The sequence below is a fragment of the Dromaius novaehollandiae genome, chromosome 9 (assembly GCF_036370855.1).
Source record: "Dromaius novaehollandiae isolate bDroNov1 chromosome 9, bDroNov1.hap1, whole genome shotgun sequence".
Lineage (NCBI taxonomy): Eukaryota > Metazoa > Chordata > Aves > Casuariiformes > Dromaiidae > Dromaius > Dromaius novaehollandiae.
In genome coordinates, this window is record NC_088106.1 from 3,149,297 (window position 1) to 3,291,751 (window position 142,455).

The 142,455-nt window shown below is 45.0% G+C and overlaps 2 protein-coding genes and 1 long non-coding RNA gene across 18 annotated transcripts in view; all 3 read left to right on the forward strand.

Annotated features, from left to right (window-relative positions):
• The first annotated feature begins 7,745 nt into the window (after positions 1-7,745).
• MFSD1 (major facilitator superfamily domain containing 1) lies at positions 7,746-41,490 on the forward strand. Of its 12 annotated transcripts, XR_010390410.1 has the most exons (22): positions 7,746-7,979; positions 8,092-8,144; positions 8,248-8,360; positions 9,191-9,233; positions 9,371-9,438; positions 10,304-10,412; positions 11,371-11,473; positions 12,250-12,348; positions 13,178-13,289; positions 14,308-14,364; positions 14,958-15,114; positions 16,499-16,596; positions 16,932-17,044; positions 17,521-17,568; positions 18,809-18,869; positions 25,550-25,720; positions 30,548-30,668; positions 30,924-31,080; positions 31,423-31,543; positions 32,598-39,534; positions 40,186-40,295; positions 41,019-41,490. XR_010390410.1 is itself a non-coding variant. In XM_026096888.2 (17 exons), exons 1-17 carry the CDS (start codon positions 7,811-7,813, stop codon positions 22,123-22,125), a joined length of 1,578 nt encoding a protein of 525 aa, XP_025952673.2. In that variant the 5' UTR covers positions 7,747-7,810; the 3' UTR covers positions 22,126-23,562. The 12 variants fall into 12 exon arrangements, 2 of the variants coding, with proteins under 2 accessions (XP_025952673.2, XP_025952671.2); XR_010390406.1 differs by lacking the exons at positions 40,186-40,295; positions 41,019-41,490 and having other exon boundaries at positions 32,598-35,647; positions 36,583-38,039; XR_010390409.1 differs by lacking the exons at positions 40,186-40,295; positions 41,019-41,490 and having other exon boundaries at positions 32,598-35,647; positions 37,668-38,039.
• An 8,946-nt stretch (positions 41,491-50,436) lies between these two features.
• Positions 50,437-67,846, forward strand: LOC112981345 (uncharacterized). Of its 5 annotated transcripts, XR_010390415.1 has the most exons (6): positions 50,437-50,450; positions 53,238-53,294; positions 53,415-54,021; positions 56,846-58,072; positions 60,631-60,708; positions 61,274-67,846. It is a non-coding gene; the product is annotated as an uncharacterized LOC112981345 (long non-coding RNA). The 5 variants fall into 5 exon arrangements; XR_010390416.1 differs by lacking the exon at positions 50,437-50,450 and having other exon boundaries at positions 52,189-54,021; positions 56,846-57,245; positions 57,576-58,072; XR_010390414.1 differs by lacking the exon at positions 50,437-50,450 and having other exon boundaries at positions 52,189-53,294.
• A 7,547-nt stretch (positions 67,847-75,393) lies between these two features.
• Positions 75,394-142,455, forward strand: part of SCHIP1 (schwannomin interacting protein 1) — a 179,252-nt gene continuing 112,190 nt past the window's right edge. The window contains exons 1-4 of the mRNA XM_064516555.1: positions 75,394-75,468; positions 122,140-122,204; positions 123,282-123,362; positions 126,684-126,834. Coding sequence (XP_064372625.1) covers positions 75,460-75,468; positions 122,140-122,204; positions 123,282-123,362; positions 126,684-126,834 — 306 coding nt within the window. The 5' untranslated portion in view covers positions 75,394-75,459. The remainder of the gene's footprint in view (positions 75,469-122,139; positions 122,205-123,281; positions 123,363-126,683; positions 126,835-142,455) is intronic.

Consider the following 142,455-nt stretch of genomic DNA (forward strand, 5'->3'; position numbering starts at 1 on the left):
GCTAATCAAATGGTCAGATGCACCAGCAAAGGAATTAATCACAAAGTTCAGGAAAAAATGGTGCCACTGAATAAAGCTTGGAAAATTCTGCCCAACTCTGGGCTCCAGTCTGGGGCGGGGGGACCTGCCCCCAAACCCACCTCACCACTGGCTTGGAAACTCCCCAGAAAAGTGCTGTAACTCGAGAGCAGAGGACGTGGCTGATGAGGAACTGCTTGACCTGCATAAAATATTTGGCCTGGGGTGGGGGGAAGGAGTTTGAAAGATCTGCTTTTGGAATACAAGTAACCAAGGGAGATAAATAAAGGTCTGGATGGGGAAATCACGAGGATTTATGCTGCAGTTGGAAAGAGAAGGGTCTTGTCGAACACTTGGAAGCTATAGTAATCTGCCATTACTGGATGGTACTAATACCTATGAATTTAGGAACAGAATAATGCCTGTGTGGTGAATTGTGCATATTATGTATTTACAGGGATATTATGATTATACAGAAGGCCGGCAGTGAAGTCGAGTTTCTTTCTCCCATGCATTTCTGTTTCTCTGTGCTTTCATCTACAGAGCCTGGACGGTCCAGCCCTGGTTACACAGAGAGCCCCTGCACTGCCATCCTTTGGTCCCCAGCCAGAGGGAGGGAACAACGTCACGGACGCGGGTGTGAACTTCCTTCATTCCCAAGGCATTCAGTCCGGAGAGTGCTTATGTCATGCCGAACTAACCTTTGAGCATTTTAGTCAAAATCAAAACTTCCTTCCTAAATCGATGGGCTTAATTACACAATATTTCATGTCCATCCCATAAATGCTATGAAAATGCATCCTTTCACTGATGGAGTATCGAATAAATGTTTTGGTTCAGTCTACACGTTATAGGACCTCTCTCTATTTCAGTTATAACTATTCTTGCTCAATGGAGTAACTGGGAGATTTTTAAAGGGCAGCATTGTTCACAGCTCGTGCTACTGCAGCAGGAGACACGAATATGTGTATCTGGAGGAAAACTTTTGCAGGCACAAAGGGAAAATTGTGCATTGAGCAGAGCGCACGCATTATCTAGAAATTCGAGCACAGTCCCCAAAGCCAAAGCTTCTGAGTATCCTCCCTCACTCTAGATACTGATTATTATTGGCTCCAGATTTATACTTGAATACTGATCAGCCACTGATGAGACTTTTTTCTCTCCTTCGAATGCCTGATGGATGTGATATCCCCTTCCACGTCCTTAACGGAAAAGTTTCAGTTTCTCTATGAAAACTCGTTACACACATGGGAGTAACCAAATGAGAGTGCTGAATTAAGCTCTAGAATAAACACGCGGTTTCCTCCTGCAGGTGCTTAAAATCGTGCAGATTTGCTCATTCCTGCCCCTCCGGTACGCGAGCCTGCCGAAGGCACTGCCTCGGCTGAGACGCTGCGCGGCATCGACGACTGCAGGCAGCCTCCTGACACGTTCCTGCCTTGGGGAATAGCCAGGGGCTTTAAACAACTTGGGGATATATGGGGATCAATCTTTCTTGATTAGCTTATTTAGGAAAAAAACAGCGATAAACCTGCAGCGCTCGGTTATGCGGTCCGGTGTCTGACTCAGCTGCAGCTGGGAGGGGAGGAGGTGTTTGCTTTGGCAGAGGGACCTTTCGAAATTCAGGAGGTTCCTCGGGCCAAGATCTTGGGTCTCAGGTAGGTTTCTGGTGAAAAAAAATGCTTCCTCAGCCAATTTTCAGCTTTCTCTGCGGAAAAAGAGCTTATAGAAATTAGACATGTCTTAAAGAGAGTGTATATAACTCCAATAACACTTAAGAGTGAGACAGAAAGAGTACAGGACACAGGGAACTTTAAAATAGCACATTCCTTACCATATGAAGTGATTAAAAAATATATGTTTGCATGCCTATGTGTGGCAGATCTTTCATAACAGGTTGCTAATGCACGCTGGAGCCAAAGTGCAAGAGTTTTCTTTCAGAGAATGGATAATAGTCTAATGATGGTGAAGTAAATTTAATCGTGGTAAATACAGTTCCTGTTTCTTTGCAATTTTGTCATATTTTGAAACATCTTCACTGAAGACAGCAATAACTTAAAAGAAGGGAGCTCTGAAAGCTAATCGCGGCTTCACGTGAGTATTTACTACCCCGAATGTGCAGCAGCCTTGATTGATCTGGGTGATGCGAAAAGGTGAGGCCCCACGCACAAGAATTTTATAGCACCTATAAAGTCCTGTATAGAGTTTTTGCTCAATTTTATGCAGTTAAACTAAACATTTGGTATCATATGGCACTTTAAGTACTTTGATTTATGTTAAGACAGAAATTGCATCTGTAACAAACATTCTAAAGTGGGGGTTTAAGAGCAATCTACTGTATTTATTTGTGACATAAACACTCACCTGCAATGCGTTTGAGAGTCATCACACACTTAACTCACCCCGCACATTAAAGCCACTAAGCTTCAGGCACAACAAGGTCACATCCAAGGTGAAGGCTTGGAAAGGGAGGAAAGGGGTGGCATGGCAAATGTTTTGAACTAACAGATGGAAAAATATTCCTTCTCCCCTGTTAAATATTCTGGATAAATTAGTATAATTTCTTATTCTATTGTAAAGGATCCTATGGCATATTGAACAACACAAAGTACAAATCCAGTGCCATTTAACAAAAGCTGTTTAAGCACAGCCATGATAACAACATGAAAACCACATGACACTTTGGAAAGACATATAACCAAATTGCATGTGCTGCAGATTTATGAAGCCTCCCTCGAGGAGAGGGGAAGGCACAGAAACCCCTGGCTGTGCTGGACCTGCCGTGGCTGCGCTCTGCGGGAAGAGCTCTCCCATCACTCAATTCACTGTTTTGGCCTTGAATTAACCATACTCAGTGGAACCTGCTTAAGAATAACATAAGTAATCATTTTTAAAGGATTTAGGTAGCTTCCTATAGAGCTTATCTTAATCCTTCCATCCTTGCGTCTTTTTGGATGATAGCGTTGGATTGCGGGACAGTGACAATAATATAACTGATACAATAAGCTATGAACGAAAAAGCCTTCACTGCAGAGTAGGAGTGAAACACTCACGCATTAATTTGTCAGGAAATCACAGAACAAGTGAATTCAGACAAATCCCGGCTTCCCAAGCAGGCAGAAGAGAGGACAAGAAAGAGCAAGACATATTACAAAATCACAAAGTTCTCAGGATAACACTGCTCATTCGGGTAATGACTTAAATAAAAAAGACAAATTCTGGATGTTTTTGTTTAAGTAATAAGACAGAGATCACTGAACACCGTTTAATCTTTGAGGTGATGTGTGCTGAACTAGATGACTTTTATCATCGTGTTTTAGCAGCAAAAGGAAGGGAGAAGGCAACCCTGCTTTCTGTGTTTCTGTTACGTGCTGAGGGGACAGTGGCACACTGCATTCCTTGCAGTAAGGAAGATTTACGTAAAGCAAAATGTGCTGGGGCTGATGGGAGACAGCGCAGGAACAGGGGAAACAGCACCCCCGGTTAAAATCCTGCTGCTAAGTCAGCAGAGTCCGGACGGCGTTCCTCGAGGAGCACTTGCTTTTCCAGGAATCCTTTGTCATCCTACTTGGCAGAGAAACCTGCCAAGGCTGTCAGAAGCACTTAAAAACACTTCTGCGGACTGCATTTTGCGGTCTTTAGGTTACAAAACATTGCAGCAAAATATCCAGGATGGAGTCCTGGTGCACGAGTCAGTTTTGGAGCCTGGAGGAATTTTTGGGTTCGTTGCTTGGCTAACTGAAGCCAAACGAGCAGAGGTTGGGGTGGGGACACCCCCAGGACCTCCAAAAGCATCTCTTCCCCACACCAGCACACACAGCTGAACCGAGGCCATAATATCCTCATCCTAAATCAGAAACTGTTTAATATGTTTAGCTGCTGTGTGGTTTTACCTGTTACTTTGATTATCCGGTTAAGAAACCTTTTGGGGATGTAGGAGTGAAAATCTGTTTTTGCAGCCCTTCCTCTCCACGTCCTTGGTGATAAAACTGATGGATGGCTGCAGGAGGCAGTTTCTGCGGGATCCTCAGGTCAAAGCACTGGCAGCTTATCACCGCGGTTTACTGAGTCCACATTCCGCACATTTAGCTTGCTTTTAAATTGATGGGAGAGTATCATGGTTTAAAGACCAAGATGAAAGTACTAATAATACTTAAGACTATGATAAGGCATTAAAATGGCACTTCTGTGTGTGTATGTGTGTGCGTGCGTGTGTGTGTATATATAAATATATGTGTGTGTGTGTTGGTTACCTCTCTTAGCACTTTACCTCCCACTTCTATGTACTTACCTATGCCTTCTGAACTGGCCTTTACAATAGCTATAAGGAGAACAGCACTATCAGATGACAGTATGCAAGCAGTCTACAACTACTTTCAGCTTAATTTCGCTGGGTACAGTAGCCCAGCCTGCAGATTTGGTATCTATCGTTTTATGCAAGAGAGCATGCAGCACATTTGCGAGATGCCCAGCAGCATGATGCCCCAGAAACGCCCCTGCGGCTGCGATTACGGACGCGGAGGAGCAGCGGGCTGCTGGGGAGCACCGGGAGCCTGGCAGCAGCTGGACCTGCCCAGCCCGGCTCTCACGCGGTGCTCTGCTCCCTTTTCCTCCATGACAAAGGATTTGGCTGCCTCCAAAGTTTTGGGATATTTTCTTTCTGAAGATCAGGTGGGGATGGCTGTGGGGGGGACCTCAGGCTGCTGCAGCAGCCACATAATGTGATCTAGAAGGAAAACAGCGTGTGCATGAAGAAATACTTCATGTAGACCAGAGGGAGACCACAAAAAGTACTGGGTGGTCTGGCAGTGGCTCCTTTTTTTTTCTGTACACAGATTTCCTACTAGCTATACCTTTGCTCTCCGAAGTTATCCTGTTCATCTGTGCGTAGGAGCTCTCTCCCGTTAATTCCTGGCCACTTGCGCGGCCACAGATGACCCTGCAGCTCCCTCAAGTGGGTAACGAAGCTCTAACCCTTGTCGCAGTGATGCTTTTGCTCGGATTTGTGCAGTTTCGGGAATAGCTATGGTAACCTGGAAGAGCCGCACCAAGCTCAAGCAAGCTGCACTAGCGCAGGGCAGCGGAGAACCTGACCCCATAATTTTCCTTTTCCAGAGGGATATATGTTTGATAAGCAGCTCTCTTTTAGCAGATATGTAGCTGTTAAAAGACACACAGTGAGGCGAAATGTGTTTTATGTCTAACAGCAGCTGGCAGAAGCTGCACTACAAGCACAGACGGTTGCATGTATTTATCAGACAGTTGTCACACAAATGGGTTAGGAAAATGCAAGTTTTTCCTTCGCGTAGACTATTCCAAACAGTAAGAAATGCTCTTACTGATTGATTTCTAAAGGAAAAGAACCTTTTCTTTCTACAGATAACGTGTGTTATGAAGCTTTCGCAGCGGCTGCTGTTACTGTGTTATTTCCCCTTGGGAAGGCAGGGTGTTTTGCAAACTTACTTCAATTTTCCTGACTGGTTGCTGGTCACAGCAACGAGAGGGCAGGCGGGAAGCAGACCTCTCCGTTCACAAGCACGTAAAGTCAAATTCATCCTGGAAAGGTGATTAAATACTTTGAATACTTTAAATAATTAAAATACTAGTAGTTCTGCCAGCATTAAGAAAATAATCAAATAATCGAAAAGCCCCATCTGCCACCTCGTGATGTGTATGCAGGGTGGAATTCATCCCTGGCGTAAGGAGAGAGTGAAATCGGACAGGAGTGAACAAATTGAAGGCAAAAAAAGCTTCTCTTCCTTCATGAAGAAGTTCGCTGTTAATTTGACCATAATAGGCCTGTGATTAAAATTCTTTAAAATAGAAAAGTATGCTAAATAGATGCTACAAACTGAAATAGTTTTCTTCCAAGTGTACACCTAAAACATGGTTCTGTCATTGCTGAAATACCAGGGACATTTTATATACCTGATACACCGATACGCTTGGTGCAGGCAAAGTTTCTGATGTCCTAAAATGAGCTGTTACGTACTCCGATACGCTGTACTATCCTCATGAGTGACATTAGTGACCAAACAGGTATGTTAGGTGGAAACGGGACTAATCTTTCTCCTTCACCAACAACGGCCCATACAGCTTTGCTCACATTTAATGGGAGATGCGTTTTATTAACCTGCCCCAAGCTGGTCATAAATAACCTCCCTGCTATGTGTGGACTCGAGCGATACGGTGGTGGAGGTCAGGTGTTCCCCAGCTGTGAGCTACAGACCACCGGCAGTTCAGGAGGCTGTTGTAGGCGATTGTATTTTCATTATGGGTCTCAATTAATGTTCGATGTGCATGGGAAGGCACAGGAGGCTTTGAGGACCCGTGGTGGCCCGTTGGTGCAGGACATTAGAGCACAACTACCCGAGATCATGTTATGAAATAACCGTGTGCGTGCAACACGTCAGTGACGGTCTGCACTCCTGGAAACGAGAACTACCAGCACCGCTGAAATCCACGGATTTCTACCTGTGTGAAGCTGGGGTTTGTGATGAGCAAGGTCAAGCTGAAGGCAAACGGGCTGATGAAATCAAACGGGTTCCCAAAGTGCCTGGTACCACCTCGGGGATAAGTTTCAGGGAGGTTTTAAGTGGGCTTTTTTCTGTACCCTGGTATTATATTCCCCATGGGAGCTACTCCAAGGCCTAGCGCTGGCAGTTCAAGGAGGAATTCCAGGCTCAATCCATCACGGAAGAGCATGGATGTGACTTTTTCTAAGGACAGACACATACATAAAAGCAATTCTATATGACTTTGCCCTATCCTGTTTTAACTTCACTTAAAATAACTTACTTTCTATTTTATGAGCTTGCAAAGAAATCTTAAAAAAATGGAAGCATATTTCTGGGGGATATTTTGTCTTTCCGGGGCCGTTAGGGACCGGTTGGTCGGCCGCCCTAGAGGGACATCGCCTGGCGCGCTCGTGCCGCTGCCAGAGCCGGGGCGCGGGGCCGGCGGTGCTGAGCGGGGAAACCGACAGAAAAAAGAAGGGAAAATAAACCAGGACTTGTCGACGCAGCAAAACGGCGTTATTTGAGGACATATTTTCGTCTCTGACCGGAAAATAAAGGAGGCAGAACACTGCCTCGATTCAGCGAGCTTCCCTAATCGCAGTGTCAAACATTCGGCATTTTTTAATTCTCATTTTAGGGACTTCCTTATTTCAGTATGAATCTCTCCTAAACACGACGGGCTGCTTTTGCTTTATCTCCCTTTGTTCTGAGGAGATTTGGCGGGGCGGGAGGACGCAGACACGTGCCACTGCCAAGCGGGACAATTTTATCTCAAATCGTTTCCTTTTTGCTGCCCTTGGTGCCCTCTTTTCTGTGGATCTTCACTTTTTTTGTCCGCCCTCGCCTAATGTTTTTAGGGGCAAAGCTAGCAACGGTGCCCTAACGCCCCGGACCCGGGGAGCCATCTGAAAGAGCCGAACACGCATTTTCGCCCTAAAATACTCTTTATTTAGACCAGGCCGCAGAGGCTTCCTGAGGCGCCGCGGCACCGCCCGAGGGGGAGGCGGCACCGCCCGGCGCCATGGCAACGGGGACCCCCGCGCCCGGCGTCGCCATGGCAACGGGGAGCCCCGCGCGCGTCGCGTCGCCGTGGCAACGGGGAACCCCGCGCGTCGCGTCGCCGTGGCAACGAGGAACCCCCCGCGCGTCGCGTCGCCTGGCAACCGGGGAGCCCGCCCTCAGCCGCGGCGCATTGTGGGCCGGGCCCGCGGGCGCCACGTGACGCGCTGGGCGGTCACGTGAGGGCGGCCCACGTGACGCGCGGGCAGGCGGCTATGGCGGAGGAGGAGGAGGAGCGGGCGCTGCTGGGCCCCGGCGGCGGCGGCGGCGGCTCCGGTTGCGGCTCCCCGCCGGGGGGGCCGCGCGGCCTGTCCGCCGCCTGCGACCCGCGGCGCCTGCCGCACCGCCTCCTGGTGCTCGCCCTCATGTGCTTCCTGGGCTTCGGTGCGTGGCGGCGGGGGGCGCCGGGCCCTCCCCGGGGGGCGGCGGCGGCGGCTCTGTCCCGTGGGGGCCGAGCCCTGGGGCCGAGCCCTGAGGCGCCCCCTTCTCCTTGCAGGCAGCTACTTCTGCTACGACAACCCGGCGGCCCTGCAGACGCAGGTGCAGGCGGTGAGTAGCCGCTTCCAGCCCGCCAGCGAGCGAGCCCGCGGAGCCGAGAGCAGCAGCGGCGCTTCTGCTGGCTGTTGTCCTTGAGCTGCCTTGCTCTGTGCAGGACATGAAGGTGAACACGGCGCGGTTCATGGCGCTCTACGCCTGGTACTCCTGGCCCAACGTGGTGCTCTGCTTCTTCGGAGGCTTCCTGATAGACAGAGTGTTTGGGATACGGTAAGCGTGGTGTTGCTGCCGTCCACGTCAGGTGGGTGCGGGGCTGAGGCCTGTGTGAGATGTAATCATCGTTATCATCCAAAGAGCTGTGAGACCCTTTGAGATACCCGGTACATCCCCACTGGTGGCAAGTTCCTGTGACATTATGACAGAGCAGTAACTTTCACTTCACTTCTTTGAAACTGTAAGCAAAAAATGTGGTTCTTTAGCAAATACTTGCAAAAACAGTGTTGATAAAGATCACTAATGCCTTAAGCTTGTTCAGGGCAACCTTTTTTGTTATATAATGTGAGCTTTAAAAAACTGTATGTGGATTGAAGGAGTAGTTAGAATATTCAGGATATTTTAGTAAGTACATGGAGATACTTATGTCTGTTCTTAAATGAATTGCAGCTTTTGGTTGTGAGGCTGTAGGTGTTTCAATACAGTCAAATTTAAGAAGTGGATTGTAGGTTGATGGTTCATGGTTATTAAAAATCACAGTAAGAGTGACCTTTTTTGTATGAGATTGCAAACCTAATGGAATACAAAGAGTAGGCTATAGTCTTTTTATAGAGTGAAACCTGGGTGTAGGCCTAAAATACAGGGAAGTTGTATCATAGTCTGAATTCCTTTTTTTGTTTGTTTTGGTTTTTTTTAAACCCAAATAATCCCTTGACCATCTATTTTTGAAGCTGTGGAATTTATTACAAAAAACTTTTGTATATCGTATTATGTATATTGTATATCGTCCTCACTCTTATTCCTTGCTGTGAATCTAATACTGTGTTGTATAGGAAAACAATTTCTAGTTATGCATTAAGTTATTTTATTTTATTTTTTTTTTACAGGTTGGGCACAATAATATTTAGTATCTTTGTTTGTGTTGGGCAGGTAAGTGCAAATGGGAGGTTGAAGGACGATATCAGTTTGAAGCATCGCTACCAAAAAAACCAAAACTGTTTTGAGACAGTTCTTGTTCTGTTCTTCAAGTGTGAAATGATTATTTCTCCTGTATGCTCATTTTGCAGGTGATTTTTGCTTTGGGAGCACTATTTAATGCTTTTTGGCTGATGGAAGCAGGCAGATTTGTGTTTGGGTAAGTCTAGAAGAGTACAGCATGTGAGGTAAGGACCAGCTTTCTGTGTCCTTGAAAACTGCTAACATGTTTGTACTTTCAGAGACAAAATTATTAGATGTTGAAGCATCTTTAAAGTTGAGATATGCAAAAGGCTTCAGTTACATTCTCCCCCCAGCTTAAGTTAATATTAGAAAGCAAATAGGACATAGCAGTTCTTTTTTATTTTGGAAAACCTGTCTACTGCCTTCGGAAAATATGAAACTACCCAAATAAACACTTGGACGTTCAGTAAGCTGACTAAAAGTATATTACTTCTCCCTTTCCCTAATTCTTGCTCTCCCAAGTAAAGTGAATTCCTAGAAACTACAAATACAGTAGGGCTGCTGAAGTGGCAAAGATGAAAGGAAGTGTCAGGAAAAATATCGTTAAGTTGTGAAAGTACCACAGTATGAAAATGTTAGAAAATCTGACCAACTACACAGGGATGTGGGTAGTTGCCTTTGTTAAACCTTGGTTCCAGAGAAGATGCGTGCTTTTGACTTCACTGGGATCAGGAGCTGTACTACTTGCTTCTTCAGTCTTTTTACCTATGCAAAAGAGAAGTGAATCTGCTGCCCGTTTATTTAGTTTCTGTAAATGACCAAAGGCAATTGTAATCCATTCCTAGGCTACTAAAGATATCTGCTTATCTGTCTTGTCACAGTGCAGTTCTTATTTGATCATGTCAATAAGACCTCTGTTGCATTGTATATATGCATTAGGTGTACTTGTACATACAGAAATTACTCTGAAATACTTGCTGGCATTACCAAGACGACATTGAGACTGTTTTCTTGTTGCTTTGTGTGTTGCAGTTAACATGTTTTGTTTCTCCTTTTTCTAGAATAGGTGGAGAGTCCTTAGCTGTGGCGCAAAACACTTATGCAGTCAGTTGGTTTAAAGGCAAAGAATTAAATCTTGTGTTTGGATTACAGCTAAGCATGGCCAGAATTGTAAGTTTAAAACTTTGTATCTCTGATTCTTAAGATTTCTGGTGTTCAGCTTGGCTTAGCAGTGAGACAGGTGGAAAGCAACATTTCTAAGGCTCACTAGGAAGTTCTTTGGGCAAAAATGGATTTAAATATTAAAAGTTTGATACTGATGCTTGCTGTGTTGTGAATGTTGGCTTATCTGACTGCTGCTTGTGGCTCTGAGACTTAAGTGTGGTTCTGATAAGCGAGCTGGGATGGCTGCTTTAAGACGTTACCGCCTTTATCTGTTACTGCTGTGCTTTTGTAAGAAGCTGGTGGGTTTTTTGTTGTTTTGTTCTTGTTTTTGTCCCTTTTGCCAGCTGTGATGAGCTGTGTGACTGTACTTAGCTGTGCTGTTTCACAGTTTGGTATCATCAAACTGCTGATGGAGGTGGGTTTACACTAATATACCAGGCTGTGAGTGGAGAGAGCTGAGGCATGCATTAGCTTTTTATGGGACTTTGTTGAGCAGCCTGTAACATCCTAAACTGCTGCAGGTGTTCACATCAGTGAAAGTGAGTTAGCTGGTCACTGCTGGCTCTGGGCTGATGCTCAGGCTGCTGCTGCTTAGCAGGTTGCCTCACCTGAGCTGAGCCTGGTTAGCAGCCTGTGGTGTTAGCCTCAGGGCTGCTGCTGTGGGTTGTCCCTGTAGAAAAGAAGAATGTGCTGCTGCTTGATGCTTATCAGGTGGGAATCCTGTTTGCTTTAATGTGGTATTAAACTTGTTGTAATGATTAACTCTTTACAAACACTGACCAAAACAGTAGGGAATAACTTCTTATCATTGTTGCTGGTCGTTTATGTTCCCTGTGTAGCGTCTTACCTGATATTTTTTTATATATATATATAAAAATGCTGTTCAGTAAGCAGTCTGCCTAGTGTTCCTTTTGAATTCATGTTGTAAAATACATTATCCTTCACATACATTTGTTCTGCCTAGGGGAGCACAGTGAACATGAATGTCATGGGATGGATATACTCCAGAGTTCAAGATCTTCTGGGGCATACTGGTCACAGTACTCTTGGGTTAACTCTCTTGATAGGTTAGTAGTAGTTTTGAATGGCTGTCACATCTAGTGTTTTGGGTTTCACTGTGAACAACATGCATACACACTAATGACTTACTATCTAGAATGCATGAAAATTGCGTGTACGTGGCATTGGGAAGAACAATGTGGACACTATCAATGCTTAATGTTATGCTCATGTGCTATCAATGTGCATAGCGTAAGATTATTGTATCTGATAATGCTATGTGGTTTTTGTGGTTGCAAAAAAATTCAAGTGTGTATCTTATGGAGTTGAAGCACTTCACTTATGTTGAGTAAACGCACTTGACAGTATGAGTTGGTCAAGTGTGTTAAAACAGGCTTCAAAATTTTTCTGAAGGACATCATCTCAAAGATTGTGCGCAGTTATGTCTATCATGTGAAAGTGAAATCTAAACTCACTTTGGATTAGTGTCCCTTCTTTCAGAGCATGGATATTAAGGCACTGGTGTTCGTAACAGAAACAAAGCTGAGCTTGTTATTACAAGGTAGAGATAAGGAGCTCAGCTGTGCTGAGTAGCATAAATATATTGGAATAGACAGTAGCTGTGTGTTCAAATTCAAGGCAGATCTCAGACCTGAAGAAGACAATAGGCTTAAATGTTTACAGTTCTTTGAGTTGTACAGCTATTGAGTCTTAGACATATGACAGACACTTGTCAGTAAACTGACTGAATTTGCATTAGATTATGAAGATATACTACACTGTGTTTAAAAAGCAATTTACTATTTGGAACATCAAGTAAACATGTCACGTTGCCTTCTTGCAGGTGGCATAACATGTCTCCTTTCCCTGGCTTGTGCATTAATCCTTGCTTATCTGGACAAAAGAGCAGAGAAGCTCCTTTGTAAAGAGCAAGGAAAAACTGGTGAGTGGTATGGATAGTAAGGCTATAGCTATACTTTGGGCTGTGTTCTTTTATTCTGGATCAGACCATTCCAGTTGATACACTGTGCAGGTTCATATATTATGTAATTCAATGGCTGCTGCTTAACATCTTGATTTCACAATCATAGCTTTAATCATAATTTTTAGTTAAGTTCTATATCTGTAGGAAGTTTTATATTTTTATGATTGGTTTACCAACAGATGTGTTGTCATCTGCTTTATATATCACGCTGACAACTAGGATGTGGAAAGCCTCACAATTCACACAGATTTGGTCTGTGCTGTTGTCACTGGTACTCTGTTTTGTTGGGGTCAGTCTTGTTTCCTTTAATAGGCGTATGAGAATATGCAGCTCTTCTCAAACAGTGTGTGGTGTTTTGAGTTTTCTGTGTGGAAACAGTAAGACCAATTAAAAATGAACTGAACTTGGGAACCAAATAAGACCATATAACTTGAGGCTTCAGTTACGTATTTCACTAGCTGATCAAACGCTTCCTTGAGAAAGCAGTTTGTATTTAATTCTGCTGCATATGACTTTCAGAGATTTTTTTAGAGACCTTGTTTTAAAATGTACATTTGGCTTAACATGCAGGAGACAAAGTTTGTTCTTGACTTTGACACTGTAGACCTAGGCTGAGTATATTCTTGACTGACTCTCAACTTAAATCTCATACAAGAGTGTAGACAGTGGCAGGATTGTATGCTTTAGTAGAGACTCTTACTCAACCTAATGCTTGTTCAATATCGATGAATTTATAATTTGTTTATGCTCACTGAAACACTTAATATTATCTCTTATTCTACTCCAGGTGAAGTGATTAAGCTCACTGATGTGAAGGACTTCTCTTTGTCTTTGTGGCTCATATTTGTAATCTGTGTCTGTTATTATGCAGCTGTCTTTCCTTTCATTGGACTTGGAAAGTAAGTATCTCTTGCTTAAATGTGGCTATTCCCCTTGAATCTGGCCAGGGTTTAGCCAGTTGTAGTGTTACTTAAACGGGTAGAGGTGTTAGCCAATATTTAAGAATTCCAGGTAGCTACAGAACAACTCATCACCTGGCAGGTCTGTGCTGTGGTTTGTCATTTTTTTTCTGTGGCACTGTTTGGAATACTTGTGATACGAGTAATAATAAGTATTATGGTTTCCTTATCTGCTGAGCTTTGTGGGAAATACCATCGCTTAGCATAGGCCGAATAGTCGGAACTCTAAAGCATGATACACTTTCCATTTCTTGATTAAAACTCGATGCAGATCTAGAACATGCCGTAAGTTTCAGTGCAGAAAGCTGTGGATAGCTGCTGTGCAGAATTTCTTCTGTACTCACACGCTGTTGACTGAGTATGAGGTGGGGGTTTACATGAATGTAGTTACAACTTGGACTGAAGTTCTTTTATTGTACTGATTTTAACATATATTAAGTTGAAACTTGAAGCACTTATATGTAGGTTTTCCTTATGAATCTCATGACTTGATCTCATAATAGATCGATCAAATGTGTTTTGAATATTCTTGGAATTGACAACAGCTCTCTTAAGCTCAGTGCATATTGAGTGAGAAGGAAAAGTTTGAGCTGCTGACTGTAAGACCTCTCCAGGCTAATGTAGATGGCTGTTTTCTGCTTGCGTGTGCATTCTGAAAGTTCTCACTTTGGTCTCGTACGGTATTTTTGTTGCTGTACACTAGTTGCATCCTTTGGTTGGCTTCCCCAAAATGCGATTTGAACAGTCCTTAGAAAAAAATTTGTATGGCTTAATAATAAGCTCCTAAATGTCTTTACAAATGAGGATCTGTTACAGAGAAGTGGCACATGTCAGTCAAAGCTATATTTAAGTCCTCTGTAAGCTAGAATCTCCTGTGTTTACTTAGTTTAGCTTAAACTTTTTCTTTTACTTCATACAAATGTGAGTTGTTCTAAACTTGCTGGTTTTTTATCCCTAGGGTTTTCTTCATTGAGAAATTCAAATTCTCATCTCAAGAAGCAAGTGCAATTAACAGGTATTTTGTGGTTGGTTTAACAAGTAAATGTGCAACTGTTTTTAGAAGTATATGTTTCTGAGCTCTGAGAGTTTGGGAAGAAGTATTGAAGATGGTTTGCATTTAGGGGGATAAATAAATTTCCCACAGCTTGAGAAGTAACTGGGAGATGCTGGTATTTGTTTAAGTAAAAATAAATCTTAGGTCTTCATGTTGAAGAATCGGAAGGGAGAAATTCTGCCTCAAGGGTATTTTGGTATCTGGTGATTCCCTCCAGAATGATAGAAGGAGTTTAGAGACGTTAAATGAAATTTTCCTCGTCTGAGGATGAATTTGTGATATGGCAAAACATAAAAGATTTGATCCGAAGATTCGAAGAGCTTTAAACATGTCAGTCTTTCCTTTTTGGATATTGAATGTTTTTATGTCCTCAGGCCTCTGAGAAATTTTGAGTTCTGGAGAGTTCTTGTTTGTTTTGTTTTGGGGCTTTTGTTTTATTAAGACTTCACAAGCAATAGGGGAATTTGACATTTTGTATGGTGGTACTTGTATCTTGGAAAACCTATAGCTGTCCGTGACTAGTGTTCAGTTCTCTTATTTTTACTCTTTTGCAGTATTGTTTATATCATATCAGCACCCATGTCCCCTGTCTTTGGACTCCTGGTGGATAAAGTTGGAAAGAATATCATCTGGGTTTTATGTGCTGTAGTAACTACACTCGCTTCTCATGTCATGTTGGCCTTTACCTTCTGGAACCCCTGGGTAGCAATGGTAACTGGTTTCTCATATGAGACTATTATAGCTCAATATGATAAAATAGGAAATTGAGTTGATAAATCATTCTGCGTATGTTGCCTCCATCTTCTGACTTTAGCTAGTCCTCAGAAGCTATTTGGATGTTTCTGGCTGATATAAAAGCAAAGTGTGCAAAACAGCTCATGGTAGTTAAGCCTGTTTGTGACCTAAAGAGAACACTGGCTTTTGGTATTTCTTGGCAGGTGGCAGTAAAGGTACGTGTGTTTTTGGAGTGGAAAAGATTGTTCACATGCTGCTCTCTGTAGCAGTGATTTTGTAACTGTTCAGTGCAAAAAAGTTGTTCAGCTTCCAAGGAAATGTGGAGTTAGATGAGGCAACTCCTTATCTGTTCAGAGAAGACCTTAATTTCACCGCGATCTTTGCAGTTAGATGATGCTCTGTTTCAGAGGTCTGCCCTCAAGCTTTTTGGAGTCTCTAGTCACAGTGACTATGACTAGATTACTGTGCTAGTTGCTCACTTTTCTTCTAAATCTTTTTCTCTTGGTGTAGTTCTGAAGTTTATTAATATAATTAGACACAACTTAATATTGTTAATATACTGTATTGGGCAGTGGTACACCTTAAGGAAACATCTTTGTTTCCCCTTCCCAGGGCAAATTGCCTGAGAAATGGCTTTGGAACTTGGATTTACAGGTTTAAATCTGGTGCTCAGCATGTAGGAGGGTTAAATGTGGGGTCTCTGTTCTTCAGGTTTTTCCAGTGGAATTCAGCACTGACAATTTTCCTCTGAATATTAATGTCTCTATGGCTCTAAAATCTGTGTTGGCATCCAAATTAGATGGAGTAGCTATTATAGTGAGGGTAAATGGAAACTTGTTTCCTTCTTTTGAGGCCTACTATATAGGCTTTAGTTTCTGGGTCACTTTGCTTTTGGATGTTAATGGGTGGGGAGAAATACTTTTATTGGTTCAAAGGTTTTTTTTAGGATTTCTGTAGAACATGGTTTCTGTGGTATATGATTCTTGACTGCAAGAATTCTTGGTTGTAATAGAAATGTGTCCTTCCCTGTGCCGCGCCCCCCCCCCCCCCCCCCCCAGTTGAGAGCTTTTATTAGAAGTTTGTCATGTTTTATGAAGGGACCAAATTCATCTAGCTCTGGCTCGAAGTAACAGGTTGTTTTGTTTACATGATCTTCTTGATATCATGATTTCAGATAAGCCAGGCTGGGAAATATTACCTCTTCTAAATGTGCGTATTTATTTAGAAGGGTATTGCAAAAAACTTTATACTCTTTTGCACTTTTTTCTTTGGAGGAGGGGAATATGTTAATTTGTTAAAACTTCACACAAAAATGCATCGCACCTAATACCTGTTTACTTGTTCTCATTTGTTTCACCAGTGTTTACTAGGAGTGGCTTACTCGCTGCTTGCCTGTGCCCTGTGGCCCATGGTGGCCTTTGTAGTTCCAGAACATCAGTTGGGAACTGCTTATGGCTTGTAAGTATTTATCTCTGTCTCTCTATCCTGTAGAATTACTGAATTTCAAGCAGTTCTAGTAAAGTAATGGTTAATAATTTCCTCAGTTCAGTCTAGCAGGAAACCTCATGTCATTCCAGGATGCATGTGTGGTAGAGCATGCGTTTCTGGTGGATGCACAGAAACATCTGCAAATACATGGAGTCATGAGTGTAGTTGTGTAACATCTGTTTTAATCTATTAATTAATTATATAATATAAATAATTAATAAATCTATTGTTTGTTCAATGCCACTAACGATTTTTTTCTTAAGAAAAAATTTCTACATGGTGGTAACTCTTTGTTCATGTGTTAGTATGCAGTCTATCCAGAATCTGGGTCTGGCAGTTATTGCTATAGCAGCTGGTATGATACTGGACACAAGAGGATATCTGTTTCTTGAGGTGTTCTTCAGTGCTTGTGTTTGCTGTAAGTAGTAAAAAACATTGAAAATGGATTCTGTGCATTCAGGAGACTTTATTAAGCTTTTCTTCTAATGTTTCCTGTAAAATGGTAGTATCTACTCTTTAATGTGTAGTTGGATAGAAGTTTTGACGGGGCAGTGTTGAGGGTAACTCATCCCAGTGAGGTATTTTGTATTTTTGAAGAGACATAAGTAGTTTGAGTATTGAAAAAATGAAGAGTGAATAAAAGGATAGCTAAATGATACTTTTAAAGGCTATGTTTGGCTTTTATTAGTATAAATAAAATTAAATAACCTTTTCTGAGTTACCTTACTACTGGCAAGTGTAGTGGAATTTTCAAAAGTGATTAAGTGATTCTGGAAAAAGTCTGCCGCCTTTTAGAATGATCATGAAAAATCTTGGTTATTGCTCAGCCGTATGTTTTTGTGTCATTGTTTTGTTGTCAGCTCTAACTGTTGCTTTTTTTTTTTTTTTTTTTAGTGTCACTAATAGCTGTAGTCATGCTGTATTTTGTGAATCACCTCACAGGTAAAGTGTTTTCAGCTTCTCTTGATGTTTGTTTTAGCTCATGGATTTGGCAGCAGCATCTATTGGGCGAGAACTGTCCTCATGATTGCTTTTTCCTAGACACACTAGTGTTCAATTCCCTGAACCTTACTGTGATGTTAAATCTGATCAGCAGGGCGTGTAAGACCTATCCTTTCAGCCAACTTTAGAAAACACCTAGGATATTCTGCAGATGACTTCAAATTGCTCTTTCTAAGCTGCTTGGCAAACTTGACTGTATATGTATCTGCAAATATAAAAACTTAATTCTGTAGATCTTCCTTCCAATAGCTGTGTTCTTAACCCACCTCAGGTGTTTTTCATCTCATTATATTATTCGCTTAAGCTACAGTGGTGAAGTCGAGTGCTGGGAAGTGCTTGTTATGTGTAGTTCACTTGCTGATAATGTGCAGTTGTGCCAGCAAAAGAGGTGCTAGGATTTTGATCTGCTTCTATTTTGTTCAAGCCGTGAAGCCTGCACCATTTCTATTGTCTAAAAGTAACCCCCCAACCTGGAAAAGAGATCTGCTTGGTGGGTCTGAGGCAGAACTACTTACTTAATTTCAGCCTATCATCTATGCTTTGTTCCTGAATCTTTTTTTTTTTTTCCCCTGCTGTAGTTTTTGCTTCTTGAAATTACTATTGCCTACTCTGAATTTCTGATATTCCAGCATGTAAGCATTGAATTTGGGTGCCAGCAAAGGCTTCCTAACTCTGTTTCATGGGCTTTCTCCAAACTGATGCTTACAGCTGAGTGCACCCTTACAGGTGTTACTGCCCCTAGTCTGTTCCTGCTTTGCTGTGTTGCTAGAACAGCGTTGTCTCTTTAGCAGCTACAGTATCTTGGAAACTTATTCTGGATATCATCAGTGGGAAGCAGTAACTACTGAGAGATCTAGATTGGATATTAATTTGTTTCTTTCCAAGTTGCTTCCACTTTCTCTACTTTTATGGGGTAACAGGGTGAGTTGCAGATAAACTCTATGCAACAGAAAAGTGAGTCTGGCTTGAGACCTTGGTTTGGTTCCTGATTTGACTCGCTTGTATCACTGTGAGTACGTTGCTCTTTCTCTCTACATCAGTTTCTGCTTTTGTAAAATTACTCTACTGATCTCTTTGGCAAAGTGCTTTGAGAATTTCTTTAATGAAGTATAATATCAAATATATACTTTTAAAAAGATCAGCTTTTAGAGTTTCAAAGTGTGTATTACTTCTGTTGCAGGAGGTGATCTTAACTGGTCTGCAAAGAAAAGGGAAAAACTGCAAAAAGTAGCTGCAACTGAGTAAGTATAAAGAGCAACAAAGAACAGTGTCCGTATGAAAGATTTAACCTGAAGTAATTAAGTGGACTAATTTTCTGAAGAGTCATATTAAAAGTTATGTCTCTTAAAAAGAAACCACACCCCAGTTACTTCCCCTTCTGTTTCAGCTTGATCCTCTTGCTATCGTGTTTAGAAATCTTAATTTAGCTTCTTGTCTTTGAAAACTGGCTTGAGTCTAAATTTCAGTGCTAATGTGACACTCTGTGGGAGCTGGTCAGATTCTGCAAAAGTGTTGTTGACTTCAGTGAAAAGTTTCCATTTCAGAAAGAGAATGGGGTGCAGACATTCCGATAAAGTGGAATTCATTTCCTTTAAAAGGAATTTGAACACTTGAAGGTTGAGAGCAGAAATTCATAAAATGAACCAATTCTGACAGTTGATCCAATTAATCAGATCTCATTCTGCAGAATACCTGAATGTCTTGCTTTCCTCTTTATAGAAAACGAGGACAGTGATATTCTTCAGAATAGTAATTTAAAAATCCACTTCTTTGCTCTTGACAAAACATTGAAAGTTACCTTGTCTGGTGGGAAAGGGATGGGGAGAGGGGGGGAAAAAAACACTGTGTGGAATTTAAAATCCATTAAGAAATGTCATCTGAAAGGCAAAAATCCCCCACCCCAACCTATTCTCCAACTCCTTCACTATCTACTTAAGTGTCTAGTGCTTAAGGATTGTTATGCTATGAGTGTTTGAGGATTAAAGTATGCTATGTGCTATGAGCATTAAAACATGCCGACTGGAGAATGCAAAAGCAATGGAGATGAAGTCTTGTTAAATGTATTTATTTCACTGTATTTAAAGCAAAAGTGCAAGTTGATGCTTGTGGGTGGAGCAACTTGAGCAGATCCTAGGATCTGCTCTCTTAATTTTTTTTATCTGAGATTGTGACTGAGAGCTGCAGGAAGGGGTACAGCATGTGCCTGTGTAGTAAGCACTTCCTGACTTTTTCTAGCCTTAGCTGAACATTTGTGACATGAAGGTGTAATTTCATGTTAACTTGACTTAGAGCTTTCAAGATAACATTTTTTTGAAAATGAAGTGTTTTTGTGACTTTATAATGTCATGTCAGGCTAATTTGTAGAATTTCAACGGCTTGTATGTGAGCAACATGACATGTTTTTCTTTTGATATGCTTTCTGTTGTGACCTGATTCAGCAAGTCTTCAAATTTTGAACTTTGCCTGTAATGTTGCTGAAATCTTCACTTTTTTAATTGGTAACTAAAATTCATCTGCAGCTACAGTGCATCTTGCTGCTCTTAAGTTCATTCCAAAGAGATACTTTGCTAACATGACATCTCTTATAAGTGGACTTTATTGACTTCTCTAGAACTAGAGTGTATTATTGTCCGTATGATGATAGTTAGTTTAAAGGTGGAGGAACAAAAAAAAAAAAAAAACCTGTCAGCAAAGGTTTGCCCAATGATTTGTGCTGGGATGTGACATTGTTTGGATTCTTGTCCTGATTTATGGGGCTGTTGTGCCTCAGTCTTGAGGGAGGAAGGCAACTGAAACCTCACCAGTCCTAGAGGGCCTGCTAACTTCGTTCTGTTGAGTGTCACCCTTAGGCCAACAGATCACAGCCAGTTTTTATTAAAAACACAACAAAAACTACCTTGTATCCAGGAGCAAAGGAATTCTATGTCCAAAGAGAGCAGCTGTCTTTAATCTACCTGGCCTGTGTGGAGTGCATGTAATGCTTCTAGTATTTACTCAGGGATGGTTTTGTATAGGGGTATGCTATGGTATATAGTGCCCTAGAGCATTACTTCTAGTAATTTTCATTACAATGTTTTTTGCAGAAAAGAAATTTGAATAGCAAATGTCATCCAGAAGTGGGGAGCATTTGATCAGCAACATGTCAACTTGAAGAATTATGGTGTTACTTAGTTTGGTGGTTAGCTGTGGGCAGTAGTGTTTTTTGACAAGAGATTAATGTGCTGAGGATTTTACAGTAAATGGCTAAATTTCTTGCTTTGTAACTAGTTTTAATTAATGCCAGATCTGTTTCTCTTAATATTTGCACAAAATTGGTTTATAACCTTTTACACTGTGTTTAAGCTCCATCACTGGAGAGGGTACTCTGCAACCTGAAGCAAACTTTGTCTTAAAATAAAGTCTAGCTTGAAGTGTCATCTTTATGCAGCACTCATTATTTTGGTGGGAGTAGAGATTTCCTAATATAACGGCATTTTATGTACTTCGAGGGTCACTGCCTTCTAGAACTTGGAAACGGGTCACTGTTACTGCCTTTGCCTATATTAATGCAAACCAGTGTCTTAAGTTAAACGTATCTGGGGTTCATTCAGTCTTGTTTCTCTTTAAGACTTGGTGAAAAATGAGCGATAACTATCTGGTCAAATATTGACTCTTTTGTAGAAGATTGCTATCAACTCTGAAGACTGCTGTGCAGTCTTTTATTCGTATTTTTGGCAACTGCTGCTTTTGTAATGTATTTTTCATATATTTTAAGGAGTGAAAACTTGTTTAATAAAGGGATAGTATAAATTTTGTTACAAGAACTGAGCACGCTGTAATCTGTGAAAACAAAATGAAGATTTCTTTCTACTGAACTATTACAGCCTAAATAAAAGGAAACTTCAGAAAATAGCCTCTCTCTTTCTTTATACCGTAGTAGTATAATCTATACACATCTTTAATCTTTTAATCTGCCATTGAGTATTCATCTATAAACATTAGAAGCTTTTTTAGTTATTAGAAATAAAACTATCATACACAAGATAGAGTTGTTTTGAGTTTGCACTCTTCGGTGCAAGTCTCTTAAACCAATTTTCTTTTCCAGAGCAGAAGAACAGGAGAGACTCAGACGTCAAAATGAAGATGACTTGGCTAAGTTACGGCCAAAAGCTGATGATTTTAGTTTCAGGAATAGATACCTCTCCAAACTAGGCGCTCAGGTATTAGTAACAAAGTAGGGTTTTTAATTATTAAGAATAGAGCAGTAAGATGTTAATGTTAAACTTGTCTTCTTGCTTCAAATAGCTGGGAAACTGGCCTCTGAGTAAAATCTTGCCCATAGTAACTAAAAATCTAATGGAAATGAATTAATGATTGACAGACAAAATGATGAGTTGAGGAGTAGACTTATTAAGGTGCATGACTCTTTTTTTTTTTTTCCTGATTTTATTTTTGCAGCTGCCAGATAATTACTCTTCCTACTTATCAACAATGGCACATAGAAGCATGTTGAAATAGCATCTTGACCCACTTGCAAAGGCAGAAGTACACTGAAGTTCATGTGCACAGAACTTTGTTGCTAGTACTGACAACTAGCACAAGCGAAAGCAGAATGATGCACCACTTCTGCAACTGTAGATCCCATTTTTAAAATACTCATCTTTAACTCCCTCTCCCCCAAATACCAAAGAAGAATCATCTGGCTCTTTATTTGAACCCAGGAGCTACATGTTACACCATCCTGTCTGAAATAGCTAAGACTTGATCTGTTCATACTACACAACAAGTCTGAACTATGAAAGCCTTGTTGCGGTAATCAGCTCGCTGTGAAATGAGTCTTGATGTGGGCACGGGGTTATTGGTAACAAAGCTGTCCAACTTAAGCGTCTCAAGTTGCAGATTGTCCGTTTTGTTTTTCTTATAGAAAAAGGTGGGGGAATATGACTTTTCTTTTATTCTGGTCAAAACAAATATTTTGGAGGAAACCAGATTATGATTTTAATGTTCCTATTGAAGAAGTGCTGACCCTGGAATTTAGTATTAGATCACATGCTTGGCTGTAACCTCATACAAGTCCTGATTAATGTGAAAACTGGTAAATCTTTAAAAAGTTGTGACTGACAACTATGGAAAGGTTGTATGAAGAACTAAGTTTTGCGTTCAGTGGAAAAATGTTTAACTTCATTATGAAGTGCTTTTGCGTAATTTTGGTGGGAGGCTTGTTCCTGAGTAGAACAAGGCTTGTTTTTATTAGCTCCTGCAGGGCCCATTTTCCAAATTTTTGTTCTCTTTTGTGTTTTTTAACTTTATAGGCTTGATTATGGAATCAGATGCATTCTAAGCTAACCTTACTTTAAAAGGCAGGAGCATCTGGCTTTCTTGAGCGGTAGTTGCACCATGGGAAGAGCTGCTGTACAAGCAGAGGCTGTGGTGTGCAGTGGCGAGTGAGCTCGTCTTGGCTCACTTCAGGAGTCCTTACGTGCAACAAAATACTTAAGAGCTACTGATCAGCCTTTGACCAACTACTTGAATACAGAGGAAGACAGAAGTTTATTGCAATAAAAATGTTACCTTGTAGCTGTGTACTGTTTGCTTACAGTAATTTGAGACCTTCTGGAACTCATGTTTTTATAATTTTTAAGATATTTTTCAGTGTAGATTTCTTTCATGTTGTATCATCTTCCTGAAAGACTAAGCCTGCACTATCCTGTTGGTAATAGTACTGTGTTCTGGAGAATGATCTAGGGAAATAAAATAGCAGATTCTGAACTTTGAGCTGAACTGCTGGAGGGGAGTTCCTTGACCTGTGATGATTTGCTGGTGCTTTCTGTGCTACCTTTGAGAACCAAACACTATCAGCTGTGAGACTGGATGATGCAAGGCTGATTAATTTGCTTGTAGACTTTTGAATTCTGGGTCCTTTTTTTTTTTTTTTTAATAAAAACTTCAAATGGATGCTGTCAGCTGTATTTTTCTTATCTTAGCACTTGTAATGTGTGGTCGGTCACCTTTGGTGGTAGTTGAGACTTTTATTTTTCAAATGAGCATGACTTCTAAGATATTTGCAAGGTGTGTCTGGGGAGGCATATCTTTTAGGATCCAAAGGAGAAGTTTCCCCCACTTATGTCACTTGTTGGTTGATGCATTTTTCTTTCTTGGGGAGGGAGGCAATTAGGTTTTCTTGTTCCACTGCTCTTCCTCATCTCCTTCCCCTGCCTGCTCTTGTCTTTGCTTCTCCTCCAGCACTGGCATGTTGTGGTTATAGATAACTATCCTACTGTTATTTGTAGTTTGATATTTCATGTGCCATATGTGACAATAGCTATGAATTTAGTGTCTTGCTGAAACTTTATTTTCAGTTCCTAATTCCTCTATGCTCTTAAGCATCTTACTAAAGTGCAATGGTTGACTTCTGTGCAGATATAACTTCCTCTGTCAGCTCAACTCCAAACACCCTCGCCTTTCCTTTCCGAGTATTTTCTGCCCAGCGATTTGTTTTACCTTGCTTTTTCGTTTCAGGATGCGGCTCATGGAAGCCGTCTGGCTTTTGTTGCCCTGTCCTCCATTCCTCTAGCAGCTTTCTGGCAGAGGGGAGCTTTCCTCTTTCTGCTGCCAGCCCTTTTTCTTCCAGGTTGGTGTAGAAGCACTCACCACAGTATTTGTGCTTCAAACTTTTGGCGTGTAGTTTCCAGATTGAAGTTGACCATCGAGCAAAATGGGAAAATGGTTTTTTGAATGGTGGTGCATTTCTTTCTTTTTCTTTTCTTTTTCTGGGGGGAAATCTGGTTGTGGTTGTTGTGGGAGGGCCAGCAGCTACACAAATGAGCAGGCTGCCTGCCTTGGCCAGGGCAGGGATGGCCTGAGCATGTGCTGCTGGAGTGCAATTTGGCAATATCTGTGCGAGTCCTGCTTACAGTGGGTTTGGGATGGCTGGGGTTGAAAGCTGCTTGTCTTTGTGGAATGCCTTTCTCTCTCCAAAGCTGTGCGAGAGGTGGGTGGTATGGTATGCCTTGCCTGACTTTTTTTAATTTTTAGACAAGGAGGTTGCGGGCCGGGCTCTGTTTCTGGGCTATAAGGGTCTGACTGGGTTAGCAGTAAAGGAACTACATGTGACAGACAACTTGTGCCACAGTTTAGGTGCAATAAATATGATAGTGAATAGTAGCTCAGTATAGTATTTTATTAAAATATCTAGAAAAATTTCAGAGAGAGAGGTACAACTTGTGAAGAATACAAACTGTGTTATCCGTCTCCTGTCTATTACTCCTGCTGCTCACAGTGGGTGCCTTGAGGACAGGGAATACCCAAGGTCTTCAGGATGGTTCCTTTTCTTTCTTTTTTTTTTTTCTGCCTCTTCTTTTGACAGATCTTTTCCTTATCACTGGACTTTTCAGTAGATTTTCTCATTTTCATTTCAAAAATTGGTTATTATTCCATTGAGTATCTTACCACTGTTGGTGCTGTTTTACTGCTTCTCTTGCTGTGCAGATGGTCAAGCAAAGTGACAAAGCAGAGCTGTTCAAATGAGCTGCGTCTTTGAGTCACGCAAAAAATCTCTCTTCTTAATATATTTATGCTGCGTTTTGTTGGATGGGGCAGATGTGCGTTGGCATGAAGGGGAAGCCAGTTAGCCCTCGACTTATGTGCACCTGGTGTGCTATATTATGCAGACTGCTTTAAAAGGAAATGTTTGAAACAGAAATACTCTGTAAATACTTAAACTTTCTATGTATTCAAATCATGAAATAACTCTTTCAAACATTCAGTAATGGAACAGCTGTCTTGAAGACACTGCAGTGCTTCAGGTCTCATGGTTTTCTCCAAGTAAGTAAATGTGTTTGCACATTTGGGTTTTTTGATAAATAGAGGTTGCTAAGCACAGCATAGCAAAAGTATTTGTACTGCAAAGACAGTACTTATGAATAAGCTTTCTATTCTCCAGGACCTTGGAAGTCTTTAACCGTAACAGCAACAGTAGTGGATTCTTCATCGTGAACCTCCCAGAGCGCCTGTCTTTGGCCCGCGACCAAGACACCAGGAATGATTTTGTTCATGCTTTCCTGCGAAGGGCGGTGCTGGAATCGGCTTGCTTGGCCCGCTGCTCAGCTAGCAGGTATGGTGGACTTCGGTAGTTTCCAAGCTCAGCTGAATTTGAATGAACATATTGCAAACTCAGGCTGCTCTATCTTGTTGCCAAGCCTCTATTGAATGTTAGAGAAAGAAACAGAAGCTGCCTTGGCTGTCTCAGTGGCTTGATCTGGATTCATGAGTTGAGTTTGCCCATGTTACTGCAACAGCTGTGTTTAGGGGGGGAAGAGGGCAGATGCAATTCTGCCCAGCACTCTTCTGCAAGTGCTCTGGACACTTGAAGGTACAGGGTTTTTTTTTTTTTTTTTTTTTTTTTTTTTTTTTTTTTTTTTTTTTTTTTTTTTTTGCTTTTGTCTCTGTTTCTTCTCAGGGGTATCCCATGTCTGCTCTTCTGGATTCTGATGCTCTTAGAGATGTGGTCAGTCAGTGTCCCAGCTAGATCATTTGTTGTCACTCTCAGAAGGAAACTCCTCTTGCTCTCGTAGTGTTTTCTAGGTCTCGTGTAGCTGGCAGCTCCTGCTGTTTTACCTTGCTTCCTCTCCGAATAATTGCTTTTTCCCTTCAGCGTGAGTGAGGGGGTTGTTGCTCAGCCGTGGTGTGCAGGGATGGGTCTGCAGCTGCCTGTGGCTCAAATATGGGGGTAGGAAGCGGTTAACACTTTCCAATAGCAACAGCACAAGTTGCGTTTCTGTTACGGTACCTGCTAAGGTCCTTGATCTGGTTCTTGTGTGTTAAATTCTATACAAATAGTCAAAGCTTGTTGCTATCCCATAGTGCCCACAGCATTTAAATGAAGTGTGATGGGACTTGGCATGGGTGGGGAAGAAATCAGAACCTTGCCTTTCCTGTGAGCGCTTCTTGGCCGAGCTGGTTGTTTTATTGAGTTGTCTTTGCAAAGAGAACCGAAGCTTTCTGAACCAGACTTTTGCTGCAGCGATGCTGTATGTGCTGCAGGTTGTGGCATTGAGAGGGGATCGTATGAGCAGTGTTCATGTTCCTAAGGGTCTTACAGCAGGCAAACCCCAACTGCGTGGTTAGCGAGCTGCCCAGAACTGTTGGCTCCTGCTGCTGTTATGATTTGCAGGACAGCTAAGCTGTGTCTGAAGATGCTTTGGAGATTAACTTCAGTTGTTACATTTTCTGAAATGTGTTATATGTAAGGCAAAGACCTCTTTTCATAACACACCTAGGACTGACAGTCCTGGCTAGCAAAAGAAAGGTCGATCCCTTCAGTTCAGATGCTGATGTGACAGACCCAGCTAAGGAAATAGAGGGGAGTGAAAGCAATTACCATCCTCAATTTAGCTTTTTAAAGTACAGTCATAGCATTTTAAACATTTGGTACTTAACTAATGACTGCAGGCAATTGCTTACCTCTGTTTTGGCGCATCTTCCTTAGTTATTCACCATCATTTGTGTTCACAGTCCCCTTTATAGTTAGAAGCAGTAGATGTCTTTTTTGGAAAGAGTGCATTTCAGCTTTATTATTCATAGCTGATTCAGGAAATTATGACTACTAGTCCATTATTCCATCATAAATATACTTCCTTTTGCTCTTCCCCAAGCTTGTCCTCACCAAAGTTTGTCTTGGCTAGGGAAATTGTAGTTATACCGTATCTCTTCCATTGTGCAGGTGAGTTTTATGGCTCCTCTCCAAGTCACATACTCAGTAAAGTGGAATAAATCTGCACTGTTGCAAAGTTAGCAGGGATCTCTTTCTCCAGGATTTGCTTCCTCAGCATGGGGGAAGTCGTCTTTGGGCATCTGTCCCCTTTGCGTTCCTGGCAGGCCTAGCAAGAGGGTCTGCCTTGTGCAGTCTCAGCTCCAAAAAGAGCCTGGCTCTGTTGGTTTGACCGGAAAGAAAGTAGAGGAGGGGGTTGATACAACTGTTCAGGCTCACCAGAGGCCTCCAGATCTTGTAAAATAAGCTCCAGCGCTGAAAGAGTTGGCAGTCGGTTACCCGGTACACCCGAATGAAGAGGTAAATGATCCGGGTGACGTGGAAGGGAAGTAAGCAGACGGCAAACAGCCCACACACCAGGAGAATGGTTCGGATTGACTTGGCTCGGGCAGCGCTTCCAACGGGGTTGGTGTCCCCGGCGGTCTGGATCAGGCTTTTGATCATCAAGCAATAGCAGACTAAAATGATGAGGAAGGGAAAGAGGAAGCCAGATGCCGTTAAAGCCATGCCGTAGGGGTAGTAGCTGTTGAGGTTCTCGGGGCTCGTCATGTCGTAGCAGACGGTGTGGTTGTTGATAACACCGGTGCGGGCATAGACGAGGGTGGGCAAGAGCTGCAGGAACACCAGCGCCCAGGATGCCGCCGTGCCGATGGCGGCCAGGCGCCGGGTCCGGTAGGGCAGCGAGCGGATCGGGTAGCAAACGCCGAGGAAGCGGTGGACGCTGATGCAGGTCAGCAGCAGGATGCTGCCGTACAGGTTGGCGTAGAAAAGGAACCGCACCAGCTTGCAGAGCAGCTCTCCGAAAGGCCACGTGTCCTGCAGGATGTAGTTGACGATGAGCAAGGGCAAAGAGCAGAGGTACAGCAGGTCCGCTACGGCCAGGTTCACCAGGTAGACGGTGGTGCAGGTCCACTCCTTCGCGCGGCAGCAGCTGAGCCACAGCATGGCCCCGTTGAGGAGCAGCCCCAGCAGGAAGACGGAGCTGTAGGTGAGGGGGAGCAGGACGTACTTATAGCTTTCCACGAGAGGGCACGGGGCTTCCCCTGCGGTGCCGTTCTCCGTTTCCATCTCAGCCTCTCCCCTGCTGGGTGCCGGCACCATGCGCTGCTTTTCTGTGGCTTTAAAGCCACATTCTTTCCCTGCCAGAAATAGAAACAGGGACACCCGGCAGTCATTTGTCACCTGTGGCCCTTGCCTCTTGGCACCTCAGAGAAAGCTGTAAAATCCCAATTAAAGCACGTAAAAATCTCCGAAGAGATGCAACTGCGATGGAAATGGGGCATGTCACTGTTATGACTTGAATTCAACCAAAGCAGCAACCACCGCAAGAACTTGGTCGCGTGCCCGTGGACACCACGACCGTGCTGCAAGGACGGCTAATGATACTTGTTGCAGAGCCAGGCTGAAATTACTCTGACCTTCAGCATGGGCTGAAGATCAGCCTGCAGCACCTGTGGCTCGGGCTGTGCTTAATCCCCGGCCCGCTGGGATGTCACGCGGCAGGCGTCGGAGAGCAGCTCCCTTCTCCGCTGCTCCGTGCCCCAAACTGCTGCCGTCCGGCCCCGTCCCGGTGACGCCGGTGTGGGATGGCCAAACCGCTGGTTTGGGGCAGCAGGTGAGGGAAGGGCTAAATTTCGCATGAGGTGTCCGCTGGTTTGGTTTTGCACACAGGTTAGTTGAGATGAGGCCAACTTGCAGCTTCATGGCAGCAGCAACGAGAAAACAAGCTTGATTGATAGCCGCAGGCGGCCTTGCTCGCCGGGGCAGGCTGAGAGCGACGTTCCTTTTGGATGTGTGCTCGTTGCCATCCACGAAAATACGGAGATGATGGCCCTTTTCCCAGGGGAGTGGGGAAGATGCTTTTTTTCCTGCTGCTAGCTTTCTCTTAGTCCAGTTTGGAAAATATTGATAAAACTTGCATAGATTAAATTTTTTTAAGGGGTGCCCAGTACATCTCCTGGCTCTCACAACAAAGCAAGGGAAGCGGGAGGCTCGTGCCTGCGGTCTGAAGGGGACCGGGATGAAACCGGACCTGGATGTGACTTCACCTCTCTGTTCCTGGCTTGGGAACCTGAGCCAGAACTGCGGAAATGTTTTCTCGCGGCAGCGATGCCCGCATGCATGTGCTGTGCTGGCTTTACGGCCAGCCGCCGCGAGCTCCCCTCTCTCCGGCGAGCCTGCCCAAGCTCGCTTGCCAAGCGCTGTGTCCTGGGTCATTAAATCCCTCTCACGTGGCCGCGTTGCCTGCAGCGAGTCTAACCGCCCCGGCTGCCCTTGGTGCCCTCTCCTCCTCTGAGCTCCGTCTCTCTGTCCTCAGACTGTGGATTCCTCCGGGAGAGGGCTGTTCCTCCAGCGTGGAAGAGGGTTCAGCCCCCAGGAGGTAGTGATGATATATCATATTTTCAGAGTAGCTCTCTGAAAAGCTTTCTTGCTGGATAGGCATGCAAAGTCCTTGATGTTAGCAGAGAGTAAATGCAAAGTGGTTGCAGACTGCGGACGGGGTTTGTTCCCGGTCCTGGGGTAGGTGAGGTTTCTCTGGACGAGTAGACTTAATCAGGATGGCAGATGTGAGAAGTGCAGTTTATTCTAACAAATGCTTGTGTATTCTGTGGTTAACTTGTCACTAGAGGTCAGCACTGTCACGTTAATGTACAGGGAATGTTTTCTGTATTAGGACAAAACGGGTCTTATTTCAAGGCTGCAATTGCCACCATTCGTTTCTGCTGCTTATTTACATAGTTTCAGAGGCTGCTTTCTGAAGACAAATATTAGCACCAAGAAGGTTCAGTAGAAGGTGGTTGCTTTTGTCTCTGGTCATGCAGATAAAAACGATGGAGTAATAAAGTGACCATATTTACTTCTTTTTGGCTCCATTAGCCGACCTTTGTTTTAAAGGTGTGAAAATGCAAATCAAATGCTTGCTTCCAGGATGTGTCGTTCCAGTGTGGTCCAAATGTTTTCCAGAAAACTGTGTGTAGATGATGATAATGCTTTTTATGTTGTTCTCTGCTTATAGATTTCTAGAGCACAGACACCTGGAGAGCCGAGAGCTCTGTAGGCTTGCTCCCAGGTTATGACACTGCTGCTCAGGCTGATGGAAATCTAGCTGAGCATCTGTAAGCTTTTAGGAAAATCTAGGTGACCAAAACTGACCAAATTATCTATTTTCAGACATAGCTGAATATATCCTGTACCCTGAACTGAACCTGAACGCTTGTCGCAGACCTGCTTCAGCTAAAACTCTGCATCTCTGTGGAAAAGCAGGAACAGATGATTTTCTTCCACTGGAAGGGTGAGTTACACTTCATACACAGGCACATGCAATACGTTTGCTGCTGTGACTCTGCTGCAATGGACTTTGGTTTGGTTTTTCAAGAAGTGCCCGTTACCCACAGCTCTGGGTAGTCTGGAGATGGTTGCTGACTCGGATCCAGCCCAGGGCAGTAATAACCAAAGCTGCTACTGTCACGGCTGTGTAGAAAATGACATGATACAAAGGCAGTGATGGTTGTGACAGTTGTCTGTGGTCTCTTCGGTTGTTCTGCAGGCAGACAACAGTCCTTGTTCACAAAAAGGGTCTAGCGGCGATGCAATCTCCCTCGCTGTACCGGAGCTGCGGACTGGCACCGTTGGCACCCTCAGCAGAAATCCTTCCGACCCTGATGTGTTTTGTGAAGCCTGAAGTTGCAGGTTTAAGTCTCTAGGTGAGGTGATCCCTGCCCTGTCATCTGTTTTTTTTATTATATACATAAGTACATGTTACATATACATACATTTTTATATGTACACATATACGTATATATGTGTGTGTGTGCATATATGTATGTACCTCAAAGTTATTCAAAACAGCAATAAATAAAGATTTCTATGGCAATATTTCCATGTATTCCCTGACTAGCATGGGCATTTTGGTGTGCTCTCCAAAATGAACAGCCCCCAAAAAACTGTTGTGCTCTGGACTGGATGTTTCTCCCTGGGTTTGCATGCTCACTGGGGAGTACCGCCCGGGAAGGATGGACTTGCTGACACTTCTCCTGCTGTCCCAGGTGTCCGTTCTGTTTGGAGGCCTCGGGGTTTCCTGGTGTGAAGCAGCCCGTGAGCCCAGGCCACATCAGCGGGATGCTCCAGCAGTGAGCTCCATCCACGTGAGAGTGCTGCAAGCGCAGGGTAAGCTCTGGCGATCCTGCAAGCACCTCACTTGCTGCAGGCTTCTATCCGTAGCTTCCATGTTTTCTGTATATTCTTTGAGCTTGGCTAAAGTTTTGTAACAGCAGCATGTCCAGCAGTGTTAAGTCATGGTGCTACCTCCTAGAGTCCAACGAGCTGATGTTTCTGTCCACCAGTGCCTGGGGGCTTTCTCCTCCTTTCTCGTCCTTTAACCCTAAGATTTCCCACTGTGACGGGAAAGCTCTTACTGTGGTACTGAGGGGATACGGTGTTCCAAAGCACTGTGTTTGCCGATTGATTTTCCCAAGCACGCACCACTCTGGTGTCCAGCCCTTTATCGAGGAGGTTTTTAACCACTCTGGAGGCCATTTTCACAATCTGGAGGTTGTCTTCCCGGAGGGGGAGTTTTCTCAACTTTTCTCAAGTTTTCGGAAGTGCAGCCTTCTCTTCCAGAGTATGCCTCTTCCCTAGCAATTAATTTGTGCCCTGTTCAGAGGATTAACATTGTTATGGGTCCATCTGGATAGGATATGGACATTAACACGCTGCTTCTCAGGCCTGCGTGTGACTGGAGAACCATAACGCTGCCGTTTTGAGCCATCGGGCTAGTTCTCTCCCTGGGATTTGTGAATCTAAACAACCCTTGCAGGGATTTCTGGCATTTTTTAGCCTGTGCCAAATGTAATTCATGTTTTCTGTAATTTAACTTCTGTCAAGTTTCTTTTGACGGTACAGCCTTGCTGGATCCCAGTGGGATAGAGAAATTTCTGCTGCACTTGGTCACTGTGACCAACCGGGTAGTTGATGTCCCCCAAAGACATCAGTCCTCTTAAACTGACTTTCTGAATCCAAGCTGGGTAATCTTCGTCCTCTCCATTTCCTCGGGACCTGTTTGGTTCACCTTGCTTAGGCTGCTGGCAACTTCACAGGTCCATTTTCCCCCAAGAAAGAGAGCTCCTCTTAAACAGGGAAGGTATATCCTTCCCCTTCACTGGTTCTTGGACATATGTTCTTGATTTCTTTCTCTCTCTCTCTCTCACCTTATCATGTGAAGATGAAGAGAAAAACGGACTGAAAAGCTATTGGACATGCCAGAAAAGGAAGCAGAGAGTCCACCATCGATTTTTCCCGGCAGAGCATGCAATGTGAAGCTGCTGTGGAAATGACAGTTTGGGAGCAAGACAGCTGCTTTCTACAAAATCTTCCCTCCTTCTGTTATATCCTGGGGAATAACCGGTGTTTGGGACTGGTGTGTTATTCAGTGCATTATGGAGGGGTTCTGGGGTGTGTGTTTTGGGGCAACTTTAACTAATCCAGCTGGGAATGGTGCCCCTGGAGAGGTTTCAGTTGTGTTTGTGTGACTGGATTTGACCTTTGAAGGAAGGCACACATATCTTCCCTAGAATATCTGTGGATATAGGCTGAAATTTTCTCATTCTGCAAGCAAAAGGTGGGTCCTTTTAGCAAACAGAAGCAAGAAAATAGCTTCTGTTTTGTTTCCTCTGAAGGAGCAAGTTTCACTCTTTCTGGTATCTTTAATTTTCATATGATATCTGCAGATCTGTAAATGTCAGGCTGTTCTGTTCCTCAAATTATTAAAATCTGTTACTGTAATATCTTAATTAACTGACTTATTTACATGTTTACAAAGCTGCTTCTCTGGATATAAAACAGCTGCTAATGTCAGTGATTCAGAAACAGTGTAGCTGGCATCTTGCGTTTCTCGTCAGCTGCACCAGTAATTGAACATAACTGGCCACTTCAAGTTAAGGTAAGTGATGTAACTGCCTTATAGCATCCTAGGTGCAGTGGTTTACTTACGGCAATTGATGAAAAAAATCTCAAATATCACTTAGATATTTATGGGAAATTGATTGACCTGTTTAATGGTAAAGACTTAAGGCCATTTTTTGTTTATTCTAGCTGGTATTTGGTAGGTAACTGAGCTCCCTTGGATCTCCTAAGACTCTGGCAGGTGGGAGCAGGACCTGACCTTTCCATGAACGGAGCATCTTGCTGCTGGGCTGGGCCATCCCCAAAGCCTGTGAATGGTTAGTGGCTGCAGCCGGTTCTTCATTTCAGCCTTGGCAGATTTACAGGTAGGCGAAAATGCTTCCAAACCCTGTCCCTCCTGCTTTCGCACACTCCAAATATTGTGGCGACAAGTGTGAGGAGTGCTGCTAACCGCAGCGATGCAGCTTTCTGCGAGCTCGTCTGGGCCGCTGGCAGGGCCAGGGCAAGCTCACCCGCCCCTGGTCGCTGCCCTTCGTCTCTGGGGCCAGCTGGGCTCGCGGCGTTGGCACGAGGGGCTCAGCCAGCACTGTGCCAGCGCTCCTGGAGAGAAGCCACCGGTTTGGAAAGGAAAGGTAGAAGCAGTGTTTCTATGAAAAGTCACTGCTTTTATTCTCAGCCTAGGAAGGAAGACGACTGTCAATTCGCACAGTGATATCAGACAAATACCCAAACATACTCACTTGAGCAATGGGAAGTACTTCAGGAATAAATGTGAAGTCATCATTGATTCGAGTATGTGACACAGAGCCCGTGAATGTTTTCTTTCAGACAATCTTTGGTTTTTTTTGTCATTTGTATTATTTTATATTATTATATACACTTTTAATATCTATTTTATAGAACAGCAGTGAGAACAAATGAGCTCGATCTGTTGGTCAAGAATGAGGTCTGTTGGGGAACTGTCTCTTAAAATGATTTCACAGTGTTCCTGGTTGGCCCCTGGTAAACTGGATAATTTTTGCATGGCTACCTGTGTGATCTCTTCCAGTCCGGCATTCCTGGGTAAGTCAGTCTGCTAACCTGACTTTGAAAACTAACTTGCTTTGACTTTGCTGTTGCTTTGACACAAGTTGGCTAACTTAGGGTAACCTTCATGTAAGAATGCACCCGACCTTGAATATGAGATCAACAGCAAAACTTCTCTTGTGACACTTAAGCTATTGGAATTTCTTATACAAGGAGCTTCCAAAAGCAGATTTTACAGTCTTTGTATATAAAATTCACTTAAAATAGTTGTTTGTGAGACCAGAGTTGATAACCCAGTGTATGAAATCTGCCAGAAATGATTGATGCACAGATGAGACGCTGAGTGAAAAGTGAAGGGAAGGTGTGGGATTGCAAGGCTTCATTTAAATACAAAGGCAATGTATTTATATTGATTTATTTTTATGCCAATAGGTTCTGACATAAATGTAGTGATATATAATGTATTGACTATAATGTCAACATTATTTTAAAGCTGACTCAGGGAAAAATATCTCACTGTTAGTGCTGAAATATAATGGTTTATTCTGCTGAAGGGGAAAGCCTATGAAAATATGATCCAAATAACCTCTTTCTTAAGACCCTGTATAATGGCTTTTAAAATGACTTCACACATTCCTAGTGAGTAACAGCAGAGGTGACCTGGGTCTGCGCACTGTGTCCTGAAATTGTTTTGGGAGTTGAAGTGTAATAGCAGCCTGTGACGAGGACGAGCGTGTCACGCTGCCGCGTCTGCAGCCCCACGTGCTGAAGGTGAGGGTAAGGTGGAGGCACGGCTCTTCAGACAGCCCTGCCGCACAGCTCCTGCAGCTGCCTTCCGCTTTCAAGTACCCTAAATTTGCATCCGCGCTGCACAGCTCGTTGTCTGTTAGGTGCACCCTATTTGCATGCGGATTTTAATGCTAGGCACGGTTTTGTGCCTAGCATTGTGCATGTTGTGCTGTGTTAAACTATCGGATTACACGTCTGTGGATTACGTGCCTTTTCCTGAAGTCAAGAGGAAAGGCCCGTGCTAAGATGTCAAATGACCTTTCATTTGAGGCCTGGATGCTTTTTAATTTTTTGGTGTGTTTTGGAGCTGATCTTGCTAGGGGTGGAAGAACTGCTGGATGCCCTGGGGTGAAAAGATAGCTTTTCATTGACTGAACAGCCTCATCCAGAGCGGTTTCACCCTTTTTCCTTCCTGCTTCTTTTCTTTACTTTCTATTCTAAATTTTGCAGGTCACATATTCGGACGTTCACTGAAGCAACGTTACCTTCGAGACCAGGTTAAATGATGTTGGCTGTAGCCATTGGAAATTGGTGGAAACTGCATGCCAGCAGCAGGTCTGCATTCCCCCTCTGTGCTCACATCTGGCCCCGGGGATGTAACTTCCAGCATACTTTCCACTTAGGTCCACTTCCTTCACAGTCTGCTGTATCTGCTTGCTATTTGCTTTTTTTTAAAAAGAAATCCTCTCTGAAAATGCTTCAGTTAACTGATGCTCACCATAAGTATTAGAGCTTGGCTGCACAAAAAGCAGCAGTGCTGGAGCCACGAGGTTGGCTGCTGCCCTCCGGGTTAGTAACGTGGCCGTGCTGCAGCCCAGGAACCACCGATGGTCACAGTGGCAGTGTGTGTGTGTTGAACGAGGGTTTTCTTTGTATCGAATAGCTCCTGTTACTTAGCTTGCAGTTATTCTGCCTAAATTAGCTTAAGTCTACCTTTGCGTTTTTTGCAACATTTCATCCCTTTTTACCCTAAGTGTCTTTATAGTGAATTTTTCTTAGTATTTGTATATATGGAAATGGTTGTGCTTATTGCTCAGTGTTGGAGCTAAGAGACAGGGCATTTCCTAGTAGTTTTGAGCCTGCTGCTGGCGTGCTGCTCTGGATAAGTCCCTTAAACCCATGGCCAGCAATATCGAGTGTCTTGAGTCACAGGACCTCCAGGTGAAGATGGGCTGTGGGCCAGGAGCAGTAGGGATGCTCAGGAAGGTTGCTCGCAGCTCCTGGCATTTTCAGCCTGTGGTTTTGCCCCTCTGACTCATTTCTGCCTTGCAGCATCGAACGTAGCAGCCTGGGCCACTTGCATAATGGTCTATCTATATGTTCGTGGTACGTGGGGTACTGCAAAGTTTTAATTGAAGTATGTTAATTGTTTAAAAAGTGCCAAGTGGAGGGCACTGTACATAGATGCACGCTTTTTCCCTCTGTGTGAAATTATTTTTCTTTCTCATTTTCTTCTACATCTTTTTTTTTTCTGCTTTCCCTTTATACAGGCTGCTGGTACAAAGGGCTTATTCATGAGGTTAACCTAATTACTGTCTTCAGAAACAAAGCCTGTTTCTACAGTGAATATCCTTTTGAAATCCATCATCTGAATATTGCCTAATAAAGTTAGCAAATGGCCTGCAAATGAACCAAAATGACTCAGTGTCTTGTCTAGCAAAGAATGTGTTATGTTTTTTTTGATACTGACAAAAATGTTTAAAATTCTTAATGCATTGCTTTGCTAGTGGATTAATATGCATTTTTTCTGTCTTGAGATGAAAAACACTGTCTGGATTTAATGCAACACTTACAAAATTGCTGATGTGAGTCTGTTAAAGCAATTTTATATACACACTAGAGACAACTGGAAAGTTCACTTTGAGTAGATCAAATACTTCTAATCAGTAACTAAAATGTATTCATAAAGTTGAAAGACACTAAGGCATGAATTTAACTGCCTTCATATATTTTCTGTGCTTGATGCAAAGGTGATACATTTTTCATGTAAGCAAAGCTCCTTGGAGTAGCATATGCTTTGGGGAGATAATTACGGAAGATCAATATGTACTGATTGATTGAGTTTTGACGTAAGTACACGTTCTCTGTCTGTTTGGATACAATGATGGTCGAGCCTTAGCGTATGCTTCTGTTGGTTAGAGTCCTGAGCTTTACAGAAGTATTAAAAATTCCTTCACAGTGGCTTGCCTGTGAATTTTTAATTCTGTGCTGGAGTGCGGTCTGACCACTTCTCTCTCTTTTTTTTTTTATCCTGGAAATGAGCTGCATCCCTTGGCCCAGCCCCAGCTGCTGCGGACTGCTCCCACTGGAGCTTAATTACTGTGCATCTTTGTAACTTGGAAAATATTAGTTTACTGAAAAACATTTCAGAAAGCATACTGTAAAAATACCTTTTTCCTACTGAGTGCAAAAATCCAATGTTAAGCAGTGATTATGCTTGATGTGTTCAAAGGAAAGATCATTATTTTAGTTAATTCTTAAATAGCTCTCTGGTTTGGAAATAGTATCTGAATTAATGGTATTTTGGGCATCGTTACATATTAATGGACTCCATTTGATTTATTTTTTCTGGCAGTTATCCACTTGCGCAATGTACTGTGCCTGACCATTCCATTTTCCCTTGTTATTGAGAGGCAGAGCGCGGGTTAGTACCTCGAGCCAACAAGGGAGTCTGCATGTGAACATCGTAGGATCTTGCGTCGTTTTTAATGGTGAGTTATGGACTGTCACGCAGAATATCTGGACGCACTTAATAACTTTCTGATGGCCACTGTAACAGACATAAAGGTAAGTATGTGTTGTCACTGAGCCGCTAAAGAGGCAGCCTTCCACTCACCAGATGCTGTTATGCTGCTTTGAATGGTCTTTATAGCTATTTTTGTAATTACAAACTTTTTTTTCTAGCTCCAGTAGCGCTTAAATAAAAAACTGATCCCGTGGAATTTTAGTGCTGAATATTAAAGTTGGCATTTATTTGCAAGAGTCACTTTGGGGTGCCTAATTTGTCCGCAAGAGCAAGGTTTTCTGCTCAGCCTGCAAAATGGTGCAATAAAAATCAGTGATTGATGTTTATTATCAGATTAAATGGTTTAGCTGTGGGGATCAAAGCTGTAAATTACTGCACTCCCCAAGCTGTGATTGGCCACCAGAGATCTTTCTAAGTGCCAGCATTTTTTAATGAGATCGTATATTTTCAGGCCTCTAACGGTATCAACTTTTGTAGTTTATTGAAACTGTGTTTAAAATAACAGCCTACCAGGTGTCAAAAATATTGCATGTGTTGTATTTGCTTGGTCAAACATCCCGGAGGAAAAAGCCGCGAGTTAAAAGCGGTGATTTTGATTCCTGACCCAACGTAGCGGTCGGGTCCGAGAAGGAGCGCTGCGTTTTGGAGGATGCTGTCCTGACTATCCGCTAGCGCGGGTTTTGCTTCGTTTCATTTTTGGTTGTTCCGCTCATGGGCTGCTCCTTGGGCTGTAGCGTCAGTAGGGACACAGGGCGATGCCAAGGGGAGCCATAAATTGGTGTGAGGTGTGTTACTGTGTCCACCCCAACCCAACTAACCCTGCTGCTCCTTGCTGATGTGTGATGTTAGAGGAGGGATAGCTCAAGAGGTTGGCTGAGGTGTAGTATTCATAGGCGCTAAATATTTCTGTTCTTGATAGTCGTGGAAGGACTACACTGTTAGTGTAGTTTTGGCCAGATCCATCAAGGATTAAGAGTAAATTTTTCCCCACTTGGGAGATTGGCCGTATTGGGGCCAGCGTTTTACTCCATTGTTCATCAAAGTATGGGGACAAAAAGTCTAAATGGCACAACAGTCTAAACTCTCATATTATTTGCATATATGGCAAGGGCATGCCCCCAAACATCAAAAGCATGTTATTCAGTGATGGGCACTGCAGGAAAGAAATACTGAGATAATTTTCTTGATTGCTCTTAAACTCTCTATCTGAAAACCAGTGGTCAAAGAATAGCTGAAATTTAGTCTTTCATTAGAGAAGACTAAATTATATTGTTGCTTGCTATAGGAGATTTATAATTGGGGAAAATCTTAACTGTGAAACCATTAATCTACAGTACAGTACTGTAGCATCAAAAGCAAGACATTGTCTTCCTGTCCCCAGGACATTCTTTGAGTAAAACAAATGATTTTCTAACAAAGGAGGTCTTTTTTCTTTTATGTTAAAAAGTTGGTCTTTTTTCCTTGTGGCTGCATCTACTCTCAGGAGAGCCTGATTAAGCAGTTCAGTTCAGAAGAGTTTGTACTGGAGCGTCAGTTTGCGGGGAGAGATCTGTCGGCATGCTGGGGGGTCTTCCAGTCGGTCGGCGCGGCTCGGTTGGAGGGCGAGGTTCAAAGCCTGCTCTTCCCTTTCATTCGTCCTGCATCAGCACATTGCGTGCTCTTCCCGCTGCACCCGGGAAAATGTGGGTTTTCAAAGGTGAGAAAATTATTATTTAAAGTGATGCACGGTATTGATCAATTGACTTGCAGCCAATCTCGTATGCATGATTTCCCTCATTTTACTGCTGCGACAAGGACTTACCCAAAGCCAATGTCAGGAGCGGGGAGAATCCTACTGTTTGGCTGGCGGATGCAGCGTGTGCTCTTTCTAGCATGCCTGGAAGCACGTAATTGAATAAAGTAATGCTTGCCATAATTATGATGGGTTCATACTGAGTGATTTGGTCTTTCATCACATCCAGTTTTTTTCCCCTCCCAAATGAGTGAAGGAAACCCACAGATAGTCCAGCCGAGGCAAACCCAGGTGACGTGGCAGGGGTCTGCTGTGCCGCTTGCCTGTGGTTGTCAGTGGAAGTGGCCTTCGCTCGGTGTGAGCAGCGGCCTTTTTTGCTGTAATTGCACCTTTACCTTGCAAGTCCCAGTGGAAAATAATTAAATTTCATAAAAGCTTGTCTCATTTTGAGCCCCTGAGGGTAGCAATTAAATGTAATAATGGTAACTGCAGCTTTTAAGCAAATATGTAGGCTTTTTTTTTTTAAAAAAAAAAAAGAAAAAAGAAATGAGGTGAGGTTTTCCCACAGTACCAAGGCAAAGACTTTACCTCCATGTTCGTACCCCCTCGCTCTAGGTACCAGTTCTGTAAATCTCCCGGGAGCAGCCGTTTCTGCTCCACAGCCAGAGGAAGGAAGATCCTTTGAGGCTCCTTTGGTGGCAAGGAGCAGTAGCTCGGTCCTGGAGGTAGGGAGCGATGCCCATCGTTTTACGTTGCTTAGCCGGGATGTGCCCACGCGTGGCTGCCGCACGGATGGTTTCTGTGCCGTGGGATGCCGGTGTAGGACAAGGGAAGCGTGGTCTGAAAGGCAAACGGAGCTATAGTCCCGTAGGGAAGGGGCCCACGCGGCTCCCCGGGCTCCGGCGCGCTGGGCGGGATGGGAACCACCGCGGCTGCCTCTCCGCCGGTTCCCGGAGGCTCCGTACCCCCAGCAGCTGCGCTCCATTAATAACAGTGAGAACTGCTGCATGGGAGCCTTCTCCAAGCAACGTACACCTTCTACAAGGTTACATCAGAGTGAAATAAAACGCTGGAGTTATCCTAATAAATTATAATAATGGTGCCTGGCAGCATGCGGTAATTTAAAATAGATTAATCTAACAACCCGTAAGTATGAATAAATAATAAACATCTTCGTGCATTGGGAATCTTATTCTGCGTAATTCTGAATGAATATTAATTACCGCTCATAAACCCGATGCAAAAATCGATCCATGTGGAGAAGGCACAAGGTATTAAACATAGCAAATTGGACAGAGCCCAGCTGAGTGTTTGCATCATCAGTTAAAGTTAGATTGCGCTGCTGCTGAACTCTGTCACCAGCTTCCTTGTGATGAGAAACAGGCTTTAAAATCAGATCTGTACTGTTGCATTTTATACTCAATTTTATATCCCTTGTTCCCTGGAAGGGCTGAATACCTGACTGACTGCTGGTTGAGAGGTGTCAGAGAAAGTGCATCTCACGTCCAGGTAGAACATGGATAGAGGAGGAGATCCCATTTCTTGGTGTGCCGTTGGAATCGTTTCCCGATGCCGGCAGAAACAGAGCGGAGTGGTTGGCTCCATCCCAGCGCCTTAAGGGATGATCTCCGTCCGTGGGCTGTGAGCGAGCTGAGAGTATGGAGCTGCTATATTCTGAGCTCGGTGAGATACGAGGGCTTGCAGAGGGCCTTGCCAAGCTGGCGTTAGGTCGTGGAGAGAAGCTCTACGGGACTAGAGGGCACGGGGGACAGGATGGAGGAGTGGACGAGGAGCAGAGCAAAGGCATCGTTCTGGGGTCAGGACGCGGGATTTGTGCCTGTTACACTGCACCTTGGGTAACTGTAAACTGGGTATTTTAACCAGAATAAAATTGAAAGCCTGTTTGGTTTTGAATTTGAACATGTGGAAGATGGATGAATGGGAACATCTGCACCATCTGTGAAAGGAGAGCTGAGTCTTCCATCCTTTCACCTTACCGCCGTGGTGGTGGTTTTGGATGATGTCCTTCCTCCCCTCCTATCAGTGCCGATCTCCTAAGGCCCAGTCTGTCTTCTCTCAGTTGCTTTGCTGAGCCATAGGCTGCGCTGGGAGTTCCTCGCTTGCAGCTTCCTCTTGCGTGTGTACGGTTTGGGGGCTTATATTTTCCCGGCGTCCCTCGAATGCCTTGTCCCCAGCTGAGGTTGCCCAGAAGGCTGGTGTGATCCCACGCACTCGGTGCCTGGTGCTTCTCTTCCATTCGGGGTTGCATGTGGAGCTGGCTACCAAAGGGCCTTCACGTGCCACCACCAAGCGAGGCATGGAGGACACTTGGGCAGCGGGATCGCGTTTTTGGCATGTGGAGAGCACGCAGCATGTGCCATGGAGTGTAAAATAACCGAGCTGTCTCTGTTGCACTTACTGAGCTCAGGGCTTTCTGGAGGAGTAGTTGGAGAGAGGGATAGTTGCGGCGTTTGAGGATGAAGCTTCCTGATGAGCGGCGTGCAGGTGGTGCCGGCTGCAGCGCACGGCTGGGAAGGGGAGAAGTGAAACGGTTTAAGATGTAACATAAAATAAACTGTCAGCAAGAAAAAGCTGATGGTATCTGCTGCAGACTTTGGCCTCCATTTTAAAGCTGCCTTGATCTTTAGCATGGATGTGATTCTCCACCGCTGTAACACGCCTGAGATTCGCAGATACTGCACCCAGAAGTACTTGGAGGCTGCTGGGATCTTCTGGCTTTAAAGATAAGAGGGAAGGAGGGGGAGGGAAAGGAAAAGCAGAAATACATTATTGTATCTTACTGAACCACACTGGTGGCTTATTTCAGGTCTGCATCGAGCAGCTTCCCCCAGACTAAGCTATAGGAGTGAAGGATGCAGAGGAAGACGGGAGCTGGAGCGAAGGCTGAACCAGGTGAGCAGAGCTGCTGCTCGCCTTCCCGGGGGCTCTTTGCTTGCAGGTTTTTGCAGTGATATTTGTATCGATCCAGTCCAGAGGATGATGAGAACAGATAAACCTGGCTGATAACCTGAGCGCTGTGCTATGCTAAGCCGGGGGTTGTGGTGTCCGTGTTAGAAACATGCTGGCCGGGATTTATGCAGCAATTCTTAGGTTTTGCTGCTGCCTGTGTTGGCACTGTTCAGCAAGTAGGAAGGTCTTCACTGCCTGCTGCAAGTAATGGGGACTACGAGCTGATCAAAACACCCATCCATCCCCAAACCTAAATAGTTCCCGTTTCCCCAGAAACTGGCAATTAGTACCTGTCCGCCTTGCTTTCACCTGCAGCTGAAATGCCGGTGCAATGCCTGCAGGGAGACCCGAGTAACGTGGGCGATGGGGTTCTCGCGTTGCTGTGCCTTTGAGTGCTAGGCACGGACCAACAGCAGCACTCGCGTCCATTTCTGAGCTCGATCTCTGTGTGCACCTTTTTTGAGTAGAAATGGAAGTGCTGGGGCCGCACTTGGCCGTTAGCTGAGAGTGACTCTGGGACCGTGCAGCGCGGCTGCAGGAGCTCGGGGCCGGCGCGTGCCATTCGGATGGTGCGGGTGAGCAAGCGGCCGGGGTGCTGCCGTTGCCCAGGTCCAAATACTGATGTTTGCATCAGTTTGATGGACTGGCTTATTTTTACTTCTGATGCATTCACCAAATTTTGGAGTATGCAGACAGTTCTTACCTAGATTATGCATCCTTTGGGCTAGGCACTGTCTTCTTTGCCAGGTTTCAGCTGCTAGGAAAATGCCCTTTTGGTATGCAAATGGGGTTGCTACAATAAAAGTACCTCATAAAAAGATGAGAGCAGGACAAGGTGATCTGCAGGGTGGTTTGTCTTCTGCTTAGAGCCTCCAATGGCTCTTTCATGAAACGACAGTTTAGCATTGGTCACCCTGATGTCAGATTCTGGGTGTCTTTACCGAGGGGACCCAAGTGCTGTATCGACACGAAGGAATCGAGCGCAGCTGTGGCAAGGACTGCAGGAGTTAAGCTATATCAGATGAGTGTTGCAATTGAATATTATTTTTTGCTACTTACAGCACCCAGCAGTTGACCAGGCGCAGCCTCATCTCGCTGAGTCTCACCGCGTGTGGGACCCCGCGCAGCGAGGAGGAACATGCGTGGGACCCCGCGCAGCGAGGAGGAACATGCGTGGGATCATGTGCAGCAGGGAGGCCTCTCAGGCTGGAAGCTCACAGGTTTGCAAGTGTCTTTAGAGGATGCTTCACAAAGTGCCACGCATTGGGCCTGCCTCGGAAGCAGTCGCTTTGCCTTGCGACGAGGCAAGATGTAAATCCCATCGCTGTACTCTGCTGATCCCGAATAATTGCTTTACTAGCAGGCCTGGTGTAAGCAGGGAATAGCTGCCTGTCATGCAGGTCACGAAATTAAATATGTCTCTGCTGTGAAAGGATTTATCCCAGAGCCTGGTGCTGTCTCTCAGGGCGAGGAAGCTCCTTGCTCCGAGCCACTGCAGTACGAACCCCGTCTGCCAGGGGAAGGGATAAGGAGAAAGGTGCGGGGAGAGCAGAGGCTTGGAAAAATAAATTGTTTAAGGCATCAGGGCAGTTACTGCTGTTAGACGAGATGATAGTGGGTGGTTGCTGGTTTTGCAGGCTGTAATTCCAACAAAATCCTCGTTTGGCCAGTGGGAAGTCAGATGATGAGCTACTGGAAGAGACCTGGGTTGCTTTCTTGTTTTCCAGGCTCCTTTAGTTACATCCAGTTTGATTTTCCCCTTTGCCGACTAGCTGTTCTCCAACTCAGGGTGATGTGCGCTTTCTCCAGTTGGGTGTATTTAAATCATATAGGGTTTGATTAAAAAAATAATAATAAAAAAGCAGAAACTTTCTTCCCAGTAAATTTTGTGACCAGATATGGACTGCTTCTAGCTTTTCCCATGACAATATTGCATTTATTTACATTTGTTTGTGTTTCTTAAGGTCCAGAGGAAGTGAAAAGTTAACAAAATTGGTGAAGTGTGAAAACGTCCAAGTTCAGGAATACAAAGTGAGTCTTTGCTCTACCAGAGATTTGAGTGCTTTTATATATATAGGTATGTATGTATATGTATGTATGTGATTGTGTGTATGTATATAATTACGTGCACATGCACATTGGTTCTCAACAGAAGCAAATTTGTGGCACCCGCACGTTCTCCCAAGCGCTTTGCGGAGATATTTACCCTTAGCAAAAAGCAAAGAGGGAAGATGCTAGTGCAAAAACGAGGCCTCTGAGCAGGCACAGACGGGAGCCGTAGCCAACTAACCACCGCAGTCGCAGCATCTCCCCACGCAACAAATGACTTCTGCTTGGAGGAGCGATTTGCAATAAAGCGTTAACTGGCAAAACGCGTACCCGGGCTCATAAATTCTCAGTAATGTTGAGCTCTGAACTGTTAGCAAAATTCACATCTTTATAAAGTGTGGAAAGTATGTTTAAAGTATACATATTTTCTACAGTGTAATAGTTTGATACGGTTAGATCTATTGCTCGCAGGCAATTTGCCTGTGATTTAGTGCAGCATTTATGCCAGACATTTCATGTTGGCGTAAGTAACGAAGAGGATTGCCAGCCCTACTTCATTTATTAATAAAACCGCAAATAATGATCTTGTGCACCAAGCTGCAGGTTTTCAATGGGCAAATACCTAGTTAATATAATGCACTTGACCTTCACGCCTAGCAGGATGAGCGCCGATAGCCTATTATATAATTGCTTTTTGATTATTCTTCACAAACCCCGGTGGTGTTTATCTAATGGGCGGATTAGCGTCTTGCTTGTGAGCTTCGGTGTATAACCACGGCTGTCGTAAGCATGGGAGTATTTTGTCCTTAGTGAAATCACCATAGTAACGTTGCACAGAAAAGTGGTACGCCCTGTTCTCATCCTGTGCTGAAACATTAGGGCTGGCTCATATCCTCCTTGGTTTTGCCCACCTACCGTGAGTGCCGTCTACACCGCGAGCGCGTAACTGGGATCTGTGCTGTGCTGCTGTTGATCTCTTGTGCTAAACACCGCAGGCAAAATGAACGCTAGCCCGTTGCAAGCAGCTTGTGATCAAGCAGGAGAAAAATAAATCATTTTTTATGCACAGGCAGTTGAGAAACTTAAGAGCAAAGTTATTTCGGTGTGTTGTGTAGTAAAGCTTTAGGGCTCTGGGAATTGGATCCAGACCTTGCAAGACATTGCTGTGCAATTCCCTTGTCCTTGCAACTTGCATGTTCGCAAGCAATTTGATTGTAAAATCACTGCTTTGGTGGAGGGATGTTCTGCCATCTTCCGTTGCGCTTTTGAGACAGCGAATGAAGTTTTCCTGGTGGGAGAGTTTAAGGATATAAAGAATGCAAGTTTCCATAAAGTAGCTCGAAGCATCGGGGCATTTTGCGGGGAATAAAGCTTTTGTTCAGTCACACGTTGGTAAGTTAAACTCCACGATTCTGAAAGCAGCAGTTGGGTTGCCAGTACGTGTTTAAACAAGGGATAAATTACAGGCAATTTTGGCGTGCAATTTCACCCCTACTGGTGCAGAAACTCATTACAGAGGGAGCAGCGATGGCTCGCCAGGATTTCTAGCTTCCATTCCCTTTCCAGTAAGACTTTATACTATTGTGTTACGATCTGCACAGAATCACAGGAGGGTTGAAGTTGGAAGGGACCTTTGGAGATCATCTAGTCCAACCCCACGGTCACCTACAGCACCCCCAGGTCCTTCTCCGCAGAGCTGCTGTCCAGCAAGGGTGCCGCAGCCCTAGGAGCCGAGACCCTTTGCAAGGTGGCATTTTAAGGCCAAGTTTTCTGCGGCTTGTAAGCAAGGGGGGTTCTGCAGTGGCTTGTGCAGGTGCTGCTGGGGCGGCATCTTCACCCCTCCCTGCCCACCAGCAAACAGAAACGATCTGCCGTATCTGAGTCACTTAGCTTTGGCAGGAGGAGAACACATTAAATGTGTTCCCTTAACTACCGCAGAATAGCGGGTCAAAAGCTGGATGGCATTTTTTGTTTCTGGTCTGGATGAAATTACTCCGGGGTGTGTGCCGAGAGGTATCATATATACTGCTTTAACAGGCCGGCGGGAGCTTTGACAAGGATGAGAAAGCCCTCTTTGCTGCCCTGATTTGTGGCTGCGTTGCTTTGTTATTGGGCTGTCAACTTGGAAAAAAATACACCGCGGGTTTCATTTATTATGCCTAGAAAAGGGCCCTAGTTGCTCTCCTTGTTCCCGTCTTCTGGCTTCATGGCTTCTTTTAACTGTTTGATTGCCGTTCTTTAGATATTTGTAACAGAAAATAGTGTTTGCAGGTCTGAGGAAGAAGGTTAGGATACTGGTGGGGATATTGCTGTGGAAATTCAGAGGAGAAGAGGAGCTTCTCTTTGGACTGCCTTTGGTTTGAGGGATTCCCGTCCTGTGCAGAAAAATGCAATTGGAAGATATGGGCCCCAGACCACTTAAAAACCACCTGTAGGCTGTAACTTAAATATTTCTTTAGGAAAGCCCCACTATAGACCTATATACTACTTTTTGTTGTTGTTTTTTTAAATTTTGGGTTCTTTGGGTTGCTTATACAACTCAGTGCTAGCAAAATCTACCCAGGCAAGGCACTGAGAGTGGTTTACTTAGCCTAATATATTCCAAATGGGGTTTAAACACCCTGCAGAAAAATAACGTACTGAGTGTGATTTCATTCCCAGGTCACGTTAAGTGCAATTACATTTATGTGGCTCTGAATCAGTTTCCTGCAATATCTCGGCTATATATTTAACTTCCCAATGAAACGGCTTATGCTGTAAATATCGAGGCCATCCAGTGCGATTAAATATTAAAAATGACATTTAGAGAAAGCCCTGGCTGCTGCGCGGGCTGAGCTTTCCTGGCGGGTGCGGATGGCTCCGAGGAGCTGAAAGAGGGGCGAAACCCCCTGCTTTCCCGTCAGCTCTTGCAGGTGTTGTGTTTCCCCGGTGTGCCTTGGCATGACCGTGTCATCAGGCAGCGGATTTACTGCACAACCTTTGGAAAAACCAAACCAAAAACCCCAAACCCCCACAAAAACACACTGCCCTTACATAGGTGAGGCAGCTCCTTGGACAGGGAGCAGGCTGGATATTTAGGTCTCCTTTAATAAAAGGTTATAACCTCCTTGAGGAAGGGCTTCTCTAGCGGGCAGGTGCTATTATAACATGTCCATTAGCAGCATCACTAAACTCCATCTCATTTTGCAGAGCATCTCTCTGACCAGTGGCCTGAAACTCGTGACAAATATATAGCGAGCAGCTGCAGCGGTCCATCCAAACCTCACGGAAAGGGGAAAGAGAGACCCTAAAGCGGCGTTCTTGCTGCAGGTGTCACCAGGTAACTCATTTCTCTGCAAGGTGCACAGTAATAAAGCCGAAAGCTCCCCAGCCCCTGGGGCAGCTTCTGGAGGGCAGGGCTCGCACCAGCAGAGAGGCTGCGGAGCAGTGACTCGGGGAGGACGTGCCTTGCTTGAATACCAAATCTTTCCATGCGTGATAGAAAGCTGGTGCGTGTGCAGACCTTGACTCCGCTGTAATCAGAATTAAGCAGCCTGCCAGATCCTGTTTGCTTTTTAAGATTGCACCGGTGCTGTAGCAGTAGGTTTCCCGACTGGTGTGAGCATGAAGAGGAGGAGCACCTCCCTGCGCCCCGGCAGAGCTGCCCGTGGGATAAATCGCTGCCTTATTCCATGCTGCCGCGGCTGGAGCGCTGTGCCTGCAGCCTGGGTTCACGGTGCCTGGCACTGGGACATGCTTATCCACCTCGTCCCACCGCAGCAAGCCCAGTTCCCCTAATTATCCTCCCGGCCGAGGCTGGCCGTGTGCCTGTCTCAAAAACAAGTAGCACCAAAAGTTGGGAATTTATGATATCTGTGCGCCTGGGGGAAGGCTGTAATTTCAAGGTATTGATTTAAAGGGATATAAGCCAGGAGGGAAAAATAAATGGAGGGGATGTCAAGTTTAAGATTGCAGGTGACATGCACTTTATTTGGTTGGTTTTTTTTTTTTTTTAAAGGAGAGTTTATGGTGGTGATTTGCTTTAAGCGGGAGCTGCACAAATAGGTTGCTCACCGATTCCCATCGGCGTGAGCATTAGCCGCTGACCACATCCCATTCGTTATATCGCCAAGCCGCAAGGGTGGCCGGGCGGCTCGTCAGGCCGCGGATGAGCTGCCAACCTCTGCCGTCTCCCAGGATGGGAAGCGGCTCCGATTTCGCTGTGTTTGGTGAGATAAGCCTGCTGGAAGGGAGGTGGAAGGGACAGCGTGGAAAGGCCCAGCGTATCTCAGCACCTTCGGCCGTAGCTGGTGTGGTGACAACAGCCGAGTTTGTGGAGATAACACAGAAATCTGTGGATTTGCTACTAAAATGTCAGCTGTGATGCTACCCTAGCAGTTGCATGCTGAGTCTGGAAACACCCAACGCAGCTGGACGCGGGACACCTTCCCTCCAGCTCCAGGTCTTGTAAAATCAGCGAGAGCAGGAGGAGCTGGAGACCTGAAGAGCGTTGAGAGTTGGTAGCATGGGACTCACTGGAGCCCGAGTTTGTCCCTGCTGGAGGAGCCTCCCCGTCTCATCGCCAACCTGGGCCTCTCCGGCTTTGCTGCCGGAGATTACTGGGCTGCCAATGGCTCGTGGTATTTTCTCTTAGAATTTTTTTCAACTTGTTTTGCTGTTTATGAATAATGTGAAAAAACCTTTTGATGGATGATTTTTATCCTATGTTTTTATGCCAGATAATCTTTAGATCTGTAAGGGAACTGTGTGCTTTTCATGTTATTGCCCTCCTCTCCCCTTGCCTTGTGTTAGGTCCCATGTACATGTTGAGGTCATGCTGAGCCCTACTGAACCTGCACCAGCATCACTTCTGTAATACTTGGCAAAGTTTGGGATACTCTTTCAATGGGCTGCTCAGAAGTCAGCCCTTCCTTTTTTCTCCTGTCAGGCAGGTCTGCAGACATCATCAAGCTGGGACCCGTGGTAATGTAAGCCAATTTAAGGATGATTAAACACTTCCATGCTTCCCAGGGTGGAGGGCGAGTTGGGACACAGCAGCTGACTAATTGGTCCCGGGTAGCATAGTGGGTACTTGAACCCAAATCTGAAGTAAATTCCCTATAATTGCATCTTCTATAGGCTTTAGATAAATGTGTTGTTTAGCTGTCCGTGGGATAATGGACTTGCTTCTTTGCTGCCTTCCTCAGAGAGCAGGGCTTGATATATGTGCTGCTCTGATCTCAAAAGCAGCAGAAATTAAAGCGATTCTTCTTGCCTGCCCCTGTTGCAGCTACCCTGGCTTGAAAAGTGAAGGTGGAGAAAGTCCACTGCATGTCCCCCAAACTGGTAATAAAGCACAGCAGAGTTGGAGGGACTTGGGCATCGGTGCAGGAAACCCAGTGAATACCCCACTTCCAATGCGAGAGCATCAGCAGTGGAGTCGTTAATTTGCCGGCACCGAGGGGCTCTGCGGCATCCGCCGCTCGCAGTAGCAACGGCGCGGGGCGTCGAGCGTTGGGCTCGCCGGGCGCGAGGGCTGGGAGCCGGCGTTCGGGCAGACTTGTCGTATCCGTGCTCTCAGGAAGACTGCAGTGGAAAAGGGAACAGATGTGGTTACTGTCTTTTTTTTTTTTTGGTTTGTTTCAGTTCAGCTTCTCATCTCAAATGTCAAAGTATTAAAATCTCAGGCCAGGAAGTTACAGTGAGCGAGTCAAACTAGTAGGCAGAATTTTTGCCTTGGCTGCTGGTGTGTGTGTCTGTATCCAAATAACAAGCTTTTTTCCCTGCCAGACTGGAATTCCACTTCTTTTCAACTCCACTAAAAGAACATGGAAAAAATTGAAATAATTCATCCTCTCGAAGTAGCAGTCACCTCAAAACGTGTGAGTAGATTGCAACTTCTTGCAGGCTGGTGTTGGTGGGGTCAGGTCCTGGTACCTTGCTCCTGTGAAGAAAAGTGTGTCTTCACAAAGTGTCCCAACAGAGTAAATCCCAGCTGCAGCGCTTGAGGCCACCGTGGGGGCATGAACGTGCCAGGACTGGTGTGAATTTGATAAAAGTCCTTACGTCAAACTCTTGTCTTGCCTCTAAGACAGCCTTGAGTGAAGTGAAGTGATTTTGCAAATGAGGATCACTTTGCAGATCGTTCCCGAGGCACGGGAGAGGCTGTACCAATGCACTTGTGCTGCACCTGCCTTCACGTTTTACCCACCCCTGTTTGTGAGACACCAGCCAAATGCTGTGGTTTTCGATAGCTTTTTTCTAGTAGCACATGTTGATTTGAAAGCTCAGTAAAAGGTTATATAAATACCTTTTAACCTTGTAGGTTTGCAGTGCAAGCAAAAGCAGTCAGTTATTAATATGCACGGAGGACAAAGAGTAGACCTGGAAAAGGGTGTCGTGAAATGTTCGAGGTAAATTCTGCGAAAGGTCACTGAAATCTTGGAGCTGGGGAACCTGGTGGAGCCCTTGGGTCTTCCCCTCTGGACCAGGCAGAAAGCACCTGCAAGCTGCTTTTTACTTACTCGCCCGTGCTTGCTGAGATGTGCATGGTTTTTTTAAAAACCCCACGCTTTCCCAAACTCTCCACTTCCTTATGAAACAGCGAATAAGGTGAACATGGGAGCAGTGTTGTGCTTGTCTTTGTGGGCTGTGAAGTGCAGTGATGTGTTTCATTGCAAATTACTAGGACAGCCTAATTAGCCATGACCCGATAACGGACGTTTTGACACACTAGGAAGTGAGCATTGTTTTTGTGCCACGAGAAACATCTATGACTAGATATAAAACCTTTGCTTAACTGGTGCCTCACTTGGTTGGCTGGGACCGTGGGCTGCTGATGCTGAAATTCGGGGGAAACACCGCGTTTCTCCTTGCTGGGGTAGCGGGACCGATTGATGCCTTTTCACCAGCAGTTCGCTCTTCCAAAGCTGACTGAAGCCTCCCACGCTGCCAGAGCCGGCCGGATCCTGGCCAGACCGCAGCTGCAGAGCCCCAGGGAGAGGAAAAGTCTGTTTTTTCCTGCTTCCCACCCCAGCCGCTTGCTCAGCCTCGATTAAATTGTGCAAATCTGCATAGCTGGTTTTGTCCCATAAGCAGCGGGACAGCCACCAAAGCCTGTGCTGGGAGAGCTGGTTGTTTGCTTCCCTTCGGGGTGGCCCTTACTCTGAGGCATTTCAGAGACACACAGCCCTTCCAAGGGAAGTTTTAGGAGACAAATAGATTTAATGCGGCATTTTTTTGTGTTATGTTGCTTCTGCTGATCAGTGGCTCTGTGGTCAGTTCTCATGGGTGCTGGTGGAGTTTCATCTGCCCTTCGCTCCGCTTCTCGCTCCCTGGGGCCATGGAGGAAGTGTCTAAATAACACCCCCTTTCTCCCCAAATCTATGGGTGTCTGTGGTCATCTAGGTCATGGAGCCTCGCACCCAGACCGTCCCGAGGGCGAGGGGTGCCCCGGTTCCTCTCCCTCCTGCGGGCAAGAGCCCTTGATTAACTCGCTGCAGATAACCGAGCACGTGCAGGGTGGAAAAAGCCAATGGTTGTATTTTAATAAGTGCATTTCAATGAACATTTTTTGGTAATACAGATCTTTTTTTTTTTTTTTTTTTTTTTTTTTTTTTTTTTTTTCTTCATATAAAGGCTTGTAATACCGCAAACTCTCCTGGGGCTGTTAATACAGTTTAAAAACAAAATTGAACTGTATAATAGTATTTAAAATAATCCAAGCACTGCTGTTTTACATGCAAAGTTGCCACTGGTTTTGCTCCAATATAAATCTACCTGGCTATTAAAGCTACCGTGACTGATGAAGTCCTTATTTTTGAAAGATGCATTAAGGAAACTGTGATTGAAAGATGACATAAAAATTATGTGGTGTTACTGCTGAGATAGCTCTGTTTACAGAAGATGTAAAAGGCAGCTATAAATTCCTGTGTTTGCTATGCTGTTTCCCTGCAAGGGTTTGTAAGTAGTCAATTAATTTGGCAGCATGAGGTTCTGAGAAATAGAAGATATTCATGTGGCAAGAAAAACTGCAAATGGAACCGTACCCGAACTTCATCTCACTCTTCAGAAACCTTGTTCCTGTGCTAGGAAATCTGTAACTCAAGGAAAGGACCTAATTAAGGCTCCAATTCTGGAATTGTTCACCAAGAGCCAGAGGAAGCATTATGGCCGTATGTCACACAAGGTAGTTTTAGTTTAGTTTTGGTTAAATTTTCCTTATGTGAAGATTTCCCTTAAAGTTTTATCCATAGGGCACTGCAAAATGTGTGCATATGTGTGTTTACACACATCCACTGTTTGTTAGCTGGTTCTGTGGGGTTTTTCCTTTCTTTCCTCATTTGGATGAGGAGCAGCACCAGGAGGATTTTAGTTCGTTTAAAATGCAAATGTTGTAGATCACTCAGATATTTGTAAATGGGTTTCTGCCTAACTGCGTTATTTTAACAGCATATTTCAGAAGGCCTATAACAAGTAACAGGTAAAGGTCAAAACTGTAATTGAAAAATAAAACGTGAACGCAGCATCTGGTTTACTTTCTACTGCAGAGTGAGACTTCACCTCTAACTTCCCAAATAGCTCTTAAGAGAGATTATCATTAAAATTTGGCAGTGACTCAACTGGAGTACATCTGTGTGGTGTAAAATGAAATCTTTATTTAACTGCAGAACACTTGAATCAGCCGACCTCCCCATTCATGCTGAAAACCCAGATCTATACAAACAGTAAGTATTAGATAAATCCCATTTTTGGTGCCAAGCGTGAATGACAGAGGTCACTGGTGCAGCTCCTGCTCTGGTGAGCACCCGGGGGGATGCTCTCACCACCTCATCTGTCCTTCTCAGATATTTCTCTCGTTTTGGAGCCTGGCTCTGTATGAATCAATGCAACGTGGCAATAAATTGTGGGGGGCAACAAGAGGCCTATGGCGAAGAGAAGGCTGAAACATCCTGCATTGGCTTTGCCATGAGAGAGATCGTAACCCAGAACCATGCCTTTTGCTCTGTGGCAGCACACCTCACTGTGGTATCTATTTGAAGAGTCACCGCTGCTAAACAGCTCTTTTAGTGTGCTTCCTGCTTTGCCCAGACATGCATTACTGATATTTTACTTATCCTGTTGATTAGAAAACCGTCCCGGGGCAATTCCTTTTGGACTTCAGCCCAGTGTTTTAAGTCTGATGGTTCTTCCCATAATGGTGTTCACAAAACTTCTTGGTGCACAGCCATAGAAGGGATTTTATAAACTGGAGCAGCAGTTTAACTTATACATGGGACTGACCGGACCCGTGCAGCGGCCTTGGTAAGACAACGCAAAGAAACGAGCTCCTGACTCCTGCGTCCGTAGGTTGCACCAGGCGTGCTGAGCTCCTGGGAGGTCTCTCCAAAAGCCAAGTCGGCTCAGTAGGATCGACTTCAGCAGGATCGTGCTCATGCATATGTGAAAAGGCTTGTGAGTATGCTAGGAATTGTGCTATTTGGTTGTAATGTGCCAACCTTGCTGTTTGAGCGAGCCAGCACGGCTCTGTGCTGTCTGATCTCTGAACCCAGCGCTCGTGGGAATGAGGAGCAGACCTTAGTCCAAGACCTTAGTCTTGGACCTGTCACCAATAGTAAAATAGACCAGTTTGAAGGGTCATCTCAGTGCCATGAGCTAAGAAATACCGCCAGGGCTATAGTGCTAGATGACAGGGTGCTCTTAAGAACAATACATATATTTTGCAATCAGTTAAAGGAGGTCTGTCCTTGGACAAACAAAGCAGTGCTGGCACTTTTTTTTTTAACTAGCAAGGACATAAGTTTCCTTTGAGGCTTCCTAGGACTCCGCCAGCGTTAACATGCATTAAAAATGCATACTTTTCAGATTCTTGCTTCATCACCTCGTTGGCTGCTATTCAGCTGCCGTGGGGGAAGGGGAGGGATGCTTGTGCTGAGCGTCGAGCAGTCAGCTAAAAATGGGGAGGCTCAACGGGGGGTTCTCCGAACGCAGGCTGTGCAGCGCTGCGCTAATCGCTTTGGGAGGAAAGACTGAATACTCTTCAGCTGGGAGAAAAATTATAAATACAGATATCAGAGTAATCACATTTCTGATGGCAGAGGATTTTAGACCCCTTAGAGGCAGGAGATCCAAGGCATGATAGTGTGTAGCTTATATCTGGAATTAATTGAAGGGCAAACGAGATGGAGTGCATGTGTCTGTGGAGTCCTTGGTGTGGCACGGTGTTGCTGAGTTCCTAGGAAACACGTAGCACTGTCTTACTAGTAAGCTTCCAAAAAAGCCAAAAGGATTAGATTCGGGGGAAAGAAGAGATCAGAACGATTAGGTGGCTAAGAAACCCAGTGGAGGGGGTAATTGCTCACTGTAATTGAGGAGCAAGATCAAAAGAACTTGACACAAATGCTTGACTTAGAACAGTGGGAGGAATCATGAAGAGATTTCAGAAAAAGTAATTCATAAGGAAAAAAAATGCATCTGTTTTGTAGCTGGAGGAAGCAATTTAGATGTTTAGCCAGGCCAAAAACTTCCTCTGCTTTACCCTGTAGGAAGGTACCTTCATCATCCCTCCAGTCGTATGTGAGAATTTGGTTTCAGATGTCCTGGCTCATGACTCTTTGGCAGCCAACTTTTCATGGTGAGCCAGCTCATGAAAGACCATCTCAACCCGCACACAACTACTAAATCACTATTTATGCCCTAATACTTAATGGACCAAAATTGTAGAAATGTTTAGTTTTAAGGCTTTAAAAAGACATTTACAAAAAAAGAAAGGGGGGAGGATAAAGTCCAGAAAGAAAACCAGTAAGCTAACTTCATTGAAGTTTTCAAGCTGCAGACCTACCACATGAGAGTCACGTATGCTAAATTAAAGGCAGGAGTGTGATGTGCTTATGTTTGCTGAGTAAGCACTTTGATCCTGTTGATTTTGGTATTCTGACACATATTCACAGTATTTTACTCTTGAAGTACTTAGAGGAGCTCCCCGGTTTTAGTGAATCACTTGCGGAGTAATCCTGCTTAATATGAGCAGAAGCATCAGAAAATAGCAAGGCTGTTAATGTAAATTCAGGTGGTCTTGTGCAGTATTGGGTTTCTGTCCTTTACCAGCGACTTCAACATTACTTACAGCTCTAAAGAGCTTTAAGCATTTGTTTTCGCTTGGGCAAAATTTATCATTGACGGGCTTATAGGAAAGATGCCTGTTAGCTAAGAGCTTGCACACGCGTGCCGTGCCTGGAGCAGCAGGGCGCTGGTCTTCAGGGCTGCTGGGATCGTGGCTCATGCCGCGGCATCATGCGGGTGCCACCCAGCTTCCATCAGAAAGGCTGTGGCTTTGGAAGTCTGACTCGTGCTGCGAGTCCCGGGTTGCAGTGTGGCTTTTCGGGAACTCTGGTCACATCATGATTTGTGTTGGAACAGTGCAAGTCCGATGGGGCACTCAGAAAGATGTATTTATTAATAAGGAGGAGATTAGAAGTCTCTTGGACATTATGCACTGAATTGGGACTCACCAGTCCGAGGAACATTCATAATTTACCAAAACGAAAGCTGTAGTTTCTTTGCTCCTTTCTCAGCTCAGGTACTTCTTAATTTGAGTTCATTTTCTGCATTGTCAGTTGAGTTTCTGAGAGTTTTACAGCCTCGAAAAATCTCCTTTGGAACAGGGCCGTAGCTTTTAAGTGCTGCAACGCTCTCAGCTGCCTGCTTTCGTGGGAGAAGGTTTCAAATCCCATCAGGGAAGTATCACTTGGCCGGAGCAGTGCTTCCCTCAGGGCTATCAGCTTTTCCCCAAAATTCACTGGTCTACAACCATATAGGGGTGCGTATATAGGTGTATATATACACACACACACAGAGGAATCAAAACAAAGATTGTGCGTGTGTATATTTATGTATATGTATATTTAGGTTGACTTCTGTTGAGAGATAGATACATAAACAGAAGTCATTCAAAAAATGGCTGGTGTTCCTTCCTGGCATGGGTTCTGTTGTGTCTTTTTCTCTGTTCAGTCGTCTTTTTTCTCCTGTAGTCACTGTGTCATAAGTTGAAAGTGTTTTCCACGATGAACGTTGCACTCAGGGCTGGAAGGACTGGTAATTAAGGAGCTGCGTAGGATTCCTGCTGGAGATGGAAATCAAAGGCGTGCGTAGCTTTTCGTTTCCCTGGGAAGGAATTTATGCACATTGTGCAGCAGATGAAGGCAGATCAGCCCGATGATGGTGTTTGAGGTCATCGCTTGACTTGGGATGCTTGTTTTCCTTTTTTTTGTCGTGATAGAGGCGCTGCTTGTCTGGCTGGTTCGGAGGGGAGGTACCGGCAGGTCCCGGGACGCGTTGTGGGCCCCTTCCCTTCTGCTGAGGATGAAGCATAACAGGGTTAATAAAAAGCTGCATCATCCACTTTTCTGAGCTCCAGAGCACACCTGCACAAGAAGTCCACAGAGCTGAGTAATTTACTGACTTTTTTTAAACCAATCTCATCATCTTCTGCCGTGGCAGAACGGACAGGGCCAGTATCTGGTGGGAGAGCCCTTGAGCTACCCAAGCCAGCAGGGCCACCGCGAACGGCAGGAGCCTTTGGTGCCTCCTCCTGCTGCCTGGAAACGCTGATTTTATTGAGGTGCTTTGGAGAAATCATTCCTGCAGAGAGCATCTCGTGCAGACAGGTAGCCAGCAGGGTAAGTCCTGGGTGTCCTCACTAGCTGAATTTCATCGTGTCTCATGGTTGTATGTTATCCATGCAGCTGCTTTCGAGAGACTTTCTCCTGGCAAACCTTGGCACATGCCCTGCGGCCCCGGCGGCTTGTCCCGTCCCACCTGGTCCTCCTTGGAGTCCATCCCTGCACGGCAGCAAAGCCAGGGCTTCCTCTAAAGCATTTAAAGCTGATACGGATCCGGTTGCATGCATAGGTGTGTTTAGTGCTGGGATGCACCCAGGCTGCGTGGGCACCCGGGACCCCGCAGGAGACCGCTGCGCGTTTTCCTCCCACCCCTTGTCTCTGTGACAGGTCACGTTCTCCAAAGCGGTGCATGGTGCTAAGAATAGCAGGGTCGGAAGACCGAGGGCGGATGTACTCTGTTCTCAGGAAGAAGTTAATAAATGATGCGGCAGGAGCCAGAGTAGTACGAACGTAAGTCCTTCTTGGTCTTCGCTGCTGGCTTAGGAATCACGTGAATTTAAGCAAATTTGATTATGCCTCGAGCTATTAGCAGCACACGTTGCAGCTAAAGGTTTTCTGCGTGTCTGTTTATAAAGCACTATTTAATATACAATAGCCAAGCCGTCCTCAGTCATCCGCAGATTTACTGCCCAAACCACAGTCCATCACATATCTTATTTCTTTCTAGACACTTCTAGGTTTGTATCTGAATCTTTATCGTTCACTGTAATGGGAGTTGTGGGGATTCGTGAAAGCGAAAAGTAGCTCACCTTGGCGTCGATGAAACATCGGCAATAAACGCATTGCTTGCTTTGCAGCGCGTGAGAGCTGGTTTCTTTCATGAGGTAAGATATAAATGCAATAAGCTCTCCCGATTTTCTTTGATACATGAATTAACTTGTTATTTAACGTTGTTTCTGTACATTATCGTCCGTGGTAATTTCCGCTCCGAAGCATCCACGAGCATATTTATGCACCCCCCCCCCCCATCTATCTGCTTCTATAAAATGAAGTGACTCTTTTCAAATACCAAATTGGCCACTTGAATTCTATTCACTCTATTGAATTCTATTAATATCCGGCGTAACTATAGATTGTGCCTCGTTAGGTACAGAATGCATGTGTATATATATATATATTCTGGTCCTCAGAATGCATATATATATAAATATATATATATGTCTCCAAAACCCTATGAAGAAGAGGAGCGTCTGGCATGTGCATGTCGGGATGGGCCAAGGGTGCTTCCCCTCTGCTCCACATCCTTAGGGTGGTCAAAACTTGGTGTGTTAAAATAAGCGCGGAACTCTGTGGCTCTAATTTCGGCTATGTTTTGAGGCTTTACGCACATTTCTGTTCAAGCTGCTGCCGAATGGGGAACCGACCCAGCACGGTGGGCAAAGCCCTGGACAGGACGGGCCGGAGGAGCGGGCGGCTGCAGGCTCCGGCGAGGGTGGTGGGATTTTGGCTGCCGGCAGAGCCGGCTGCTGCCGCGCCGCGGTGATGTGCAGCGTTTGCAGCAGAGCCGCGCTTGCGTTTCCGACTGCCGGCCTTAAGCACCAGCATGGGTTATGACCCTTTAAAGCTGCAATGGATGAATGAAGAGTCTGTCTGGGGCTCTCCAGCGCGTGTCAGCGCGGACGGAGAAGCACCTTGCTGCAATCCAGCAGTAGGACTGCAGAAATCTTTTGTCCCAAGGGCTTCGATAGCAGCAGCAGGTGAAGGATGTGAAAGCTCGGTTGTTTTGCTGCCTGTTGCTAGGAACGGTGATGTTGCAGCAGTGCGTTGCACTGTAGAGCGGTATCAAATTCTGCTTGAAAACATTTCTTCTGAGCATTGCAGAATTAGATGCTACATCCGTGCCGAGCTTCTGAGGCATAAAAGCACTGTCCACCTCTGCATGCAATTTACTGCAATTCATTGCACGAGGGGAAAAACGCAGTTAATTTCGATTAAAGATAGAGAGGAAAGACAAACGGAGAGACGGGCTCTGAACCACCATTAATTTGTGGGTGTATATTAATTTCTGCGTGTGGAACTGTGGCTCTGTCCTCCTCCGTTTCCCCCCTTTGGCACATATGGATCGAGAGTCAAGCTGATGTTTATGTGCGGACGTAAAATATCATTATAAAACGCAACAGCGGCGTGTGTCCTAGCAGGTCTGTATATCATCACGCATTTCACAACCTGCTGGGCTGTGGCTGCGAAAGCTATTTAGTGGCGGGTTATAACCTCCATTCTGAGCTTTAATTCAAGAAATCAGAGGAGTCCCAGCGGGATGTCCTCGCACAAGTTTGTTACACATTGCTGTTGAATATATAGCAAGATCTGCGTTAGGAAAGATGTTACTGCAGCTCAAAAAATGGCTTGTCTGTACCTTCTAAATTAGAGCTGAAATTGGAGACTTTCCCCAGGGGAGACTTAATTTACATAAACAATAATGAATTCTAATTTTGCTCGTCCACTGTTTTGTAAAGTAAGGTACAATGCATTACCTCTCATTTGGCTTTGTTCTCCTTGCATCAATAAACTTGTTGATAGCGATGTTGCTGCCAGCCGAGCGACCCCAGCTTTGTCACCACCAGAGAGGTCTGGGGAAAATTCTAGGCTAGGAGGACAGCAATGATGAAATGAAATAAATGCAATAATGAAATATATGCAGTAATGAAATAAATGCAAAGCCAAATATCTGCTTGTTTTCATTCAGCTGAAATGACCATCTTTTGCACTTTGCACCGTGTGTAGTAGCAGGTTGCCTCTAGGAAGATCTAGTTTTGTGGAAAATCTAGGAAAATCAGTGTTGCGATGTGAACAGCAGTCCCTGAGTTAATGCAGATTGATCTATGTGGGTTAGTGTATTGATTTTAGCCCTAGATAACAGAGACTGAATATCTCATCGGGGTGATGGGTAAAACGTGACGCACCGAGCTGGGTGATGCAAAGGTCTTCGTGCAGTTTGCTAAAACTCATTACGGTCTTTCTTGCATAATGTGGTATTATACAATTTCATTAAAAAGAAAAGTCGAGTATATCTAAGGGTGGTTCCTATAATTACCGAATTTCTTTGAAAACTTAATTAAGGAGCCATCTGGCCTAGGGATTTTATTGACCTGTCGCTGGCTAATTACATCGAAAATTTAATCTTTTATGATTATCGTTAGTAACTGCCCAGTGTTTTGAAAAAAATCCTTTTTGTTTCCAAGTGTTGCCATCTTTAAATTTCAAAAAGTAACGAGAGGAATGCATTTACAGCGTTAGAGGAAATGTTCTCTTACGAGCGAAATCCAGTGTATTGTATTTAAAATTCAAATGCACAGCAGCCAGGAAACCTGAAAGCCTGTTTTTAGAGGCATAATTCAGAAAACACTTTGGAGGGCCTGAATATGCATGTGCTTTCCCCTAGAATTATCCTGAGATGGAGGAACTTGGTGTCGGTACTTTGTATGCCCCAGCTGATGGTGAACATCCCACATCCCTTCATGTACGTACCCTCTCGGTGCTCATTTTCTATATATAAGGGGCAGCAACCTGCCCAAGGTTGTGCAGGCTGGAAATGAACCCAAACGCAGGCAGCAGCGTTGCTGCGAGGAACGCCGTTAGACCGTAAGTTCAGCTTGCAGCGGCCTCGGTTGTGGATAATTTAGCCTGCATATGTACATGCAAAATGTGCATGAAAATCAGTGCTGTTCTGAATTTCACCCGGGGGTTGGAAGATGCACAGCCGTCCTGTTCTGCCAAAGTCACGGCCGGTGGCTCTGACTGTGGGACGTGGCTGGGAGATGGTCAAAATGCAAAAATTTCTCAGTGAATCTGCATTCTAGTTTTTGTGCAGGTCACACAATCTGCAGCAATGGTTTCCAGAAAAAATCCGTAAAAAATACCCCTCCTGTCCAAGTAGGCTTGAAACCCCACTTATGCCTTGGTGCTTGAGAAAACAGGAACGAATCCATCTGCCCATCCACATCCATCCAGTCCATGTAGCGTTGCCCTTTCCAACGCGCATCATTGCTGCTTTGGGCTGCCTAATTTGAACAATTTCCCACCAGTTTGCAGGACGCAGCGCTTCCCGACTGAGACAGCCTTCTGGAAAGCTGCGTTTCCCCTTCCGCTCCTCTGGCACTAATTATTTCCCATCCCGCCTTTCTATCCCACGAAGAATTGCTCTGTCTTCGATATTAATCACAGACATTGTGCCAACGTTTCTGAGGGTAAGCCAATTAAAATAAATTGCATTCAGGTGGGTATTAGGGCATATCGCTGTCTTTCTGCGAGCCGCTTGCCATACGCTGCTTTTCCGGAACAGCATCGGCCGCGATGGCAGCTCGTTCCTGTGCAGGCGAATGATAGATCATTTCTCCCCTGTAGAGTTTCCTTTGTGTATCTGAGCCCAAGGACTTCCCATGGCATCAGTTTAAACTGAACGTGTTCACTGCTGGTTGCTTCTCGATATGCACCTTCTCAGAAACGATGGGGGTTTTTGAGGCCATGTCAGTAGTCGGTCGCAGATACCAACCTCTGCACCTCCAGGGCTTGCTGGATGGATGCCGGGGAGGACTTCCACCGCAGCTCCTCCGCGAGCACGTGGATCGCACGTAGTGTTCGTGCAAAGATCACTGGATAAAATCTTGGAAAGAGTGTTTGCAAGGCTGGTCCTGGAGCACCGAGCCTAGTAACCAGGAGTTTCATTAGCACAAGCACCTCTGGATTAATCAGCCCCATGCTCATCTTTGCACCAACACTACTTCCCCTTTTCTTCTGATTCCTCTACTCTCCTCTTTACTTCACTTTCCATATAGCCTTACCAAAATCTGATGGGCATTTCCTTCATATAAGCAACAATCTATCAGAAAAAAATCTTAGGCCAATCTGGCATCATTTGATAAAGCCGCGTTGCCTTACGTTGCACTTCCCAGGTGTCCTCGCCTTTTGGAAGCTCTTCTGATGTCTTCATGCGTGCTGGAGGTCGGACGAACAGGTCCCAACCTCTTTCCCTCTGCTCCTTAAATGCACAAGGTGCACTGGGAGTTCTTCAGTCAAATCTCTGGCAACCTCAGTTAACCAGATGCAGTACCAGGCGTTGAATTCGGGGCTTGTTTTAGGATATATAGGATTAAAAAAATGTTTACCTATTAACGACTTATTATCCACCAGAGTCCTTTAATATGAATTGCTATTACCAAAGAAGCACTATTTTATCTGGGTTTACAGTTAGCCTCCCTCCATTGGCTTCTTAGTGCAGCTAATTTAGCAAAATTGCATTTAAATGAGTCCCTGATGAGAGACCCAGAGTTCACATTTTTCTTTTAATAGACATGTTAGTCTTCCTGCATGCTAAAATTCCATAAATGGCTCTTTACTCTTCACACGCAAGACAGCTATTATATATCAGCTAGTGCATTATATTCCTGGCCTCACCTTGGGGAATAACTGAGTAGTCACTGCATTTCTTTGAGGTAAAAGACAGGATTTTTAAATTGGATAATTTATATTTATATAGTGGTGGGTGTCCTTTATCAGAGGAGTCTTGTTTAAAAAAAAAAAAAAAAAAAAAAAAGCTTCTTTCAACAGAGTTAATTTCAAAAAATAAATTAATTCAATACAAATAAGATTATGTCTTTCTTCAGGCTGAAGCCTTTGAAAGTTAAATTGTTTTAATTTTGGGCTTGCTTGTTGGCAGAATCCTGTGAAATCCCACAGCTTGTGCAAAACCCCCGTGGCTGGTGAAAGGATGGTTTCCGTCGAGGGGCCTTTGCGGCCAGCAGCCGAGGGGCTGACCGCGTCCTCTTCGCTCGTACCGTGACGCTAAGAGCAAGGTGGAGAAATGAGGGCTAAGTGCTGGAAGAAAATGAACGAAACTAGTCTACGTTAATTCTGATCTTGGGGAAAGACCCCAAGTTAGATGTTCTGATATTTGGCATTAGAAATTTAATATTCAAGCCCTTGGACTATTAAAGGTGACTAAGCCTCACTGAAGAGAAAGCACCCGGTCAGTACGACACCAAATTCAGGGTTAATGTCCCTCATTGGTCACGGGAATCTGTTAATAAATACAAGTGTTTAACTTACAATTAAGCGGAGACAAATTTAACCCTCTGGGAAGCAGCGTTCCTCTAAGCGCTGCAGTCTCAACGTAGCTTCCTCCCACTCGCTTGCGACCCCAGCGGGAAATGTAGTAGGAATCAGCCATACCTGGCAAAGAAACGGAGGTATTTTTCATATCATACCATTTCCCATAAATCAGAGAGCAGAAATGAGTACTGGAAATAATTTTTTAAATTATAGTATTTTGTAACATGAGGTCCTAGGTTTCCTCTCTGCGTTGCAGCTTTCACCAGGTGCACGTGTGCTGTCTATGTATCACTATCTATAGACTCCTCTGTGCTGCTGCTGGTGTCACTGGTAGCCCCGTGGCCCGTGCACAGCAGTTGTCTTCCTCTCGTGGAGCTCCGGCTCCCGTGGGAATGGCCGTGGTGGAAATGCACCGAGGAAATTCAGGCAGCTGGAGATCCCTCCTCAACCACCAGCAGCTGTGTCCCGCGGGAGGTCATCCAAAAATCACTTCTCGTAGGAGCAGAGAACTTTGTTGGGCAGAGTGCTGTGATCAGGTCGGTAACATTAAGGTAAGACCTTAAAGTAAGTTTTCTTCCCAGGAAATTACTGCGTGCATTAGCAAAATATTAATTACTTTCCCTGAAAAAAGTGTGTGAAGGTGAAGCGTGTGGGTACAAATGGTACGTTTCTGTTTAAATTAGTTTTATTCACGGTGCGAATGCCATATTTCACGTAGATCTGCAGTGTCAAGTGCCCCTGTACCTCACTGTCACCGCAGTCGTCTCTCGAGGCGACAACACTCAAATTGTCGCTGCAAGGTCAGAGCCTCCCTGGGTGATCAGTAGCGCTAGGTGAGATGTTTTGGCTGCCGTTCCTTTCCCAGGAAAAAGGAGAATACGGATCAAGGGAAATATTTAATGAATTGTTACAAATTTTGGTTAAGTGTTTCTGCTTAGGAAAAAATCTAGACAGAAAGCTTCATTTTGATATTTCAAAGCAAAGTGTTGATTTATTTTCCTTTTCCAGTTCCTCATTGTCTTCTTACTAGGTAGGTAGAGCCATCCCGTGCATTAGAAAGCTGTTTCTGTTCAGAGAACTCTTGTGAATCATGTTAAATTTGCTTTGAGCAGATGTTGATGCCTATTAAAAAAAAAACAAACAAACAAAAAACCACCCCTAAATATGGCAACATCCTGCTACCATGGCTGCTTCTGCTAGCTTTGCATTTCTGTACCGGAGGGTTTCTCTCACCGTTCCTGGTAGACTCTATACGCTTTAGTTGCACCTTGCCACTGGGACGATCTGTTTGCAGGAAAATGCAAGGTGCAGAAAATGCGCCTCCCACCTGAATCCTCCTCGCCCCGGGAGGTCAGAAAGGACGACGGGCTTCGGTTCATAGCGTAAAAGCAGGCCAGGGAAGGCTGGTGCTCGCGTACTTGAGGCTTTCGTCTCTCGAGGGCAGCGAAAGAGCATCTGCTGCCTTGCAGTAATGCTACGCTAGCCGCTACCCGTGGACTTGAGACTTAATGCCCTCTTGCAAATATTTAAGGTCTCAGCTCGTGGTAATCCTGGTGCTCCTCAAAGTACAGGTTGAAAAGGGCATTTTAAAGAACTTAAACCTTTCCGGGAGGAAACAGGATGGTGTTTGGAAGTTTTCTGTTCTTTGCTATTTGGACTGACAGATGTGACGTCTGGGCTTGATGTAGCCTCGATGGGAGTCACTAGGTCACCAGTCACTTTAAAGCAGGAAGAGCATCTTCACGAGTAGCCTGTGAAAAGGAAAATGTTATGCTTTACACCTCCTTCTACTTGTTTTCCTGCACGCGGGTTGAGGGCATTCAAAATAATCATTTCTGAGATTAATTTATAAAGCATGTACTCCGAGTCCTGCTACCATTGCTCGGAGCAGCCTCGCGAACAACGAGCGCTGCAGAGCTGTGTGTGGAGCAGGGCTCGCGACGAAATCAGGGGAAATGGTGAAGCTGAAACGGGTCCTGGGCAGGGTAGCTAATTACCAGTGACAGCTAATAACAGGGATGTGAATGACAGCAACGAGCCGAAAGAGAAATGAATGGGAGGTTGCGTTTTTGGGGCTGCTTTTACTGTCTGTGCTGTGCTCCGCACGATGCTGCTCTGCTCTGAGGTCGTAAGGGTTGTTCTTGTGCTGCAAACCTGTTGTTTTGGGAACTGAGCTGTTGAAAATGTACCAATATATTAAAAAATGTGGAGACTGTAGTTGGACCAAAAAATATATAGCGAGCTAAACCCGGAACAATATCAGGGGAAATGAGTTCTAAATTAGTCATGGTGTTAGAAGAATAATTAAGCAGTATTTACTTACAATTATATCCAATAACTTTTTTTATGCTGTGATTAATTAAATTCCAAGATTTCCTCATAGTCTCTGCATATATTAAACATGGAAATTCATTTTCTCTAGCAACTCATTAAGGTCCTGAAACGCTGTGTGTTTCATTTTGATCACTTATTCTTTGCTTTGCATTGTGAATCTTTAGATGTGCCTCCGTCTGAACCCCCAGACCGATCCGGTGGAGGGCTGCAAACTGTGGTAGGAGCCGCTTACCTGTGCTTTTTTAAAAGTATGTTATAGGTCCAGGTTATCAACAATGTCTTTTGGGAATATAAAACCATTTCCCACTTGAGCCATTACCATCTTTTTGCGCATTGGGTTATAATCGCCTATCAGGCAGGACCGGAGGGGGTTTTCGTGCCGCCGAAATTCGGGCACTGAAGTCAGCAGCTAGTGCAGCGTGTTGATGGCAGGACGCGCGGGCGTCTCCAAGCGCTTTCTTGTTCAAATCCAGTATTTGCCAGGCGTTTTTTTCTTGGAATTGTTTAATTTTAAAATAATTGTTTAATGATGAAATCTTATTTATTCAAATACACAAATGCTCTTCCCTCTCCTGCAGAGCATAGTGGAAATCTCTGTTTTCATCTGGACATAGTAAGCGGGAACTGGTCTGAGGCAAAATCCGTGGTCTGAACCCCCGAGTCCGGGGGCAGCTGGGCTCCCTGCAGATATCCCAGGGCGATCGTGCCAAACGCAGCCAGATCCAAAATTCTTTTTCTGTTGGATAAATATTTCTAAAAGCAACTAAACGTTGGCATGACGAGAGAACTTTTGCTTGGTAAAATATTTGAATTACAGAGACAGCTCAGTAATTGCATTTTTAAACACGTTAGAGGCTGTGTCTTGAAATGTGACAAAGGGTTTTTGAGCTACCCAAAAGCTTTTGTTTGGTTGTGTTATCTCCGATCGGAAATCACAAACAGCTCCGGCGCGGAGGGACCGCTGCCGTTCTCGGCGAGCGTTTCTGCGCTAATTAGCTCCCGGGAGGTGCGAGGCTCGAGCCGAGGGAGCCAGCTCGGCTTTTCTTTTCCATTGGCATTCAAGGAATGTATCGCGTAAAATCTCGAGCCATGGCTGGTAGCCATAAATGGTTAATATACTATTTATAGGATACCGTTTCTTTGGTACACAATAGGCGCGTTTTAGTGGCGCTTTCAAGGATAAAGCCAGGTTTTGTTGGAAGGCTCCTTGTAGGTCCTGCGCTGGTTGAGAGCACGAAGCGATTCAACGTTTGGCGCATGGTCCGGTGAAGATGCATCAACACTGCGGATGCGGAAAGGATCTGCTCTGCTCCGACACCGGGAAGTCAAGGAGGGACCTTGCAAGTTGATGGGTGATAGCATGGGGCTGCTGTCCGGTTGGTCCGGAGCCGAGGGGCAGGTCGCTGGTACCCATCTCCGAGCCGCGGGAGCCCACGGAGCCACGCTGCTGCCACGAAGCGAGGGCAAGGCTACAGCTTGCAAAATACAGCAGCTTCAGCAGACGGGAACTGCTGCTTCTGGAAGAGCCAGCTAAACCATATTGTCCCTGTTTAAATTGGATGCATGTGTGTGTGTGTATACACACACACGTATATGTATTTAGTACATGCTAGCTCTGTAGACCACATTGCATATCGCTCATCTGGCTAATTAGTTGGGTGAGAACAAAATGCAGCTTTAGCTTTGCTATTTAATTTGTGCTGTAAAGGCTGTTTACTCGGGGGTGCCCCGGCGCTGCCGAGCGCGATCTGGGCACGTAGGAGCCGCTGGCTTTTGGCTGGTGCTGGTACCTGGCTGGCCGGCTCTCTTAAAATCTAGTCAGGCCAAGTGCTCGTGTTATTTAAATCAACGCCAAATCCGCAGATTAGGTACAAGCCATTTACCCAGACGCTTGATTTCACAACTTTCCGCCTCAGCCACAGCGATAGCTGTTCAGATCCTTTATAACAGGCACAAAGCGGGAGCCAAGACTCTCTCTTTTCCATCTGCTGTTCCCAGGCAGTTTATCCAAATCTTTCTGCAGTTTCCGCTCAAGCACACGAAAGCAAACAGCTGCTTTGAGCCCAGATTTGGAGAGGCAAAGGGGGTGGTGGTGCTCCCAGTGCAGGAGAGAGCTTTGTCCCCAACAAATTCGTCTTGAGGCAAGAAGAGCTAAGGGCACCGCGGTGGCTGGGGTTGCCACCAGTCTCTCCAGCTTCTCCAGCTTTGTGCTGAACCTGAGGGCCCCCGGCTGCGAGCCGGCACCCTCTCGCCTTGCGCGGGGCCTGCGGGGAGGCACCATGCAACCTGCCGGGATTGCAACCTGCTGAAGCTTGCAAGCTTCCTTCAAAAAGGAAAGGTTTGTAGATGTGAAGTTTGGGCTGGATTTTCTCACTGTTTTAAGTGGAGCATGATCTGGCCAGCTTAATTCTTCTGAGGCATCATCTGCGTTGCGTGGTTTCTTACTTGCTGGGTGACTGACCTTATTTGCAGGAGTGTCTGAATGATCATTTCCTAATTCGCGCAGATGGTTACGAGAGCAAAAGGGCTTTTAAAAAATAGGCTCGCTATCGATGGAAAGGAGGACTTTCACGGCGGTGTTTGCAGGGTGGCAGTCGGAGAGACTCGGAGCATGTGAAGGTCCTTCGAGAAATGAAGGGCTCTGGGGTCATTTAGGAAGGGTCGGAGAAAGCATATGGAGAGAGAAGGCGGCTTGTTCTGCATCTGATGGCATCTGGTATTTTTGTAGACAATAGATCCTCCTTATCTGATCTGTAATTAGCCTTCTTTAAATTATATTGAAATGCAGTTGATTTTTAATTTCTCATAATAATTAGATAATAAAATCTGATCTCTTTCTAATGGTGCATTATTATCTTAATGATAGAGTAATTCACCATATTAATTATTCCAAGATACCCAGGGCTTTTTTTCCTTTAAGAAGAAGGAAATGCACACTTCTTTTCTCCACAATCTCCTCTAGGGAAGATTAGAGTTGCTATTGTAGGTCATGTGAAACTGCATTTTGGTCCAGCCGGTGCCCCTACATCCCTGCCAGGGCCTCTGGCTGGAGGAAGAGGAGGCAACAGGCATCAGCAGCAGCCAAAAAATTTTGGGCCATGTCCAGGCAAAAATCCGTTCCCCAAAGAGCCCCCCAGGTGCTGGGCTGGTCGCCAGCGTGGACGAAAAGACCTTACCCAAGTGTAAGCGTTGACTGCTTAATGGTAAGTATTCCCATTTATTGTATTTGTTAAGCAAGATTAATTACATTTATTTCCAGTCGTGCCCTCTAAGCCTACTGACCCAGACTGTACAGGTAACGTATGATGTCCTTTAGATGGTTTTAGGTACCGACCTTTTAAAATACATTTATCTCTTTTCGAAGAGACACACACACACGTTTGAAACTTCTAGATTTAGGTGAAAGGAAAGAAAACTCAAAGATTTATTTTATAGAAGAATCAAAATGCCAAAACATTTACCCAAGTGTTGGAGGGTGGCAGGCTGGGCTGGCTCCTGGCAGGAGCTCCTGTGCCCGTCGGCACCAGCCTAGAAAGTGGGGATGCTTTCCGTGGCTGCCTATCTATATATGTATGTGCTCTTCTGTAATTATGAGCTGTTCAGCTGCCTTCCCGTATTATCAGTGTTTAAAAACCCCGCTAAGAAGTCTTTAAAAAAATTTGGTTTTATGACAGTGAGACCAGAATAAAGTTCCTTTCCCTCTTTTTCTGCGCTTAAGCTAGCACGTGAGCTGGCTTATCCATGGTAGACAGCCTAGGTCATAGTGGCAACGTTGCTGATTATTGTGTTATTTGCTTTCCATCTTCTTCTGAATTGCTTTTATTTTAGAAAGCAAGAAGGTGATTATGAAGAAAACCTCAGAAAACTGGTTATATCCTCATCCTTCTGAGGGAGCATGTAAAACTGGACTGACTGGTGCAACAGGCCCATGGGTCAGTGCTGCAGCAGGTGCCCATGTCCTCGTTTGCTTTCTGTCTTGCCCAGTGTTTGTCAGCATAGGAAAAGTGCAGAAAACTCATTTCCATATATAATTTATAAAAATTATTTTGCTCTCTGCCTTTAGTCTTTAGAGGAACTGCTCAAAGAAGGGAGACTGGGCTTTTCAGGCAAACATCTGCCATTATAAATTGAAGCAAACTTTGTGAAGTATCTAAAACTAGAGGTCCATTGCTCTTTGAGGAAAAAAACCACAAAGCACATGAAAGACGTATAACAGTTTGCCTGGTTCGGAGAGCTTAGCGCACTTTCATTCCGAGGTGTTTGGAGCTGTCTTTGCTGTGCAGGAATAATTGTACGTCAAGCTAAATGAAGAAGTGATGGAGCTATAAATTACGGCTGTTCGAGTATGGTCGTTGGGAGACGTTGGGTAAGGTAAGTGATGTGCACAGTAGGCTGTCAGAGAGCAAATAGAAAAACAGCAGGAAAAAAAACCCCTCAAATGACATTAGCTCCAAGCAAAACATGCTTCATCAGCTCTGCAACTTTCATTACCCATTGGTAATGATCTCTCTCCTGTCATAGGGAGAGAAAGGACAGATTAAAAAAAAAAAATCCCCTGAACATGTTACAGATTTCAGCCTCTCAGTGCGATCCATAATTTAGACAGAATCCAGATCATGGAAACCCATTGTATAGGTAATATTCACACACTGGCTCCGTATTATCTCTCCTCACAGTGCACAGCATCGCAGAGCAGGTAACTTCAACCAGTTGTGACAGTTTCAGCATCTTCCCAGTCAAAAAAGCCTGTATTTCTTTTCATATGCCACAATATTTGACATAAATAGATATTCTAAACGCCCAGACTTAGTAACAGCGTACATCTTTGAGAACAGGATACTTTCCGAATGTTTACTCGTGTTTACGACGAGGTGCTGCTGGGTTTGCCTGGCTGGGTCTTTGATGCTGGCTTATACGGTGTGCGCTGTGCGTTGAGGGCTGTCTGTGGGAACGGCTCAGGATGCCAAGAAGCGACTTCGTGACTGTTTGTTCTGCAAAATCAGACCTGAGCGTGATGGGAAAGCGTCTACCTCCGTCTCTCCGCCAGATGTGAAATTGTCCTTTTGGACAGATGTTTTAAAACGAATGAACTCTTGCACAAAACCCAGAGATATTCCCCCATGATGCAATTACTCTTTGGGTTAAATCCGATAAGCGATAGGAGATCCTCTTTGATTTTGATGCCTCAAAAGGAACATTGATCATCCAGCCTGATCTTTTGTTTATCACAGGCCATTAAGCCCCAGCCTCTATATTAAGCCCACAGATGTTGGGCCAAAGCATTACAGTCTTTGAGAAACTCAAGGTGCCACAAAAGTGCAAGGCTTCTGTAGCAGCAGGGAACTGCCGGAATAAGATAGATGCTCCTGGCTTTCCCAGCTTGCTCAGTTACCATTTTCTCCATGCAGTCAGAGATTTCACCCATTTTCATAGCTCTGATATGTTTTCTTTTTTTTCTTGTGTGTGTGGCTGCTTTCTAGACTGTAAAACTGGCTTGCTAAGCCTTTTTATTCTCTATTTCCTTGGCCTCGGGGACGTCTGTGCTTGTGCAGACTCGCGGAGGATAAGAAACGAGCTGCATGGAGCAGCAGGTTACAGTGGGGCAGTGCTTGCTCCTGCCCACAAGCTCACCACAAAAAATACTCTAGAGAAAGACAGGGTTAAGTTCAATGAAGTCAAAATTGAAAGAAGAACTTGTGGTGAAAGTGAAGGAGATGTGAGGATAAGTAAGAGAGCAGAGGAACTGATAGAAAGTCAAGGCAGATTCTTTTGGAAAGGGGAAGGTTTATAGATGTAATATTTGGGATGGATTTTCTTGTTGTTTCACTTTATATTGCAAAATACAAAACACATGTCAAAATGCAAATGTTTTGTCCTGCTTCACCACCGGCCTGACATCACTCTGCTTTCTTCCATCTCCGTTGTGTCTCCCCGGTCCAACACACCCGAATATCGGAGGACTTTTCATCTTGTCTTAACATGGTTCCAGCTTCCAGAGCACCGTCGATCCCATGGGACGGAGCAGTGGGCTTCCTCGAGCCTTGAACTCAGCTTGCTGAAAGAGAGAGCGTGTCAGCGGGATCCTTGGGGCGGGTCCTGGAATTAAGTTTCTCTTGGGTGTTTTGGGTTGGGATTATTTTGGGGTTGCTTCTGTTTTTCGTGCAAGTCAGAACAAGGTGGTTCCACGTCCAAGCGCTGCAAGCTCAATCCAGCCTTTGGAATGAAACCTTTTTTCTGCTCCGTGCCTGCTGCCAGATCCGGGACTGGGACGTGGCTGGCAATTCTCCTGATTTACTGGGCAGGATGGAAAACAGCTTGCACCTCTGCAGCTTCCTGGGCTTGGCATCGAGCGCAGCAAAAACAAGGATTTGGCCAGGAAACCGAGCGCTTGTGGTTGCTCTTCCCTTCTGCTCTGGGCCACCGGTGCTGAACGCAGTGCCCAGGCCCAAGACAACAACCGCTGAGCAACCTCGCACAATTAGGAAGCCCAAACCAAGGGCAAAGGTACTCATACGGTAATAGAAGTATGTAGAAAATCATCTTTAGCTATTTCTATTTCTGTGGAGCAGTTTTGCTTTGGCATGGCCATGGGAGCAGCCGCTGGCTGGAGATGCCCACAAGGCAGGGCATCGCTGGCAGCCGTGGGGCTGAGCTCTGGCCGGAGCAGGGGCTGCAAATAGGGCTCTGTAGGGTGAGGTACCTCCTGGCCTATTCGAGCCCCATGTATTAAGCTACGCTGGACCAGAGACAGAATTGCGAGAGGCAGCTGTGGCCAAGTCTGAGCATCGCTGCCCCTCTGCACATTAAACTATGAATTTTATAGATCCTTGAATTTGGCACCCTGTTTCTAAATTACTCATCTGCACAGGCTCATGGTCCTTCTTATTCCCAGCATTTGCATCTACATTGATTTTCCCAGAGAAGCTCGCTTCTTGCCCAGAACTCTGCCTTAGCATACATTTTCTCAAGCTTCTTCATCAGTCTTGAAAAATAAGCACTATTTTGTGTGTGTGGGGGGGGGGGGGGGGGTTTCCTTCTTTTTCCTGCAAGAAACTGCCTTTTTTCCTTAGCAGTAAGAAGAAAACAACGGGTTGCTCCACAGCCATTGACTTTAAGTTATTGCCAGCCTCGGAGAGCCTCCCGTAGCCCAGCAGACCTGGGCCGGCTGCGCCGCCGTTTTGCCCACCAGATGTGTCCAGAGGGGAAATGTGAGATTTCCCGCAGCTTCCTGATCCCTCCCGGGAGCACGAGGAGCTGAGCCGACAACTGCCCTTTGGGCAGTTTTGAACCAAATCCGGTGCCACGTGCTCACGTCTAGCGGAGCAGAACAAACCCAGGGCGTCCTCCCTCCTCGCTGCCCCTTGCTCTGATGGGACCTGGAGGTACAGCGTGTCCCAGGTTTGGGCCATCCTCGTCTCCCATCGCTGTTTCCTCTACCCGCAGGTAAAGCTTCGGTTTAATACGTTTGTATCGTTGACCTACATTTTACTCTGTAATTTCAGTCCAATTTGGTGGCAGAATGGAGAAAGCCATGAGCCCCGTGCTCAAAATGGAGTTTGTCGTCGGTTTTCGATGAAGCCTCCAGCATCAAACAGCATCTGCAAATCGCTGCTTCTGCCACCAGCAGCGATACGGCCTGTGACAACTTCTTCATGTTCAGGAATGCCAGATCTCCCCGACTTAGAGATACCTCCGTCAGCTCGTAGGGATGACGGTATTGAAAAACAGCTTCTCCTATTCCCTGGTGGAAAATGCAGGTTTGCAATGCCAATGCTTCTTGGACAGACTGTTAATCTCGAGTTTCCAGAGTTGGGTTTTGGTTGGATGGTTGCTCAGCCGCTGCGAGGAAGCCTCCTGCCCAGGACATGCGCTGGCCTTGCTTCAGCACAGGACGGAGACGAAACCGGAGCCTGCGAGCACGTGGAGGACATCGGGCCAGCCCGCGGACCCGGACCGAGCTGGGGCACCTTCCCCCAAAGCGCCGGCTGGGCTGGAAGGTGCCTGCAGCAGGGCAGGAGCAGGGTGGTTTGAAAGCCACCTTTGTGCTTATGCAGCTGCCGGGTGGACCTGGCCGGTGGTCACCGAACGCGGACGTACTCGTAGCACCGCCGTAGCGGGACCTCGAGCTCCGTCAGCCTGTCGCCGTAAGGGATGTCGCCGAACCCCGTGTCCACCCAGCTCTGCACCACCGGCACCTTTCGGCTCCTCCATCTGTACCAGCAGATCTGAGAACCAGGGTTGAACCAAACGTGCCGTCGCTGTTGTTAAGGACGTTTTTGCTTCTGTATCCCCAAAACGAGCTGGCCAACGTTTTGCTCTTTGTTTTGGAGACCTCCTGTTCCCTGGCGCTGCCCTCTGTCTCACTCCTTGTCTGTTTGTTGCTGTTTGATTCTCTTCCCACAGAGGACTGATTTATTAATGGGAAGACTGCAAGCAATAGCAAATCCCTCCACTTATTTAGCTTAGCTTGACTTCTTACTCTCCTTTGTTAGTTAAATTAAATGCAATCTAAGTCTACAGGAACCATACTTCTAATTTTGAGAGCTGTAATTATTAGTAGCTATATTTACTGTCTGAACTTGTAACCAGATTTTAAATTAGTGCATTATCAGTGCAGGGAATAAAAGAGGCTGATTTCAGTAATGCAGTTTAACCCACACTGTATGGAGCCTCTTTTCCCTTTTCCTGCCAAGATAGTATTTACTTTCCGATTTTTCACAAGCTTTTCACTCGCCTTGCAGACGAGCCGGCAAAACAGCTCAACCCACCGGACCGCGTGGTCCTGAGACAACGGGAGCAGGGGTTCAGGGCGAAACACCAAACTTGACCGTTTTGCCAGCAGCATTCAAGAACACAGATTTTCATTTTTTCTACCAATTTTAGATTGGAAGCACTTCCTCAGTGGTCTTGGTTGTTTATGCCCTTAGAGAGTCTTTCCACCAGTATATGAAAAATGTGTAGCTAGCAATATTCCTGGCTTATTACTTCAGCTATGGACTTGTTTATTTTGATTCCATTGGCTGAAAACGCAATAAATATTTGGACAAGTTTAGTCACAATGTGCTGGCGCTTTTGCCACACGCTTGAAAACCTGTGAATTATCCTTTAAAAAATGTATTTCAGCGTTGTGGCAATACTGAAAAACCTAAATAAATTTCTTCGTGTGTCTAGAGAGCATTATAAAACCTGCGTGAATCCACTTGGATGCATAAAAGGAATTCGGGTCTCTGCCGCACCTCCGTGCTGGCCTTGATAAAATTTGCAGAAAATAGCTGCTGGAGGAGGGATCCTTTGGAAGTTGGGGCTGGCGCCTTGGGAAACTGGCTTGCGTGTATTTATATCTATATATATATATGTGTGTGTGTGTGTGTGTGTGTGTGCATATATACACACCCCTGTAAAAGCATGCCAGTTAATTCTTGATTCAGTATTGCCCTTGGGTGAGCGTTATAAAACGAGCTGAGCTGCGCATCTTTGCAGAGCGATCAGAGCCGGATAAAAATCCATCTGTAAACGCGAGTTTCCCTTCATTTCCATCGCTATACATCTCCGAACGACAGCAAATTCATCCCGACGCTGGAGACTTGCCAGAAGTTTCTCATCGCGCTGTCTGTGGGCTGCTCGCGCTCTGGCTCTTTCTTTTTTTTTTTTTTTCCTCCCTGCTTTGAGGTTTTCTGATGCCTACAGCGCGAGCTCAACTCCGAGGTCTGCAGCTCCGCTGTCGCCCGCTCTGCTGGAGGAGCCAGCCCGGGCTGCGGCGCGGCGAGGAGCACGGCGCGAGCGGCTGCTCTCCCTCTCGCTTCCCCGCGGGGCACGCGGAAACTTCACGATGCGGCTGGTAACCCATTTCATTTTCTACACGGATACCGGCGCGTTTCTCTCGTGCGGCTGTGCGAGCTCCCGGACAGACCGGTTGCCCGGGAATAACTGCAGGGAGAGCTGCCGGCGGGCGGGGGTGCCTGCCGGGGCGCGGATGCTGTGCGCTTTACGTGCCGGCCGGGGATGTGCGGGCAGATTTCCTAAAGGAAGCTTAAATCAAGCGGCACTTTTTTTTTTTCACCCACCCTTTAGACAAGGAGGCTTGCACAACTGCAGATTAGCAAATGCAATTGCTAACGTGCACAAAGCTGCAGCAAGTTTATTAGGGAAACTGAGCTTTCAGACTGTATTACGGTGCGGGCTCGGGAATGAGGGGGTCATCTTCACGCGGTAACGATTTAAAACAGCGTTTGAGAAAACGCCTGAGGATCCGGAGGGCTGAATCTGTTGCGGGATTGCTGTGGATTCAACTGCCCTTTTATTTTTTGCTCTGCAATTATCGGGGGGGAAAAGCGCTGGCGGGGCGATGCTGCGGGGCGTGCAGCAGGCGTTCGGCTCCTCCGTTTCTTCCCTCTTAAAATCACTTCCCCCAAGGGCAGCTTCTTCAGCGTGGGGTACGTTTACACCTGGTGTAAAACTGCACGGTATTTCCATGTAGTTCAGAAATAACCCATGAGGCTTTTTCATTTTCCTCTGCTTGCAAGCAGAACGCGTAAATGTTGTATGCACCATTAAAAAGCTGTCAATCAGAAAGCAATACATTGAAATGAATGTATATAAACACCAGAGGGTAATATATACAACTCGGTGCTATTAACTGAAGAGAGAGAGCAGGCTAACGTATTTCTGAGACAACAAATTGGAGTTAAAGCTAATTGTAAATGGTAGCTCGGGCATTTCATTTTAGGGCTTTGACACAGCAGGTGAGAATATATATACGCTACACAGGCAACATCTAGCTGCCTTTAAATCAGCAGGAGAGGAGGAGGAGGCTTAACACATTGGTATTGATATATCTGACACGACATAAAAGATATGGGTCTTAACTCTAGTGTCGGTGGTTGGAGAAAAAGCAAATATTGAATTATAATTTCTGCAAAGCTAAAATTAATCTGAGCTTTTATGTTTTCCAGGACAACTTGTCAGACAATGTAAACTAATTTGCTAAATTGCACAGGAAAAAAGATGCATTAGCAGTATCTAATTTAGCTTGAGCTGAATATATTTTGATTCCTTTTATTGCCTGATTCAAGTTTTGCCGGCCGTGTGATAGGCTAGATAAGCTGTATAGGTAGTCTTATAAATGAATATGTATACGTAAAGAGTTTATTTTAACAGTAAGATGCTGGAATTCACTTAATGCTCACAAATCAGTACTGTAGAGCCACAAACATTGTGTCAAATATTTTTTGACCTGCTTGCACTGTCCATTACAAAGTACAGATACCATATCTGACCTGCGCTTGTTTTAAACTCTGGCCTCTTAAAACTCCCTTTTTACGTTATTTAAGGGTCCTGCAAGTTCTTACTCTAAGAGTTTGTGGACTAACATAATCTGAATAAAACCAATGAGCCTACTGATATGGCCAGTGGTTACCGGTTAGTTCTTATATTTTGTATTTAAAAGTTTGTATAGATCTGAAATACAGAAATGAGATGAATTTCAAGGACAATTTCTATACTTGCAGTTTCCTTGGATGTCAAGGAAAACACAGTAATACTTTGGTATACTCTCTGAAGGTGAACTCAGAAAATATCGATAACTATTAAACAGACTTGTAAGTGTGGGTAAACTTCATTGTGAAGACGATGTTTAACACTTTGTACATCTGAGAAGGCAGTAATTCACATGGGTATGAGTAATCTAGTCTTCGGGTGTTCTCACGGGACGTTGTGCCGTACCACGGGCCAGCAGCGGTGTCTGCAGACCACACGTGGCTCAAGCTCCGCGTTGAACTTGCCCTCGATCCCCGCAGTGTTGTCAGAATTGCTCTCGTTGATGTCGGTGGCTGTAGGGTCTGGTGGAAAGGCTTTCGTGTTCGCGGTGGTACCGAAAACCAGTCAACAGGCTTCGTTGTCATCAAGCAGCAATGCTTGTCCCGACGTACCAGACCGTCCAACGTTGCCTGAGAACTCCTCAGACCTCACTGTCCACCTGGACGCAGGTTAATACATCGCAACCTGAGTTTAAATACGCTCCTATACAACAGGTTTGATGTGTGTAGATACGGTATACGGAAACACCCACAGCAATGCTAAATGTAATGTTAAAATGCCTCAGAAAAGAACGGTTTCGCCTAGGCGTTCTTTAGGAGTTTGGGCATGAGCTACGTGAATCCTTATTGAATTCAGCAGAATCCAGATGTGGGGACATTTTCATTTAGAAAGGTCAAGTCCTTTGAAGAGTATATAACGCACTTTTGAGAAAAAGAGGTATTTGGGGAAATAGCTACTAGGTAAGAGTGCTGATCATATCTCCTCTTAGATACCTCTGTAAGAAAGCAGGAGTCAATTAAACTTAGACAATACTTCATTTAAAGGTATGCCAAAATAAGTGAAGATAGACATCGCTTAAAGTAGTTCTCAGAAAGACCGTGAATAGTGATAAAATTGTGTTGGTAAAAATGTTGGCTGATATGACATGGTTTTGTGTAGAGCCTGAACCAGGGCTTTGAACCAGGACAGGAGACCTAGACCGAGCTGCTGGGCGACAGCGGAGAAAGCAGCTTTCCGCCCCTATGGCCGGGGCCTTTCCAGACCACTTGTATTAGATGTGTAGAAACATCCGGGAAGCAGCAGGCTCCGAAGAGAGTAGGGCTGGTTTTGGAGATGGTGTTTAATCCTGAGCACTGACCGCAACGATGCACCTCGGCTGCAGCCAGCCACGTTGGCTTGGGGGAACCCGCTTGCGGGAAGGTAAAGAGTAAAATATATATAACTTGGCTAAATAGGAAAGGGTAGGGAACATACACCACTCACCAATCTGAAGACCATGGATCAAGCAAAGAGGAGGAATCATTTACTGAGGAGCAAAGAGATGTAGTGAGTAAGATGATAAAGGCATAGCTGGGCTGAATACAGGGGGATCTTTCCTGCTGTATGGTCTTTTTTATAGTACACAAAATAATCTCCGCAGGGAGCCAAATGAAACTTTACAACTTAAACACCGAAACAGTGCAATGAGAAGCTGTGTGCCCAAAGGGGTACGGCACATAACAGATCAGACAACTGAACTCATTTTTTAAATCTCTATTAAAATCACTGTTATTTTAAATCATCTATTCTGTGGCAAAAGAAATTCGTACTAAAATCTCAAAGTTATTTTCAGAATTCAATTAAGTGTTTAAGTAGCACTATTAAATTATAAGTGTTTAAAACGCCTATAAAATGAAGGTGTTTAACAGCGCTATTAAACGCAAAGCCTAGCTGAGGTGCATTTCAGCATCAGCAACGCCGTCCAACCTCCCTGGCGAGAAATTAGACTGGAAAAACAGAAGAACAGGGTAAAGTTGTCCAGTAATTCCTACAGAGAATATTGCATCTGATAATCTGGGGAAGCTGCACGTGGGGATTGGTGTAATCAAGCCACTCTGCCCAATCTAAGCCAACACGTCTCTGAGCAGCTAAGCCAGCACCTCCCTGTCCCTGCCTGGCCGCTCGGGCGAAGCCAGGGAGCTGCGGAGGGGAAGGGCTTGGAGCTGCCGGCGGGGCAGAAGCAGCTGCTGGTGAACACGGAGGTTGAAACTGTGTCATCCGTGCAGTCCTGCTGCGGCTCCCTTTTACTCCCTTTTACTGGATTTTGTGGTCTACATCCAATGACTGATCTAAAACTGAATTGCCTCTGCAGACCCTGCAGCTAGCGAATTTTTTGATTAGATGTTAGCAGAATACAACTGACCTGTCCTCGGTTGCTTTACTGCTTCCAAGCTTTAATGAGTGTGTTTGATTGCATTTTTATATTAGGGAATGGGCTATATGTTGTAATATCGTTCACATGATGTGTTTGTCTCTCTAAAATTGAAGAACACGATAAAATATCTTGTTAGAGGACAGATGTTTGCTAAGCTCTATATTTGAAAGCAAGCAGTTTCCTCTTATTGCAAACAAACAAACAAAAAAGTCTTTTGTTCTTAAATGCCCCAGTAATGTCATAGCAAAGACATGGAAGTTGGGAACGCTAGTGTGGGCCACGGTCTCCTCCGGCCGAGCCCCCCTCGGGCACCGCTGCAGTGAAGCGTTGCAGGTGGGTGAGGTGGGGCGAAGACATGAACCCCAATCTCTAGTATTGCCAGATCTTTAAATATGGGCACGGCTGGGGCAGGAGGGACTCGGGGGTGAAACACAGCTGCACCCACCTCCGAGGAGCCACTGTCATGCCGCTGCCACCACCGTCCTTTCTGCAAAAGGACCTCGATGGTAGAAAGCCTCATGGTGTCCTAAGTGCCCTTGTTACATGATCCAGTGCTATTTTGCTATGAGTCACGACGATCTTGGGACATAGGTATATATGTAACATATATCCTAAGTGTGAGCAATTTTTTCTCATCTTGTATCTAGCTTTGTAATCTGCTGCTTGCTATCTCGCACCCGAAGAGCCCGGAAGCTTGCCTAGTTTTTCCAGCTGTATCAGCTGGTGCAATAAAAGAGATAAGCTCTAGCCACAAATTTGTCTTCTTCCATAGCAGAGAAAAGATTGGGAAGCTTACACAGGTGATTTTGTTCCCTTTGTAGTTTCAGGTTAAAATATTTTTATTTCCTGTACTGAAAATGTGTTGGGTAGCATTGGTGCGTTGTGAACTAGCTGCAGCAGTTACCTGCCACCAGTTTGGCTGCAGATGAGCTAACGCTTTCTGCAAGCCGCTTCACAGCAACGTCTGAGTAAGACGTGATAACGTATAGCGTTATAAAGCTTGCTATTAATTTGTAATAATCTTGGATACCCTTTGGATGGATGCTCCCCGTAAAATATTAGTTGCCCTTCAAAACTCCAGCTTTTCTGCTGGATAAATTCTGCTGTGGGATATGTAGATCCAAGGGCTGGCAAGCAGCTTTTATTTGCTAGAAACCAAGTGGCAAGGCCTGCGTGTATCCCAGGTTCAGTGATCTCCGTGATTACAACTGGTCAGGACAGGGACAGGACAGAAGCTCTTGTTTATAGGAGAGGAAAGTTGTTTGTAGTGTGATGGGGGTGTTTTGAGCAGCCCCCAAGAAAAAGTGAATGAATTTGTAAGAAAACATAAGGGTTTTTTTGTTGTTTGTTTGTTTTTTTAACAGTGAAACCCTCATAGACTGGTTTGTAAGCCATTCTCTACTAGTTTGGTTAGGAGAGAAATATCTTTATATGATGCTCAATCTTAGACCACATCCAAAAATGCGATTTGAAGTGCTTCTCATCCCTCCGGGAAGGACCAGAAGCGAGGAAGATGCTCTTGGCGCGGTTCCCCCCACTCCCCCAAGCTCTGCCAGACGCTCACCCGTATTAGCAGATCCTAACTCTGTTATGTTAATTTGGTGCATCTTGCTTAGTCTTGATAAGCATAAAACAGATTAGGGCATGTTAACATCCACCGCAGTCCCGCCTCGGAGCGCGTTTTGGCAGACAGCCTCACATCCATTTCTGCAGCGCCGAAGGTAGCTGAGCTTGATCTTTCTTTTGCCATCCTGGGCGTAATCCCAGGAACGTTAGGCTTGGAAATCTTGCAGCAGAAATGCCTTGTGATTACGCTAGCTGCCTGCCAGCGCTTGCCTCGCCGGGACGCGGGGAGGATAACGCCACACCTCAACAAGCGGCCAAATGAGCCGAATTCACGGCAGCTCGGGAACAGGTCATTCGCACGTGCAGAAGCAAACCCAGCAGCTTGTGTGCCTGCTTTCAGACCCTGGCCATCCTCTTCCTCTTGGTGGGCTAGGGCCGAATGCACAAGCCGCTGCTGTGTTGGTGCCTGGGGCTTGGGTCGCCCGGCGAGGTCCACAGCTGGGCAACCCCTGGCACGAGCAGCACAGCTGGAGCGAAGCAGGGGCCAGCTCTGCCAAAAGTCCATCTGAGCAGAACAGCAGCCGCTCATCTTTAATCCGAAAAATCAATGGCTCTTTGGAAAACACGAGAAACCAACTTTTGAGGACAAGCTCAAGGGGATGGAAGTAAACAGGGCGGCCGAGGCTGTACAGCAGCGAGGGACAACCAAGGCGATGATCTCCATGGACGTGGTGGTGGGAGCGACTGCTTTCCTGAAGCATCGCCCGCAACGCGGAGCTACCGAGCTCTTCCTGACGCGCTTTCTCTGGGCTGGGCTGTTTATAATGGGTTGCCAAAGAGCGTTGCAAGGTACCTTTAAACAGCTACTGCAGAAAGCTTTCTTGGTATGTTTTGATGTAATTTATTTCAGCAAAGGCACGTGCCTGTCTTCAGTGTGTCCTTGGCAATGGGACACGCTCTGCAAGGAGCTGAGGGCCGAGGCGTTGGGTTGTAAAGGGTTGAGGTGTTGGCCTGGGGAGCCTGTACAGGCTGCTTTTAAGGGAAAACCTGGGCTCTTGGGCTGTCAGCTGCAACATGTGTCTTCAGGGACTGGCCCCTGGCTTGAGCCGCTGCATTTTGCTCTTCCAGGTGCGGGTTGGTACCTGCTGCCAAGAGAAACGGGCCACAGTGAATACACCTCCGTCGCTAATATTAGGACTTCTTATTTTCACCACCTTCTCCAGGAAGGAGCTAGGGCTGCAGGGATCACTGCAAGTCAGTGCTACTATCCTTGGGAGAAAATTGCATCACTTAAGCTAACTACCAGACAGCGTTCCTCCTCGGAAAACTCACCTGCCTGAGCTCTCTAGGAAAGCTGAGCACAAAACGTTGAAACCAGCCTGATTCCTGAGGCTTTCTGAGCAACGGGGTGTCATTAGCCTGCTTCCTAAAGCACAGCTTAGAGTAGCTGAATAACGGCTGTTTAGGAATGACTTTTCCTCTAGAAATCTAGTCCTCACGTGTTCAGTGTTTTACCAAGAAGCTTTGTACAGCAGGACTCTAGATGGTAAAAGCAGCAGTCCAACCCTGTTTCTAAGTACTTCTGGATTATTTTAAAGCCAGATGCCTTTTTTTAATTAGTTTCTTTCTTTCCTGTGCTGCTTGCTGTTGGAACATCTTATATTAATAAAATAAAACTCCTCTGAATCAGTGTAAGTTAACAAGTTTCCAAATGTTGCGCTAACAAAAGCGAGCTCAGCGCTTACTTCTCAAGCCAGTGGGTTGTCTCCAAACCTCTGGTGTGAATCCCCAAAGCAGGCTCTGGAGTAGCTTCATGCCACCAGAAAGAATCTTTTCTTATATATTGAAAGAGCAAGCTCTGAAGAGGAAAACTGGCTCAAATCTGACTTTGCAGATATAAGAGATTTCTGCCCCAGATTTGCTTGCGGGGTTCAGGTAGATGTTGTTGATGCATCAGTATTAAAAAGAGCTTGGTAGATGTTTTCCCACACTTGGACTCCATATTCTTAGCTCTTGCATTTTTAATGAAAATGTATTTCTGGCCTTCTCTGTTTGCAGAGAATAGTTTGCAAATGTGAAGTCCAAAGGCTCAAAAAACCCAAAGGCAAATGAAGCACCCATATTTATTGCTGTTTAAAGTAATTCTTTTTTAACTCAGTTTCACGACATTTGGGGTTGTGACTTATGGATTTTGAATGAGAAGATACTGCTTATGAAATCTGTTGCAAATTGCTAAGAAACTCTATCAGATTTCATAAGTTAATCATAAATGTTACAGCCTGACATTTTAAAACTGCTTTCTTAAAAAAGAAAAGAATTTTTTTATGGAATTATATTTTATATGTACCATTTCGAGATATTTCTTCCCATCTCACAAGTTCCTTGGAAATTATTTAAGGAACAAAGAAAAAGAAAGTAAAAATGAAAGCTTTGATGTCAGTTTTTCCTCTATTTTTATCTTTCTCTTCACTTTTTCTCTCTTTCCCATTCCAAGGCTTTTATGTAGTCACTGAGGAAAGCGTTCCTTGTCCTTTGAAAAAAATGTAATAGACGGCTGGGCTTATTTCTAACTATTGCTATACCATATAACCATGTGGATTTACCAGAAACTATGAGCATTATAGTGGCGATGCGCTGTCCTGAGGAGGAAAAAGCCGCCCCGGTGACACCCTGCTATTAAAGCTTTGCTCGTTTTACCCCCAAATGCCCATGTGTAAGCCCCGATGCTCGAGAGGGGATTCCTCCACACGCGAGGTATAGCCCTGCTGCCGCCAATGTGTCCCTATACCAGTTATTTATACCTGTTTTGTGTGTGTGTGTATGTAAATATATATATATATATATATATATAAATATATATGCACTTGTCAGACCAAGCTGAACAGTGTTTTTCTAATCTAATGTTGGGTTAGCGTCTTCCAAAAAAAATCAGTGTAAGCCACCTGCTCTCAGAAATACACAGATGCTTCCGACAAAGAGGTTTCCTATGAGCAGTTTAGAAACAGATCTGCTGGAGTAGTCAAAACCTGAGGATTTTACATGTTTGTAGCTGAGTAAATGACCGGTTCTCTAAGCAAGCTTTTGTTTCGGGCACACTCTCTGCAGCTTGTGCTGCTTCTGCAGCAATGCATAGTGACAGGAGAAAGCTATTCTGGAGAGCCTGTATTTGCCCTCTGTGGCAAACAGGCTTGACTATGGCAGACGTTTGCTAGATTTTAGGCATATATATAATTTTTTAAGAATTTTTTTTTTTCTTTGAGCAAAAGCGGATTTGCTCTGCTCGGGAGGCGCGCGGTATCGTCGCTGTCTCGTCCGCGCAGGGCTGCTTTATTCCTCCGCTGCCTGGGAATCACGTTTGCTCAGCTGGATTTTATGAGCCCGCGTGCGAGAGCCACAAAATTATGTGAAATGGCACCATCTTTTCACCACAGGAGAGGGAGTAAAAAACCACCCCAAAACCCAAATGTGCAACAGAAATGCAGATGCTTGGTCTCTCTGTTCCCATTTAAAATAATGCTGAATTTTCTGTTAACAGGAACAGACTAAGGCAAATGCTGAGACCTTTTAAAATTCCCTTCTGTATGTTTAATATGACCCTAAAAAAGATACCAATGTCAGAAAAAAAGTTAAGCATATCTTTTCTTGTCTTAATTTTTGTAATAAATCTAAAATCTTGCCATAAATCAAACAACAGCTGAGTTATCTTCTTGTTTTCTAAGAGCCATATATCAACTCTGGGCCAGTCTGGCATGTCCTACGTGTTTGCAAACCACGAAGAAGCGGTGGAAGGTGTTCGACAGGGCTCGGCTAGTCTTGCAAAGGCAAAAGTCAGTCTTACGGCTTTTACAGATTGAGTGGGATTTTGCCTTTGAAGGCCTCTAGGTGCTTTTCAAATGTAAACCATACATGTAGTTAAAAATAATCACCTTCGGGGTCACCTTGTCCAGACTTTGATACGTTCTTGTGTCTTCTTTGGCATGATAGACGGGAAAACTTGACTGGTGAAAAACCTCGTGTGTCGGCGAGCTTTTGGAGCTAGGCTCAGTTTAAATATGCTTTCCTGCTTCTCGGATTTTGCTTAGGACCACGCCACTAGTGCTTACCCACTTTTTTAAAAGGTTTTGTTGAGTGAAAGTTGTATTTTTTTCTGCTTGGGAGAGATCAACGTGACTTCATTCCAGAAATTTTCTCTGTTGGTTTTTGTTCCCTTGCCTTGACTGAGAACCGCCGGTGAGGGCAAATGCTGTCTTCGAAACTCTGCTTCAACTACGCAGTTGCCTTGGTTGCCTTTTGGGCACTGCTGTAACTCTTTTTTTAATGTTTTATCTTAAGTCAACAACAAAGGATCCTTGAGGCTGTAGCTTTCTATTCTGCTAGGAACCCAGACAGCGGAGCTTTCATTTTTCTGTAAGTTGGTGTTTTGCTAGTGCCTGAAATTGTAAGGCAGCATTTAATAGCCTGCCTTTTCTTTTTCTCTCCCCCAAATATCCCAAGCTACTTGCCCACATCTTTCCTACTTTCTATAGGGAACAAAAGAGCCCACAAATAAAACCGGCTGCCACTAATGTGTTTTTTTTCCGTAGAGCAGAAATGCTGGTGTGGGTGTTACCGGTCCGAAAGCGGGCAGCTCTGTGATCCGTATGAAATCATGATGGAAAATGTCCACTCGCTAGGGAACAGGTGCAAATTTTGGCAGGAAACAGTGGATTTTAGGCTCAGGAGAGGGCCAAAGGACACAAGTATGTGTAAGCACAGCTCGGACCCCGTCCTCGTTGTGTGGTTCAGCAGCTATTACAGTTGTGCCGACCTCCTCATCTCTCCAGTCTCACAAAAATGGGATCCGCTTATATATGAAAATAAAAACCCAACCTGGGAAAAATGGAACTGAGATGTTCAACCCGAAGCGGTTGTCACAGGCACAATGACTGGCCTTAAATTATCCCTTTAAAAAAGTGCAGCCGTCCCCTTACTCTCTGCTATTTGGGACTGATTCTCTGCGGAGGTTTTAGTTAGCTCACGGTATCACAGCAAGCATGTGGACATTGAGGAAAAGCAACTAATTTTAAAGTGATTGTGGCTTTGGGCAAACAGCTTTTCATGAAATCTTCAATCCTGAAAGCAAGGTAACGTTGTCTTTTTCTTAGTGAGAGGAGCAGCAGCAAATTAATGGCATTGAAGCAGAGGATTTAATGGCTGTTCTACAAATTAAATGCTACTCTCTCCTTAGGATTATGGTGTGAAGTTACATTCCTGAGCGAAGCGTTGTAATTAAAAGCAAAGCGGAGGCCTGGGGATGATAGATGTGACCCGCAGCGCCAGCACGCTGAGAAGCCGCTGCAATTTCTCCCTGGCAGAAGGGAGATGGTGGATTCATCATTAGGACGGTGAACGTATTCAGATGGGGGGTGGGGGAAGCAATTACCTACAGACCTGTCGCTGAGACGCCTTTGACTGTTCTTACACAAACTTTAGTATGAAATACAGATTTTATTATCCTTTGAGAAACTTCGTGTTTGTTCACAAGCAAAGCAGTGAGCTCGGTGGTAGATACGCCCCATCGCACTGGGAAGGTCTTCTTTGCATGAAGATGAAGTGGCCTAAGACACTGAGTACCAGTGGAGCATGTCCTAAACCTAAAAATAAAAGCGTTAAGTAGTTCAACGTCTTACATCCATAACTGAGAATGACTTATCCAGTGATCTCTGGCAGAGTAAATTGTATTGTGCCACAGGAGCTTGAACTGGTGGACAAGATTAATGGTCATATAATGGGAAGAGAAGTCTGAAAACACTTTCTTCCTACAGAAATTAAGAGGCATTAATTTAGATATAAAAGGCATAAATATTTGAAGACATTGGCTTGCTAGGAGCGATAACATGTATAATAACAGCACTTTTCAAGTTTATTACTGTTTTCAGTATCGCAGATGGCTGCAAATTGTCGGGCTCTCTTCTATTGTGTCTTTCCCCTCTGCCAAATTAACAAAAGAATGTTAAATCTTGGCTAGCCTTAATATAGTGCATATGTTAACGAGGGAAATTGCTTCACTATGCTGCTTAATTGATGGAAGCAAGAGGAGATGTGGGGAAATGTGTGTGTTTTAGTTGGTAGTGGGTATTATTTTGGGATTCAGACTTATGCTCGGTACGTAGCGAGGCTCTTTGGAAGACGAATGCATTTGCATTTCACTTTTGCCAGCACATTTCTGTTGTGAGTGGTTGCGTGTTTCGGTTGCTACTGGGTGTATTTCAGGACAGAAACTTATGCTATATATAAGCTGAAGCTCTCTAGAAGGTGAATGACTTCATATTTGGCAGTAAGTTTCTGTTTTGAGTGACTTCATCCCGACTGGCCGTGCAGACACACATTCCCTATCAATGTGCTGCTTCGACGGTAAGGAAGAGCCTGCCCTGATCCCAGCCTGGTTCCTGCCGGCTGCAGCAGCGGAGCACGAGCCAGCGCAGGGGATGAAGCAGAGCTACGACGTGCAGGAGACTGGAGATTTTTGGAAGCGTGTAGGCGAGATAAGGGCTTGCGGATACATGACGAACAACATCCTAGCTAATGGCAATGCTACTGTGGGATATTGCCCTCCGAGCTGGCCTCAGCGCCAGTATTTGTGTGGGTAACCTGGGACCTTGGTGTGGTCTTCACTCTTCTGGACACCCGGTTTATGGCCGTGGGTGCTGAGCAATCACAGTTGCATCTGAAGCCTGAAACATGTGGGTACCTCCAGGTATTCCCCAGTTCTACCTCCCGCTCCAAAATCAAGGACAAGCTTTGCTCTTGGTCTCCCTGTGCCTCCGATTCACTCCGTGAAACAGCAACTGCTTGGCTTCCTTCGCCAGACTGGGTAACAAAATGCCCCAATGATCCTGTGATGAGCGTGTAGGAAAGACCAGGCTGCAAAGCAGCGAGTCAGAGCTCGGGCTGAGCTGCGCACACGCAGAAGAGGTCGGCCCCGTCGCCAGACGGTCAGGAGAAAGCAGGTTGTGCAAGAGTTTTTCTTTCACTGCCTCCATCCTCCCTGTGCAATGGGGCTTCTGCAGGGGGACAGAAAAAAAAAAAGAGTTGTACTTAGAAAAAATATCGGGAATATGTGTGCATGAGGGCACGTGCATGGGGTTAGGCAAACAGCTTTAATTTTGGCATTTAGTAATAAATACCGGCGTACCTTTCTATCCTGGCTCTTCAGCTGTGTGCTCCTGGTAGTTCCCCTATCAGCTTGTAAAGCAGAGAAGAAATTCCTATGTGTCCATATACATAAAGAAGTTTTGTAGGGATCAATGTATAACATGTAAGTCATCCCCGGTAAAATCAGTAGAAAACAGGATATTTGTATTTTATTTTGAACAGACCTGCATCACCTATTGGAAAATGGTTCCTAGTCTGTCCTGCCCCTGGTTTAAGGAAAGCAGACCAACGTGAGAGCACAGCGGCTTTGCTCTGCGCAGGCTTAATATCACTTTTGTGCAGCTCAGGTTGCTGCTACTGGAAATGTGTGTTAACTGTGAATTATGTGTTTAACACTTTCTTTTTTCTTATTTTAGGCTCAGGGGGAATAATTGTCTTGGTTTTGTCCACAGTTTCTTGGAGAGTGAGCAACTGGGCTTTCTTGGAGCCAGTCCTCCTTATCGTTCAGCAAAACATAGCTCTATTTGTCTTTGCTCTGATTCTAAGCTCTTTTGTGGTGTATTGTGTGGCAGAGGGGAGGTGGGGGGAACGGAAAGGCTCCAGGGTTTTCTAGGCATCCGCACTTGCTGGACGCAAGGACATGCTCATATTTGTGCCCACATGTGCATATGCAGGAGCACTGCATAAGCCCAAATAAATACACTGGTCTTGGTACAGATCCCCCTTCAAGCCCTGTCGGGGATGGGAGTCTCATCTCCTCCTCAGGATCCTGGTAGATCTCTAAACTTTTCCATAGTGTGTATTTTGAGCTATGTTAGAACAGTTTACCAAATAAAAAGACCAATGCACTATTCAAAGCTTGATACAAACGGGAGTAATTTTGTTTGTTAGGTTTCAACGACAAAATATTTGCAGGGAGGTGTATTAAACCTTCTTTGAAGTTAGTAAACAGGGCTAAAAATGCTAGAGCTGTTATCTTTAAATAATGAAGAATCAAATACAGACTTGTGCAGGGATGATAAGGAAGATGTTAATTACTGGTAGCGCATTTATTTCAGCCTGCTTGGAACACAACCTGCTCTGCATTTTTCCTTGCAAGAAAACCCAAATGTGTAACCACTCCGTGACCTTCCTGCTTCCAAGTAGCCACCGAGGAAGTTTGCTAGTAGAGTTCAGTTTAACAGAAAAATATTGCAGCTTGGAGCACATTCAGGTGTGAACTGTGGTCACGAAGGGATCTTCTCCAGAGCCTGCGGAGCTGCTGCGAGCGATAGCTGAACCGCGAAGCCCAGTGCCCCTCTCAGGCCACCCGCGACCCCTCCGCGTGCACGAGCCCCTCAGGGGCTGCCACGGCAGCAACGCGGGGAGCTGAAGGAACCACCTGTGTGTGTGTGCTGTGATATAATTTATGCCAGCAAGCAGCTTTAAATTATGCAAATTACCGTCTGCACTGAATCTGCCATCTGGAAAAAGTTACGCGTATGAAAATCTGTCGGGGCAACATGAGGGACGGAGTATCGCTGGAAAGGGAGAAGGTTTGGTGGAATAAAAGCAACTTGTTCTACAAAAAAAAAAATTATTCATATGCTACAGTCTAGTGGTAAAGCAATTCTTCTGTAATAGCCAGGACAATTTAGTAGTGCTGAAACAACTGTTTAAGGCTACTCTGCGGTTTGGAGACTTCCTTGCTATCAGGACCAGATAAATGCTGGTTGGGTTGCAAAGGGAGAACAGGAGGGGAAGGTGGCACCAGCGGAGACATGAGTGTGTGGGGACCGGTCAGCAATCTCAGGGTAAGTGCTGGGGAGCTGCGGTAGTGAGATTTGGCTTAAAAAATATTCTTTTTGAGGGAAAGAGACTCTGCAGCCATCCTACATGTAACATTGCTTCGAGAATTGGAGAAATGCAAGGGTAAAAGACTTCGGACTTTTATTGCCTCTCCAGAGCATGAGCCAACCTGGTCCCTCTAAGGTCAGGGCAGACTTGTCCAGTTTCTTCTCTCCTGCAGCAAGAGCTCCCATGAGCTGAAGGAGCTTGTCCTTGTGTTAGGTCACCTAATGACACGTCTAGTATCCTAATGACACGTACAGTATGTTTTCCAAGCAATGCATCGCTTTCTGAGCAGACATTGCCTTACCTTTGGCTCCCAAAGGTCCCAAGGCAAGTCCTGCACAGAGCACGTTACAGTCAGTGGGGAGGGATAGGGACCTGCAGGGCTGCCAGGAAGGGCCGGGTGAGGGGGAGAAGTCTGCTCTTTACACGAGCACAAACAGTAAAACTTCTTGGCTTTTTAGCAAACCCACCTACATGTTTCAACTCAGCTACATTTGTGCCTCTTCGTTCTAAGAAAGCAGCAGGCTTTATCAGCGGTGTCATTCATTAGGCTGAGCGGTGTACTATGTGTATTAGTAATATTCTATAAAGCGCAGCGGTAATTACAGAATGCTTTCTCAAATTTTATTATCTGTTACTACAAAATACTGCATGCACTATTACAGCAACTTATAGAGAGACCTTACCGACTGCATGCTTATTAACTCAGTAGGCACAGGCCTTAATTTAAAAAAAAACAACAGTTGGAGACCATCAGTGATGCTCCCATAAATGTACGCCAGCTTTGCTGCAATGCAGAAGGGAAACAAATGGTTCCCATTTAGGCTTGGCATACTGTAACCTACCGAGCTGACTTACCGTGATAAACTATCGTCATTGAATTGTATTCCCACAAGCCATTACTATAGCCTATTTAAAAAGCATAACGCGGTCTCATGTATTTCTAATTATTTGCAAGATGAAGGGATAAATGCCTCATAGTGCTATTTTTTGCTTACTGTTCTCATAACTTGCAAAGCAGCTCTGAGCGCCTTGTCTCGTTCCATTACTCTTTAATAAACTGCTCTTTAATGAAATGGGTCAGCAGTATTTGAGAGATGCTTTTACTTGGATTAAAAGTCTGCATTAATGGTTTTAAAGAGTGCTTGCTGGACAGTGGAGGAGCAGCGTCAGTTGTTGAGCGGGTCCCTCCTGCAGTTTCAAGCGGCTGTGGAGGAGCCCAGACCAGGTGCAGCTGCTCAGGGAGTTGTGTGTGAGTCTCTAAAGAGACCGGCAGCAGTACGCTCCACTTTTAATTAGTTACCATCCTAGCTCGTGGTCTCGTTAGGCGGTGTTCCCTGTTGAATAACGTCCTAGGGCTGCTCCGCTGCACCAGGACGGCTGCATGTGCACTCTGTTCTCCTCTTCCTCCACTGTTGCTACTAAGGATGATTTCACCCGTTTTCTGCACGGAAAGAAATCCCTAGTCCTGGCAGACGTGGCCCTAGAGGGAACGCAGCTATGCCTGGCCTTGGAGCCCCTTCAGGAGGCTGCGGCTGGGGGCAACGCTGCGGCACGTCTCCCTGGCAGAGCACGCCGCAGGGAGACACCCTGCTACAAGAGACGTCCTTGCTCAGCCGGAGATTACGGTCTGCAGTGCTGGCATGGACAGGGGAGATGCCGTGTTGAACGGGGCAGCAGACAAGGCCGTCTGTGCTTTCTGTCCTTAAAAACCCCTATGTGAAACTGCTATGAATGGATGACGTGATGCCTTGGCTGAAGAAAAAGCAGCCTGTTCTTCTAGCCGGTGCGGTCCCTGGCTGCCATCCAGAAGATGGTCTTCAATGCGCTTTGCTCGAGTCGTGCACACGTTTTCAGATTTCACAGCGTAATGTTTAAACAGAAGGATCTGACAAGGCAAGAGTAGAAAAGCTCGTTTCACCCAGCGGGAAGAGCCAGGCCTAGCACATCTGCCTGTAGACAGGGCCGTCTTGCAAAGCCTGTGTTACCGATATTGAGGCTTTGAAAATGTACAACAACTTAATGCACGGTGGCAAGAAAAGTAATGGTCCTGTTGTGGATACAGTAAGTATCGATTGAGCATATGGCGCTGCTTCTCTGTCTGGTGGAATTAGAAAGGGAAAACATAAGATTTAAATAGAAATCCATTTACTTTCTCAATAGCTTTTACTGCCTCTGCGCTAAATTTAGTGATAATTAAGTTCTTGCTGCTGGTAACAATCCACTTCCTTCTCCCGGTAGCTTTCTCAGTGGTCAGTCCCTTTGTACAAGCACAAGTGCTTCCCAGCATCACGCAGCACTGTCACAAGGAATGGTTAGCCATTTTAATCCAGGTCCTGCGAGTCGGGAGAACATGGGTCAGTAGAGGGATGAGTGTCTGAAATAACGATCATATTCCAGAGGGTTGGATCTTAACCCTCTTCGCTAGAGCACTGGCGTTTCGTCTTTCTGGAGTAGGCAGAAAACCCCCCTGAAAATTATATTTGTTTTCCTCTAACCACCCAACTGGAAAAACTTCTGGGTATGATGTTAACAATACAAGCTCAACTATTCATGTAGTTCCTTGTATTCTGTTACAAGAGCAATAAATTATAAAAACCCCATACCAATTTGCGCAGGTACCTCACCCGATGAGAGCCAGGCTTCCTTTTGGTATTTCAATCCTAAAATGGTGCTTTGTCACTAGGTCAGAAAAATACTTCACCTCAGGTGTGGCTGGCCTTTCTGGTGCACAAGTGAGCTTGGCTGTGCCCATTGAGAGGGGCTTATTCACCTCTTTAAAAAAACCCATGTCTCCCTCGGTAAGGGAGCGTCATACCAGCACTTGGACTTTTCAGTTGTCTCTTGCTCCTCAGAAGATGCTGCCGGGCTGGAAGGGTCTCTCTGCCCCCTTCCCCAGGGCGGGAAGGTGCTGGTGACACTCGGGCTGGGACGTCAGAGAAAGCTGCTATGTCACCTTGGCTGGGTGTGATGGGAACAGAGCCTTTTTCTCCATGTGGTCCTCACGCACACGCGCATGTCCCGCAGCGGAAAAGGGAAGGGCGGAGGGCTCCCCTTGCAGCAGGGATGAGCAAGCCTTGGAGGGACATAGAGGCAGGGATTGCATGGGGGCCACAGGGTGGAAGAAGAGGTGCCCAAGCCCCGTAGAGCCGCTGCTTGGCCTGGACCGATGAGGGAGCTGCCGCGAAGCGCTGTGCCTTGGCGGGGTGGGTTAGTGAGCTGGGGAAAAGCGGCTGCTCTGGGCCAGCGGCAGGGATCTGAGGGAGGCCCGAGGCTGGATGAGCAGCGTCTCCAGCGTTGTGACCTGGCCTCGCTCAGTGAGTGAGGAAGAGGAGGGCTGAGCTGTGCTGCTGCACCCATGCACCCAGCACAGACACGAGATGTCTTGGCAGGCGGGATGGGAGCTGGTAGTGGGCGATTTGGATGACCACAGTCTGGCCTGCGTGGTTGGGGTTGTGATGCTTTGGGTCGCCATGCTTTTGAGTGTTGGCACGTTGAGTGTTGGCTTCCTCCATCCATAGAAATGGGTTGCTCAGCAAGCGAATGTTCAAAGCCCTGAAGAAACCCAGCACCTCAGAGAGCCTTTCCATACATCTAGGCTTCATCCTAAAAGGGGGCTTAGGGCTTATGTTTTGTGGTAGCCTATAATCCTTGTTGAAAGACTCTCATGGTGAACTCTACGTTTAAAATAACGAGCCCGTGCCTACCTTTCACGTGGGGAAGCCTTGTGCAAGTAATGGAGGGGGCGGTTTCCAGCTGGGGCTCGCAAACCCGCCCCAGCAGCAAAACCATCTCTGCAATCTTTCCAGTGATTAACATTCGCTTGCTCTGAGCGATTACACAACATTATTGATCTGACCTTTCCTTCCTATGGCTAAAGTTTATCTACTTGTAAGGAGTTTTCTACAGAGCTACTGATTTGACCTTTACTGCTTTCAACAGTCCATGATAAATGGACCCAGTGCCAACATGTGCTTTTTCTTTTAACCCGAATCTCCAGATTTTGACAGATACATTCTGTTAATACTGCAGTTTCCAGAGATATAACCATAGCATTAAGGCAGCATCTTCAACTTAACATTTATATAACATTTTTCTGTAACTTCCACCCCTGCCCCACCATACACACAAATTGGATCTGTAGGGATGTGACTCTGTGTGACCGTTTGACCTTTTCTTCAGCTTTTGAGTCAATAAAGTTCACTTCTGTGACCTTATTGTAGCTTGGCAGTGGTTCTGTTTTATGATAGTGGTATTTCTTACGTTCTTGTACTATTAAACTTGGCAAAAATAGGATGTTTCACATGCACTCAGATGTATGTAAGACCTTTGGTGTAATGGGTCTAACTTTAAAAACTAGAGGCACTACAAAAATACCTTGAAAAGAAGATTTATAATGAGACAGGTTCTTTCATGTGTGAGCTACGGGGCTTTATCTTGTTTTCTGATGAATGAAAATTTCGAACTTTTGATGAGTTGAGTTCTTTTCTTTCTGTCACTTGGACAGGGGAAGAGGGCATTTAAAGAGAAGCTTTTCTTACTGTGCTCTTTTTGGCACTTTACACCTGCGAGTTCAGTGGTTCCAGCTGGGCTCTTGGGAACCCAAAGTAGAGACTGCCTCGTTTCGCACAGTGGAGAACCCATATGGTGACACCTGACAGTGAGGACACTGATGTTTTTGTGTCAGTCAATTCTTTCACTTGAAATAATTGTTGCCGTATATTTATTTAGTTTGGGGAAGGGATGGCTGGATCATGTTAATATTTTCTAGTATAGCTAAGTATGAGCCAGCACTGGTGATATCACCCCTATGGGTTTGGAGTGAGATGGTTAAAAAAAAAAAAAAAAAAGTCTTTTGGAAGGTCAGCTGAAGCCTTCCAAAAACTCAAATTAACATTATCACAGTGTGCAAGCCGCAGTCATATTGCATCCTTCACCGCAGAATGAAAAGAAGGCCCCAGCTGCACAGTATATCTCAAAGCAAACCTTTAATGTCCCTGGACCATCCGGCTTTGCACGCTGCATCAAAGCCTTCCAGGCTCTCTCCTCCTCATTGACCAGCCAGGCTGCTTGTAGAGCACAGATTAATAGGCTCATTAGTGGGAATGGAGGCTACGTGCCCTGCCTGCCTGATTTACTAATGATGCTCAGGTGTCTTTTTGCTGATCCATATCGCTTAGTGAAAGAGGTGGAAAGTATTTACGAGAATGTGTGAGACTCGGGGAATGCTTCTTGGCTTTGCCTTGGCTGTCACTCAGAGAGCACATTGCTGTGGTTGTCTGCTCGCTGTCTGAGAAAGCCTTGCTCAGGCTGTTCGCAGAGCAGCTCCCTTGCTGTTGCTCCAGGGTCTCCATGGATCCTCCGGCTCAGCTCCAAATCCATCCCGTGAAATGGAGGTAATATTCAACATGAAAATGAATGGGCCCTTCCTGCCTTCCCAGATGGGCATCAGCTGGAGCTGGTTCATGTGTTTGTTCTTTTTTTTGTGCACATTGCAATTTTCATCTGATCTTGTGGTGGCTGGAGGTGGGGCCTTCAGTCCTGTCCCATTTGCTCTTATGTCTTTTAAACTTTCCTAAGAAAGTATTTTTTCCGGAAACTGAAAATATGAATAAGCCTCATATGTAAATCTCAATTGCAAAAAGTGGTCTCACAAATCTCAGATGAGGAGAGCTGAATTAATGAAAATAATTCAAGGCAGCGTTGTATAACGCAGTCATTACACGGTGACCTCATCTGACTGAACCAGCTGAAGCTGCTGCAGCTGGTAAAGTCACCACCAGATTTTGTGGTAAGTAAATCCCGTGGACCAAGACAAGGTGCTGCAGAAAGCCCACAGGTCCTAAGGACTTTTGCAAAGTGATTGCAGACTCTTCCCTCCCTGGTGTGCATAGACTTGGCTTATTTGCTATTCAGCTCCTGGCTAGGCAGCAGCAAGTGCAGTTTTCTCTCTTAGGGAAGGCTGTAACCTTTTTAAAAACTTCAGGTAGTTGCATTCCAGCCAGACTGAGGGCTTCCATGAAGGCACGGCTTGTTTCCAGGACCACATACTGGCATCTCGTATGTTGATGATGGCAGAGGCACGAGTGGCCCCGAGGCAGGTTGTCATTAGCACGGTGCTGCAGGAACTTGGAGGGTTGGGATTGCATGTCGTCTTCTATAGGAAAGCCTCGAGGAAGAAGAGTTTTTCTTCCAAGTGGTGCTGCCACAGCTCATGTGCAACAGAAAATGTTATGAGATGTTCCTGCAGGCTCTGGATCAGTTCAAGTAGAGCTAGTTAAAACTCTTGCAAGCTGAGGAGCGGGGATGGGGGGACCTAGGGACTTTTGAAAGAAAAAAAAAAAAAGTCAATTTTAGTGCACTTAACTCAGCCTGACTCTTCTTTTTTTTTAAGAGCTGCAAGTCTTTGCAAAAATCAAAACAAAATTGCTCCGGAGACAATGCTATTTCCCTTCTCCATTAATCATCACTATATGTATTTTCTTCACTGCTTGAAAACGCATTAAAAATTAAAGGTTGATATGAACTCTTAATGCATGTGGCTAAGGCTTAGGGATCTGCACCCCTCAGAAGAATCAGCCCTGTGATAACACCACAGCTAGGTATGGCTTTAAAGGAGCTGTTTTGGGGTGTCCTCAAACCCTGTCAAAGCTCTCCAAGCTTCAGGAATCAATCTGTAGTACATTTAGACCTGCCATTTCAAAGCCTCAGTGAATCCCACAGAAACCAATAAAAAATATTGACAGAAAAGTCTGAAATGTGCTAAACTGTCAGTGGAAACCACATAGTGGATCTGGGTGCAGCCTGCGGCCCCATGCTCAGGGCTTTGGAGGAGAAAGACTCACTACTGCTGATAAGGTCCCAGATCCTTTCTTCTTTCCTTTCTTTTTTTAAACTTGAAGCTCTGATGTGCAATGGAAAAAAAGTCTTAGCACAATCTGCAATAGAAAGCTGAGTGGTTTTTATTTTATTTTTTAATCAAGCAAGGCAAAACCAACAAAACCCCTGTGGCTCTGCCTGGTTGGTCTGATCTAAAAACATAAGTATCTACAGCTCCCTCACGTACAGCTTTTCAGTAGGTGCTTTCCAGGCCCCAAGCTGCTTTTCAGCACCTTGTATTAGCCAAAAGTTGGCCTAAAGACTTGCTTTGTCCTGGAATCCCTTTCCCCTGTTGCTACCACCTGAAATGAGGTCTGTCTGGGTGGATTTCCTTAAAGAAAGCAACCGCACTGGTCCCTGCAGGTGCCCCTCTGCCTGAGCCACGGACGGGCCTCCAGAGTCACTTGGTTGCCAAGAAGTGGGGCTTAATTTCTTGGGGAATATTCAGGATACTATTCTATTATTGGTGCACTTTCTTAGTAGCCACTCTAGTAAAGCAGGTGCTAGAAAGTGAAGCAAAAAATCATTGTCATTCTGGTAACTCAGGCTAAAAAGTCAAGACCAAGATGAAGAATTACATTGCAAGGTACTGAAAACTTCTGATTGCACTTCAGCTTCTGCCCAGAGCAGGTTGCAGGACTGAGCTCTAAATTTGTTTCGAAAAGGTATTGAATTCCTGTTTTCTTTCTATCACAGCTAATCTGTAGGTCCAAATTTGTTTCCTGATGGTAGAACTATAGGGAAAATGCAAATCCTTGAGCAGCCTTTTAAGTTTCTAGAACGGCTTATTGCAACATGAGAAAGAATAATTCGTGTGTAGGCAGGAGGAAAAAGAGTTCAGACGGGAACAAAGAATTTCTGGTGAGCTTTTTTGGCTCGTGCGTATGTATGTGTGTGCATGTGTGGATATATGTGTACTACACACGTATGCACAGATGCAGTGTAAATGTGAGTCGCATTTGGACATAATATCCAAGAACTGAAAGATATAAGAGTGTGTTTCTTATCAGACCCTTTCTACCTCTGATCGGGAAAAGATAACCCTGCTGTTCCATGCAGTAGTACTGGTATGATTTTTATTGTCATAGTGGATCAACCAGATTGATATTGATTTGGTGATAAAAGACAGGCTGCATTTTCCCATCATATCTAACCTGGCCTTGAGTCTTGAGTTATGACACTGGGATCTAGCGTGTAGTTTTCCCTTCCGTTTGCTGTACATAGCTCTTGGCTTCTCACTGCAGAGAATTTCCATTTTCATAAACAAAATCAAATTCATTCCACTCCTAAACATGGATTTTATTTTCTTTTTACCATGCCTGAAGTGGAATATAGAAAAATGGAATATATTTACTATTTAATGTCTGGATGATTAAGAAATACTTTTCCCTGAGTGTTTGAAGTCTACGTGTCTCTTAATCTTAAAACATTTCTTTTAAATAAATGCTGAGTGGAACAGATACCTCTGCTTAGATAGATGAATGATGAATAATGAAGGAAGATATCCTCTCTCCCTTTGGAGTTCTGAATTAAAATAAGAATGATCATCTGGTTGTAAACTTTACATAGAAAGTATCAGTGTATTAAATGGTGCTCAGTGACAAACTATATATTCTTCTTTCCTTTGAACTACTCTCATAAAAATGTAGATGTCTTACTAAAATGCAATTTCTCTGCAAGTCTATCCTGAGAAATGGACTTTTATTTCAAGAAGATTAGGTTCGGTCCAAGTAAGTATGTTGAATTATCACGCTGATATCTTGTCTTTGGATGGTATAGTGACACGAGGCTTTGAAAAATAAGGTGCTGTTATTTGAAGGTTTATTTCTTGCTACATCACCCCTCAGTGTGCTACCTATTTTATGTGAGCTTTGTGTGTCCTTTCATGATCTTTTGAAAATAGGGGTGAATAGGGTGGCAACAGATTTTCCTGAGGTTGCTTTCATTCAGAGTAACAAGGATGATGGTTTCTGGTGAAGAGTGGCTAAATGAGCCTGTGAATTTGACTGACTGGGAGCTAAATTTGCAGGTGAAGTTTGGTATAGATAAATGTAAATTGGTGTGTATGTGGGGGAAAATCCTTACTTCCATGTAAAGTGATGATCTGTTACCACAAAGGAATGAGATACTGGCATTGCAGTAGGGAGGTCCACAAAAGCATCAGCTCAATGCTCAGAGGTAGTCAGAGAAGCACACCTGGTCTAACGGCATTAGGAAAATGACGGAGGAGAAAACAGAAACACTGCAACGTTACTGTACGCGGTGGTACCTTTGCATCTCCATAGGCTAGAGCAGAGCTGGGGAAGGCAACAAACGTGGTCAAAGTTGTGGAAGAGCCTCTGTACAAAGATGAGTAAGAAGGGACTCCTCAGTCTGAGAAAGAAAGAATTGAGGGCAGACACGGTAGATGATACACAGTCATGACTGGCATGGAAAGGATGGACAGGATCGGGTGTCTCTTGCCTCTCCCACTGATGGGAACAGGGACATCCAGCCATGGGTACCCAGTTCAGAAGGAACATGGGGCAATATCTCTTCCCTTGGTGGGGAGTTCAACGGCGAAGCTCCTTGCCGGAGGTTGCTGCTGAAGTTGGAGCCAGTCAGCTCCATGACTCAGAACGTCATTTTTTCTCAGGGCAGGAAGAAATTTCTTCTTTTAGAGGAGAGACATCTTGGGCCCACACAAAAGGGCTCAATCTGAATAAATGAAACCACTCAATAGAGCATTCAACAAACAAAACTGAGCTTTTCCTGTCAGCAATTATAACTGTAAATATAAAGAATGAAATTGTTTAAATGGTTCGTACGGTGTCAGTTTACTCAGCATTAAGACTTGTTAACAGGGAATTGCAGATAAGACAGCGCTGGTAATCCAAATGATAAATTATTAACATTCCCATTAAAAACATGGACTTACCATTTGGAGTTATACTAGTGTATTGGGGAGACTCCACTCATGAAACCGCCTTCATTGCAGAGATGCTGTCCCAAGCGTGTGTCAGGTAAAGGTAAGTCACCCAAGCTCTTAAAGCCAAGGTCCTTCCAGTTCACAAGCCGTGGCAGAAGCAACGGTCCCCTTTGATGGTTGGCTTGCATGTTCGCTTAGAGCCCTTGCACTCTTTTTTTCAGTTATCCCACAGAATTTCTATCTTGTCATCTCCCACCTCTGAATTTCAGCACGTCTGGATGCTTATTATCTGATTTTAAAATTATTAGTAAGCTTATTAACTCATTGCGTGGGGTCTTGGCTGCAATTTTACGAGGTTCTGTGGAAGTTAATGTGCCGGGCATCTCAGCACGGCTTGGACGGGAGCACTGCAGCACCCAGCCTGCTGCCCGCGGGCGTTCGTGCGAGATTTCCACGGCTGGAGTCCCACCCTGTGAGATAGGGGCAATAAAACGGCTATTACTTAACAGGCTGTTTGTGCTAAGTGGCTTGAGACGAATATAAAGAGCACAGTCGTATTTACCGTTCTCACTAAAACCCCAAAACGCAAATGTAGGGGCAGCAGCTGGCATTGCACGTCATCTGAGCACCTCCATCAACATTTGCCTGTACTTTATTTCACCAGAAGAGGAACTCTTTAGGCGACAGAATTCGGATGAACCGTTTTAAGCCTCTGAGGGTTCAGAGCACAGGATGGGTGTGCTTGTGTCTACTGCGTGCTCTCCTAATTTATTTATTGTAGAGCAAATATTGTGTTTAGAACGTGCTCAAGCGGCTAAAAGGTGTCTTCACGATATGAGAGCTCTGTACCTATTTTAGTGGAGGCTAAAGTGTCCGGGTCATTGCGTTCCCAGAGTTGCATTAGCCAGCTTAAGAAATAGGGCTACCTGCAGCCTACGCTCTTCTGCCTTCTTTGAAATCTGCCTTTTGGAAAGGGCAGCAACATCCAGAAAAGAATAGCTGAAATAATTGTGATTTGTTGCTGTGGAGATATAGAAGGTGTGGAACCATGCATGAATCGCTGGGCTGTGGAAACCTTGCTTTTATCAGACCAATTGGTATGAAAAAACAGCAATTCCCGTTGTGTATCGTGCATCCAAATGAGAACATATCCCACAAGGTTGTTCTGATTTATCAAGCTCATAAATATTCACCATGACAACCCAGTTTCTAGACTTACTAGAAACTGTGAATTCATTTTGGGAATTAGTGTTGATTATAATAATTTGAGTTTTGGGCCCAAATATGTAAATAATTTCTACAGGATTATGATACTGGAGTTATTCGTCTCTTGTTCTGACAAAGTACCAAGTTGTGGCACCCAGCAGAAATCAACGGTTTCTGCTAGCATTGCCAAACTGTAATTTTTAGCAGGGGTAAATTGTTATTGAAATTATTAAGGAATTTCACCTGCAAAGTTCTGTTCCAAGGAATACAAAGCAAATAAGTTGGGGAAATCCTCCTTTCTCTTAAGTATTAAAGAGAACAGAGCATGACCAACTGATTTCTCTGAAGGTACAGTTCTATTAAAAAGTCACCTGAACTTGAGATTCTTGTCTATGAAGGTGACATTCGTTCAACATGAGTTTTTATTAAGCTGTTGTGTTCACACAGCTCCAGAGTGAAAGTCATTCACATGCAGCCACAATAACGCTTGAAATTATTTAAATCCACTTTTTTTTTCACTTTGCAGTGGAGGCTGCTGGAGTCCATAAATTAGTTCCATCCCTGACTGCATCTGCTTCCTAGTGGGAAAGTCTGAATTAGCACAAAATTTAATTTGTATGAAGATATTTCTAGTTAGAAGGAAGTTCACCTTCCTCATCATGGTGCATGATGAAAAAAACCCTATTCCAACCTGCTTCTAAGACCTTCATGGTGTCCTGGCCATAAATGTTCTTGCGCTTGTTTGCGGTACATGAGAAATCCTTTTTTTTCTTTCAAAGTGTTCTGGGACTTGAAGAGTTTCTAAGCGGACAGAGACAGGCTGCGTCTAAAAGCACTGCTGGTTTCCACCTGGGGTGACGTTTGTGGGCTCTTCATCCCATGGCTGAGTTGCCCTGATGTTGTTTGACACCTGAGTCCTCTATTACTGCCCGTCGCTTAGTGCGTGGCCGATGGGTTTAGGAGTTGCAGGACGGTGGGATGGACCGACACGCAGGTGCACACACACACGGACAACGTGGTTCTGGGGAACGGCACCGAAATAATGAAAACAGAATTGCTCCCCTGAGGACTTCCATCTCGATAACTACCCTGGAGTGAAGCTTCCCATGACAAGGCTGAAAGCCTCCGACCTGTGGACAAGCGCCCTGAGCGGAGGCAGTGCCCGCGTAACGGCAGCGGGAGCGGCACGGAGGTTGGCGATGTTCGTGGGGATCTGCACGGGTCGGTGCTCCGGGAGGGAGCAAAACGCTGCTGCCAGGGGGGCCTGATTGCTCCATGGTTCCTCTAAATCACAATTCCTCCGTGACAACAGCTTTTCTCACCCTGTCTGGCCTGAGGAGCTGGAATAGGTGCTAGCATTTCTGCTGAAATGAATGATTGCTCGGCAGTTGCTTTGCATATACATTCATTTAAATACATGGAATTTCTACACGTATACACATTATCTACAACGCTGCTTGAAAATAAGAGGGTATTTTTCCTTTCCTCTCTCCTTCCATTTTATTAAGGGTTCAGAGGGGAATTTGCAATTTGTCATAAAAGGCGTAACACGAAATTCAGAATTTACTTCTGGGCAGCGCACTCCCAACCTCTGCGGGGAGCATGCATAAGCAGTCACGGGTTTTTACACAAGAAGGAGGGCCCTGCAGTCCCGCAGACAAGCATGACTTCATCACTGTGACTCTCTGTGTAAAGCGAAGCATAAATCATTGGTTTAAACTCCTGCTTGGGTATTAAGTCTGATGGTAACTTTAATCTGCTGTATTTGTACAAAGCAGAGGTCTAGGGCTGAAGCTTGTTTTTAATGAATTGCTTGATACAAATGGACTCCAGCTTTTCAACAGGAGAAGGAAAATTTTAATTCAGAATTACAGAGTATTTTGGAAGGCTATTTATAATAATGTGGTGCAGCAAAACTTAACACAGAAAAATGGACAAAACTAGAATGTCTTATTTTCTCATAAGTGCACTTAATGCAAGGACTTACTCCTTCACCTGGATGGAGGCTGTGAATTGCAAGTCTAAGAAGCCTCCTCAGACGGCGCAGCGATCCTGAACCCATGCACATGGCACGGTGCCGTCCTGCCGCGCTCGTCTGCGCATTCGGATCGGCAGCGTCGGCTGAAAGGGCTCAGGTCGTCCTTACTGCTCTTTATTCCTCCAAATCCAGCATAACTAACAGCCAAAGGGAAGAACGTGCTGTATTTCTAGTTCTCTGGAAAATCAGCAGCTATGTTATTTACCTCGAGGATGCACCTACGCTCACTGGAGTAAGATGGAGTTTGTATGGATGTCCGAGACAATTCCTAGAAATAAAGAAATTAAAGACTCAGAAGAATGTTTGTTAATATTTTTACATGTCATGTACAAATTAGATGCTAGAAACTTTTTGACAGAACTTTCTCTGCTGTGTTTTGGGCTTTGGAGATTTCTTTTCTTCCTTTGTTCGCAACCTGTTTCCTTAGGATTTAGGAGAGGCTATTCCAAAGGGCTGTGAGTATTTGGGAAGGGAAAGACTGGGATTAACACTTCAAGGTTTCCGTTTGATATTTTTTCTTTTCAGTTTGTTTGTTTACAGTATTAATCGATCTGCAGCACTCTATAGCTGTTATACAGCCTACGGCACCGATTTTACATCCAAAGTAATTAGGAATCTCCGTGGAAGCTTGTGGCTTGGGTTTCTTCTCTCCTCTAAGAGGACTTCTTTTGCTAGCAGCGTTACATGTTGTTCACTGTTGTTCGCTTTTCTTGGCAGATTTCTGTTTGATAACTCACTGGTTGTTGTATTAAAGACTCACCATAAAGTTAATCAAAGAGCAAAGCTGAAGGTTGACCATGAAGACAACCCATTCCCCGATCTCCAGAGGTGTTTCAAAGCAGACGCATTGTCCCTTGGTGCTTCTGGTCCACATCAAGCCAAGTGGTCTTCGCCCATGACAAAAGCAGCTAAGTTTTGTGCATTGGGTGAAAAGCTGCTGAGAAATGGAGGAGGAGGTGGTTGAGCACCCTGAGCCTCAGCACCCACAAAATGGGCCTTTTTTGGGTTCACAACACACAGAGCAGGGTGAATATAGGCTGTGCTGTGAGTAGATGATATATCACGGAAAGCTTGCTTGGGGACAGCACGGTTGGTTCTCCTCTCCAAGAAGTGGGGTTGGGGCAAGCGCAGCCAGCTGGGCTGAGCCATCCCGCTGTCCCAGGCTGCTGTGGTGCAAGGATGTGGGTGGTGGACATGTGCCCTGGGCACCTCCGCTGATGGTGGGGTGGGAGCAGAGGGTTCGCCGACGGGGCCGGCCTCCATCTGCAGCAGGGCCAGGCCATAGCGAGCCCTGAAAAACGTTGGTCTCGTTGCATTTGCAGGGAGATAAAACCATGGTCCTCACTTTCTAAAGGGAGATATCTTGAAGGAACACCTGTTTCTGAACACACAAATGCTGTTCGTGTGCATTGCCTAGGAAACCCACTCTGCACACAGCAGTTTATCCCGTAGGTCCTCGCTACGTGTGCTACGGAGATGCTCAGGGCTTGGATTGTTCTGCACGTCGTTAAACCCCACGGTGAATATTAAAATGGAGAAAACGCTCTATCTTTGAAAATGAACATCCAAGTGGAATGGCTGCGCCTTAACTTGGAGGTGAAGTTTCTCAGGGTGGCGGTGAAGGCTGAGGACGCTGGCCTAGCAACGAGCGGGCAGGAGCACGCTGGCGAGCGGCACGTTAATTCCCAGAGGATAATGGAAACCATCGTTGACTGCATCTGTAAATAAAGCCCTAACAGCCTATTTTTCAAAACGCTGTTGAACAATATCCAAAGGCATATCTGCAATTTAGAAACCCAGCATGTGCCCCAATGTCTCAGCAACGGATCTGGGCAGTAGAGTCATATTTCTATAGCCATTACATAAAAGTAGCCATAGCAATGCTAATTTGTGTGTTGTCTAGGGAGCAAACACAGATCGTCAGAACAAGACTAATCTCCCTCTGTGTTTTTTCTAATAAAAAGGAAGAACACTAAATAATTAACATAAACAAATGAAAGCTAATTCTCCAATTTTTAATTTTTACCCAATTGCATGAGCCATGTTAATGAATAATTTACAAGGCAGAAACGAATATAAAATTAAAATATTTCTCTGGGGTCTGCTGTATGTGTTATCTGAACATCCTATCTGACTGTTCGTTTATATAAAAAAAGAGTAAAAAATAACCCCAGAGAAAACACCGTTCAGCATGAACCAGGCTGTAATAAAAAGAGCTGCAGACTCCAGAGGTTTTACTATTTCCTTATAGACCCGGGATCATTTGTCTGAGGCTGTTTTTGAATTATTCATATAAACTGTAGCTCTTTGCTTTTGGAGATTGAATGCCTCCAGCTTCTATCATACGGTTTCACATGCTGCTTTTTTGTTTGCATTTAGGTTTTTTATAGGGTGCCCTTTATTCAGAAGCTCTGCTGGATACTGCAGGATTCTATCAGCCAAACATTAAACATTAAGAACCGGTATTGTGGTTAATACTGAGGTTTCACACAGCAAATAAGGCAGCTGGTGGGAGGGTGAGCCAGGGAAACAAGGGAATGTAATAACTGAAGAGCTAATAAACCTTGGAAATAATGCTCTGCTTCTGCTTTGACTTTGGAGGGCTACCACCAAGGAAAAAGTACTTGTTCTTTTAGCTGCAAACGCTGTATGTTAATAATGAGTCTTCTGTATCTTGATGCCCCAGACTCGTATAAGGCTGACAGAATGTTATATTCATGCTGGTGCCTCGGTGTTAGCACTTTAGCTTGGATCAGGAGGGTGCCTTTGGAGCAAATTCCCCAATTGTCCTCCCCTACTGTACTTTCACTCCTGTCGTGGAACAATTTTGCCCTGCACAAACCGTATTTATTCTGGGTGAACCGAAATGGAGAGGCACGAGCGGGTGCTCACCCGTAGGACCAGATAATCGGTATCTTGGACTGCTTTAGGACCCACCGTTTTGCTCTGCTGATCTGCTCCTGTCCCATGACGTGGCTCGTCATGTAGACATGGCCTCGGGCCACCTCTTCAGCCCCTGGGTGGGAAGCCTGTGACGCTACACAGGGAAGTGCAATGGCCTCGTTTTCCTGCCCCCCTGCACACATCTCCTCAAGTCCGTTTGGAAACAGCAAAGAGCTGAGGGAGCATCTTCCTGGCCCCATCAGAGAGTGCTTTGGATCCTGAAATGCAGGTGTCGACGGCCCTCTTTGTAATGAGAGCTGTAAGGTTTGGATGCAGCTCTCTGGCTGGGTGACTGCACAAGGCTACAACTTTGGCTTCCAGGATACATCTCATATGAAGGACTTTTCTTCTAGGTTTTCTAAAATAAAACTTAAAATTTCAATATCTGAATGTTTTGCTAGAGGAGGGAAAGAATTCCCTTTGGCTGCCTTCATTCTTTCCTCAACAGCTAAAGGAAACAGTTTGCCAGATAATATTGCTCTAACTTTCTTCTAACCATCGAATAGCAGCATCCTTATGTCACGTGCTCTGGCTCTGCTGTCACGAGGCAGAGGACATTCAGACTGGCAAGCCACACGAGCTGCTCATTTGCACTTCACCGTCCTACGGTAGACACGTAGAAGATGGCCTTGTCTCCCAATTTTCAACTCTGTTTGTTAGCGCTGACAATTTTTGAGACAAGAATGAACATCCAAACCAAGGAATAATAACAGTGAATAAATCATTACCTCTGTAAGAGAGCATAGAGGAGTAACCAATTGATAGAAATACCTCTATATGCTTAAAAAAAAAGAGGAAATGGAAAAGAGAATACTCTCGCCTACAGTTTCATTCATTCATGTTGTTCGTAGCCGATGTGTTTTGGCTTTGGTATTATGGAGTTTTGGAACAAAATAAAGGTAACGAGTAGCCTTTACTCAGCAGATCCTGTTCCGGTCGTGGCTGGTGCTGTAGCTTGCAGTGTTTGGGGAAATGGATCTTTTCTGAACCGCAGAGGCTTAGCTAGGTAGGAGCTACTAGACCCCAGTATAGTAAATCACTTCATAGTCTGTCTTCAGCCCTGTTAACGTTTCTGTTAACATCATAATGCGAGATGATGGAAGCAAAAAACTCTGGTATTAATGTTCTTTTCTGGAAACACAGTAGTAGTATGAATAGCCAGCTTTTAAATAGTCTGTAAAGGTGAGTATAGGAGGTGTCTTTAAATAGTACTGTCTGGTTTCAGAAGTTAAGAGGAAATCTTCTTCTCAGTGTTCTGGAAATGTACTTTTTCTATTACGTTTCAAAGAGCCATAGGTCTGTTTAGGAGGACATCTGTGCATGATTGCAAGCGCTCTAGTATTTGATCATCATGTGTTCAACTGCAGTAAAATAATTTGAGTAAGAAAAACCCTGTCAGTGCTATTTCCCTCTTGATAAACTCCAGTTGTGGGAAGCAGTCTGAAGCATTTGGTGGGGAAGAGGAGGAGGAGGGAGGTTTTCTCACCTAGAAATGACTTTGATTGGGTTTAGCCTGCTGATGGGTATCAGGTTAGAAGCATAACTTCTAGGGAAGCCCTTGCGATTTATTGTAGCCAGCTATTTCATTACGGGTAATCAGATTGGTAAGGTGCCATCCTGATGTTGATCTGCTCCAGGTGAAAAGCATCCCTGCAACACACAGGATGCAGTTGCTAGGCAACCACCTTCAATTAAAACATCATCTTAGGTATCCGCAGAGTGTGAGAGAGAAATCAGATTTAACTCCTCGGGAGCCCGGGCAAGAACAGCCTATGAACCTGGTAGGTGGTGTCATACACTCCTCCTCCTCCTCCTCCTCCTCCTCTTCCTCTGTGCTGCCTGTTGCTTTTCCACCTGTTGGAAATACAAATTTTCAGAGTGTTATTTCAGTTCTGGCTGGGTTAGTGAGGTAACCGCTGCTCGCACTGGGCATCAAGTCGTTTCAGAGTCGCAGGTCTCTTGCCAGTGTCAGACAACTCTGAGCAGGGAGAAAGGCTTGAACCAACCTCTGACCTTAGGATTTTTTGGGCTTCTGCCCTGGGAAGCATAGAAATTCATCAGGTTCATCCCTAGCCTCAAAACAGAGCTCAAATCGAAGTCCTGGAAGAGTGCTGGTTGTAAATAAGGACTGCAAGGATGAATTTTTCAAAACACATTGAAGGCTAGATTTTGAAAGGAGTTTGCATGAGCAGGTCCCACATGAAGACCATTGCAGTAGATCAGGGCTTCAGCTGCCAGACTGGCCTGGCAACTCCTGCGTTATAACAGAAAATGCTATATGTTTTCACAGCCAAACAACAAAAAACCTGCCTTGTGAGTGCATTGCCCTAGTGCTGCATGTTCTGGCAAGAGGAAATTATTTTGCATCCAGAAAGGCAGTAGCAGAGTCCCATGCTAAGAGCTGGGTGGTTTGGAAGTTGTTTGTGTGATTTTTGCAAATATTTGAGTGAATATTAGAGTTAAATTCAAGCTATTCCCAGTCTCTAGTGCTTTCCAGAGGTCTTTCCAGGGCAGTCAGGACTTAACAGTCTCCGACGAGAAGATGACACCGGAGCAGCAAAGGTCCAAGACTTCCTTTGCCAGAGTATCAGAAATAGCAGAAACGGGCCCATGGCTTGGCCATCTCTCCCTGCTCCCAACCACCTCCCTCTGCCCTTTCTTCTCTGACCCACGGCGTTAGCAATTAGCCCCTTTTCTCCCATCTTGAGGTCTCCAGCGCAGACGAGGCTATTTCTGTGCTCCGGACCACTTACTCATACAAGCCTTCCTATCAAAGCCTGGAAACAGCTTTTCACTCCTACGCTCCGCAGACTCTCTGGGTTTCCTCCTAAAAGCAGTACAAATATGTTTATTGGAAATTTATGTCAAATTTAGTGTGTTGTTTTCAAGCCTTCCTAAAGCTGGAGGAGAAATATGAGGAGGTTTCTTTTACAAACTGGAAATATTTGCTGCGTGATTTTGTGATGTCCTAAATTCCCCAGCTGGTTTATTGTTTGCAAAAGATAAAAAAATAAATGGAGAGCACTTGGGAAGGTAAAGTGCCACTGAAGCACGAGGAAGGAGTGGAAATGTAAGAGTGAGAGCTATGAGAGGTCTTTTATGTTGGGAAGCTCAATGATTTTACAGTCTGGAAATCCTGTTTTCTAATCTCCAAAGTGCTCAGGTGCCTAAATTGTGTTTAAAAACTAATAGGATTGAGGTTTAGCTTTTTTTTTTTTTTTTTTTTTTTTTTTTTTTTTTAGTATCCTGCAAACAAATCACACCTGAGCTGCTTCTGCCCTAAGATCCTAGGGAAGACCATGGCTCTGCTGTGGCAGATGCTTCACAGCATCTGTATTCTACCTCAAGAAGTCCTTTTTTAGGACCTGACCAGCTTTTAGAGAAACCCAGACAAAGCCCAGAATGTTCTGCTGCTTTTTTGAAACAACCTCTTAAGCATTTTCCTGGAGAACAGGGAATGTCCTGAAGGAGATGATGGTGCAAGCTTCTACGTACTGGATTTTAGAAACCAGTTCTAAAAAGCAGAAAAAAGCAAACATTTGTTTCATTTTATTTCTGCAAGGTTCTACACCTTCACCCTTTCCACTGTTTTGAACTCACTGAATGCTCAGCATCCTCCAGCACCTCAAATTACATAATAGAAACAACCCCAATACTTAATAGCAGCAGAGAATTAACATGAACTGTGAAGTAACTAAATCCTAGCTTTTTAAATCAAAGAACTTTGTATACCTTTTGTGCTCTTTTATTACTTGTCATGTGTTGCTATTCACAGGAAAGAAGCCCCCACGGTTTCTCTGCTGCTAAACAGAAATTCCCACATTTGCAATTATATTTAATTTTTATACAGAAAATTAGATAGGTTGACTTAGATGGGTACAGTTGCTCTGGAATCTGCTACACTGCATGATATTTTTTTTCCCCGAGATTCATTTAGCTGTAGCCAATGTGCTAAAACCACAACTGAATAGTTTTGTAATTTGCCTCTGAGACTAATCTGTAGCCATCTTTTTAATGGGATTGTAAATTATATGCACTTTATAAGGAGACTACAGTAGACTGAACAATTGTGTTAATGACTCTTATCAAGTGATTAACTAGGAAGACAGGGTGTAGAAGATTAGATTACTTCACCTGCGAGCTTGCCATGGGAGCATCTTTATTACTTGTCTAATTAGCATGGCACCGTTTCATGGTGGTCCCCAGCAGCACTACAAAAGCTAGAGGGATTTCTGCTGTGATCCCTGGTTTCTTAAACTGCGCTGTGGCCATTTCGGGCTGCACTGGGGTGAACTGCCAGGACGTCAACAATCTCCTTGGGAAGGAGCTTTAAAAAATCACGCAGCAAGGTGCCCTGTACGTAGGGAGCCTCGTAGACGCAGCGGCCAACACCGGGTCCCTGCTCCGATGGCTTTGCTCTCCGGTTCACATACAGCGAGCTGGAGGCTGGCAAGAAGGGAAAAGACCTGGCGGTGTTGGGATCCGGTGATCCCGGTGAGGACTGTGGAGTTTGCTTTAGCCTAGTCCTTTTGCTGCTCTTGCTACTGATTTCAGCGGCCCGTGCATGTCCCTTAGCTTAGTTACGCCCACCCTTAAAATAGATGAGATGCAGATTTACTTCCCAGCATTGCTGAAGAAGCTTTATGCCCGTGCAAGGCTTGCAATTCCTTTTAGTTATGCACAGAAACACACAAACCTCTGTTGCTGCCTAAATCCGAGGACGTAGTCTCTGGAGTGGATTACAAGGAACGTGGGTTAGGCTGGATACGGGGCAATGGTGTCTTGGGGGGGTTTGACTTTCCAGGACTATTTCTTGGTTTCTGCAGCTCTCTGCAAATTCCTGGCTGAAGCTGCAATGATCTTCGTGGCTAAGCAGTTGCTGGATACAAAATATAAAACATTTTCCATTTGTATTAGAAAATACCGTATTGTTTGCACAAGAGGTGCTGGCAATGGAAAGGAAGGTAGCGCGGGAACGGAGACTGACGTGACTTGCGCCTACGGTTTCCAGCAAACACGGCTCAGCTGACACATTAATAAGTGGCCTGCTGGTTTCTTAGCGTGTTTGCATAGTTAGAAGCATCAGGATGAGTGAGTGCTTTCATTATTATCAGCGCGGAAAAGCTATTTCTCATGTTGAAGACAAACATGAGAGTGTTTGGTGGAAATTACAATACACATAAAGATTAAGACCCCAATCAAAACTGCTCGGTCTGCAGTTCATCATAACGGAGGAAATACCGTTTATGTGCGTGCACATGTTCTCCAGCGAACGTGAATTATGTAGATGCAGCTGCTCTTCTCCAGGGCCCTCGAGCAGAGATTTCATGTGGCTGACAAGTATCTTTGCCTGGGTGTCTTGCAAGGCAGAGACTTGCTCCCCGGCCAGTCGCAGCTTTATGCAGCTGGTAGTAAATATCCCAAGTGTTTCTTTACCAGATCTTGGTGTTCTGGGGCTGCTTCTTGTTCTTTCCACCGTGCCCTTCGTCTCCTGCAGCTTCACTGCCGAAGGTGCTCGTTACCGAAAAGGAGGATGCTCTGGTGTGCCAGGGAGCTGAGTGCCCCGCTCACAGTACTAATCTTCACTTTGTGCCTCCAGTCCCGGATCCTGCGTGAGCCGAGCACGCTACACTCAGGTGCTGTGGGAGCAATACCCTGGGTTAAGAAGCTTCAGTTCCCTCCTGCCAGCAATAATGCCTTAAATGCCTGAAAACGGGAGCAAAAAGCGGTGGCGCATCTGTGCGGTCAGGCTGGGAGCTGGGGGGGGGGGAGCCAGGTGCTGCGGCCGAGGACGATGCTCGGTCGTACGAGCAGCAGCCACGCAGGGAGGGGCTGGCCGGTGTGGAAAGGCTAATCCGGGGGATTTATTTCCCGTGATAACCCCTGAGCCTTCTCGCGGTGCCCTGGTTTGGCTGGGGCCTGCGTGGTGCTTCGGTCCCAGCTGCTGACTGCACTGAAGAGCTGGAGAAGCTACCTGGCCTGAGGAATGTCCTCGCTGGAAGAGGCATGCCTTGAACACGCCCCAGCGTGGGACACCAGCCCTGCATGCTCCAGACTCCGAAAATGCAAGTAATTTTATTCTGCTCCTGCGTAGCGCGAGCTCCTCCTCTCCCACCAGCCTTCTCCAATCCGCAAATTCAAGGGCAGAAAAGCAGCTCTTCTTCATGGTGAGCGGGGCCAGGGCCGGCACGTTTCCCTCGGCAGCCCTGTTGTTTGGGGTTGGGTTTTGAGGGCACATAAAAGATATTTGTGCACGCATTCCTGAAAGCATCACCTTTGCTTACGGAGCACAAACACACTGCTTGGCCTTGATGGGAGCTTAAGAAATGTGAGAAGTATAAAAAAGCGTTTCTATACGAGCTGTGTGGTTTTTTTACAGTAACCTCCTGATTCCCGAACTAGTTTGTCAGTCTTGGCTTTTGCGGAAATTAGCAGACAGAGCCGCATGCCGAAAAGCTGAAAATTGGATTAATAGCTTTCTTTTCAGTTTTAAATCAGTCAGCTGTTGTTGTCCTTAGAAGTAATAGGCTCATGAGCTATAAAAAGAGCCACCTACATTTCCGGGGGGGTGGGGGGGCTTCCCTGGGAATTCAGAAGCTGGATCCGTCATGTCCGATTTTCCCCCTGCCTGGTGTGCTCAGAGCTGCCTTGGCTTCATTGTGATCACTTCAAATTCCTCTTAAAATAAAGCCGGACCCAGCTGCGGCTTGCAGTGGAAGAGGCACTGGAGGATGCGCGTTTCTTCCCCCGGCGTAGGTGGGCTGCAGGTTTATGGTCTTCTTCCATGAAGTAACCACCAGACCACAACTCCGGTGACTTTTTAGCAGGCGTAATTGTAATTTACCCTTCGTCTGAGAGGCTGAAATGATAAAGCAACTTCGGCCCTTGGGGACATATAGGACCGACATATCCCTTCTCCATAAAAAAAATCGCTACCGTTCACCAGATAATGTGGCCAATTCTATTCTCTCCTAGGCAGTTTTTCTAACAAATAGTGATAGACAATTCTAGGGTTGGCATTTACTTTGATTTCTTGAAGGCTGAAGTACCGTTCCACATGAACAAATACCACGTTGGAAAGCCTCATGTATTCCGAAACGTACTTTTGTTGGAATTCGCTGCCTTCTCTGCAGTTTGCTGACAAAAGCCCAGCGGCTTCTGGCCTGTTCCCACCGCAGTGCCTCCTCCCGCGGATGCACCCCGGGGCTGCGGGGCCACCTTCCCGGGTGCCGGGTCTTAGAGGGAGGGTTCGCTGCTCTGCAGATGTGTCTGTGTGGTGGGATTTGGCAAAGAACGTCCAAACGCTTGGTTTTCCTTCCAAACGGACGCTCCCTTTTGAAAAATCTGTATTTTCTAAAGCACCTCGGAGGAGCTGCTGTTGATGTTGCTGTTTCTCCCTGGCAACTGTCGCACCAGAATGTGTGTTTGTACCAATCGCACCAGAAACGCAACCCGCCCGCTCCGCGGTGCAGAACATCTCCAGGCTCCGGCGTGCTGCTGCGGGCGGCACGATGGGGCGTTTTGCCGGTGCCCCCTTGGCCATCCATCAGCTCGCTTCACACGCGCCCAGAAGCAACGCAGCCCTCGAAAGGAGGTTCTTTAGTTTTTGCTTGACCCGTAGCCGATTCAGTGCTTTCTTTGCGAGGTCTCCGGCAGCATTCACGCCGCTCCAGACCTTTCCCTTAGCGGTGAGCCTGGCTGGAGCTTTCAGCAGCACTTTGGCTGCAGAAAAGCCCAGAAATCGAGAGGTTTCGTTCTCTCAGTTTGGTTCCCTTGGCAAAAGTTAAAAGCTAGAGCATTTTGAGGTAGACGTGGTGGTGTTAAAAGCCCTGACCACAGTGACAGCATCAGAAAGAAGAGGCTTTTTGGAAGGAATCCGACTTGGCTTTTAAATGGCATTCGTTCCTGCGCAGGGTTTTCGGAGCAGCTGTAGCTATGAAATAACGCTCCGCAGCCATGCAGCGCTGGATTGCGCTTCCTGAGGGCAAAGCCGAAGGAAGGAAAAGAAATGATTTCTTGATATCAGAGAGCGGAGAAGAGCTCAGCAGGTCACTGAGCGTGCTACTACCCGGGGAGACGACATGAGCATCATTGCGTCCCCCCCCAAGGACCTGACGTGTCCGCTGCCCTTGGCATCCTTCCATAGCCAGGGTGGTAGCAAAGGGATCAGGTTCAAACGCGTGAAAGCCAAAGCTTTCTACAGCGTGTTCCCTGCACTGGGTCGGCACTTAGTCTACGGAGTCTCATACGAAGTCCTGTTTTGACTAAATGATGCCTGAGGAGAAAGGAACGTCAGGATTTACAAGAGAAACAATTATCTATTATGTTTGTGTCCTAAAAAGGGAGAAACGGGCATACGCGGAGCAAATGAAAATATGACCGATGCACATCTTAAATGGTGGAAGTGTTCGGTGGAGTATGAGGCAATCACATCCCAGGGGAATTTTAAGCAGCAATAAGTGAAACGGTGAGTAATGGTGCAGCGAGTAGTTCACCTCTGGCAGGACACTAAACGGGCTGCTCTGATAAAGCCTTTCTGTCCCTGCCTCCCGAGATTTTCAGTTTCACGTACAGCCAAGTGCTCCTTGCCAGTACTTCTTTTTTTCCCTGCGGGACCATTTCTCAGGGAACCCTAATTCAAGCGATCCCAAACCTGAATCACTAGCTGCACCCTGGACTCCCGTGGAAACCGCAGGTCTCCATCCCAGAGCAATCCAAGTCAGCGCGTGGATTTCCAGCCCTGGGGAAACAAGTCCCTCAAGCTGGGAGGCCTTCCCAGTGCCTGTTCCAGTGTGTCTTCCAGCACTGTGTGTGTGGGGACACAGCATACACATCATGTGCAAGGGATGGACTAAAACTGGTGATACTCCCAACTTTGAAGAGTCTACACTTCAATAAGAAAAATACGCACAAAACTGGGCCAGGGAGAAGCCTCAGAAGCCTCATCAATCAAGCCACATTTTTGCAGAGGTCCTAAGGGAATCTGTGGAAAATTAGACCGTATCCTGTAAAGATATTAGCTAGCAAACTTGCAGAAAAAAGTATTTTTGAAAAAAATTCACTGAGAGTTGGTCTGTGCTGGAGAAATGGGGAAAGCAACGTGGCCCTTCTTGTCACAGGGATAAAAAAGACACTGCAGCAATTGCTGCTCTACAGCCATGACTTTGATTCTTAATAAACGAAGAAAATGCATATATTGAGTGAAGCATCTCTTAGCATCCAGAATAACGGAAACATGAGCGATAAACTGCGGGAGTTAATTGCCTAATGGCTACCATTCCCTTAAGTGCTCCATTTATCAGCCAGATCTTAAGAAATCTTGCTCGTAGCACCACCGCTTCGTCATTTACACTAAACAGCCGTGATGCCTGACGCTCGTCCCAGCGGCACTGTAATTAGCGGTAACCCCTTTCCAGGCCGGACCGTTGCAGCCCTGCCTGCCCGCTGTCTCCTGCTCTTGGCCTGATTTTCGGTGCAACGTGATGCTCCGTTACCACAGCAGCGCAGAAGGGCCAGAAAAGGCACAAAAGGGAAATGCGGGCAGGATGTGGTGGAGAGGGATGGGAGAGTCTGAACTGGTGTTTGCCGTTAATTAGTGGTTGATTAACAAAGATCCCTTCCTTGAAGGGATCCTCACCTTGAAGCTGAGGTGGGTTGGATGGAAATGGTGCATGCAGGAGAGGATGAGGAGGACCACTGCCCCGCGCTGCCTCTCCCTCTGCGACCTGACCTGTTAGCTCTCTTCCTCGTCTTGTTTTGAAATCTGGATGCAAAACTCAGTTAAGTGGGTTTAAGTAGCTCCATTGATGGTGCAATTTTTTTTTTAAGTCAGCTGGTAAATTGTAGTGACAGCTATAGATCGCAGAGCCACTGTAGCTATGTTAATCTTGCGCCGTTAATGTGCTTTTCTTCAACGTTTGTAGCTCAAATGTTCCAAAAATGGAATGGCCCCTGTATTTAAAAATTGTGTTAAAGATTAGAAAAAGAAAAAAGCCTAATCTGCCCAAAAGGGAATTCGATTCCTAAGCACCACGTCCCCTTTCCTCCGCGGTCTCTGCTAGACTGCCCAGGAGAGGAAAATGGGTCTTCCTCGCCCCGCTACCCAAAACCCTCTGCCACCTGATGTGTCTTCTCCATCCGAAACATGAAGCGGTCTCCACCACCTGACGTGAATGCCTGGCCCCATCGGGTGCCCCGTGTGTTCGGGGCGTAGCTTTAGCTTTTCTGCTCGGCGTGCGAAAGCGGGTGCGGGAGGTGCGGTGGGCAGCGGGATGGAGGTGCCGATGCTGACAGCCCGGTGTCCGCTCAGCCTGGAGCTCCTTGCGCCTCCGATACGCTCCCAGGCACCATCAGGGAGCTGCTTTGGGGACAAACCCGGCTTTTCCGTGCTGCAGGGCCTCAGCTTCCCGCGCATCCCGGCAGCTCTTCCCAGGAAGCAGCCCCGCCGCGCCGGCCTGAACGGGCGCCCAAACAGCAGAGAGCAAAAGCCTTTTCTGCAAAGGAGCCTGACCTTTCTATCCTCTTTAGGCTCATTGTATCCCATTAAGAGGCTTAATTTAAACACTGCGTGACAGACCTTGGCAGACCGAAACAGGGACTCTGCATCGCTTAATTTGGGGGCCACGGTCTTCGCTGGGAAAATTGGGCAAAATACATTTCTGGATTTTTTCCCCCCTACAGCTCTGCTTCTGAATTATTGCCCTGATACCCTTGCACGGGTTTGGAGTTTGCACTATAGGGGAAAAATTATGATCAAGTCAGAAAGCAGCGGAAGAGCTAGTATTGGTGCTAGTGGTGCAGCACAGCAGACCCAAGACGTGCTTTACAGATTAATTGGCAAAGTATTCACCGCTGCGACACGCTTTCCTAATAGTGTTAAACACAAAAACGGCACAGTGTGATGGAACAACCGGAGCCACTTGACAGTCAAAGGAAAAAGCAAAGCGTGCAGTGCGGCAGCCCAGCTCCTCACCCCGGCACGCGGCGGGGAACACTTGCATGGGGACGGCCACCCTCCCAGACGGTGACAACACATCGATGTCCAGTGAGCACCCGTGAGCACTCACTGGGCTGTTTTGCAGCTGATGTTTTTTTCCAGACAGTAAGGGCTAGCTACATGTATCTCAGCTGCCTTTTCTTCACTTTCCTGAGCTTCATCTCCTGCCTTTTCCATCCTTTCCCCAGGCCAGTGTCTTCTCCAGTTTCTGATTTTCCCTTCCCATCTTCTTTTCTTATCTCTGGTAGGATCCCAAGTCCTTCCTCACTCCTGTCCCACACCAAAAAGAGCAATAAAGCAGAAAAGGAGGCCTAGAAAAGGGAAACCATTATTGCCCAGAGCAATTTAGAATGAGTAAAACTCAAGATGTTTCATGGACAAAAAGGAAAGGACAGATTTTTCTTTTTTTAATTATTAGTTTGGGCCTAAGCCCAGCTTCTTTCCTCCCATCGTGCGTTCAGGGACCAGGACGGATAAGCAGCATCTTCTGCCGACCACAGGGCCGGTTCTTTGTCCGTATCCACCTGTGCTTTCCGTAGAGAGAAGGGGAGCAGAAGCTCCCTCTTCCATGTGCCGACGTTGGGTGATTCACCCAGCTGGGCTCCCGCGGGCCCTTCACCGTGCACCGCCGCGTATCGGTGAAATGGAGACCAAACTACCCAAAGCTGTGTCTTTGAATAACTGCTATACTCGCCCTTCATTACAAAGTGAGCAAACCACCTTTTCTTGCTGTTCTTTTGGGGAGTTGCAGCCAGCTCTGCTGAAATCAGAGCTTTCCGCTCCAGCCTCCGTCCCTTTGACCTCTCGGGAAGCGCCGGTGCCTGTTCACTTAGCGGCGAGAGACGGCGGCTCTTAGGTTCTTAGGAGATGCTGAAACAACAGCACGTTTCCAAAAACTGCTTTGAAAATTAATTTTTAATACGCAGCCTCTGCCCTGATTTCACCCTTTGCGTATAAACCCATGGATATAAACAGCTTCACTGACCTCAACGGGTATTTTTAGGCAAAAAATTAGGTAAATATTTAGCTAAGTGTGATTTAGTATCTGCAAATTCCTTTTCATTCCTTAGACTTTATACTAATAACAGCACTTTGAAATATCTTTCTGCAAGTGGAATTTAGGGACTGGCGCTTTTCAGTTGTCTGAATATTTATTTCCCAAAGGCCTCCGTGGCCTAGAAACATGCAGGAAATATTTTCCTTCCTAAGTGGCCTCATGCAGAAGTCGCCCGGCTCGGTTTTCTGAGGAACGGGAAGTCTCCCCAGCCTCGTGCCGGCCCCGGCGGCCGTCCCCATCACGCCGCGCGTGCCGGCGGGGTCGTTAGCGGCTGGTGGCAGGGCCGATGCCGTGGGGTTGGGGCAGTGCTGCGGACCGTGCCGGGGAGACGCGGCCCCGGCAGCCTGGAACCCCAAAAAATGCTCAGGGCGGACAAGTTAGGCTGCTAAATCATCGTACTAGATATGTACATGGGGAGCCAAACGCATCTCGTTTGCACCAAAAATGCAAAGAGACGGTAAATTCTCATTGCAAAGCAAACTCAAGCGTTTATAGCAGTTTGGACTGTGCTGGGATGTGGCTCAAAATGGCTCTTTTAGGCAGGGTTTCCCCTGCTGAGGCTCTGTGGATCTGAGCCCTCTTGGTCTTTTCTGTACTATAAGGTACGTCATTTCCCAGTGATAATTCAGTCATTGCAATAGCCTGATTTCCTAAAAGTACAGATCTACAGGCTGAAAAATAATTGATGCATGAACATAATGTCCAAGTTAAAGACTGGGGAAAGCCATTTTAGTTTGCTCTTCTTGAAACCAGTCTTGCACTTCAGGCTTTCATTGCTTTTTTTGACTCGGGCATCTACATCTGTGTCTGCAGACACCCGATCGTTATTAACGTCTGTATTCAAGTGACGTAGGGAAACGAAAACTGCAGTAAATTTTACAATACGTTTACATTTTAACGAGGTTTATAGCAGCGTCGTAACTCATCGCGTATTCCAGCAGAAGTATGGATCGCTTCCAGTTTAATTTTCTGAAGTTAGGGTTTGCAGCCGGGTCACTCCCAGCGCAATGCGCGAGCGGCATCTCCTACGGCTGCGACCTGGGGCAGCGGCGGCCCCGCTGCCAGCGCAGCCCATCATTTACGGCGCTCGGGGTCTGAGGGCAGAACATCAGCATCGCTTTGCGTGGACACAGCAGCCTAGCTAGCTTCATAAATTTTGTTGCAAGGAGCAATAATCAATGCTTCATGTTTAATGACGCAAAGCTGAAATTAGTATAGATTTTATGTCTCCCTCTCTTCCAAATTACGCAAACATTACTAGGCTCTTTTGTCGTTGCCTTATATTACAGCTTTTACAAAGACTGCCCAGTGATGTTTAATTGAAAGATTGAACAGTCAAAAATGTCACAACCAATTTTACTTTTTACTTTTTTTTTTTGGTTCAGTCTTTACCCTTAGGTTAATAGAAAATGATGTCAAACATAAAAAATGATTTATGTAAGTCACGCAGGTTTTGTCACCCAGAGCTATATATAAAGTCAATTGCAAATTGTTTTCACATTCTAAATTACCTTACCTAGCTCTGGGATACGCTAAAAAAATGACCAGTGGAATAATATGGGAAAATAAAAGGTTTTCTTCTGAGCTGAGCTGTACTTCAGAGAAAACAATTTTGGAAGTTTTTCTGGTTTTTTTTTTAATATGCAAAAAAGAGCATATCCCTCAGAACAGGCCAAAAAGGGAGGGCAAAAATAAGAAGTTTCATGACCGGGTTATTTCCAGCTGTTAATTAGTGGTGAGCAGCAATGAGTCCTTCTGAATCGGCCACAGCACTTGACAGGCTTGTGCACATCAACCAAACGGGGCTGCAATGAGAGACCCAGGGGGCCAAAGACGGGGGCGAAGACTGAGGGAAAATCTCACTTGTCATCTTGACAAATCTAGTTCATGCATAAAACATATTTTGCAGTAATAGTCCTTCCAAGGCTGTGAGGAAATGAGAGGTGTATTAGAAGCAAATCGACTACCGCGTGTGAGCTTGCTTCACGCCAAACAGTGCCGAACCTTGTACGAGATTAAAAAGCGCCACGTAAAAGTTCTCTGTTCCACAGTATCAGCTTTATTTGAAAAAGCAGAAGATGCGGTTGGCTGATCCGTTGTGCTCACAGAGATGGCAATGGTTTTATTGGAAAACAAAGTGTTTGATTTAGCCCCAGAAAGACAAATGAGGACATTTTCCGTTTGTAGATCTTGTGTTTCTAAGTTCTTAACCTTCATGAGGAGCACATACGTGTGCATGAGGTAGGTGCGAAGTGAATCACCCCTCCTTCCTTATTTTGGTCAGCTGGTGTTTTTCACGTTTGATTCCCAACTTCAGGAGCGGGAGAAGACGCGAGCTATGCTTGGTGCCCGGCCCCTGCCCTGCCTCCCAGGACATCGGCGCTGGTCGCTCGCCGCAAGGACACGGGCTGGGGGCTTGGGGGGGTTCTCAGCCCGGCTTTTGAGGAGACGGGGCGTGTGCGGCCACCTCGCTCGTGGCGTTGCGGGATGGTGCCCTACGAGGCACCGCAGCAGCCACCCGGGGGTCCCCGCGCGGCGGGGAGCAACGACGGCCGTCCCAGCCCTGGGAAGCGCGTCACCTGGAGCGTGGCGGCCCCGAGGTTTGCAGACCATGCGTACGGGATAGAGGCAAGAGCTGAGCAGTGCTTCCCCGAGCCTGGACCCCAGAGAGGGGTCCTCAGCATGGTCTTTTCCCCTGCGATGTTAAGGGCAGCAAGGGGCTGTGTGCCAGGGACGTCCCCGGGCTGGGGAGCACAAGGTAGGGCCTCTAAGAGGAGCAGGCGTTTAATATCGAGAGTACCCACGTACCGCGAAACAAGTCCCATCCTCTAGGACCTTCTTTCCTGTCCCTTCCAGCAGCAGGAGCCTTTGCCGGGAGACACGTAAGGAAACCCTTCGCCCGTCCCCGGGAGCAGCCAGGCTCCCGCTCCGTGCACAGGTCTCCCACGGCCCCTTGCTTGCACGTGCACTGCCCAGGAGAGTTACAAAAATGTCACCCTCCGACACTCTGGTAATCTGAGTTGCCCCTCCGCCTCCTCTTTGAGGGCCCCTGCTCGAATGCTTTCAGAGTATGGCCGGCTGCTAGCAGCCCACCTTACCTTGCGATTTGGCACCCGAATCTGGTCTGTAAGAAAAACAGCTTTTGTGAGGCACTGGCCTCGCCACCCGCAAGGGCAGTATGTTTCCTTTACGTAGTATAATCAAGAGCTAGAGATGCACCCTTCTGTGCCTGGTGTTTCAGGAGGTCTTTCCACAATTTCTCCTGGGATTTCTGCTGCCATGAGAAGCAGAGGAAGAAGAGAGCCATGTTTCAGGAGCTAGAGATGTCGTTGCTCAGGTTTCCCTTTAGATAAGCTCAAGTTAGTCTTACTCAGAGGCCTAATTCACATTCGGATTACTAGTCAGTCTCCTCAGAGCTACCTGGCCCATGGACGTGTTTCAACACCAGGAAAATAAGCTAATACAAACCACGATTAGCTTTAAAAATTTGGGGTTTTCACCTGTTTTGTTTTTGGTTGAATTTCCTCACTGATTACTAATTACATTTTTCAATTTTAGGTCAATTATAGGTCTTTCCCCCTACTCCCAGCCCTTCCGAACATTACAACTTGTGCCAATCAGGCATGATTTTGTGTTTTAAGCCATATCTGAGTGCTGAAATTCACGGGTTGATTTCTCCTGGCCCTTTAGTGTGGAGGTAAGGAAGCCCAGCTACGCGTATGGAGTTAAACTTGTGGCATCTTGTCTGCTGAGAACAGGATCCGATGCAAATAGGCTGGTGGAGACATCAAGCTATGCATCTCCACCAGTGACTCTCTTAATTACGAGGCTGAATACTGTTTGATTGCGGAACAAAGAGAAACGTCTGGAAGTATGAACTGCTGCGAGCTTGCCTCTTATCAAGACCATCTCTCAAATCAAAGCAGCCACATACCTAATAAAAGAAAAATTACTTCCCTCTTTTTCCCTTTTGCTCTGCCTATCATTTTTTTGTAGGTCTGGTGTTTCTTTCCACAGTGATGCACTGGACGTATTGATAAATACAGTGGTGTCTTTGTAGTTATTTTGGGTGTCTGAATTGGAAAGCGATCCTGTAGACGTTACAGGAGGGACCGTTTTGTTCGATGGCTAGCTCACGGCGCTGCGCGGCCGAGGGCGAGTCTCCCGTGTCGAACAAGGGTTCCCACCAGCACGCTGAACTGTTGTTTCTCTCCTTGTAGGAAGAACTCAAAAGGCTCCAGAACACCTTGGAACAGGTCAATGATGGCAAATATTTACTGCAAAGGTAAATCTGGGATTTCGCATGTGCAGTGGCATTTATAAGGCAACAATTACAAGTTCCTCCAGCGCAAGTAGCCTGGAGAGGGTGACAGTGGGGCCCGTCCTGCACAAGGAGCTGCTGGAGCCTGGACTGGCAGGGTGGGGGGACGGGTGTCTCTTCTGGACATGGTCAGGTGAAAACATGCAAAACACGATCCAGCGAAAGCGGCCGCTCACTTCAATAGCCTTTTTGATGGTTTTTCTCTGGTCGCCTGTGCTCTGTGAGGGACCGTCTTTCCGTTCTACGCTATGGTTTTTGCTTGGTAATATACTGAATCTTTCAAGATTTTGCGTCTCTCCCATAAACGATTCTTGTTTCTAGTTACAGGAGGATAATTTCTGAAAACTGCTGCTGATTGAATGATGTAATTAAGTGTCCAGTAAAGTCTCAAAATAACTCTGCAGGTTGGGGTCTCATCTTACAAATTTTCATGCGAAGAATTGTCATTCATGTTGCTAGTCCCACCCAAAGCAATGTCCCAAAGTATTTGATTTTTTATCTTCCAGCATTTTAAAATTGCTTTCTCAAAATGATCAGTTCGCAGCACCAATTCCTTGGTCATCTTTATTACAAGGAATTTTTTTCTTCATATTCTTGTATGGCTTTTGCTGATGTAATTCATTTGCTACCAGCATTACCATTGTTACTTTCCATTTTACTCTCCAGCTTTTCAAATCTAGCCCCAGGGGTGAAAGCTAATTTAGCAAGAATATCTATTCTATTTGCCAGTGTTTTTTGTTTGCAGCAGCTTCTGTGCTGGGTGTGCCTGTCTCTGGAGCTGTGGCATCTGGGAAGTTTAGTGCGGAGATTTGCAGAGAGCTCAGGCAAGCTCCAGTCTGGAAACTGGATTCAAATTCTTACTTTTTGTTAGCAGCCAAATAGGGCTGCACGCGGGGACCCAGATGCCTCCCTCCAAAGGCAGCAACACCTTTAAATAAGCAGCTCATGTATGGTCTTGTCAAAACTCCTGAATTAATTCGCAGTGTTTGCAAAAACGTCATGCTGAGACACATTGAAAGCATCTTCTTTTCTCTTTCATAGCCATCAGCTTGCCATGGATGAGGAAAATAATATTGAAAAATATCCTATCAATTTACAGCCCTTGGAATCAAAAGTGAAAATGTAAGTAGCAAAGACTTGTTTCGGTATTTGAACGCAGCTGGGATTGCCGGATTCCTGAGCCGTGGAATCCAGGCTGTATTCATCTGGGATTTCTGTGGAACTTTAAGTATAAAAAAGCCTTAATTTAGCAAGATAGTTAAGCTCTCATCTACCTTTAAGCATGCGAATATTCTCTTTGAATTGAGTTTCAGATGTTAAACTTAAATGTTACGCTGATTTTGTAACTTCCCCTGTAAAACTAGAGAATATTTGAGAACCTGCCAGATTTTTCATGTAGAAAGAGAATGTCCTAGAAGGAGAAAGCATGGTAGAAGTCTCTCCAGTGGTATTTCTCACAGCTGAGGGAAAAGGAAGCCCTGGTTAAAGTTCCTAGGGAGCTTCACAGGACTCCTCTGCAAGGGAGTTTAAAGCTTATCCACGTGCCTGTCCAAGCAAAGAATTCCACTTTTGTGTCCGCTGAGACGGGGTACCCTTCATCGATGGGGTACCCTTCACCGCTGAACTTTTCTGTGGGCAAACTTCACTTACATCCAAAAAAATGTGGATGTCTTTACACTGAAGCCCCAAACTATTTCCAGGCAAAATTCTGTGACACCAGGCATAGGACGCGGCTTTACACGGAGAATTTTATTCATTGCTGTGTTTCATATTGAATTTCATTTTCAGCCGAAAAGCTACAGATAACTTGCTATAAAGGATGTTAAAATATTAATGCTGCATTAAAATATTAAAAGGACATGAAGTTTCAAATTAAAATCCAGCCAGTGCCTTTTAGTCATGCAAATATAAGTCAGATGAAAGAATAAATTTTCCGGGAGTTTTCTAGAAGGTAGTTATGCCTTAAACTCAGTATTGTCTCATGCTTTAAAATGGAAAGTACATGTAAATATAAATATGTAAATACTCCGTGGAAATATTATGCAGTAAAGCATGAAACTGAAATAATGCAAAGTGTAAATGCTTCGGGTGTGAAGATGTGATTTTTTAAATCAAAATGCGTTTACTGAAAGCTCCTTCATTGACACTCACGTTTGGGAGCCGTAGTAGATATTTGTGTCCCTTTTAAAGCTGTTGCATGGAGACAACACGGGCCTCGACCCGCCCGACCAGCTCTGCAGCCTGCCCAGCCTGGTGACACCATGGTTTGTTTCTGGTGTTGCTGGTGGCCGAGCCGGGAGCGTGTGCTGGGCCGAAGCTCGGCACAGGGCTGCGGCGGCTGGCGGAGCGGTGGCAGCCGGGCGAGCGAGGCCCGTTGGGGCCCGCTGGTGCCAGCGGTGAAAGCGCAGCCACATGCAGCTTCGAGCAAACCCTGGATGCACGACCACGGCCTTCAGCGGGTTCGCTTCGATTGCCGCACCTCTCCTGCGGAAGGCAAGTCTGTAGACCTGCGGTGGAAATGACGAATTACACTCAGGAGCCTTTTCCTCGAGCTGACCATGGCTGCAACCAACAGCCATTGACTCCTTTCCCTATCTTCATCCCCTTGCAACGGTGTCCAGGACACTCTGAAGACCTCCAGTGCTCCCCACCCTTGCAGCCTTCAGGGACCACCTGAGCTTTGCCTCCCCAGATGGTCCCAGCACCGGGAGCAGGAGTGGGAGTGGGGTGAGGTTCAGCTGTGAGAGCCTCTCCACCCGGAGAAGCTGCTGGGCACGTGGAGCCCCTCAACACCACACAGGTGTGGAGGATTCCCAGTGCCCATCAGCTTCCTCCTTGCTACAAAGCAGCAGAGGCTTTAAATGCTCCAGCCCTTGCAGATGGGACCGTAACTAGCTGATGAGGATGATGAAGGACTGGGTGTTCCCAGACACCTTGGGCAGAGCAGTCCTGCCCGACAGAGCATCGGTGAGCAGATTCTCGCCCAAACCCAAGCGCGGTGCACACCATGAGACGCAGCCTTGGTGTCTTCTGTCTCAGGTACCTACAGGCTCCGTTGCCTCTGTCCTCAGCAGCCAGAATTGCAGCCTTCACCCTCTTAAGTCTTATGCTCCGGATGTTCCTCCTCTCAAGTTACTGTGAGAGGGGCTGGGGCTTGGTTGGTGCATTCGCTGCTGGGTCCTGGTGCCACTGGGTGCCCTCCCCTTCTCTTGTCCATCAGTTGTGCACGGCAAAGGAGGTCTGAGAGGCAGAAATGGGTCACGCCGCTGACGTGCGGCCGCCCAGCCCAGCAGAGCAGCAGGAGACGGGATGGTGTGGAGGGATGAGTCTCGGGCACTTGAGACGAGATGACGTTATGTGTGGCTATTAAATGTGCTCCTTGTGCTGCCCCCAGAACCGAGAACAAGCAAAGGTCAAGCTGTTCTGCTTGATTAATGGACACACTGAAGGTTTTACTGACTTAATATCCAAGTGAATAAAATCTCAATTACTTAAAAATCCTGAAAGGAGCTCTCTCTAGCTTATCACACCACAATAACCCAGTCTCGGGGCAGCATTTACCTCTGCTTCCCTGCAGAGATGGCAGATCAGCCTGTACCAACACCCACATGTTTTGCCCCAAAGCCGCTACCGTTGTAAACGCCGCTTTAATGACGGAGATTTCTCACCGCTGTCCCTGCGTCTTCCCCGCCGCACGGGCGACGTCGCAGTGCCACCTGGTGAAGGAGCCGAGGCTGGCGGCCACCGGTCCCTGCGCCACCCTCCAAGGGACACCCCCGGCCCTGCTTTCAGACCCTAACCCACCCGCAATTTACTTGTGAATGTTTGCTTGCAGCGCAAAAAGTTGAGCTTTTTTTAAGCTAAGCTGTTAAGTGTTGTTTGAAATGTGAATTTCTTCACAGAATTTTACATGGGACTTTAGAAACTGGATCAAAGTTTAGATTTTGAAACCAGAGCTCGTCTCCTAATCCCTGTGCATTGATTTAAAGCAGTTTTTAAGTCCCCAGCTATAGAAGTACAGAGATGATTTAAAGGATGCTGATCTAGCTCTGAAGTTACAACTATATCTACGTTATAATCCGAAGGCTGGTGTAACTATAAAGTTTTCAATTCTTTTAAACAGATAGTTGCATTTTATTTTCTTTGCAAGATGCAAGAGAAACATTGAGTTAAGTATAGTCTAGAATTTAGTTTGCTCCTGTAAACTGAGGAATTTGGTATAAAGAATTGCTTCTACTTAACGAATATCTCAAGGTGTTCTGGCAGTGGTTAAGATGAGACCCGCGGTGGGTAGTTATGTGTGAACATTCTCCAAATAAAATAAATAACGCATTTAAAAAAGAACACCCAACCAAAGACCACCTCTTTAGCTAAGAATATATATTTTAAATCCCTTTTTGGTGGTGCATCCCCCCACCAGTGTGCTCTGACTTTTGCCACCAGCATTCAGAGAGCATGGCGTGACTACCTGCAGCGGCAGGACCTGCCCCCCCAGGACCCGCCGGAGAAGCGCAGTCCCTCGCCGCCGTCCCTCGCGTCCGACAAGCTCAGCAGCTCCGTCAGCATGAACACCTTCTCCGACAGCAGCACGCCGGTGAGTACCCGCCGGGGCCCGTTCTCTTGTTTCTACCGCCGCCGGCGCTTCTTCCCGGGACTATCGCGTAAATGAGCTATTTGGTGAAAGCTATGCTGGTGATTAATGGTTAAAGAAGGGCTTTTGGAGGAATTGTAGTGTCTCAAATATACATACTAGCAAACACATCTGTTTTAGATACAGCTGAAGGTGCAGCTGTGCGTTCATCTTGGGTTAGGGAGACACAGGTCTTAGCAAGGTTGGGTGATGGACATAGCTGATAATAGGAGCGTCCTGGATGGGAAAAGGTGGTTCCAAACTGTGGTTTGTTCCCTTGCAGAAGGGACACATCTTCAGAGAAGAAAGTCTTTGGTATTTTCTGTTTGTGTTCTCAAAATCAGGCGATAAATTGTGGTGCTGTTCTCACAAATAAATGTGGTTTCTAAGTTTTTTCTGTAAGAGAGTTAGAGACTTTGGGGCGACTAGTGGCAGGAGAGTACGCTTCTGTTTTTAAAATGACTGTAAACCAGAAAAGTAAATATACAGCCCACTTTTGAAAACACTATGTGGCTTTGTGACTGTCCGGGATAAGATTTTTGGGTCAAAAAATCAACAGAGTCTATAGATAGACTCTATAGAGTCTATAGATATTGCTTTCAGCTTTGTGACAGAATCCATCAGTTTTGAGGAAACGGTAGACGAAAGCGCGCAATATAATTTGATAGTTTCAAAAACGAGAAAAAAATCCAGGCAGTTGAACTTGCAGTGCAGTGTGTTAGACCACTCAAATAACGGCAAGACGCATCCTGTTACTCAGCTGGAGCACGTAGGTTGCCTGTGAACAGGTTGTCCGAGTCCTTGCTACGAGCGCATGTTGGTCACTTCTCTGAAGCCTTGTCCTCAGTCACAGGGCGATATTTGGTGGCTTCAGCATTCACTAAGGAAGTCTAGAAATCCGTTCTAATGAGGATCTTAAAGGTGGAAATGATGCCACTTAATGCAAGCATGCTGAAGTCTCCCAGACCCAGCATAACTTTTCTTGTGCTAAGAACTCAGATCTCGGACTTATGAGGACAATTTGATTCTCTTTTCCCTATTGAATTGTATTATCTAGGTAAAAAACGAAGTTAAGTGAGCTGTTTCCAGTAGCTATTGTTTTTTGTGGCACCGTAGTTTGGTAGGCTGCATTAGACTTGACAGCTTTTATTAAAATATTACGGAGAGAGTGCACTGTTTTATTTTTAGGTGACTTGTGTTCATAGCTGGGGGCCAGCTTTCTTGGGATGATGAACTGTAGCAATATTGGTTTATAGGCTAATGTCTTATGCATTAAATGAGATAAGTTCCTCTAATAAGAGGAATACATGTGGATCTGGTTTTTACGTGCTGCCGGATCTTGTTTGAATACGGTTGATAGCTGAGAGTGGCCAGCCGGTTGCCTAACTGCCACAAGAGGTCCCTCGTACCCTGCGCAGGACTCGTAGAAGTAGAAGCTACTCGTAAATTAGAAGCTTTACAAGATTTTGCGTCGGCAACCTAATTTGGAGAACAACACGTTTTCAATGCTTTCCGTTCTTTGGGGGGAAATTAGCAGGTCTGGGAATGTTATATATTTGTGTGGAAATGAAGCTTGGACACTAGAGTTGTTACTTAGTTTGCATTAACGCAGCTCCCACTCACTTCACTTCTGCGTCGCACTTTTTTAGCGTAAAGGAAGGTGGGAACATTTTCTTGCACTGTTCTGGCGCCCAGCCTGGCAATTACCTCTGAAAAGTCAAACGTTTTCATAGGCAAAGGAACATCTATCTGTGTAATGAGTCCTTGATTACTGAGCCTTGGAAGAGGACGGAGGTGTGGTGAGGTTGACTGGCTTTCCCGGTGTTGGCTGGTAACTTGAGAGCCGAGAGGGCGCTCCAAAGCTTTCCGCTCCCAAGCAGTGGAACACCCTTCCCCTGGCACAGGCCTGGCCCTGTCTCCAGACACCAGCTTTACCTTGTAAACTGGCTTGTGGTGCCTGGCAACAGAGCAGGGTGCATATCTGCAGAGTGACTGTGGTTTTGGGAAACTCTGGTGAGATGGGTGCTCTGAATTTCCTAGGCAGCAAAGTGCGGGATGGTCCTTGGCTTGGCGATGAGGGCATATGCCACCGTGCTTTTTACTAGCCATTAAAAACCAGACCTTCTGTTCAACGTGTTTTCCTGTCTGTATCGGAGAGCGCTGGGGGACATCTCGTTTTGTGAAAGCAGGGAGCAGAGCTGGGCAGAGGCCTGGGAGATCAGCAGGCGTCCCAAGAGGGACGTTGCTGGAGGCACGCGGTCTGCCCGGGAGGCATTGCTGGGCTGGGTCTGAGAGCAGCTACCACTACAAAGCGAAGAGGCAACCACGCTCTCTGGTGTTGTTTTGATTCCTATTTGCTTCTGAGGAAATAAGACCTGACTGCGTTTGATTTTTTGGCCCTGTGTGGAGCAGGATTTCACCTTCCCCGGGGTGAGGGTCAGCCAGCAGGTGTGCATGCACACTCGCGTGCGCACACACGCGCGGATGGCGCGTTTCGTGTCTCAGAGCTGAGCCCTCCCTGCCGTCACCCGGGCAGTCCGCGTTAGTCCGAGGCGAGCACAAGCCACCTAATGCCGTAGGGAACAGGTTTCTCTCTGACAAGCGTGCAAAGAAGGTGGAAAGGTGATCATGCGCCTTTCTGACAGCAAATCTCAGTTGCCTTTGGCTTGGAGTTGGCACTGTCAGGTTCTGGGCAGGGTAGGACAAGGCCAAAACAAAACAGAGACACTCAACCTTGCACTGCCGAAATGCAGACAGAAGAGTAATAGCAACGATCGCCTTACCCAGACAAACCAGCCTTGGTCCGTGTTTCAGAGCAAGAGCTCCAAGAAGTGGTGCAAGCTCATTAAAATGTTATTCCTTTTGCATTAGCAGTGTTGCTGGTGCCCTGAGAAATATGCCTATGGCTCGTCTGCCTCAAAGTATACTACACTGAGCAGTATGCGGTCTCTGACAGAAGTCATACTGAAATTTGGGCTATTTGGAGGTTTTTCCATTTCTTTTCCAAACAGAAAGGAAAGACTATGCCAAAATACATTAGCAATAAGCAGTGATGCAGACAGGAGAGAGAAATTTATGAAGAACTTTGAGAAACCCCTGTCACAACGGAGCCACTTAATTCAGCTGAAATGTAATGCTGGCTTTTTGATCTCCTTTCTCAATGCGAGCCGCCTCGTGCTCTGCTCTGCTGGATCCTCAGCTGTACCTTATATACTCCCGGAGGCATAAAAGTAGTTGGCTACTTGAATAATGAAAGACAAAGGATTTCATGCCCATAAAATAAATGAGAGCCTGTGGGCTAACAAATGCAGATTACTGCAGCAGGACGGGTGTAAAAGCTGCATGCATCAAATATATATGTATAGCAGTACCTGGGACCAACAGTTGTGATGGTGTAGGACTTTGAAACTCTTTACTGGATGAATAATATCTAAAACCAGGTGTAGCCAGGCTGTTGGGGAACAAAAGAGATTGTCAGAATCTGCAGGGCTGTAACTGGAGAGTAAAGAATGAAGCCTGGCCGTTTGTAGTTGAAAGAGAAGTTCTTGAGCTGGTGTCCACCATTATTCCAAACCTCCTGTGGCATTTGTAAAGGGAAATGGGGAATTACTCAGACTGAGAAGTCAGATATTTTAAAAGCATTTTTTTTCTTTTGCCTTCTTGACAAATATGACAAAAAGTGCGAACAGGAAACAGAAAAAGTGATGAAAAACACAGGAAATTGCAATCCAGGAAAAAGCCTGTAGACTCAAAGTCAAAAATGCCCAGAATCAAAGGTGTGGTTTTTGCCAGGATAGATGCACAGCTTGTGTGCGAGGAAAAGCAGGGCACCAGCGAGAATACTGTCACTGGGAGTTAGAGATGTCCTGAGCCTTGATAGATTTGGTGCAGGGCAGCTGTGCCTTCCCTGTATGCAGACACTTACTCCTTTGTAATCATTAAATTTTCTGAATTCTTCAAATATGATACTTTCTTCTTGTCCCAGCCAAAAGGATAAATACAGAAACACAAAGCAACAACTTTAAAATAACTTCAAAAGAGTGATGGGAGTGGGAGGTAACTAACATAGAAATGGTTTGTACCGTGTTTGGCAACAGCTGAGATGTTTTCTAATCTCCACTTTTTTTTAGATGTTTGGTTTTCATGAGATGGGAATAGCTAGGAAAATAGGATTTTCCTCTAGCCAGTGTGAGGTGCCTGGCTTGTAATCAGTCACTGGTTCATTGATGTATGGTGATGTGAGCCCTCCTTCACTTGCTGGAGCTAATGTATCCCTTTTATGTATGTGGCTTCAGAAAGCTGTAGCTTAGCCCTGCTGGCTGTGGCTAACCGTGCTGCGGTTCAGTGACAACCTAATTGTGTGATTCTAAGACTCAGAAGCTTGATAAATCATTAATTATGATACTTTTGATTTGAGATGGTGGAACTTGTTTCGGATCAGCAAACTGCCTTCATCATTGTAGAAAGCTGTTGCTCGTGAAGTAAAATACTGATAAGAAATTTGTGCTCTGAAAAAGAAACTACTAAATTGAAGAGGAAAAAAGTACAACTGAAAGATTTTGTTATTTTTGCTACTCCTGCCAAATCTTGATAATATCCACCAGTTCTTATGTGTGTAATGTTGTCTTAATTTCTAAGGGAGAGGAGTAGTGTCTTTTGTATGTAGGACACTGAATCCACTGCAGATGCTAGCAAAAATCAGCTTTTCCTTCAAGTTTCATTTAAATGGCTTTGTGCCCTTGAAGCCTGAGCATCTCATCTCAATAGCATTTCATTATGATTGTCTGCATGTCCTTTTGTTGGCTGGCTCAGAAGTACCAGATGGTAGACAAGGCCAGAATTAATTTTTTAGACTGCCAACATCTTTTATTCCTTCTTCTGGCATCAGGGCTGGTCAAAATTGCAATTGAGGAAAATAGATAATTTAGTTCAAACTTGTAATGATTGATCACAAGTTACTTGAGCAGTTGTAGGTAGTTGAAAATCAGTTGCTTTGTCACTAAACTTTGAGTAAATAAATTTACAAATGGAATAGTTCAGGAAACAAACAGATCAGTGAACCTTTTCTGGGCTTCAGTGACTGAAATAGCAATAAGGATGATTACTGATCTGGAAAATTACTATGTAATGTATGCATCTCTTGCACATTTTTCTGGGCTTTTTTAGGTATTTTTTAATGCTTAGTTGAGTACACTTCATTTGATCTGAAGATTTGTCAGTGAAAACATTCTTTGAGTTTCACATGCTATTTACACCTTTTACCTTTAAGAATCTACCTGCATCTATTTGTCATGACACTGAGACATAACCCAAAGCACCAAAAAAAAAAAAAAAAAGCACAATGAAAAGCAATAAAAATCTTCTATCACTTAAAAGTAAGAAAGGGGAAAAAAGAGTGTAGGTAGCATTCAGAAACTGGCAACTAGAAAAAATCCAAACTGATGCCAAAGTATCAACACTTGCTTGTGCCTACAACTGGGCAGCAAATGGTGAACATGAATTTCAAAGGCATAGAAGACTGATATTTTTCTGTTTAAGATACCATATACCACTTAAAGACAAATAAATGCCTTCTGCCACTGCCTACAACTGCCACTACAACTCTTTTACAACCATCATAGTGCTGATGAGGTCCAGAATTTCACTTTTTAGTATTCAGAAGATAAACAGAGAAGGTAAACATCTGTGAATTTTTACAATGAGATTTCATCTCATGTTTTAAATAAATCATTTCTTGTTTAAAATGTCAGGCCAAATTGTCTACTCTACACCACTGTTCTTATGCAGATTTAGAGCCCTCTGATTTTCTCTGCACCTTATACCTGTACATAATGGCAAGATCCCACCTGATACATGAACAGTTCCTCTTTTCATTTAGCTCCCTTCTTTGTCAAAAACTACCCTGGACAGTTCTAAAAGGACTCTCCCCATCCAGATCCTAAGACTGCTTATGCACGTGTGCTCAGTGAGAGCACTGTTAGCTCCCTATTGCTATAATACATGTATTCTTGCCAGAGTGCATACAACCATCTTCCTAGACTCTTTGATGTAGATCAAATTATCAGGTAATGAGCTGTGGTACTTGTGCACAAACAGATAAGTCATTCCTGACATTGGCGCTCTCAAAGTATATGTGCTATGATACAGAATGTTCTCTTGGGCCTGCCTCCCAGTAGGAAACTGGTATAATGGGTGGAATGACAGAGAAAGAACATAAGTTGAGGGATGAGATGGGAAACAGATTTTTCTTGTTAGGCTACTGCTTTGTAGCCTAACAAAGAATGGACTTGCCAACCAAGTGTATGCAATACAGGCGCTCTCCTGTTTGAAAAGAATTGTCCTTGATCGCTTATTGGGTTATTGTATTAGGAACAAAAAAGAAGCACCTGTACAGTCTTTAGTTGCCTGTTTTCATCCTTTCTTTATTCTGTTTTTAATAAAAAGGGGGGGAGGGGCAAAAATTACTTTGAAAACAGTATTCTGCCTTAGAGATACTTATTTTCTTGTTATTGTGTAGAAAAGTGGCAAAACTTGTCTTTGTCTGTGGGACGTGGCTGAGTTTCTGCCTTTTTTTCCCAGAAATGGACAACTGAATCTGTAATTGTGCTTCCAGGGGCTAAAATCTTTATGGAATTTTTATTAAGGAAAAACGATGATGCCAGAAAAGTCTCACTAGCATGTGGTTGTGATTGCGACCTGTTCCAGTAATGACATCATTGTGTCTCTCTAAAAGGCTCAATCTCAAAGCCATAATCTGCAAAAGCCCCAGAAAGCCTGATAATCTTCAACAGACAAGCAAAAACTTGTGCGATACATGCCTGCATCCAGAGTTCTTGAGGCATTGCTGCGGGAACTTAATTTTAACTTTAACTGGAAGTATTGGCATGGGAATGAAATTAATTTTTCCGCTCTCGGCAGAAGTGCATGGTTTGAAATTAGATGTCCAGGTGGACTTTCCCCTCCTACCCACTACACCTTCTAAGGACACAGTGGCAAAGCTCAGCCCGGACTCCCGCCCTGTGGCCTTCGGGGTCTGCTGCCCCCCCCCCCGGAGTCACCCCCCGGGGCTCTTCAGCACCGCGGACAGCGGCGCCCCCCAGGGCTCTTCAGCACCGCGGACAGCGGCGCCCCCCGGGGCTCTTCAGCACCGCGGACAGCGGCGCCCCCGTGGCTCTGCCCCCGGCCCTGCCCTTAGCCGGGGCCAAGTGAACCAGGCTCGTGGCGTTTCGCCGCAGTTAAATGCAGTTTTCTCACTCTTGTCTGGGCGTATTGACAAAGCACGTGACTCTTCTGGCAGTTGTGTTCCATCTGATGTTCCTGTGGATGGAAAGGACCAACCGTAGAATGATCAGTTCCTATTGAAGCGCGGTGCTTGAATAGAATGCTTTCTACTAGGAGATGGTCTTGTTAGAGACATAAACACGTGAAAAGCAAAGCTTTTCCAAATGTGATCATGGGGTCATTTTTCTACCTTCTCTCCATTGGCTGAGGTTGTAGAAAGTAACTTCCAAGATCTCCCCCCAACACCCCCAAGTGGCTGTAAATACAACTTAAAAAAAATGCACCAAACACAAGATTCTTAACTTGTCTCACAAAGATATTCTTGACGATAGAAGTAATGTTACTTCAAGTGAATTACAGTAGCCAGTACATGGTAATCACACTCTAATTTAATTAACAGGAATCAGAGGGAAATAGGTGACAAGAAGCATAATACTGAATCAAAGAAAATATAGGCAGCTGCACAGAGATTTTTGCAATTATTAGCATTCATAACCAAGTCTCTTATCAGACTGGATTTCACATCTTGTAGTTTGGGGAATCTGGGCTGCAATAAAAATATATTTCTACTTATCAAGAATTTACAGATAATTTAGTAAGCTTTGGGAGTGCAATCTTTTACAAAGTAGAAAAATAATAAGATAGAGATGTTTGATTTCTTTAGAAGAGTTTTTTAATTTAAAAAATAGTGTATATATAGCTTTGATATCTTCCACCGCTCTTCCTGTGCATATATAATTTCCTACATTACAAAATTGAAATAGTAAACTTTTCATACAGTTTTACTACTAAATGTCATAACTACTTACTGTGTGCAGAATTCTAAGTGAGTATTTTTCTTAAACCACGTAACTTGCAATGTGCGAGTACTCAGAAAGTGTGGGGTGGGTATCCCTCCAGAAAATCAACAGTTTAGAACATTTTCTTCATCACTTGTGAACTTCTGTAGTTGGAACAAATGAAAAGGCTAGTCTCACTGTTACCATATACTGCTAACTTGAAATTATTTAACTCTTCAATAGCAGTTTTTTCACCTTTAACTATTGCCAGCTATTTAGGAGAAGTTATTTTTAAGCACTAAGTCTCATTTGGATGAAATATATTCCTTCATTTTAATAGTGGTTACCTACAGTGCTGTGAGACTGCAGTGTAGCACTCCACTGCCTGACAGTTCAGAAATATGGAGTTTGTCTTTTTTTTTTTTTTTTTTTTTTTTTTTTTTTTTTTTTTTTTTTTTTTTTTTTTAAGGAATGTCATATGTTTTCATATTTAATTTGCTCTACCAGAAGTTGTCACCCTTGTGGCTTAGGACAAAAAAAGTCTTGAACGTTTTCTAGCATCATATATTTATAAATATTGTCACCTTGGCTTTGTATACTGCAATGCAGTGCTATTTAGAGGCAAGAAAGAGGTCTAAGGTGTTTAAAAAAAAAAAAAAAAAGTCTTTACAGCAGTTCTAAAACTCTTCTTGACTTCGCATAGCCAGAGCCTACCTGCAGGAGCTTATATCTGGGGGCTGGCTTTGGGTTCTTTTTCTGTTATTATCAAAGCTTAAAAAAAAAAAATCCTCCTAAAATGTAACGTAAGTGAGGAGATTCTTTCAGTCCTTTTCTGAAATCAGTCCTTTTCATTCTCACGCTAACAGAAAATCATATATCATGTCTTGCCTAACACAATTTTAAATACGGCATTTTCGAACAAAACCTACCTTCCGTCAAAACACAGCCTTCAAGATCCAAAAGAGAGGACTGGTGATAGTTAGACCTCTGTCCTGAATGTTCTGGGGGGGCTTTGACCCTCTTGTCGGCAGATTGTCTTGTTTTTCCCGTGGATTGTGTGGATCATATGTGATCATATGTGGTTCATTTCACTCATTTTGGAGGCTAAAGAAAAATTCTCTCTGCATTACCTTCATGAGAGGTTCGTGTTTCCTGTCTAGAAGGATTTCATAACATATCACAGTTAATACACTGGTAGAAAAAGGGGAAGTGATAGAAGGCAAAAACAGAAGCTATCAGAAGCGTTTTCTTGCCCAGACCCCATGGCAGATGGCACGCAGACTGAAGGGTAGGTTTGTCCTCTCGTGTCTAGCACTGACTCCGTAGGTTACAGTCAGACTGGGGTTGTATCCTGCACCTTTGTGCTGTCTTGCGGCTGTAGCTACTGCTCTGACACCTGACTCGTGCCCTGACAGAGTGACACAAAACACACGGCCTTCCGTACTTCTTGTTAGATCAAAGCAGTAGTTGTCAGCATGCCCGGACCTTCGTTTCCCTTGGACGCTTTGGAGCATGTCTCTAATAACGAGCTGAAGACATTAAAACATCCTGCTACTGCAAGTTCTCTCTCTTGGTTGAAATGACAACCCTCATCTGATGCTTTTGCCCTAATTTTTATTTTTCCCTCCGTAGAGTCTTTCTGATAAGTTCTTTAGTTCCATCTGCTTCAGCAATACATACCAATCGCGCGCTCGTGTCCCGCTTCAAATAAATAGGAAATTGCACTGCAATACGCTAGAAAATTACAATGAGATAATTTGGGTTCCACACATGGGTAACCAAAATAACTCCGACTTTCCAGATAGATTTCACTCCTCATCTGACGCTAAGCACGGGGCAATTCTGGCAGCAGGGACCTGTTTTAGAAAAAGAGCATTCTACCGAGCAGCCAAATAGCAATTGTATGCGTGATTTTGTAATGAATCAGCAGTAGTAAGTCCCCTTGTTTTACCCTCATTCAAGCTAAATATTACTTCTCTCGGTGCTCTCTGTGGCTGATTTGCTACCAATAGTAAATATTAAACTATAAACAGGAATTGCTCCAACATGCACCAGTAATCCTGCGTAGCTTTACATAGAAACGGATTAAGGTGTTACATGGCACAAACTGGGACCATAAAAATAGTCTTTTACCTCTGGCAGTAAGCAGGCAGTAATAATGTGAGGGTGGTGGTTTGTTTAGGTGGAACTTCCATGAGCTGATCATTTGTGGTGATCAGCAGAATGATCTCCAGTGCCAGTCATAAAGCATGACCAGATTCATGTCTCATAAATATTTGTGACTCAATATGACAAGGAATCTCAGAAACATTAATTGTGCTAAATATATTAATGTGCTTGAAAACATTTTATATATCCGCAAATTGAAGCTCTCTCTAGCAAAATACTGATGCCCTTGCCAGAAAATTTCATAGTTTTGTTCTGGGAGGTCAAACTAAGAATTATAATTATTACTATTTCTAATCACCTGGAAAGGATTAATGCAGCCCTCAGGGCAAAATGAATCCAAAACTAAGGAATTCATGAAATAAGAGCAGATTTTATGTAATAAGGAGGTAGTAAGATGGAAGAGAAGGTCTAGCTGGGAAAAGACTGAGCATTGAAATACTTCTGTCACCGAAAGCCCAGTTTGCCGGGTTGTCCTTCATCTCCAGTGCGATACCTTTACAGCTGCACTCATTTTGCTCAGGGGATTATTAATATTTGGCTCTAAAACTAGAATAACATATATATGTGCAACTTCTGTGTATTTGTAGGTCCCCGCACCCGTGAGCACTGCATGTGCTTGTGCTGATGTCTGCAGGTTTCCTCAGGTGTAAAATCAGGAACTTTGGTAAAAGCAGAGGTGAAGGGTATTTTGCACCTGCAGGGGCAGTGAGATGACAGCTGAGGGCAATTGGGATACCTAATTGTTTAAGAGCGATTCTAACAAGTACTCTTTTGTGTTTGTGGTGTTGCACATAAATGGAAGTGGGCCATTAATATGGACAGTGTTGTCTGTTTTCTGTAAGGCTGGCTTCACGTATCTATGGACAGAGAAGGAGAAGAGGAGTTGTCTCTGATAAATATTTACTATGTGGCTTCTATATAACGTAAAAATGCAAATCTTTGCATTTGTTCTTGAATAACTTGGATGGAAACATAATTAACGAAGGGGAAGACAAATCCAGCATTGGAATGAAAAGAGCTTAATTAGAAATCAAATATTTGATGATTTTGTGAGGAGCATTAACGCTGGTGTGGGCTCTAAGATAACATTAGGAATTATGTGAATGTGGAAAGCAATGTTATTTCCAGTTCCTTTAATTTGCTTCAGATAATTTTAGTTCTAAATGTAAGCAGAGTGTACACAATGCTCCAGGCAGGCCTAATAAGACATTTATCTTTTGAATACGCATTTTATGTAGGAGTGGTTCTTGTGGTGTGTTTGTGTATATACGTGTCCATATATATATAACAATCTGAAGTGGCTACGTATGTCCATCGCTGTTACAAGCAGTTTCCTTTGGGGCTTTTTAGCCCCGTGTTACAAAAGGGCCGTCTCAATTCTTTTCTGCTGGTGGTAGCAGAATGCCAATAGATTTCTTCTGCTTTGTGTGTATATATTGAATGTTGACTATTGATGCGGGTAGTCAGTTTGATACATTGCAGTTGACTAGCAGCAAAATCAATTTGGAAATTATCACGGTTGATGACAAAAATGCTAACAAGCTGTTTCTGAACTACGCTTCTGGGGGAACATTTGAGGGGACCCGCTGCTTGGGATGATCCAAAAAAATTCCATTGGGTTCTGGAACAGGGGTTGGCTTTGGTGCGATATCTCGCAAGACTACCTTATGTTTAGTATTGATGGATAGGTCTTAAAAATAGTGAGTTTACTTTTTTTAATAGAGCAGGGCCTCCTTAGATGCTCCACTTCAGAACATTAGGCTATGTACTTCATTTCTGCTTTCCATATATGAAGAATTAGAGAAAAAATTTATCAACAGTATCTGATTTATCATCCAGTGTGGAAATTCCATGCCCACCTTTGAAAGAACCATGCTTAATAAGTGGAAAAAGAAAAAAAAAACAAATATTTTCAATGGTTAGTCCAGCAGGCGGGATCAGCAAGAATTAGACCATTACAGAAAGTTCTTGGTTTATCTGCAGCGCTGTGGCAACACCTTGAAAATCCAGGATTTCAAGTGTTGAGAAACATCCCCCCAAAATTGCATTGCAGTGTCTTATAGGGTGCTTTATACAGCAACCATTCTGTTATTTCTTGGCATCATTCTTCCTATACAGAACTGAGCTAGAGCCGGGAGAGAGGCTTTTCTTTCCAGCCAGGCCTGGCTTTGCGTTGCTCCGCAGTCCCTTGCTGACAGATGCACGTCCGATCGGCAGCCGGCACAGCCGGGACAGCATCCCGCGTGCACCCACAAGCGTCGTGCGCTCTGTCACTGGTGAACCTTGATGGTGATATTTGCAACATATTTGGGAAGGGATTCCTCTACAGTGGAAAATGGTGGGATTTTTGACTTTAGGCCTGAAAAGACCAGGTATTTTTCTGCAGTTTAGGGTGTGCAGCTAAACTGTCCTAAGATATCTAGAGTTACTAGTGAGACTGGCTGACAGTGCAGATTTGCACCTGGGGATAGCGGCAGCTTTGAGACCTGGGCCCTGGTTCCTTGGACATGTGGGGGAAGAACAGGCCCCAGAGAACCCAAAATGTGGAGACCTGCCCCGTTCACTGCCGTGGGTGAGGATGGTGTGCCAGAGGGCAGGGTGTAGATAGGCACATTTGCAGAGACAAATTTTCTCATGGTGTGGAAAATAAGCCCATCTTTTAAATGGGGAGGAAGGGGGACACCAAAACCTATGCAGAGGGTCTCCACGCTTTGTTCTGACCCGCCAGCGATGTGCATGCGACATGTCTGCTTACCCCTACGTGTCCACTTGGCCACATCTGCACTGCTTTTCTCATCTTCTCCGTTCTCCTAGGATGGGCTGTGCTATGGTGACTGGTACAGATTACACCGGGGGAGATTAGATTTCAGCACTGGTTTTCTTTGCAGCAGCTGATGATGCTGTTTAGTTTTTCTGTGTCTCAGTTGCATGGGAAGAGCGCGTGGTGGAGGGTCTTCAGCTCCAGATTGTTGGAGACCAGCAGGTTTCCAACCCCGGGTTTTCCCTGGGGTGATTTACTCCACCCACTGGAATCAGTTATATTCTGTTGTTACCAAAAACGGGGAAAAGACGCAGGATCTCTAGGAAACAGACAGTACAGTCATTATCAGCAGGACCAGAAAGAATTAGATGTATAAAAATAAATGTAACAGAAACTTATTAATATGTAGGGAGAAGCCTGCTGAAATAGCCAGAGCCAGATATGTCGAATTATGTTAGTGGCTCTATCAACACTAAAATGTGGCAGCACTGCTTTAAAAGTGCCTGTTGCAGAAGAACATTGTATCTTTCCGAATATATTCCATTTATATCCTCCCAAAGTGGAGAGAATTTATTTCTGTTCACAAAATAAGTTTTTAGGTGAAATACACTAGAAAAGTATCCTTTTATTTGAATAAATACTAACGATTTTAGCTACTTCTCCCACTGTTACACATTTAAGCAGCCAAATAGCAGACATTGCCCTGGTCTTTAGGAGATTTTAAATGTATTTCAATGAACACATTTTCTGAGCCAGCTTGACTGCTTATGCCTGTGAAATAACTTCCTAGGGTCAGCTGAAATTCATTAGTAAGACATACATGACATTTTAGGAGGAGAAATGTGCTGAGCGGTTCTGCCAAAGGAATGTATTTAAGGAAAAAACCCTTATTTTCTTAGGCAATTTCTCTGAAAGTAGTGAATTATTTCACATTGGGGGGAAGAAAAAAAAAGCCATTATAGTTCTAGCAAAGAGAAGAAAACTGGAGCAGCAGAGAGATGCCTCGTTGTTGCTCATTCATTTTTCACATCTACTTTACACATCACAGGGGAAAGCCCAGGCCACAGGGGCACTACCCTTTAAGAGAAAGATTTGGCCGCTCTACTCGCTGTCTAACAGGTCATGGTGCTTCCAGTAGCACTAGAGCAAATTGTTGCCTTGCTAAATCCAGAGCAAACAGTAAAGAACAAACAGCGCATAGAACAACAGCATGATAAATCTGACGGGATCAGATGTCCCCGTACAGCATAACTAAACACAAATTGGCTTTGCGTGGACAGCATTTAAGGAGCTCCGTGAGTACTTTTGTAAAGGTCTTAATTTTGACATTAAGATGATACATGAAATTTCCATACAGAAATTATCAAACCTTAGTCATAACTTGAATTCGTTAACTGTAAATTACTATTTGGTTGGTTGACCTCTTAATATTATCTATCCGTTTTTTCTTTGGTCAAATTCCAAGAACAGATTACATTATAAAATCAGCTTGAACTAGACTGTCTGTCACTTTTTCTATTAAAAGTGATCATACATTATTTCTCTGTGCCACTGGTGTGAGGGAGAGAATCATTTCAAAAATGAGTTTTTGCACAACTGGGTGCAAATAATAAAAGTTTTGTGAGCAGATCCTTCCCTGAGGTAATATAATCTTTTACTTAGATTGAGTGAGGTACAATTTTCTGACATATTTGGTCATTATTTTGCTTGAAAAGTGATACTGTGGATATTGGATATGAAGTTATCTCCTAGGTTCAGTAACAACTGTCATGGATACACCGTCATGGAGGACATGGGTTTAAATAGTATATATTTAAACACATGCTTGTGCCATGCCCTAGGCCTCATGTACAATGTCCACTTCATGGGTATAGAAAAACCCATTGCAATCCCTTATTCCTCTTGCTCTGTTCAGCATTTGTGCTGGTCATAGCTAGGCTAGGGTTGCAGGAAGTCTTCTAATTCCTTCTTGGGAATGGATCGTGAAAATAAATTGAATAATTCTTGAAGTTTTCTCTGGAGTTCTTTGCTATCCAAAGCAATATGGTTAGAAACGGAGCAATTTTTTGTGTTCTGAATTACGGAATTTTCTGAAGTAGATGGCAAAGAATTAATGGAATTTTCAGTCTTGAAATAATGGGAAGATATCTATTCATATAACTGAAGGAATACTGTTCCTAAAGATCTCATTTGTAAGCTCTTATGTCTTTCTAGTCATGGATTCTCCTCGCTCTGGATTTAACATAACTAATATCATGGCCTTCAATTCATAGAATTTCTTTTAAAATATGAGTCGGGTGGTATGAGATGGCAGCCGTTAGTATTACACTATCCAGAAACAGCACTATTTTGCTGTCTATGAATTCAGAGTCATTTTAGGTTACTTTTTTTAATAAGCTCTTGGGGCTTTGGGGGGTTGGTTGTATTGTTGTGACTATTCCAGGACTTCAATAATAAGGAACAACACAGGACATAAAGAGCAACTGCTTCTTTTCGTCCTTTGTAGTTGAAATCTTTTGGAGTGTATCTTATTCACTTTTATTCTAATGGACAGAGATTTGTGTAACATATTTATTCAGGACTTCATATTTCCTC

Excerpts from the sequence above, each read along its gene's own strand:
- MFSD1 (XM_026096888.2), top strand. The coding sequence starts at position 7,811 with ATGGCGGAGGAGGAGGAGGAGCGGGCGCTGCTGGGCCCCGGCGGCGGC. Across the intron at positions 12,349-13,177 it reads TAAAGAGCAAGGAAAAACTG|GTGAAGTGATTAAGCTCACT; the intron begins GTGAGTGGTATG and ends ATTCTACTCCAG. Across the intron at positions 13,290-14,307 it reads CCTTTCATTGGACTTGGAAA|GGTTTTCTTCATTGAGAAAT; the intron begins GTAAGTATCTCT and ends TTTTATCCCTAG.